Source organism: Schistosoma haematobium, chromosome 4 (genome assembly GCF_000699445.3).
Source record: "Schistosoma haematobium chromosome 4, whole genome shotgun sequence".
Lineage (NCBI taxonomy): Eukaryota > Metazoa > Platyhelminthes > Trematoda > Strigeidida > Schistosomatidae > Schistosoma > Schistosoma haematobium.
Genome location: NC_067199.1, coordinates 23,808,621 through 23,929,586, shown reverse-complemented (window position 1 = coordinate 23,929,586; position 120,966 = coordinate 23,808,621). Strand labels below are relative to the sequence as shown.

General features: G+C 33.9%; 3 protein-coding genes across 4 annotated transcripts; 2 read left to right on the top strand and 1 right to left on the bottom strand.

Moving 5' to 3' along the window:
- Window positions 1-3,839: 3,839 nt before the first annotated feature.
- On the top strand, window positions 3,840-27,852 carry MS3_00007701 (uncharacterized protein). Its single transcript, XM_051216017.1, has 11 exons — window positions 3,840-4,358; window positions 7,996-8,329; window positions 9,202-9,498; window positions 9,714-10,001; window positions 14,553-14,876; window positions 15,558-15,971; window positions 16,906-17,013; window positions 18,338-19,823; window positions 21,448-21,623; window positions 25,008-25,229; window positions 27,074-27,852. Exons 3-11 carry the CDS (start codon window positions 9,217-9,219, stop codon window positions 27,245-27,247), a joined length of 3,474 nt encoding a protein of 1,157 aa, XP_051066567.1. The 5' UTR covers window positions 3,840-4,358; window positions 7,996-8,329; window positions 9,202-9,216; the 3' UTR covers window positions 27,248-27,852.
- Window positions 27,853-34,436: 6,584 nt separating this feature from the next.
- Window positions 34,437-48,326, top strand: ACTR6_1 (Actin- protein 6). 2 transcript variants are annotated; one of them, XM_035729835.2, is made up of 11 exons: window positions 34,437-34,489; window positions 35,781-35,900; window positions 35,945-36,062; window positions 38,403-38,477; window positions 38,516-38,642; window positions 38,687-38,828; window positions 38,898-38,954; window positions 38,998-39,096; window positions 39,992-40,354; window positions 46,727-46,789; window positions 48,099-48,315. In XM_035729835.2, exons 2-11 carry the CDS (start codon window positions 35,824-35,826, stop codon window positions 48,232-48,234), a joined length of 1,257 nt encoding a protein of 418 aa, XP_035585320.1. In that variant the 5' UTR covers window positions 34,437-34,489; window positions 35,781-35,823; the 3' UTR covers window positions 48,235-48,315. The 2 variants fall into 2 exon arrangements, with proteins under 2 accessions (XP_035585320.1, XP_051066566.1); XM_051216016.1 differs by having other exon boundaries at window positions 35,781-36,062; window positions 38,687-38,954; window positions 48,099-48,326.
- A 1,841-nt stretch (window positions 48,327-50,167) lies between these two features.
- Window positions 50,168-119,375, bottom strand: MS3_00010924 (uncharacterized protein; the record flags this gene model as incomplete). The annotated part of the gene is made up of 4 exons (XM_051219336.1): window positions 50,168-50,919; window positions 63,773-64,151; window positions 102,298-102,473; window positions 117,377-119,375. 4 exons carry the CDS (start codon window positions 119,373-119,375, stop codon window positions 50,168-50,170), a joined length of 3,306 nt encoding a protein of 1,101 aa, XP_051066565.1.
- Between the last annotated feature and the right edge of the window lie 1,591 nt (window positions 119,376-120,966).

Below are 120,966 nucleotides of genomic sequence, written 5' to 3'. Positions count from 1 at the left end.
TCGTCATTTGGAGGTGCCTGGATCTACGGGATGATACTCAGATTGAAACACGAACCCAATATGCATCAATTAACTAGTTTGTATAGTTTATTGCACAACGACTGAATGAATTTCATTTCGTAAACTTCCAAACTTAAAAAGATATTCTTACGATTTTATCTGAAACATCTTTCAATCTTTTCTATATACTTGATCCAACAATGAATGGTTATTTGGCTTCATAACCCTTCAAATCATGAGATCAGATTTTCAATAACTGAATTCTAGCTAGTATAATCAGAGAAGTATGTATATTCAAGGAAATAGCTGAAAAACTCACTTATAAAAGGTCACACAACGGTATTATCGACCAGTCAATAGCTTATTAATTCAACGCAAAAGAACTACCTGCTGAAGAACACTGAATAATACATATGTTCGATATCATATATGATCCGCTTCCGGAAAGTTGGTAGATAGCGCACTGTTTATGGAAGAGATATCGTCAGGTATTCCTGCTAAAGGACTGTCTTGAAAATATACTAAGAATCTGCTAATCAGCTCGGACATTTCACAGTACAGTAATCTAGATGACAATGACATTACTATCATGAAGGCATTAAATCTCGATATCTCGTGTAAAGATACACCCTCCTCATTACACTTGTAGGTCACATCAATATCTAAAACATATGGAATTCAAAAAGCTATTTTTTTATATACAATTGAAAAAAGTAGCATTTCAAACAACCGTGAACTTTAGGATGCATCTCATCTGCACCTTCAAGCTCAATGATATACGCAATTAAGCTCTTAGGATCACCTACTTAGTAGAAATAATGGTCTAAGTTAAACTGACCTTTGGTTTTTCATTCTTCAAACAAATGTCGTTATACATCCAAAACATCTTGGACGATTAGTTATCCGTAATTTTCATTAACAAAATCTATAAAAGCAAAAGCTGCAGCTCCGGACACAAATAAATGACGAGTCGTGTTTTTTCGGCCGGCTGCCGAGTGACGGAAGCTAGGATCTTTCTCATAGCCGATGCTCAGTAACTCGCGTTCGACCGGTTGACCATTTAGATATTGTATAAAACCCTTATATAACCCCAACAAATAATATACGATTCACAACCACTACAAACAGGCTATAGAGATCAAAAGCTGAAGAATTTACTTCAAAACAAACCTTCGTATCCCTTGAGAACTTGTTGGTCGCTGAGGGTGATCCCTACTTTTGAATACATATATTATATAGAATTCATTTGGATTTCAATGACTGTCTCGTATCATGAGACGGTAAAAAGTAACATTTTCATCATCTTTCTGTTTTCTCAGGAGATCCGGTTTAGTCAAGAACCCTATGTTAGATCCAGATATTGAACTGGCTCAATGTCTGTCCCAGTAGTGAAACTCTAGTCACGCACTTTCAATTTCGATAATTCAAAAAAATGGCCATAACTTTATTAATAACGTAACACACGTTCAAAATGGATCAGAAGACACCCAAGAGAGGTACTTAATGGTACTCTGTTTAACTGGTACAGACACCTGATAAAACCCAATTGTCACGACGGGAAAAAAATACTCCCATCATTAAAAAAACATCCAAGGAAGAGATGTAGATCAATGAAGTTTGCTCCAAATATGAGAAACCAAAAGTAAGCAATAGAAAATGTCGCTAAAACTAACAAGAGAATGTGTTTCGAAATCAACCTCATGAAATAGAAACGATCTGTCCACGAAGTATTATCAAAAATATGATAGTCCAATTTGACTAGCGTCATAAAAAACAATGTTACGTAAAATAAAGATAAAAAGGTTAATAAAAGACCCAGTAACATCAAGGAAATAGTAAGGATTCAGAATTTGTAGACAATATAGTAATAATAACCGCAGTCAAACTCACAAATGGGAATCAATATAGAAAGTTTAGACAAAAATAAAAGAAACAGTACATACTACAGAAATACAGAGTCATAAGTAAAAATAGACCTGGAGGGATTTTCTCCATATATTCAGATGAACATATAAAAAAAAAGAGCTTTACGTTCTACACTAACATACATCTTTTTAAAAATCATATCAGCTTCACCTGGCTGTCAACAACGCCGACTAGAACTGAATTTGCCGAACCAAATTCTTTACTTTTATAGGTCCAATAACAGGTATTTCATTGGCCAGTTGAAATGATGATTCTGATTGTCGGGAGAAGGGCACAGCTGAGTGGAGAGGAGTATGAAGTTTTAAAATAAGTTTTGTACACTTTTTCTGTTCAGAACATGTTGCTCTTCTCTTACCAACCTAGGCTATGATTACAGAATGATTTAACTAGATTACATGAAATCGATTTCTTAATATCTCACTCATTTTGAATATTACCCTACTACCAACAAAATGATATACTCTCAAAACATTTTGGCATTTGTACGAACTATTTTGTAGTACTTATTGATTATCTCTAAGACTCACTGTTATAAAAGAACTAGAAAATTGTATGAATCAATACCAGGAAAATATCAAAAACTACAAAGATATACTTATTATATACCGAAAAATGGGTCAAAACTTTATCTGACAGTACTGATTTTTATTTTATTACACTGATAAACATCCATATTTGAATAAACTTAAGTGGACAGTACTAGATATGAATATGGAAACAAAGTTTCCAATATCCTAATATGAAACTAATGTAAACAAAAAATGTATTTGTTTAATTGTTCCTTTTTAATATTTACAAAGATCGTTTTTAGAAAAACCTCATCTAAAAGGTAGGCCAGTCCAGAGAAATGGTATTCGTTAGCAAATTATCCCAAAATATATTTTAACAACAACACTCACTATTCCAATCCATAAAGAACTGGTTATCTATTTTCCATACACCATCTACACGTTAATTTACTTATTAGAAATACTTGAATGGCTTTTATTTTAAATCAGTGAAAGATAAATAAAAATTGCTAGTACGGTCACATTAGAAATAAATAGAAACTTTAGGATTATCGATTTTTCCTCGTTCATCAACTATTATAAGGGTTTAACAAATACTTCATTGTCTAACATTTGACCAAGATCAAATATTGTAATTTAAGCAAATAAAATTATTTCTAAAGTAATTTCATATCACTGGACTTATTGTTATCCTTTTTACAAATCATTTGATGTGGATACACTAAGAACATAAGCATTCTAAAACCAAGAATCATCTTTAAAATTAAGAACGTTTGAATAAACTAGATTTTATTCACTTCAGAATTTTGTCAAATGTAGTAATTGAAACTTTGAGTACCTTCCAGTTCAACGTCACATGTAATTTTATTACCATACATTTCAATGATCCTATTTCAATTATAAACTATATACCTATTGTTATGGTATTTAGGTTAGATAATACCATTTTAAACAAAAACAATTGATGCTTTTAGGATAACTTTTTTATGAATAGCAAGACTTTTATCATTCCCTATAGTAACTAAATAAATGTCTTGTCTGACTTTCAGTTATTTTACTTTGTTTTATTTCACTATTTCGGTTGCAAATAATTTGATGTTTTACATTTATAACATGGCTAACAACAAACATCGATTTGTTAATGCAGTGGAATATTTTGCCATAAAGCAAGTCCATAATAACTTTAGGCCTTTGTCAATTTCTGCAGTTATCTAACTGGTATTTTCCATACATTGAAATTATGATTAAGATCTATAAAAATATATCCACTTAACTTTTAATGTAAAGATATTTTCAATGAACAGTTGTTCTTAAGATGTAATTTACAAAAGAGATTACTTTTTTTTAAGTGTATTACATTTATTTATGATAAAATATTATCCATACAATTTTTCGACTGAACCAGTTAGAAGTAAATGTCAAAATCGTTTATTCATATTTTCTTACCCCTAGAATTGTTTTGTATCTTCATAAATAAAAATGAAGTGAATGAATCAATGTCCAGATGTGACTTCCTGCGATTAGTCTAAATATTGTACATGCTTTCATACAAACGTACTTGTATGCACACAATTGTACACATATATGTATTCTGTATATTACACACATATAAGACACATACGTGAATGTAAATACAAAGATACAGAAAATATATATCTACATTCTTGACTAAATTCTTTCATCTGATTAAAGATCTTCATACTGAAAGGATATAAACTTATATTGTAACAGAATTACAACTGAATCATGCATAATATTTAAACAAATTATAGATTAAATGAATATCTAAATACATGATATTCTGTAGTTAATTATAATCATAATCTTTACCTTCCAAGTTCTTGATAAACATGACGAAACAAAAACATTTTATTACGTTTTATTCAACTATTACACTAATATTGGTTTCGAATTTTGTGACTGGTAAGTAATAGATGATGAATGTTGAAATTAAAAAATCAAAAAAAAATGTTTTTGTGATATATTATGGTACTTCTATGCATTTTTCTCCTCTTTGTAATTACATTTTTTAAAAGTAGTGAATTGTAAATGTGATTTGAAATTGTCATCTATAAAAATACTGTTGAAATGATGAACAAAATCAACTGTAAGTCACTTCTTTAGAGAATAAATATTTATTCTCTGAAGAATCAACTTAAACTGAGTCACGAAACGTTAGAAAATCTAATGTTTCTACTCATTGGGATATTACAAATATATATGAATTAATTTACTTATAACAATCTACTCAATACTCAATTTATTCGAAATTATCAAGTCAAACCTTGATATTGACACCTAAAACGTCTACTGTAGTTATGAGTCTGCCACTTTCATTAAAGATAATAAGTTGTTAATTAGTGAACAGAAGTATTGAAAGAATTCATCAGTAAATTAGCTTCTTTGGTAAATATCGTTTTAATTATTGTATATAAATATATTACAGTGTTTTTGTTGAATGTTAATTCTATTCAGATATTTATTTTAATAAAGAATTTCACATTATCAATAATCGAAATTTAAATATGATTAACCCTAGAAACTAGAAATCACTTTAGTTCTATCTTAATAATCACACTTCAGGCATGTAAAATAGCTTAGTTTTTCAACTAGTAACTATGCATTTTCATTTAACCATAATCAATAAATAAATAAAAAGTTCGAAAATCAAAATTATCTACCTTTATTCAGTAAAATTTTTATAAATAAACTTTTAAAATATGTTTTCCATAAGTTTTGCATTTGTATTTAATTTGGAACTTATAGTTTCAATCATCTAGTGATACTTGATGAAGTATTGATAAAAGCATAAGATCATGAAGAGTAGTTTGTCCTAGTTTGGAGCTTCTCAGTAGTATTCATCTATAGACTTTAATTTATATTGTTTATTAGTGTTGTTTTTTTAACAATTCAGCTGGAATAGAGTGACCACTTTTAGTTGCATAAAATAGAGTGTGACTATTAGCTAATCCTACTAGATTTTTAATACTTATCAAAATTCTTTCAGTTTGTGTTGAAAACTATCCTTAAATTTGACTAATCTCTATCAATCATTTCAATAATAAAACAACTAATTAGTTATATAATTCCTTCATTGTACTAAGTAATCAAAAATTCAAGATTCAAGTGGTTCATAGATGTTTTTAAAAATTATGTTACGAAAAGTTACCTTAAGATTATTGATTATTTTCATTTGTTTCTGGTGTAGTTCTGCGCGCAAGAAGTAGTTACACCATGAGAATCAATAAGAGACATGAAGCCAACCAAAAAAGCAAACAGAAATATTCATCAATTCTAAATAAAAAAATGTTTTTGTAATATCCCAGTGAGTGGAAAAATTAAGTCTTCTGACGTTTCGTGACTTAGTGTAAGTCACTTCTTCAGAGAATAAATAACCAAATCAAAATTAATCCAAGTTTAAATAGTACAACAGAACAATAAAAATAATAACATCAATTCGTCAATCCATTCATTATGGGAAATGAAACGATACTTAGGAAAGTTAGCTTTATTTAAATGATCGAATTCAGTTTTCTACTCTATTATGATTGAAACTAATGATTTAATAATCATAGTGAGAATTCTTAGTATGATTAAAGCTTTACTAATTTGAACACCTTTAATTTATAATATAGCGAAAATGAATAAATGTGATAAACATCTCTGGTGTAGTCCAGCTCTCTAAAATGGGTAGTTTGCTCATGAAGCTTTTCTTGTTCTTCTACATAACATTGTCAAAGCAAAGTACAGATATTAGTTCAAACACAACTCCATGACAATTATCCTGCTAAACTAAAATCCATTTCTACCACCATATATGATCCTGTGAACAAAAAAGAAAACTATATATTAACTGAAGTTTATTCCAATGTAATTCATTAACAGGTTCGTAAATAAAAAATTGTTGTTAAATGTCTATCAACCGATTGATGTTAGACCAACTTTGGAAACCTGAAAGCACTGGACGGCCGTTTCGTCCTATTGCGGGCTCCTCAGCAGTGTGCATCCACAAAACGGCCGTCCAGTGCTTCCAGGTTTCCAAAGGTGATCTAAAATCAATCGGTTCATGATGTCAATCAAAAACTTAATAATCCCCACAACCCCTATACTAGTAAAAACGTTTTATTGTACAATAGAATTATCATTTTAAAACGATTACTTCACTCAAAATATCCTAATCCGTATAATTCAACTTTATCATTTATTAGTTATCACTGATTAGTTATTCTTTTTCAGGTAATTACTTACAACTCATCATAACGTATAATCTATACGTGACATAAAGACTAAGTGAATGATTTTGAGTATAACATTATCATATAACACTTATGATTTAGATCTAATGTAATATTGAGTAAATTTTACCTGAAATTAATTTACAATATCCATAGCATTACAAACTTTTATTATTTATAGTAAATAGGAACCACGTATTTTGAGTTTTAAAACTGTTCACCATTGTTGTTCATTAATCACTGTTAGAAAAGTTTGATTTTATTCCCAAATATGACTTTTTCAACAACAACAAAATCAATAATTTATACTTGATTTTGTATTTGAGTAATTCTAATTAAACGATTATGATTAAGAATCGATCAATAAATTAATGAAGAAAATGAACGTTCAAATTCGATTACTCATTGAGTACCATAAATGAAATAATGATTTTATAACATTAAAAAGTCCCGTGTTGTAAACTTGAACAACATGTAAACGAACAATTTTGTCCATCAGGTTTCACTCTAATATACAACAACATTTATAAGTATCAATGAAAATATCAAAACAAATCAAGAAAGTTCATAAGTTAACAATAGCAACGAAGTAGATGACGTAACTAGGCGTAATAATTAAAAAACACAAACTGATTGTATAATGACAGGCATACCATTTGTGATAATAATAATAATAATAATGATAAAGGGTTAAACCGATATTCCATAACAGGAAGTAGGTCAAAGACTCGAAAATATTAACATGGAAATAACGATCATTCATTAAAACTACTTAACAAGAAGTGTTCAAATAATTGGACAGTGAAGAATATATCCCACAAAGGTATGAAAAGAAGACAAACGAACAATGGATATAGAAAAAAATATCTACTAATGAGGCATGACATTAATCACACATTAATTCATTGAATATTTGACTGATATAATTATTTTTAACGAACCATTTTTCTAAGGAAAATGGAAACATTGTTTTCTGTTGTTGATGTATATATTAACCCACTACATTAAAAAATATTGGCGGATCATATTGATGTAGATATTAATAAAATCTATAAATATATATATCAGCCTTTATGTAGAATAACAGTTTCGTACCATTAATTCAAAAAAAATTGTAGTGAACTAGTTTATGGAACGTAATAGACGTAATTCAATTACTATTTTTCCATAACTAAATACAGCTGTTTTTATTCCGGACTATTTAGGTTACAAAGTCAACTACTTCGATTAGCCTATTCTTACAAAACAAAATATTCTATAATGAACAAGCAGATGATTTCAATTATCTTATTGATTTATTTTATTAATTTCGTATTTAAATTCAGCTCAGATATCATCTCCAAATGAAGCACTTGGGCCTCCTGGACCGAGGGGTGATCCAGGGCCACCTGGTCCAGAAGGCGGAATCGGAGCACCAGGTTCTCGTGGACCACCTGGTCCCCCGGAATAGATGGTGAACGTGGGCAGGCAGGACCTGCTGGGACGCCTGGGACACCGGGACGCGATGGGAGACCTGGAGTCCCAGGAGTTCAGGGCTCACCTGGACCTCAAGGGATTGTTGGACCACCAGGAGAACCCGGGGGTGAGGGAAGTCCCGGACCACAAGGTTATCAAGGTCAAACAGGAGACAAAGGTGATACTGGCTTTGATGGGCATAAAGTGAGTCTTATCATAATAGTGATACATATTTTGTTTTTACGGAGACTGATGTGTGCATCTTTCTGAATGTTTATTAAACCATAATTCTTTTAAGTATTCTTGGTTAGAATGAATAAAATTGAAGTTTAAATAATAACACAAGTATTCAAACAAGACATACTGAATATATTCATATGCATGCAATGTTCTACGATCAGTGCTTTATTAACAGACATAATTAAACAGAGATTAATTGTGAAGATTTATAGTGATTTTTACTATTATGAGACAGAGAAAAAGAATATGTAATTTAGCTGTCGAATCTACCAATTATATATAAATTATGTTGATTTGTATGTGAAAACCAAGTTGTCCCCTTTGAACCAATAAAGTATTATCACTACATAATATAGAATACATGTAAGTTTAAAATGTATTCAACTTGATTAATGTACAAATATGATCCATCTACTATAGACATTTTCTTTTTTTTTAAAGGAGGGGACTGATTATATTATCTAACTGATTGAATCAAAGCAACTAAAATAATAAAAAAATTCACAACACAACGGAACACAGTGGAAAGCGCTTAGTCACCAATTTACCAATCTTTATTAGATAAACAGAAATATCACTAGCTTTGTTAACTTACTGAACATAGAACTTCCCATAAGCTAGTAGCTCGGTAGAAAATATCGCATCTCTGTGTGACATAAATATTGTCGCTCATTAAAATTTAGGCTATCTCATCTTTAATTACTTTGAGATTATCTTTGAGTGGAGAAAACTAAAATACCTTCATAGTAAACCGTATAATGAGCATTCTCAGAATGAAAATCATCTGATTCTTTATAGGTGACTAATTTCTACTGTTCTTTCTCTTAACCATCTAGGGTTCTCAAGGACCTATGGGACCACAAGGACCTCAAGGACCAACGGGACCCGTTGGCCCGCCAGGTCCCATGGGTCCACCTGGACCCTCTGGTCCAAGAGGTGAAACTGGTCCTACTGGAAGAGCTGGAGTGATGGGACCGCAAGGTCCAATAGGTAACCCTGGAAGACCTGGGGCATCAGGACCTGCTGGACAGAAAGGGGATCGCGGTTTGACTGGAGCAAAAGGAGAAAAAGGTGAAAAGGGTCCTACAGGAACACCAGGACATCCAGGGTTGAGCAAAGAACGTGGGATTCAGGTAAATAAGTTATGAATGATCAAATTATGCTTGGCATTACTTTAATGTGCTACCTAAAATATTTTACATTATTAGCATAATATGTATGAAAATGGTGTAGATCGTAACAAAAATAGTATAAATTATTTGGCGAAATTGTCTAAAATTCACTTAAAGTATGGTAAAATTTTACTATTGAAATAATTAAACAGCCTTAATCTTTCTTCCTTTATCAGGGTGAAATCGGTCATGATGGACGTCCAGGTGTTCGAGGTGAACCAGGTCAAAGAGGACCAGAAGGATCCATGGGAGTAGCAGGAAGACCGGGGGAGAGAGGGACGATGGGACGCTCAGGACTTCAGGGTCCAAAAGGGGCACAAGGTGAACCAGGTTCAGTTGGAGTAGAAGGGCCGACAGGAATCCAGGGTCTTAAGGGTGAGAAAGGTCAACTTGGACGTCCAGGTGAACGTGGAGAGACCGGGCCACGTGGTGAGCGGGGACCTATGGGCCCTATAGGAATCAAGGTAATGACAACATCGTATTTTAGATGAAGTTTCACTGACTGTTAAGGTTTCATGATATGACCCACCACCAGATAGCTAATGTGAAGCTATTTTCAGAAGACTGTAAAGAGATTATATATTAAGCTAACTTTTAGACAAATAACCTTAATTAGCAGAGTCAAGCAAATCAAAAGTTATTCTCAATAAACTTAATTAATAAGGAATCATTACAGATGGATAAATTCTCTAACTCTAGAAAACTAAGTTACACTTGTTAAATATCAACACCTTTTTGTCTCACTTTTTGTGTAATCAAAATTGTTTGATGTATATTTTGTGCCCTCCAATATTGTTATCGGATGAAAATGTTTGTAACGCAAAGAACAGTGAGTAAAAACAGAATATTTTTAAAAAATACCAATTCATGAGTCCCCTAGGCTGTAAACCACAACTACAAGTAGTTAAGAAGAAATACGCAGTTTATGTTAAGACAAGTCAAGCGGTCTTTTAATACTCTGGATCAACAAATATACTAACAGTCTTGATACGGTTGTTTTTGTTATGATAATTACTACTAATAAATAAATCCACAGAATCGGAGTGAATATACCGAAGTAAAACTGCACTAAATTGACATTCATTGTGTTGGAAAACTACTAAATGTTTTTATATTCATAATTACAACTCGTTTACTAAACGATAAACGTTTTTAACGAATCTTGTTTCATAGACTAGTCAGAATTGTATAGAATACTTTATTATTTTGTTATATAAGCGGGATTACAAGAAACTTAAATATACACCTTCCAGTAGAGATGCAATGACCTTCATTTCTTAGAGTTAATAAAAAAATTAATAACCAATTTTTTAAATCCACTCACTAAAACCAGTAGTGAGTCTACACAGAAAACTGTATTTAACTGTATATGAGCTTACAACCGTGAAGACCTTATCTTGAATTCGTATTTGTTTATGTATTAAACATCACAATTTTTACTGATCTAATTAAAGTGTGGTGTTTACTACTGATATCGATAGATATGATTAGTATGTATCATCAATCGAAAGTGAAATATCTGGAGGCAGAATGTTAAGAAGATCGAGAACAGACAATGATCGGTGTAGAAACTAAGGAATAATGAAGTCTGAGACGACTGATTGATATTTTGCAAATGACTTATTTACTGTATGGTTCTCAGGTTTTCCTGAGACATTCTGTAATTTTGTATTCAAATACAATCCGATTATCCCCACTTATGTTCTCGTTCACTACAAATGTAGTGTTTGATACTCTTTAAAATTACAAACAGTCTTTATTGATTAGTTTCATAACATGAAAAGTAAGTTTAAAACTTTATAACAATTGACTATAAGCTTTCATAATAAGATTTTAGCTTACGGTTACTTCCAATAGATAAATGACATCCGCATGAAAACATAAAAATAATAAATGTTTCGCTGACATAGTAAATACATTGTTTTTTATACTGGGCACTTAGGAATATTTAGTAACAATAAATAAAAGTAAGTAATCTATTTGTAGTTGAATATTATTGATTAAAAAGTATTTTTAATTCTTTAACAGATAATTAACATGCAATTCAAAATGTAATCAGAGAGTGGTTTTATGAATATTATAGTAATTTAATAGTTGAATTCATGAGTTAATTAAAGCTAGACCATGGTGGTAAACCTGAAAGCACTGGACGGCAATTTCGTCCTAGTACGGGACTCCCCAAAAGTGCGCATCTATGATCCCACCTCGCCGTGACCAGTGGAGTTGAACCGGGTCTGTTGTCAAATAGTAACTCAATGAAGACAATGGTGGACGGTGGCGCGATTTCATGGGTCGGTTGGAGACCAACGTTAACACCATTGGATGCCGGCTCAGTGGTCTAAAGATTAAGAGTTCGCACACGAGACCAACAGGTCCTGGATTTGAATCTCACGAGGCGTGGTCGTGGATGCGCAGTATTTAGGAGTCCCATACTGGAACAAAATTGCCGTCCAGTGCTTCCAGGTTTTTCATGGTGGTCTAGCTTCAATCGATTCATGAATCCAACTATTAATCTAAAATCGAGCTTTTCTTTTTAACAATATTTTCAGAAATCCATTAAAGCTCAAAATATACTGTCATCTAATCAATAAAACACAGTCTCACTCATTTAATTTAGATATTTTTCAGTATTAAGGGTATTTATCAAAAGTACTTGTGACATGATTTAGTTTTATTCTTAATATCTCAGCTTCATATCCTACCAACTATTGATTCCAAAGGAAATTCTATGTTTTGTTATAGACATCACCACATCATTAAGTTTTTTCCGGAAATAGTATAAACCCAAGAAAAATGAGAGAAATCACACAACTTTACTGATCCTTATTTTTTTTTCACTAGCTGTTGTATGTGGACCAAATTCCTATTAAAATATTATAAATAATTCAGTTCGACTAAATGAGAGTTAGCCTATTACATATCAGTAAAACTCTATATTGCAAATCAACTCAAGTTAAAAATTTACTTGATTGAGTTTAGACTACTTTTTTTTTAAAGAACTGTGTTAACCATAAAAATTTAAGGTCTAGAGTACATACTGTTAATGAGTTTCATATCAAGATGATGAACTTTTTCATTGATATCTGGGTTTCAATAACTGACTAGCTGATATTAGTTTTCAATCAAAAATATCCCCAAATAATGAATGAAGGATTAACCCTATATGAATCAAATTGATAAAAACAATAAAATTCTTAGTATCAATGATTTGGTTCTCATATTCAAGTGGAAAATTCTAAAGCAACAAATAAGATATAGTACCCGAGTTTATAAATTCATACCTTTTAAAACATTAGCAGTAAGTAATGCACTAGCATTTGGCTAATGTAACTCTTACACTGAATTACCAATAAATGACTTAAATTTATTTGAAGATTATTTCATTTTTGAGTAATCAAAGTTATTTATTCGTAACACTGATAATCCGTTACAATACTCATGATCTGTAAACTTAACTACCGTCATCTTTTCATCAGTAATAAAAACTGAATTTCAGTGAATATCTCTCACTTCTTTTTTCACCTAGAACTAATTTTACTAATTAAACACTGAAATGATGATAAAACAAGAAGATGCCAATTATTTGAATAAAAAAAGTCATATCCCATCCATAAAATATCATATTCATTATTGAAATAAACATTCATTCCATTTTACCATATTTCAGTAATTATTGCCAATTTTGTTTAAATCAATTAAATTTATTCATTTTCAAAATTCCATAGAACATGTAAATTGAATGAACAGTAGAATTATTAACCTATAGGAAGCAATCCAAATGGTTCCTTCTTTTTGTTTTTTTTTTAAGATAATCAATTATTTGGCATTTTCAACAACAACAAAAATAAGGAAAATCTATTCTTAAAATAATAGATATGATCATTCTAACTAATGGACATTCGTCTATTTTTCTTTTATAGATTTACATTATATTATTTTCTTATTTTCATTTGTCCTTAAATTATGTCGTAGTATCATAGATTATACCACTTAACTGACAAATACATAGAAAGTAGTTTTGTAACAACTAATGGACTAACTGGAATATTATTTTCTTTTTTTGGCCTCAGTAAATCACTTAGTCCAAAAATGTATTATTCTACTTTTGGTTACTAAGATTGATGATGATGATGATGATGATGTTATTTATTAAACAAAAGTCAAGTTGTTGTTATTGTATTTTTAGATATGATCACAGACTAGTCGAAGTGATCAGTTGATCAAGACATACATTCAATTATCTATCAATTGCATAAGCAACATTATTTCAACCATTTGAACACTATCTAGAAAAACTTTAGTAACTACATTAAGAATTTCAGACAAGCAAAGTCGTAGTTATAATCTGCCTCGTCTTCTAACTATATCCATTTTTTTAAGTCTAACCAAACAGGTAACAGCTATACAGTTATTGATGAAATAATCCGTCTTTTTAGTATTCAGAATATTTTTCGAGTCTCTAATTACTACATTTTTTGATGACAAAGCAATTCATACAATTCACTGTATTATGGATTTAAAATATTTTGAAATGGTAGTACCATTATTAAATGTAGTATGCGAACTAATATATTTCCAAATCCAACCAGTACTTACCCCAATTATGACTAGTGGATCAAGAGTGAAGATAGAGAGCACAGCATATACACTTGAATGCATTAAATTGAATTCAGAATTGTACGGCTAGGTACATATATAACAGTTATTATTTTATACAAACAAAATAAGATTATATCCAGTTTCTACCATTTAAAAGTTAAAACGTTGCTAATTTTGAAAAGGTTTATATTGCCTTTTTATTAACATCCAAGAATAGATTTGATCGACATCTTTCGGTAGATGTTCTGAATTGATCATTCACTACCAACTATAAAAAGAAGCTTGTCAGATCTAGAGGTTTTGTTTTGTGAAACTAAATACTTTTCTTTTTAGAATTCGAAAAACTCAGGTGATATTACTGGTTATTTTATAAAAAAATTTAATTAATAACAGAATCTGTTTCCTTTATTCCCAAGGGTGCACAAGGAGAACTTGGCATGGCTGGAAGCCCTGGAAGTCCAGGATTAGATGGACAACCTGGACTCAGTGGTAGTCCTGGAGAACCTGGAGCACCGGGTGAGCAAGGACTTTCAGGTCCTCCAGGACCACCTGGACGTCCTGGTCTTGATGGGGCTCCTGGTGCTAGAGGTGAAAATGGTGCACATGGAATGAATGGAGTACCTGGAATTAAGGGAGGATCAGGACCAATGGGGCCAGTAGGTCTGCCGGGAGCAAGTGGGACACCTGGACACGCAGGACCAATGGGACCTATGGGACCAGTTGGCCCAAGAGGACCGACGGTAAGTCGAAAAGAGTAAAACCATTACTAAAAATATTATATGGAATTAGAATAGATCCATCAGTATGAATACATAAGAATTAGCTTTCGATAAACAAGAACATTATGTTACTTTTAGTTTCTTTCTAAACTATTAAACAGAGAAAGAATAGATAATACCTTTTCTGGGAAATTTAATCTAGATGAATTGTAATAGTACTCAACAGTAATATTTAACGAAGCGAAAATCATTCCACCAAAGCATAATTGCATTATGTTATAAACTGGATGACATAAAATTATTTGATTTTGAACGTAAGTTTAAAGTCACGATTGTAGTAATTTACCCTCAAACTTTAAGGGGTATAAGTATGACAATAAACTTCATTTTATAACTCCGAGCCATAAGCGTCAGTAGTAAAATAATCCCTAAAAATTAACCAAACATTCAAATATTTATGTTTTATCCTTATTAAAAATTGATTTTTACATCGATATATTAGACATACGATACTATGAAACATCTAAGTCGTACTCTATGTCCAAAGTTCTCATGAAATTTTGTTACATTTTATAGCATCCTGTTAAAAGCTGAAATAAAATATCCTTGTTAATGGCATGCCTGCAGATAAATATAGCATTTGAAAACCGTTCATTGTTTGATGGTTTAAAATCACTCACAAAGCATTATTTATACAAATAGGGTGCGATAGGACCTGCTGGAGAACAAGGAATGAAAGGTGCAACTGGACTACCTGGTGGTCATGGAGACAGTGGAGATGTAGGTGATCCTGGACCTGACGGTGACACAGGTCCGGAAGGTCCTGTGGGCGCTGTTGGACCTCCAGGACTTCCAGGTCCCGTTGGTGATCAAGGCCCTGAAGGCCCAGAAGGTGCATCTGGTCCACCTGGTCCTGCAGGATATGACGGTCCACCGGGAATGGATGGGAAAGATGGGTTATCTGGCAAAGATGGAAAACCCGGGCCACAAGGTGTACCAGGTGAACAAGGAGCAGTCGGAAAACCAGGTCGTAGAGGAGATCGTGGACCACCTGGACCACAAGGAAAGAGAGGATATAAAGGTCAAGAGGGAGTAATGGGACCTCCAGGAGTTTATGTAAGTTTTTATCAGAATACTGCTCACAACATTTTTAGCCATTGTTTTTATTCAAAGTTCCATTCAAAAAATGGGTACTAACAATTTTACTAGTATTTATAATGGTATATTGTGTTATGAATGTACATATTTTCAATTAGAGATTGATAATGTTTATACGAATCCTAAGTGATAAATGATATAATTATCATCACAACCCTAATGATCAGATTTTATAATACTGGAAAAGAACTTTAAGTTAACTTGTCTCGTATGCACTATATCACCAATATAAGTTACAATTACATATAACATATTCTCAGCTTTTTTGTTACATTTTTAATGCAGAAATCTCAAAACAGACTAATGCTTTAAAAATTAAAATTAGTTAATTCATTTAATCAAACCGAAGAGTAACAATTACCCTAACTCATGGTGTTGTTCAACATACGTTTAAAAGAAAATAATCAAAATCAAAATTATCCAAGATAATGTTAAAAACAATTATGAACTAAACTACTGTCAAACATTTAATTTTATTAATAGTTTGAATACAAATTATGAAATATGAAATATGTTCAAATGGAAGAATGTGATGTTCTGCATACATAATTTTCATATCTTAGTGATAATATGAAACTTCACGTTATGATCAGAGTCATATCAAATATTCTGATTTTCATGAAATGTAAATAGATATAAAGTGAAGTTATTGGCAATCAATAATTGCCAGTATACGTGTTGCTATATCAATCTTAATCATTAGTAAACATTGTGAACTAGCAATAAGCAATTTCAATGTAAATTGAGGATAGAGTTGGATAGAGAAATGAATGATGAAATTCCGGTTTATATATATATATATATATATATATATATACATATATATATATATATAATCGTCAAAGTTATAAGATTTTCCTACATTTCTTTCATTTACACTCTGCTTATAAAGGGTGTTATAGGCTTAGTCGGTGTTCCTGGATCAAATGGAGAAACTGGAGTAAACGGTACAGTTGGTGATCCTGGTCTTCCCGGTCTACCTGGAACCGATGGACGCCCGGTAAGTTTAATATAGGAAAGTTAAAAGTCCCTTGAAATTAGGAATTTTCAAAGTGTATGACATATCCTTTATTCAACTACAATAAACAAGAAAATTCAAATATCTGAACAAAGAACGAATGACTGTTGGACTTTATTGTGAATTGACAAGAATTAAAACTATAAATCATCAAACTCCAACTTGCAGGTTTGATGATAACTTTCTAGCTGTAAGACCTAAAGGTTCTTTGTTCGATCCCTGGCATATATGTAGGTGCGTTTTGCAGTGGTGTCCTTTATTAGAAGGAAAAAGTTATCCAGTGATCTTTTGGTTTCTAATGTTTCACTATCTAACTTGATAAAAATTCTCCCTACATCAACCTAGTCTCCACAATCGCCACCGTCATAACGGAGTATGTAAATAAAATGTGGAGCTGTGAAAGTTATTGCTTACTGAATCGGTAAATATATTTGATTATGAGATTGCTTTGTTAGGCTTTGTAAATGTTGAGATGAATGGTGTGAAATGTCTGTCTGAATTAAGTTACAGATAGAATAAAACTGCGTGACTAATGATTGGAACAAATACATGTTATTTAACATAAAACAAATCATAGTATGGTTAATAACTGGATAATATTTTCCACCAAGTGTTGCTTAATGAATGAACTTATGTGAATTAGGTAAGAAGTTTTGAAAATAGAGTGAATGCACAATGAATTATTCAAATGTGCAAAAAATAAAATTAGTGAGAGCAGATAACATCATGTAACTGTCCCAAATTTCAAATATCAAAAAAGCGTGCATAATGATCTAGAGGTTAAAGAAGAATAGGACAATGAAAGTAATGGGAGAGATAATTATCCACTTAATAGGCATGAAGAAAAAATATATTGACATGTATTCATCGATTGCATTACTTGAAAAGCCAATACCGTAATCGTTTTAGCCGCTTTAAGTAACTGGCTTTCTTATACTTATAAGGCATGCGGAAACTATTTCCTTATTTTATAAACAAATTTTTGGTAAATAAAGAAGGAATGAATTCTTGGTATCACTTTTTAACGAATTTCTTAAAATAATTAAATGGGACATAATAAAATGTATCTGGGTTTCATTAAAATTTATGATCGGAGTTAAAGATTTACAGATTTATAACTTACTAATTTCACGTATCTTGAACATCCCATCTCGTGGTAAGTACAAATAGTTTAATTAGGAAAATTAACAAGCAACCTACTCACTTTTTGGTCGATCTAGTAGGTGAATTACTCCGAAGCTTCTTTTATACATCATCCGTGTTTGTAGAAGACTATTTGAAATAATCTATATTCTTACGTTTTCAGGGCTTACGTGGACAACCTGGATTACGTGGCCCTCCTGGGCTTCCTGGAGTCGTTAAAGTTCAGCCTTCTACCATAGGAGGAACAGGTTTGCCTGGTGATCGTGGAAATCCTGGTTCATACGGACCCACTGGAGAACCAGGTCCTAAAGGAAGCGCGGGAGAAAGAGGAATTACAGGTGATCCCGGTGACCCAGGAGATCGGGGTCTTTCGGGTCCACCTGGACCACCAGGACCTGATGGCCAAACAGGAGTCGATGGAGAAGACGGTCCAGATGGCATTCCAGGGGATGACGGCCCCCCAGGACCTCCAGGACCCTTTGGAGAGCCCGGTCCGGCTGGGGAACAGGGTCCACAAGGCCCACCTGGGAACAAGGGAGCTATGGGGATGACTGGTCCTCGAGGTGAAACGGGCCAAAGAGGTGCACCCGGACCAACTGGAGCAACGGGAGATGTTGGAGAGCCTGGTTTGACAGGGTCTCCGGGGCCTAACGGAAATATAGGAAGAAAAGGACCGACCGGGCAACGCGGACAACCTGGAGCAAGAGGGAAGCAAGGAGATGCTGGAGAGCCGGGTAAAACGGGGGAGCCGGGTCCCCATGGGTATCCAGGATTTATGGGGCCCCCAGGAGAGCCTGGTCCGGAGGGTCCTGCTGGTAGTGAGGGTAGTGAAGGCCCTCCTGGAGAACAAGGACCTCCTGGAAAGCATGGAGAGCTTGGCGAGGTTGGGGATGTGGGTGATGCAGGGCCACCTGGAAGAGCAGGACCACCAGGTCGTCGTGGTCATCCTGGTTTTCCAGGTCCCAGAGGACCGCCTGGAGAGGTTGGAAAACCTGGAGAACCCGGACCAGTCGGACCTATTGGACGTGCAGGTATGCGTGGACCTCGGGGATCTGTTGGTGGTGTTGGAGTTGCAGGAAGTAAAGGGGAACAAGGACTTGCTGGAGCTCCAGGGTCCCCAGGAGAAACAGGACCCAGAGGAGATACTGGAGAATCAGGCATTCCTGGGAAAGATGGTCGTCCAGGGAAACAGGGAGAGCCAGGTCCTAAAGGAGCTCCCGGAGGGAAGGGCCCAACCGGACCTCCTGGACCCCCGGGTTTGGATGGTCCTGTGGGGTACCCAGGAGATCAAGGACCAAGAGGCCCTTCTGGTCCGATTGGAGAACGAGGTCCGATGGGCGCTCGGGGTTCGCGTGGTGATCGAGGAGATCCTGGTGAGGTCGGGCCACTTGGCCCTCCTGGTAGAGATGGGGAACTAGGTCCACCCGGTCCACAAGGTCAATCAGGACCTCCTGGCCTGCCTGGCCCACCTGGTCAAATTGTATCCATGCAGGCACGAGCTTCAAGAACTAAAGGAATAATGTATGGAGATGATCCTGCAATCAAAAGGAGATTTGGAAATATTGAAATAACTACTCCCCAAGGAACTGCAGAACTGCCTGCCCGAACTTGTGCACATTTGGCTGACATGCATCCTAAAAAACCTGATGGTGAGTTAAGATTACTGAATGGCCAACTTTTGAGTTAATATTATAATGAAATATTAAGAATAATTTTGCGAATGCTTTTTTCGCAACCATAAGTAATCTTAATTTTCCTAGGGAACAAAATAGTGGTAACAGTTTTATGTTGTAACAAATGTGTATTTCAGTAAAATAAAAAAATTTTCATGTAAATAATAGATAAGTTTCTTTCTATGAGAGATGCTCTGATGAAGATAACTCCTCATCTACTTATCTTAATTGGTGAAAATTATCAAATTATACTAAAATATTGTTTTGCACATGATTGGCGTAAAATAGCCTTTTCATATGATAAATCATTTTTTCAGCCTTCATTATAACATGATAGTAAATCTCTACAACTAATTATTCAGATCCTATAGTAGAAGAATGTCGTCAAAGCAACATTTACTAATGGGTACTAATCAAAAGACAACTGGAAATCATAAAGTACTATGAAGATCCGTTCTTTTTAAAATTGGTATCTATTAACTCTAAACGATGATAAGATTTATCTTTGGAAGAAAACTACGGCAATCAAATCTTATTAACACTAGATCAATCGATTGAATCACAGTGGTCGGTGTCTTTTAACTTGGGATTATACTGGTTTATTGTTTAAATTTAAACCTATGGTCTGTCATTTAAACAAAGTTTCAAATACAAATGAATGATTGCTAAGGCTGCTGAAAATATTGTTTAATAATTGACAATTAGTAAGTACTAGGTCCCCTTTATGTTCGAAAACTGTCCAATGTTTAAAAATACATAAGGAGAAAACTGTGATGCAATTCTATCGTATATAGAGAATATGCTAAGTAAAATATTAGTAAAAGCCGTTTTCACTTCAGTACCTTATCAAAAAACTTGTTGATTAAGGTATTTATAAGATGCTTTCACCAAACTTCAACTTCAGCGACTGACTTTTCTGAAATGTAGTAGGTATTTATAAGCACCTATTATTTTGCTTTATTTTTCTGCCTGGAAGGTTTCTAAAAACACCACTTCATTTCTCTTATTACATCCGTATTTGACATATTATCATTTAACATATGTACAACTAAACAGAAGAAATATTATTTTCGAAGACATTTTGGCTCTTGTCGCAAGCAAATATACACCTACATAACATGATCATTCACAATATTTATATTCCTTATTGCTTTGTGAAATATAAAAAGACATGTCTTTTCGGGAATTTAATATAAATTCAGGTATTATGTTTTTAGTTTCATAACTCAGAAACAAAATTATTCATCAAGGTTAATTCAGTTATGTATAGAAATTAACGATTTGGTCTCATTATAAAACCTTGATTGTAATAAAATAACTTATAAGTACATCCTCCTATATATAACGTATTTTCAATGTTTCAACAGAATGTGATAAGATTCACTTGTCATTGATAGCTTTGTTAATATTACTACAAGTTATGATTCTACCAAACAAAAGCGTAGAAATACATAAAGTACTGAAATACCATAGAATAATCGGACTCAATTTTTAATTTATACATTTCTTAATGTGCAGAGTTAATTTAAATTCTAAACATTTATTTTTTAGCTAAGAAATCTAGTTTAGTTTTCTCATTATATCTTGTATCATTTCATAGGTGAATACTGGATTAACCCTATCGGTGACATTATAAGCAGTCCTACTAAAGTCAATTGTCTTATGAAAACTAAAGAAACGTGTATCAAGCCAAAACAATCCAAGATTTCTATGAAAAAAATACCTCCTACTATGAATAGTAGATTTTGGCTTCAAGAAATAAGTGAAGTTAATGAGGTAGGCACGAAGTAATTGTTATTTACTTTTATCAGCTTGATTTTTTTATGAAAAGTTTTACTACTGAAAACAGACCCAGTGTCCTAAACCTAAATTTTTGTTAACTAGGATTAGGCTTAAAGTGACCTCTTACAACGCTAACGAAATGTGACAGTGGTTTATTTACAAACTACTAGTAAAATTTTAAATCCCAGACGTTATTTTCTCTTTATCTTTATAATTAATGGTGTTATACGTAAGTTTATGTGAGGATAATGTATGGTCTCATATACAAGGCCGGTTGCCTGTTCCTTTTTTTAAATTGACTTAGTTGCTAAACCATGTCATAGAAACAAGTAATCAATTTACCTGGAATTGACTCGTCTGTATGACTCCATTATCGTGCAGGAGTAAGATATAAATATATGTGGCAAATACATCCTAACTGTAGACTTTAGCAGATTTGGGTATTTCATGTGTTACCAAGTTACTAAATAAAGTTAAATACCTTAGCGATATTCATGGCTTAACTCAACATAAGTTCTGCGAGACCGCTGACTTGTAACCCCTAGTATGTCATCTAATCGCCCTAAATAACTCTCCCGATCGTTACTGCTACCTTGACGTGATGGTTGGGCCTGCCTATTATGATGAACCAATCGGGTTATATTGACTGAAACAATTGTTCCTCAAGTTCTTACCACGCCAGACAGGTCTGTTGGAGAGTAGGAAGACTAAAAACAACTAACTCAAGGTCTGGGGACAAATTCGTACTGCTTACTGCAGAGAGATGTGATGACAGTAAGGTGTTTCCTTCAAACAACCAGAGAGACAGTGATTCTACCTTCCCATAAAGGAAGATTAGGGTTAAAAAAGGTTAACCCAAAAAATATACACCTCATCTTATCCCACGGATATTCGTCTACGGTGGTAAGGTCTCAGTTAGTACGGAGATAACACAAAAGGTCATGTGTGACCGGTCGAAAGCAGTCTTCCCTTGCGTAACGGTTTCACGTTCTCAGGTCATTGTGACCACCTCTAACCCAATTTCTTTCTCAGGTACCTCTGGAAGAACCCTTCCACAATGTTGGCAGCCGGGAAGTGAAAACCGCCCTCATACCTCTAATAGCACTCGAGACCACAGTATTCATAATCGGCTTCCCTCTTCAGTCCCTATTATTCCTCCCACCTTGACTTTCAACTCTAAACTTATTCATTTGATTTCCTTCTTGAGTGTCATGATGGCCGAGGATTCTGTCCTAGGTCTCCTGAAACCTCCCTCAAAACTAAACAATGGGGCTTTCAACATACGCATCCTATGTCAAATCGGGCAGCATACATCCCTGGCCAAGACCCTAGGATCTCGTACAACTGATGTATGCTGTGTCTCCAAAACACACATACAGGGTCTTGTTGTGTGGTCATTCACTTCACCTCACCTCGCCAAAACGGAGAGACGGCGAGATACACCCTGTGTATATGTGGAGACCCGACAGAAAGTTCTCGTGGACTTGTGTTTGTAGGTATAGCACTAAGTACGAAGGCATAGCAACAGCCGCCTATGAGCTGTTTGGCTAAATGGCTCCAAAAGAACTCGGAAGGATAGAAACACACGTCTTTTCATCGTTTCTGCCTACGCTCCCACTGACTGCAGCTCGGATTAAATGAAAGATGGCTTTTTCAGAAAGCTTTCAAAACTTCTTCGAAAAGCTGAACATTAGGGTGGACAGGACATTCATTGAAGAAATCATCCAATTGCATCACGAGGCAATTGCTCACCTGGAATCCTGGAGAGAAACGGAAAAGAGGTAGGCGGAAGAGCACACTACGTTGGTAATTGGAAGCAGATATCGAAAGGATGAATAACAACTGAAAACAACTGGAAGCGATTGCTAAGGACATAGTTGGATGAAGAATACTGGTGGGTGTCCTATGCTTCTCCACGAGGTGTAACTGGAGTAATCAAGTAAGTATATAGTCTAAACCAAAAAGATATATATTTAGGTGGGTATTTCGGTATTTCGGCTCAGTGAGCATATAGTGGCGAACGTCTGCTGCAAGTGTGCTCATACAATCCTTCATTTTTAGATATCTTAGAAATATTGCTCGCATCTGCTGGAATCATTGGGTAAGTAATAGTGAGGTTAGACGCACAGTATTAGGAAATGATGGCAAATCAGTTGATGAGGTTGTAAATCTTCATCGACTGAGATGGTTAGACCATGTATTACATATGCCCAGCCACCGATTACCACAGCGCTCAATGCTTACTAGCGTTCGAGACATTTGGAAAAAAGTTAGGGGCGGCCAAATCAAAACTTGTCATCAACCCATAAAGTCAGTGACTTCTGGTCTGAGCCATGTTGGTAGATGCAGACTGTTCGGTTGATGTCCGAGTGACTATCGCAACCAATGGTTGGAGACTCTGGGTGACATGGCTCAGAATCTATCACAATTGCGTTGGTGTATACACTCTTTATCTTCCTTTAAACCGTGAGACTAAGATTGCTTTATACCTTTGTTTCCATGAACGGATTCTTTCTTCCTGTATCGTATCCTTATAAACAATATATATATTGCTATCATTGAATTATCTGCATCTATGAATTCGGTGTTCATCCAGTTGTGCTAATGACATATGGCATATACATATATGTGCCTAGTCCTACGTTGAAGTTGCTTGACTGACTGATATCACGGAACTATGGCCATATGGTTCCAAACGTTGAACAATACAGTCTAAAATTGATCTCAATGGAATGGGTTTTATCTTTTTTTCTTTCTTTGTCAACAACAAGAACATAGAGTAATCCCTATGCTATTTACTTAATGAACTCATTCTTTATTTTTAAATCGTAATTTCTATATCCAGTCTTTTTTACTATCATAAATACTAATATTACTTCAATTCCTTTGATTCGTAACTTCTAACTTCCATCGAAAGGTTGATGAATATTAGTGTAAGGTTTTGTATTATTTTGAATGAATTACTGAATACAGAGTATAAAAACATGAGCGGTCGTTATAATCTCACTTACTATATCTTATAAACAACAGTACAGAAAGGAAAGATTACTACGTTTTAGGAATATAGATAGTAAACATAATGATAGTACTAGTAAAACAACCAAAAAGGTAAGAAAACATGTGTTCAGACGTATTTTGGATATAAAGCGGGAACTTAATAATATGAAATACTCAACAAAATTTCATGTTGTTTTTAAGAGACAGACGTACTCAGTACTTACGGTTTACAGAGATATGATACAACTTATTACACGATATAAATTGATTTTGTACTGTTTTATTATAAACGATTATATGAAACGTTTATTAATGCAATTTCAGAATTCCATTTCATTGTCTTCGAGTTATACTCATAAATCTGTATTATTTCTATTTTAGTTAAACTATGCTATTGAATCAGAACAATTGAATTTTTTAAAATTATCAAGTGATATGGCTGTACAACGTATAACTTTATCCTGTTCTGGATTATCAGATATGACAATTAATTCTACTATATCATTAGCTGAAAATATTCGTCTGTTAGGTGATGATGATACAGTTTTAGAAAGATATCATCCACTACGTAAATTTCACATTGAACAAGATCAATGTGGAAAGGTTTGTCATATAATCTAAATACATTTATAAACATTAACTTTCATTCATAAACAAGTTTAATATGCTATATATTATTGTAGTCGGGAAAAATTTAAAAAGTCTGTTTACCTTGAATTCCTTAAACCTGTTACATGTTTTCTATGTAACAATAAGAACATAACAGTTTAAATAATCAGTCAACCATCTGTTATTTACCTTACTAATTACAATAAAATAATTAACAAAATAAATGGTGATTTATTTGAAGAGGAGAGTGTCCAACTTAAAACCATAATAACCATTATTGATAATAATAATAGTAATAATAATAATAATAATGATCACCAAGTTTTTACAATAAATATTTAGTTTGTATCAGAAGAGGTTTTGTGGAGATTGTAGTAATTTCAATAGTTGAGACCATGAATCAATTGAAGCTAGACCACCATGGAAAACCTGGAAGCACTGAACAGCCGTTTCGTCCTATTGCGTGACTCCTCAGCAGTGTATATTCACGACCTCGCCTCGCGGGATTCGGACGCAGGACCTATCGGTCTCGCGCCAGGCGCTTAAGAAACTAGACCACTGAGCCGGCATCCAACAGTGCTATTGTCTAACTTCAACTAATCCACGAAATCGAGCGACACATCCATCATTGCCATCAGTAAGTTACTACCTCACAACTGACCCGGTTGAACTCCACTGGTCACTGCTTCTCACTATCTGTTATTTACCCTATTAATTACAATAAAATAACAAAATAAATAGAGTGATTTATTTGAAGAGGAGAAAGTGTTCAACATAAAACCATAATAACCATTATTAGTAATAATAATATTATTAATATTAATATTAATAGTAGTGGTGATAATAATAATCACCAAGTTTTTTCTCATTTGTCAATCTGTGAAACTTCGTTTTTGTAATGAAACACTTAAGTGCAAAATTCTAGACTAAATCATAGTTCATTTGTACTAATCATGAATTATTTACCGAGTCAATCCTTATTCATCAATTTGTTTTTAAGCAGCAATAATTATCGAAGATTATGTCTGTGATCATTGAACTGATTAATAGATTATCTAGTAAAAATAATTCAGTCTACCGTTTGAGAAACATCACGACAGTCTGTAAAGTACGATCAATTCTTTTATGGAACACTAGAACCCGTAATATTTATTGTTACATGATAAATTGCGATGTATGAGCATCAATCAATAACTGTCCTTAATACAACAAGTATGGCGACGGATAATATTTTATGATCAACAATTATCAGAAATAAAGCTAGTCTGTTTGAACAATTTCAGTGGAACTGTTAGATACTAGAAGGTTGATCTATTACTGCCTAAATTACTTTCAATTTCATGACGTCAAATACTGAATATGTAACCAAGTGTATTTGTAATTAATCGATCGATACAGGACTTGAAAATGTTAGGTTTCATTTCATTGGAAATGTTTTTAAATCAAAATACTAGTATTTTTCAAATCCACCGCTGTACTTTTAATTGTGTTTGGTTTATCACAAAAATTGTTCTTGTATTAATCGATTTCTTTGAACGAATAATTATATAAAGTGAAATAACCTTGAATAGTTGAATTATAAATTGAATTTCATAAAAATTTCAAAAAAGTAGTAAGCCAACAGACGTCAAATCACCAATACGTTAATATAATAGTTGGGTTTTTTTAGACCTGACTGATTATCCTGGCTTATTTCTGCATCTATACACAATAAAAGTAAATCTGATTAACATTTCGGTTTTATAGTTTAGTCTATATTTGTAATAATGCATTTCAATACTCTTATCTTAAATATCTGTATCTATCTGTCTGCTCTTATATTCCTTTTTTTATTTTAGATTACCAGTGGTTATACAACTGTTTTAATTAGTGGAAATCCGAGTAAACTACCTATTCGTGACATTAATTTTATACATCTGGATACAATTAACTATGAATTGATTCTTGGTGATGTTTGTTATACAACGTACTTAGGAAAAGTTGTTTCTTTGAAACACAGTTACAATAATTAAATTATTTCAAAGTTAACACAAGTATAAAATAAAATGATTTATCATGGAATTAGATGTTATAATAAATGATTATAATAATTCATAATTACTGAGTAATATCCTCTATTATATTAAAATAATTTCTGTACACAAATCAAAGAAAGTAAATAAATGTTTATTAGAATGTTGAATACGTTTTGTTTTGAATTTTAAAGAATTGTAAAGTTTATTGAATCTTATATTATACTTTGGCGGCCCGCTTGAATATCTGGGGTATCTGTTTTTGTGATATCAACATATATCAACAAGTTACTTATCTTTTGTTTGTTTTGACACATCATTATGGCCCTTATTCGTATATTCTATTTGGGTGGGTTTATGAAAAGTTTACAATCCTTAGCTGTACAATATACAAAAAAGTACAATCAGAGACATTGTGTTGTATGTTAATATGCATTGAAAAGAATGATCATTGTTCAGATTCCGATTCCTGAACTGCTAAAATCTAACTGATGATAACTTAATATTTATCGTCAGGATAGATGATGAAATAAAGAGAGGAAACTTGATGAAATACTTTGTGCTGAGAATTCTACATTGTACCAAAACTATGATATTGAATAAAGTCACTAATAATAATAATTATTATTATATATTAAATTGACTATAATGTTTTTATTGAGAATTGTTCAAAACTTTGTAACAAAATAAAAATCTTAATGTGAAGAAGATCGACAATGATTGTCTAAAACTGCGGTTTCCATTTTTCGTTATCATTGCATCGTAATGAGAAGTTAAGGAAAGTGTTAAATTTTCTTGAGTCATTATCATTTGATAATGTCATATCATTTAAATTAATCAGTCAATATCTAACTAGTTCCTAATATTAACTAAATAATTCATTGATGGAAAGGTATTATTATAACTAGTGGAGAACTTACTATAACATCAAGATAAGAATAAGAACAGATGAAACTAATGGCTTGTTGAAATAGAAATATAATTCGTCATGACTAATAAATCATACCTAAAAAAGTTACGATTGACTGACCACTTAGTAGTGATCATTACAATGTTTGTCTGTTTTATAGTGCTCATTAGAAATATATCGATCACACTTTTGTGTTCACTAGTTTAGGTGATTCCAAATCCTTTATGCTATATTGAGATTTTAGGTGGTTGAAGGTCCTTAACAAGAGAAAAATATTATTTTACTCGTTTTCTGAACAGTATATCTAACCATTTAAAACACTGAAGGGTAAGTAGTGTGAAAATAACGCTAAGGCGTAATAAACAAAGACTTCATTTATTTGATTTTCCAGAGGATAATTAGGGACGAATTTCAGCAGCTGATGATACAAAATTTGAAATAATGTATTCTTATTGAATAAGACTGACTAGATAATGAAATTACCGGAAGATTAAATTAACGATTCACATAATCTTGTTGGTTATGAAACAAAATCTACGATTTCATGGAGCAGGTGTTAAGTTGTACAACTGTGATAAATTGTAGTCTCAATTATTGTGCACCAACATTATTTATTTCCAGCGTACAATTCCACCTATTTTTGGTTCATACTTCTGCGACCCTTTTTGTTATTTAGATACCACGATCTTATTGAATAGTTTTGCTTGCCCAAATTAGTATATCAGTTTAGCCAATAGATCGAAAGTTCTTCAGTGCCTGACAGGTAATATGTCATTGACTACATAGTGTGAAACCTAACTCTTGATAAATGCTCACAGTCCCGTTACTTGGTTGAGTCAGTCATTTGAATGTTTAAAGGATAAGGGATACGTTGAATTTATCAATACCTTTGTAGTGACTCACATTTATCATGAGAACACGACTGGTTTAATGAAAACAATTATTATTATAACCAACTGTACCAGTGCTTGTTTTAATGTGCTTTTGTTTGACTGTGCTAATGACAGCTATATTGTGCTTCCATTCTTATTCTTACACTTTGATTGTAACTTCGCGCGAATTCGGTTACATTCTGTAACCAAGCTTGTATCCTGGCACGATCTCGGTATCCTTTCGATACCACGAGATCGCCAGCGAATATATCTCGATTTGGTCCATTAATTGCCTTCTGATATTCGGCTTCTCGGGGATTTTATGGATTTATTTGGTTACGTTCAACCTTCGCCTTCTGATTTATTTGGCACGTGTTTCTCTGTAGCGGTGTTCATAGATAACCTCAACACGACGCCACGCTACACCTCTGTCCAAAATCTCTTCTTACGTAATGGTCTCAAAGCTAATGAACAAGAAGTAGAGGATATGGTACTAAAGTATATACGAAACCACAAGCTGATGTATAGTAATGTACAAAATCCAAGCTGACTAATAATCGTGGGAGATACGCAGCACAGTGTGCCCGTTGGAATGGATTTATATCAACACTGACAATAGAATATCCACCAGTTTTACCACAGCAAATTAAAGCCTAGAGTCACATTAGAGAGATAAAATCTGCATCGTATTAAGATAACTCTAAATTATCTATAGTGTTGATCAGTCAACATATCTCAAACATTTACAGATCAACATAATAATGTAATATGACCACATATGTGATCGCCCTGTACAATCAAACTACAAGACATCAAATAGCTAAATCGTCAGGCAATTCGGAACCACTAATTTGATAAGAGAAAAAGCTTTACCTGTAGTTCAGAAAACGTAATTCTGTCCTTCAGGAACATATAAATTCAACCGGCTCATATGGAAACAACGAGAAACAGGGAGTCAAGATGAGAGCCGCAAATCTAAAAAGTCGGAAAGATTAAAAATTGCTCTCTTCAAAGAAATACTACAAAACAGAAGTAGTGTGTAGTGACTCACTTTTACCACGAGAACACGATTGGTTTAATGAAAACAATTATTATTATAACCTATTGTACCAGTGACTGTTTAATGTGCTCTTTGTTTAACTGTGTTAAAAACATCTATTATACTTACTTCGATTGTGGCCTCGCGCGAATCCGGTTACGCTCAGTAACCAAGCTTGTATCCTGGCACGATCTCGGTATAATTTCGATACCACGAGATCGCCAGCAAATATATCTCGACCTGGTTCATTAACTGCCTTCTGATATTTGGCTTCAGGGGGATTTTATGGATATCCTGGCACGCGTTCCTTTGTAGCGGTGTCCATAGTCAATCGCGACTCGACACCACGCTACACTGTAATCATCTGTCTATTTCTAGTCATGAGAATGAGTGGAAAGGTAGGACACATTTTGTTCTAAATTTTCAATATAGGCTGTCAGCGTACCATTTGCGATAACCACCATCAAACCAATCAGAATACATTTCAGAGCTGAAAACTTTAGGTAGACTTTCAATCCATGTCCTTCAGGTTTAGCATAATGAGTAAATTGAGTGTTTAGTTTCAGGACATAAAATAGAAAGGGGTTTGACAGTAATCAGCACAGAAATCAAAATTAACAACGTGTGTGCACGCCAAAAGAGGAACTCAAGGAGTTTAACTGACTATTAACTGTTGTCGTGAATATCATTATTTTCACTGGGTTTTATTTTTATTTTACTCAGACCTCGCACCTGCTTGTTTGTAATTTCAACCTTGGATATTTTCGGTGTAACACTATTTCTGATTGTGTTTCCCTTCAGATGTTGACGTCTTCGTGGTCCATTCGATCATCAGGAGAAAGAAAAAGGGTGAGAGTAAGCAACCTTGCCTGACACCGGTCTTTGCTTCGAACGAGTTTGTTAACTGTCCTCCATGCACAATTTTGCAGTTTAATCCAACATAGGAATTCCGTATGATATTGACTGTCTTCTGAGGCACGCCGTAGTGTCGAAGAAGCTTCCATAGTGTTGTTCCGTCTACGCTATCAAATGCTTTCTCGTATTCAATGAAGTTGATATAGAGTGATGAATTCTATTCACTTGATTGTTCCACAATGATCCGTAGTGTTGCGATTTGGTCGGTACACAATCGGTTCTTACGGAATCCGAGAAATCGTGATGTCAATATTAAAAGAAATAAAAATGAAAACTACTTTTGAGATCTTTATTTATCGCTCAAACCGTCTGTAACTCTAATGATTCTCGTTCAGCAATTATGATTTTGTCTTGACGAAAATTAGCCGGTTAACGAAAGTCTTATGACTAATAGGCGATTATGAACATCTCCATCATAGAAATCAAGTCGCCGTATGTTCAATACCTTCACCTGAAAGAGACTATCTACAAAATATAAAAGGCACCCTAAAAAGAACATCCAAGTTAGGTGATTAGAAGTAATGGAATTCCGCATGGTATCTAGTAATACCCTGAACTGAACAACTTATACACTAGCAGTCAGGTATGGACCACTATTTAAATCAGAAAGCACTGCGCGAGCGCAGACGAAGGTAAATAATTGAAATTCAAATCGCTCATGGAATAATGCACAGAGTAGTCATTCTTATATATGAACGTTAAATCAAGAAACACAACTCAGTCAGAGGAGTGAATACAAAATGGTTAGAAATTCAACCGATGAAAACCACAAACAGTGAGAACGAAGCCCCATCAGTAAACTTTTGCAGAAAGAGACTGAATAGGCATGTACAAAATCGTAGATTTTCCTCGTTCTACTGGAGCAGTACCTCCTCACTTAGAACTAAATCCTCACTTCTTCTCAGAAGCATTAGCTTATCCATACGATTCTTAGTTAATAAGTTATTCTTATTTAAAACAATTAGTCCCTTTGATAAATTTCGATAATGATATTAGAAGATGAAGATTATCAGAACTATGTGATATATTAGCGCAATACATTTTGAACAATCTGGTCACACATATACTTGTTAAGAGCATTTATAGTTGACCTTTTATTTTTATATATAAATGCTCTTAACAATTATATGTGTGACCAGATTATTTTTATTTACTTATGTGTAAGTGTATTCATAACAACAGTCGAGAAATGTGAATTTAAAATGCTGAAGGTCTTGTCGGGATTTAGGCGCAAGATCATGAGTTCGATTTGCTAGATTTCCGAATTTCATTTGCACGTGAGGTTAACTGGTTTTGGAGGTGATATTACAGAACTTGGGATCTAATGATACGGCCTGCATTTGGATTAACGAAGTGTAATACAAGTGTGATTATATACGTACGTTTCGGCATGTTCTGGAAACTTCCTAGTTACGTGTGTAGTGGCATTAGGCCCTAAATACACAATCCTCGAAACTCAACACGAGACAAGTGGAAAAATAGATATTCAATATTTACTGAGGAGAAAAACCCAACGATGAAGAAGGCGGAAAGAGGGAACTGAATTCATTCGAATTGATCGGACGACATGGCTCGGGCTTGCAGGCGTAGTCACCCTTGAGTGCTGTCTTATATCTTTTATTCATATTACATATATATTGTTCTATCTCTAACCTAAGTTTGTTCTCCATCATATATGGGTAATTATTACGAGGAAATGAGTTGGTGTAGACGATGACATGACTTCCACGTAGAATCTTATATATTAGGCAGTTACATCATGATAAATCTACAGATTTAGATTTAAGTCTATTATTAGAGTAGTATTAATAACGAAGTAGACCATAATTCTACACGTGTACGTGTCGCGATGTTTCCAAGTGTTTACGCTTGGCTTTTTGTGATTGTGTTTCAGTAAGACTAGCAAAATAATCCCCGAATAGTTTACGTTCATCTAACCATAGTTCAAACAATGAGTAACTTCTCAGAGATATGTTGCGTTTTAGTGCAACTAGTCGAGATTTAATAGCGTCGATATAATTAAGTGCATGGTGTTTGAGTGTTTTTCCATTGGAATGAATATGGCTTCTCTCTAGCGCCTTCCAGAAACGTTTAGAATAATCAGTACTTTCGAAGAAATAGATCTCACACTTCACTAATGCACTTTTGACGGTGTGACATCGAAACCCATCGTCGTGGGATCCTTGCATTTCTTCAACAGGCATAAAATTCTCATTTAAACATTAAAAACACAAAGTCCAGCTAAGGGATCTCTTTTCAACAGATTTGGTATCAAGCTGTACAATCGTATGTATAGGAAAAATTGTTCAGCTTGATAATAAATTCGTTGAAAAGAGATTCCTTTGATTAAGATTTCTAATGGTCAAATATTAGTCCATCGAAATGTCATATTATGAACATTTTTTCTCCTTTGACACAAGGATCGTACTTCCGCTGTAATAATACGCTTCCGATTGTCATCTCAGAACGTGATGTCGGGATGTAGCAGAGGTCAACGTAACTCTCTAACCTATTTGAAGACAAATCGACGTGATCATCTCAGATTTCTTTCTATCACTGTTTAAAACGTACGCTCGGCCTTACCTTGAAGTCCACAAAGTTCTTATACTCTCACTTTAAAAGACTTAAATCCCATAGGTCAAGTACAGGGACAGGCGACCAGTAGGTGATGGGGCTAAAACATGAAAAGACAGGCTCCAACAATTTGAATTAACCTCATTGAGCTGTAGGAGAATATGAGGTGGTTCAATAATGGCATTCAGCAAATTAAGTTCTCCAACGCCTACCAACACCAACATACTAGCAGAACATGACCACCACGCTGTTCGGGGTAGTCCATGAGAGCCTACACATCTCAGAACGAAAACTGAGGTACGCACTCACCTTTTTTTATGAAGATTCGCCCCTACTTGGAATGCTGTACAAGTCGAAGTGACCCAGCTCCCTCATTCGACAGCTTCAAGAAGTGAATTGATAAATACGTACTCATCCATGGATTACTGTCACTCTTAGACCATCCGTGCCTGATACACGTCTCATAATTTAAGATTGTTATCACTGTCACACATCAGTAACTACTTTCCGTCTTCCTTATTATCATCCACATTTTGTTCTTACACTTCGGTCTCCTTACACTATCCTCAATACCAACGAATTGACCTTTTTATCTATTTATTCGCTTATTTAAAGAATCATATCCTCTTATTGTTCGAGTTTTGATTTCATTATCTTTTACGTTGCAACCGATAGATCAACTTCCTGGTAATTTGATAGCTACTGGTATCTTGAATCCCTGCACAATCAATCAAATAAAACGATATACAAATTCACAAACAACTACCAAACTGACGAGAATTAGTGTAGTTTAGTGGCGAGACTACTACTCATTAAACAAAACCAAATGCTTGGAACCGTACCGAAACAACAAAAAGCGAGCTCAAAGAAATTGGGCCTTGGAATGTTGCGGTCAACATGAAGGCTACGTTACTTTGTTCTGTGTTTAAAAGGTTAGTCTATACATTTCCCCAAAATACCAGTTCATCCTACTGTAAAAATGTTTCTGTGGTGAGGATAGTATAACATAATATATCGGTCGGTCACATAACCATATATTCGTGACAGCCGAAAGTTTTTCGAAAAGCAGACGTGAAACACATGAAACTAACACCTAATATATAAGTACTTCACAACCGTATTAATTGTGTGGATGGTAATCATCACAAAATGCTGCATAATTATTCCCGCTCGTGAATTTTTTTCCCAAGTCACTTTTGTATCTTTACTAGCCAGAATTTTCAAAACTTATACGGACTACCGCTTTATCACCAGGTACTGTTTATTACCAATCCCCTCTGCATCAACACTTAGCGTACGTCCTACGACAGTCACAACTTTTTGTACTGTAGTGGATATTTCATAGATCAGGATATTCAGTAAACACTGGTCCTTCAAAATTGATACTTCCTAATCTCCGTATTGTAGAAAAATCCTGGGGAATTTTGGGGTTTCCTCAAAATCATACAAAAATCCATACGTTTCCACAAAGCCTGGTGAAATATGGGGGAAAGCCCTCCAAAATTTCCTAGATATCTGTTAGGTTTTAATGGTAACAAGATTTAGGTTTGGAGATTTGTGATTTTGACTTTTAACTTGGCACATTTGAGAAGTTATTGCGAGAACAAGATCTTTGAAACTTCAAGCGATAACGCTAAGCCTCCATTTCGTGGTCTGAACAATTAACCAAATCATTTGGTTTATCTTTAGTAATAACACCACTTTTCGTCATGTTACGTCAGCGCAAACCAATTTAAACGTTTTTTAGGTTTTTTGATAGAATTTATGATGAAGAGGCGATGTAAGATCAGGCTTTGAAACAGAAATGCTACCGAATTCAGTCGGTCTTAAATTTCATAATTCATGGGAATAATTTATATTCGTCGAACTTGTCACAACTCACTACAACACGGCGAGACTAAAGCAATTAAAGGCAAAGATGAAAAATGATGCACAATGGAAATAATAAACTAAGCGTAAAGTATAGAGCTGGAAAAGAACCAACTTTGTAGGGGAGTCAAATGTGTGGAACGATACTATATTCAGGACCTGAGAGAAAATAAGACAGCAGAACGATATTTATTCGCAAATCAAAACACATTAAAAACTATGTAGAAGCAGTAATGTAGTTTGCATAACACTTATTTGTAAAGTGTATATTGTGCGGTTTGTTCATTTTTCTCTTTAAAATGGTAGTATATTGGTTTGTATTTCTATGTTCGTCACTTCTATATTCCTTTTTAGCTTGTGCAACAACTTTAAATATATGTTCTAATTCATTTCAATAATGGCATCACCAACATTGATACTCGATATGGGTGGTGGATCACTGAAAATTGGATTTTCTACAGATCCTCATCCCAAGTAATTTTTGCTTTTTCCGTAGAATCGTCCTTATTTTCCAAAAGAATTATCGATAATTCCATTTTTAAGTCGAAAACGCTTGGTGGTCGTACATTCGTTGGAAACGAAATAGAACAATGCAATAATTTGTCGAGTTTATTTTGTGTCATGCCATTCAAAAAAGTGAGTATTGTGACGTTCCTGTTAGTCAAATGCTTCATTTACTCCCCTAGTTGACCGGGTTTTTTTCTATTAAGCTCGAAATGCTACCATTTGTTCGTATAACTAGTTGCCTAAAAGTAGCTTTTCCATAGGCATACGAATCCCAGACCCAAAGATGTAACCGTTTACTTCCACCACTCGCTCATAAACTATAAGCTGACGTCACTTAGTTTGATTTGTTCATCCTAGTGTTATTTCTGCCCATTATACAAAGAATGTGGTTTTATGCCTATATTATGACAAACTATTTATTTATTTATTTGAACACATAGATTTTGGTACAAGGGGGCACCAGACACATATGCGCCACACAACTCTCACTTGATTTGTGTGAGGGCTGTGATGCTCTTCGGGTGGCCAAACCGAAGCAGGTGGTTTCCTTAGGGGGCCACACCCGAAGCCTTCGACCTAAAGATCTGATCCACAAGGCAGTGGAGCATCATAAGAAGATGCAGTCCCATGGTAGCCGGTGACCAACGATTGGTTCATATGCCATTTGTTCCCTCAGGATACAGGAGCCCATGTGTACCATTGGTTTGGAATCAGGATTTTCCAACTCCCCTAGGTGGACTCCATGTCCATCAACCCAGTCAAAGCGCCGGACATTCGCTTTTCTTCGTCTCAATTTCGTAAACGTACTAGTATACATAACATCAACACTAATCACGTCTGATAAGATCCGGACATGGATTCAGAGGCTAGTCGGCTTTTATCAGCTTACGTCTTTTGTGGTTTAAGCGAGATGTCCGTCTACCAGTCAGAAGGGTGTGTATACTACACAGTAGTTTTCTCGGTACTGCTTTATGGTTGTGTAACATAGCCTTTAAAGATGGGGGATATTGGTAGGTTATTAGTATTTGCTTACTGGTGTTTTTGATACATTACTCTGATATCGTGGGACGATTAAATGAGCGGTGTTTGGTTTAGGCATAGGGTACTAGGTAAGTCCACAAATCGGTTTATGAAGTTACGAATCTTCATTGACTAAGATGGTTGGTACATATATTACGTATACCGATTCACTATCTACCTCAGTGCACAATGTTAGCCGGTGCAGGAGTGGGTTGGTAGAAAGCTAGAGACCCCTGAATCAAGATAGCATCAACCCATGAAGTAATTGACTACTAATTTGAGCTATCCTTGTAGATGACTACCCGGATGGGGTTCGCTTGATCACCATAACAAATGGTTGGGGATTTTTAGTGAAAAGATTCGAGGTCATTAGCAGTTGCACAGATGCACCTACTCTTTGTCTTCATTTAAAGTTTAAAGGCTATTCTATACCTTTTATTCCACGGATTCATTCTTCTTGAAATTTGTTCGTCTAATCTTTTCTATTATCGCCGCCTCTAATTCTGCAGCAGTTGCCTTAATAATTACACTTCACTGTGCTGATATTGTTTGAGAAACTTGACAAACTCATATTTTTGCCAGTCTCTACGTTGGTTCTGACTGATTAAACAGTGATATTACCAAAAAAGTGGTTATTAGTTCCAAAACTTCCTAAACAAATAGTAGTTTTATACCAACAGACATTGAATCATTTAGTCCTGCATGTGAGTTTTACAATCACCATATATGTACAAAATCCACTTATATCTGGTCTTATGATGTAGAGACAGTTCATAAACCTCTTGTTGGTTTCCATCAAGTTAATCTTAAGTACCTATTATCAGTAGTTTTTACTGCTCTTCGTCATTTAAAACAATAAATTTGTTTTCATCAGATATACTTCAAATAACTAGTTATATAGTGACTTAAATTTCACCATTATGTCCGGTAAATGGCTTAAAAGTCAATCAGTCCATCTTATTAGAAAATATCTTTGCTACCACATACATCATAATGCTAAAATCAGCCGTAGATCAAAATATATTTCACTTTCATCATTTGATAAACAAAAGTGAGTAAAATTCCCGTGCTTTTATAACTGTATTTGACTTTCATAGTTGCGCTCGTGTTTATTTATAAAGCGATTTCACGTTTTTACATGGATATACGTATTTATTTTAACTAAATTTCGCGTTTATTTTCCAGTGTAATTAAACATCGATTTTACGTTCCCTTATGATCACAAGTTGGTTCGCGCTCCATTCACCTATTTAGTTATGGGTGTGGACAACATCTCTGTAAAACTAGATTATAATTATTACAAGAGTCGCTTATTGTTTTCCATCATTATTAAAGGCTACATAGTAGCATGTTTATCATTTATAAAGGATTTGACGTAATCTATATCTTTTTTAGAAGAATCCCCATTCATTAAATATATACTTATACAGAACATTTCTTTATTTTTAGGGCTATATTAACAACTGGGAGGTTCAATGTCAAATTTTGGACACAACTCTTAAAAGCATAGTTAAAACAAACTCTGTAGGTAGTTTTTATCCTCTTATTATGTTTTTTTCCAGCAAAATTCTTTATCTGATCATAATCTAATTGTTACTGAGCCGTATTTCAACTTTTCATCAACTAAGGAAGCTATGAATGAAATCTTTTTTGAAGATTATCAAGTGGCTGGTTTGATCCGCACAAATCGTAAGTGTTAGTCCGATGATATATACATCTAACTGATTTTTTAGCTGCATTTTTAAGCGCTTACAAATACAGAAGTGAATCAGCTCAACGTCTTTCAAGATATTGTATAGTTATTGACTCTGGATACTCATTTACGCACATTGTGCCCATGGCTGATGGATTTGTTATGAAAGATTTCGTCATACGGTATTTACCTTTTCAATGAGGATTTCTATTGTCTTCCTTAAAAAACTTATTTTTAATTGTCTATTCAAGGCTAACAGTAGGTGGAAAAATTCTTACAAATCGTTTGATTGAAGCTGTATCCTATAGGTAAGTTTTATAATTGACTATGACTATAATTTTCTCTCCATAGACATTTGGATGTTCGAAGTGAGATATATATAATGAATCAGTGCAAAGAAGATGTATGTTATGTATCCACTGACTTTTGGCAAGATATGAATATTTCTCGGTGAGTCTTTTTAAAATATTGTCGTTTGTAATGTGGTACCGTATGCTTCATTTTTAGGAATAGCGGGGATTTCGTTTCTCGTCAATTATTGTATTTTTAGTACCATGCACCATCTTTACATGATTCTTATTTCAAAGTGATCACTTCCACATTAATTAAAAGGTTAAAGTATAAGACATTTCTATGTGTACAGCTAACCCCAAAAGTCCTCATTGTGCACAGGTATTGTGAAGCTCTCCGTGGTTAGTCACCACAACCTTCTGAGTATTATATTCATTTGTTAGTATGATCATTTATTTAATACCATAAACCCGTAGCATGTTTGGTGAAAATTATTAAAAAGTTTGAGGATATACTTATTCCATATGAACCATAGAACAAAAGGCAATTAAACCGTACTACTATTTGAGAACATCTCAATTCTCTGATTTTATTTTGAGCTTTTCGGTCCGATTCTTCACGTTGACGAAGTGGAGTTTAATCTACTTTGTTTTTTTCCTTCCTCATTAAAGGCAAACGAAACATTGTTTGACTTCACGCTTCCTAAGTGTTGTGTTTTTGTGTGATCTATTACATCATTTCATTTTTCATTTAATTTTGTTTTATCATATAAACAGTGCATATAATGATACTTCTTATAATGCTTAGCATCCTATAATTCACAAAATCCTACATTTATTTGAAATAATTACGAAAGATGTTCAATAAAAATATCTTTTTAGAATATGCAACCAAAAAAGACAGTGTAAATGCTGTTGATCATTATATTGAATAATAATCCCTTGTTCTGTAGATAGATAGCTACACACCTATCCATTTTTGTTGAGTGCTACCAAACTATCAAACAATATTTGTTAGTAGGTTTCTCGTCTATCTTTACTTTTTTTTTACATAGATCGAACCAAAAATCAAATAGCATTTTAAGAGAATATGTACTACCAAACTATGTCGATGTACACCGTGGATATGTTCGTGATCCGAATGCGGTGGCTTCTGAAAATAGTGGTAAAGATAAATCAGAACAACGAGCTTCCAATCTGTCACAGCAAGGATATGTATTGCGTTTGAATAATGAGCGTTTTACAGTTCCTGAACTGATTTTCCATCCATCTGATGTGGGCTATCAAGAAATGGGGCTTACAGAAGCTATCCATTACTTAATGAGTGAACGATTACCGGCTGCAGTAAGGCCAGGAGCTTGGGCAAATTTTATGGTTATGGGTGGTAATGCATGTTTTCCAGGATTTGCTGACCGATTGTAAGTCTTTATTAGGTTTTATGCGAATTCAAGTAAATTTTCTACTAAATTGTCATCAATATGGCTTTTCGTCATTCCATACGGTACATATGATATGGTGCTAAAATTAATGTTGTTATCTGTATACACTCATGAAATTTACAGCTGTCAAAAGCCAGATGAAACCATTGTTCTCAAAGTTCGGTGGAAATTTTAACTTCACTAAAGAAATTCGTTCTCATAAATAGGCGATTTTTACAAATATATTGATGAGTTACTTAAATCACGAATTAAGTAGCCAAATGATCTTGTATTAAAATATTTTTTTGATGGCCTTTGTATCGGACTGGATAACTGTTTACTCAATGTAATCAGATTGTGACAATACAAAATTTAAACTTGAAAGGCATTACAGTCAATTTAATGGGAAATATTTTAGATAAGATTATTTGTTCTGTTTACTTTCATTTATATATGAAAGTCAACTGCAGATACTCTTCTTCAATAGAAAAACTTATTTTCTCTTAAATAAATAAATTCCCGATTGGATTTATTCTCTGACGAGTTCAGCCAAATGTGTTTCTTAATCTGAATAACTTATACCCTAAAAGACATTATGTTTTAATCTTGAATTTATATCCATAAACAGATTTCTACCGACCATGTAAACGGGTTTTTAAGTAAAACATAGCTAATACTGTGTATGTGCTACTGATGTCGATATATATAAGTAGTATGTATCACCACTCGAAGTAGAATGCCCGGCAGCAGAAGGTTGAGAAACTCGAAGAGAAGAGAACGAGAACAAAGAGTGATTGGTATGGAAACAAGAAACAACAAAGTCTGAGACAATTGGTGGATATTTTGTAAATGAAATATTACTGTATGGTTCTCAGATTTTACTAAGAGATTCTATAATTTTGTATTCCAATACATTTGGATACCCCCACTCGTGTTCTCGCTCATTACAGTACATTTAAAGTGTTATGACGGCGTTATAAGCATGATTTTAATATTCAGTCGTAACTTAGTGTTAAAACTCTATTGCTGCTGAAAATTTTTATTGAGCTCCATTTACTTAGATTAACCTACTCTGCAGCCTAGAATTATTGTTCACTCTGGGACTCAAACACAAGTAAGTGGCTATTTAAACTCAGTAGCTAATTGGATAACACGATGACGTCCTATTCTAAAACAACTTGTGTTGTAATGGCTATATGGAGGCCATTTGTACAGGATGCATTTATGCCAACCAAGACTGGTTAGATTTTAGTCAAAAATATCAACAATGGGATTATCCAATCCATTTCAAATTGAATTAACGATATTAATGTTTTAAGCTAGAAATAATATCCCTAAATTTCTCACTATTTAGATAGATCACAAATGTTACTAATCAGTTCAATAGGGCTCATTGGTTTTTCAGCATTAAAATGTCAACCACTGTGTTCGCTGCTGGGAAACTGTCCTTCTAGTTTATTCGTAGCAGCGGGTTACTATTACTATCCCTCAAATACATATGCATGTACTTTTTTACATATAAAAATATAATTGTTTTGTGTTTAATAATGTAACCGGGATGTGAGTCAATCTTTGAAGCTCATTTACAGAGTCTCGTATTAGATCAAATTATACCTGCTCATGACTTGCAGTAGTTAATAAGTTTCATGTTATTAATACAATAATTTCCTTTCTTATCAGTTGTTAGTTTGATAAAATTAATCAAACACTAATAATCACACTTTAATGTCTTATCTTCAATTAGTAACTTCTTTTCTTCCATTTAACCATTACTTATGGAATATGTATATTTTTTGCAGAAATATCTGTTGTGATTTTTCTTTTGGTCTTCATGATTTGACGTATACATCCATCCGGTTTGTTGTATTCTCTATGACATGTGTGTTAATTTATTACCTATGAATACCTAACAATACAACGTGTGCTTGTGCATAATACACGTTGTAGACAAAGTGTGCACATTTGTGTTTATCCTTTTGTGAGGTCCGACAATGTTTTGTATGTATGTGTGTTTGTATTTAAGTCTGTTTGATATCCTATGTAAAAGAAAAAGTCCTTGTGACTTTTCTATCGATCGATGAAGTAATCCGAACATGTTGTATTAAGTTTGACGCTACTCACCAAAATAGGTCGTATAAGCTTTCTCCGAAAATTCTTCATGAAACAAGTAGTGCGTTGCATTTTGCTCTCTTATGTTCATCACGTTGATTGTGGTATAATAAAATTCGAATACCTTGACAAAGTCAATCAAATACTTAAGAACAGAACACAGACATCCAACCAAGGTTACAAATAAAAAGGTATAATAATAGATAATGAGATATCTGGTGAATTCCAAAATAATAATCAACACAAATACTCCCTGAAAGTAAGTGTTACCTTAATCACTAGTGACTAATCATATTGAAGCTCTTTGGGTTTTGAAAGGGTAGTTGTGGATTTTCCAACTAGTTACTGGCATTTACACATATGATAATTGTGATTAAATGATAGGTCGATTATGATCGCAGTTGTGTTAAGTCCAATGGCATAAAAACTACTATTCTCTTTATAGGGTTTTAACTCTATTCCTTAAGAATGTCATAGATGTAAACTGCTGAAACACGAAAGACAAATAACTGGCGTTTACTACCTAATTTCTTCAAGTCTATTCTTTGTTATCCATTTATGAAGAAAATCAAATTTAATTCGAACGAAAAGCACTACACATTGCTCCATGACATTCTTACCATGGTGTTTCTTGTTGATACTTCTCGTCAACTGATAAGTACTGTCCTTTACGATTGAAACCAATATTAGACTCATGTATCCCATCTATTTAAGATATACTAATATATAAATAGTAAATATCATTTTATACGGTCATACATTTTCAAATTATAACACAATTTCCCCGTACGAGTTAATCTTTTCTTTCAATATTAGTTTGGAGTTTCTCACTTGTTTATTGCTTCATTGTACGTGCAATCATACATATTGTTTTTTTCTAATATATTTCGAACATTTACTACTCAAGACAGTTTTAATTAAATATACTATTATTATTTGAAAAGCGACATTAGTCAGTTCTCATTATCTTTTATAAATCCTATCTGGGATGATTATTATTATTATTATTATTATTATTATTATTATTATTATTATAGATGATTAATCTTAAAAACGTTAAGAACATACTTCTAAATTATCTATGTATTGACATATTCAGTTTCTGTATATTAGTTGCGTGTTACGAACACTTTACTTGTCATTAATTCTTTTTTTTTATAATAAATTCGGTTAACTTGTTTATATTCCCTTATAACTGAAATTAATTAAGACTTTGATTTCGTATACAACGACAAATAGAGTTAACGTTTCACATGACACTAATATATCTACAAATTAGAATATGTCATTTTCACTTATGTAATGTAGTAATAAAATAATAGTATTATAATATCACGATAAATAAACCAATAAAATTTCTGATATTTCATGACTTAGGATAAGTCACTTCTTTTGAAAAGAAGAAAATCTTGATTTATACATGTATGTATCCGGGTTTTTTTTAAAAAAAGGAAACTTGTTGGAATAGTTTCTGCTGAGAATTCTATATTGTACTAAATATATAATATTGAATAAAGCTATTAACGATAATAATATACGATACATAAATCTAAATACTACAAGAAAATAAGTCAAATGTTTAGTACAAACAAAGAGGTTGAATTATGCCAATGTTATGTCATTCAAGTCGAAGGTGATTCTGTTTTATATAGTGCTCTTTCTATAATAATAATCACATTTCTCTTATATATTTTTCTGCATATGTTAAGAATGTTTCATCTCCAAGTAAACACCTATTTCGTAGGTTTGAATTTCTGTTTTTCTCTGTCCAAATTTTCTCACGGGTTTTTTCATTCAGATTTTTTGTCCAACTGGTTCCTCAGTTACCCAATATCTTCAAGCAACCTGAATAGCAAATTGCTATAAGTTCTTCAACTCTAAGTGAGGTTGAAAAGGCTATAAGCAATCTAACGCGAGGGTGAGCAGCAGGACCTGATGAACTAACCCCTGAGATTTTTACGGATAGTGGTCCAGTTTTATCAGTTAGATTAACTGAGATCTTAGCTAAACTCTGAGAACTAAAAGTAATCTCATCTGACTGGTCTTCATACCTAACCGTCCCAGTCTATAAGAAAAGACAAATATCCTCTTTTGACAATCACAGAGTAATCAGTTTAACTAATATAGTAACTAAAATGTTAGCCTCAATAATACTTCGACGTCTAACTACTGCTCGTGAGGAATAAACCCGAGAAAGCCAGGCTGGTTTCTGACCTGGACAAAGATGCATAGACAAAATTCATCTAGATTCGGACCCTCTGAATTCCTCATAATTCTCCTTATTTCACTAATCTATATTTCCTTCGATGCCTGATCTTTTCTGTTAACACTGATATTGTTACTACCTCTACTATTTCGGGATTCGGACTGACAATTTCATCTCTTTCTACATACGTATACGTACCAGGTCCTACGTCGTGACCAACTGACCGACTGAATTTCATTTTCAACGTGATAATAACATGCTGTTTTCCATTTACCTCTCAGTTCTTTTGATGTGTTAATCTTTCACCCTATTTGTAGAGTTATTGTAAATGTACACGTGTACTGTTTCGTTGAATCAGTCTTCTTTGGTGTCTACCAATCAATCTTCTTCATAAGATTTGTTTTTTGGGGAGTAGCCGACGTTAGAAAAGAAAGGCAGTTGTGAAATGCAGGTAGCGAAGCATAGCTAGTAGCTATTCATATTTTCTCTTAATATCCCACCATATATGAAATATCCGAAATTGTATTTGCAGAAAGTTCTTAAAATCTATTTATTCAAACTTGTTTTTACTGATAGTCTCATACACAACGTAAAACCTGGCAAATTTTTACTTTGGAGAGAAGTTGTAAATTGACCATACGATACTACCAAACATGAATTATTGAATTGGTTTAAGAAACTTGACTGAAGCACACAGTTAGTGGAAATGTAATAATCAACTCTATTAATTGTAATGAATGAATTCATTTCTTCTTAACATGTCCTCTTTTTATTGCTTGTGTTGGGGTTATCAATATTAGTTTGTACAATGGTCCCATCTGTTTGTTTTTTACATAAGGACACGACTTAGTTACCTTTTACCAATTACCTAAATCAATCCTTTTACAGTTCCAAACCAACTCCATACAATTTATGTCTTATAGTGTTATTATTTTACATACAAAGGGTGTGGTTTAGTAGATTGAATCATTTAACTTTCTACCATTAAATTCCAAGTTCTATTTTCTTTTTATCTACTCAAGTGTTTAAGCAGTTAGGTAGTGTTATTAACTTTTCTATTCATAAAACAAATTTCTATTTGATAAATAAGTTACATTAAGTTCAAGTTTTAAGATGTAACTCCATTATTACTAATTTGTTATTACCTTATTTCATTAATTTGTTTAGTCTAAATAATTTCATGTATTTCTATCATTTGTACAACCTTATTTTATCAAGTTAATATTAATGAATAAGGTCAATCATTCAGACTGTTTTTTTTTGTTGTCCGAGAAATTCATTACTAACAAAAATTGTTTGTTTTGTTTTGTTTTTTCAAATGAAAATCATGATAAACTTTTCATAAAGTAGTAATGTGTTCATAATTTCAAACTAATAAATTATCAAAATGGGTTTTGTGAAGATTTTTAGAAATTTCACTTGTTGAAATCATGAATCAATCGAAGCTAGACCACCATGGAAAACCTGGAAGCACTGAACGGCCGTTTCTTCCTAGTATGGGACTCCTCGGCAGTGCGTATCCACGATCCCGCACCCCGTGGGATTCGAAACCAGGACCTATCAGTCTCTAGCTTCAATTGACTCATGATTTCAACAAGTGTAATAAATTAAATGTTCATTTGATTTTTTGTTTTTATTTGTTGGTTTTAGATCATGAAATTTCTGAATTTTGAGCTATTTGTTTAAATTTGATTTTACATATTTTATTCAATATAACCATAATTCTTATTAGTTTACTTTCTTTTGAGAATATCATGTAATTGTTTGTTTAAATTGAATTTAATTAGATCAACTAATTACAGTTATCTTTTATTTCAGATAGAAATTATTTTATCTGTCTAATAGATAATTAATTGTTATCACACATGAATCTTTATATTGTACAGAAGTTATAAAGTTCATTTTATAATATCTGTGGGTATATAAGAATATAGATTCGAAAAACAGTTGCTAAGTTTTTAGTTGAATAAGTGATAACTTTACGACAATAATGTATGTGTATTATCTATTTGCTTATTTCGACTAGATTTACATTCTTTTGTAAATTTTTATTACAGACAAAGAGATATTCGTACTCAAGCACCTGATGATCTTCCAGTAAATGTCTTTAAACCCCCTAAGTAAGTTGTATTTTTCTTCTACTAACTCTCATTTTTAAGATAAATTCCAAAAGCTGCTTTTTGATTGTATCAAAGACTATGACATGTTATTTGGAGTGTTTTCTTCGAGTGGTATTCGTTGAGAATTTATAGTCTTCCTTTTTATTGGACTTCTCAGAAGACATACTTTTGAAAGAAATACCTGTTTCCTCCAACTTACTATAGATTCATCACTTTCTAAGAAATTCAATCACCCTCAACAACAAGAAATTAATCTTGTTGAGTGAAGGTGCTGATAAAGGGTGTTTCATTTGCTTTCGGAGACTTCGTCACTTATGGTGGTGGCTAGCGAACTGTTTGTTTAAACACTAAGCGCTTGCTTATCTCTCTCCATTTTAAGCCATTTACATGTCAAGATTATTCGAACGTCTGGTAATCAGCGACCAAGTTATTAGGTAGATATTTGTTTTGTTATTTCACGACTGAGATGTGACTATTAAAGTTGGGAAGTAGGCACTATTTTGTAATATGTATCTCTAAAGCACTTCTGTGCGGTTGGGACCACTAGCCTCTGCTGAATGGGTTGTTTTTCACATATTTTATATATTTCTAGCCAGTTCATACCCTAGCATAATATTTTTGGCTAAAATATGAACAGAATGAAAGAAAGTTTAGGACGACCAAAACAAAAAGTAGCATCAACCCATCAAGTCACTATGAATCTGGGTCGTATAAGTTTCCTCATTCGGATCAACGAAATACAGCTCAAAACTAATCGTTGTCTTAGATCCATCCACCTGTTTTAAAATGTTTTTTCCTTTGTCTTTCTTCCTACAGTTCTTTACTTTTACTGCATTATCTAGACCTCCACTCATTGTACTGATGGGAAATGCGATGATAAGGATGATCACAAACATTTTTAAGATCTGACCCTGTCTGTGGTTTTAAATAAACTTGTCTAAACTTTGATTCTGACTACAATACTTGCTGTGTTTTTTTGGTCGTCAAAAGTTGTCAGGTAATCCATAAAATATTTCTCGCTTCGGGTTAATATCTTTTAACGTATCTTCGGTTTCAAAATAACTTGTTTCCCAATACAGACTTGAACCCTCAGCTTTGTATCATTTGGCTCAGTGAATATACTGTGCATTTTTTTACTGGATAAAACGACTAATTGTTAAACCAAACCCAGTAAACATTCTTGTGCACTAGGTTACATATTTTTTATGATGAACGTTATGACTAGTTAAGTTTAGTGCCTTTTCACAATAATTGCCTGTATTTAACAGTTTCTTTTTTTGCTACTTTCGTTTTTCTACACCAACATTAGTCCTCAAACCTACGCTTGGGAAGGTGGTGTTTTGTTTTGTCAAAATTCAGATTCATTCAATCATTTCTTAGTTACGCGCAAAGAATATGAAGAGCAAGGATCTAGTTATTGTGAAAAACGATTCCCTATTTCTTGAATTTCTATTAATATTTATGCTTTTGTACAATGAGACAAAGAATATGTATAAATTTATTCAATATATATAGGAATAATAATGGTAACAACACATTTCGTTCTTGTGTCATAATCATCAGTATTCGTAGTAAACCATTTCGCTAAGCAAAACCGAATGAAAGTTTGTTTAAAATTATAATGAAATTAAGAAATTCCAGTTCAAAGAAATAAAACAGAACTAAGAATATCATTGTTCATTTAGAAAGAAAAAGAAAGAAAACAGAAGTAATATTTCACAAATAAAATAAACATTATCACGCAAGTACTGTTTTGCGCGTACATTAAGTGAGAGAGAGAGAGAAAGTATAAACACATCAGTTCTGAGTATAGTACATACAACATAAGAAAATAGCATAATCCCTTGATAACAGTTGTGTAAAAAGTTCTCGGATTTTCGAACTAGTCACTAATAATATAAATGAATAGTAGTCGTAGTGGCAGCAGGTAAAAAATGTAAGAATAATGATGTGACTTGCAGGAATCCTATCAGTTAAAAATAGTAAACGACAAATGTTTGCATACAGCTTTTCTTCAGAAAAGTAATTGAAATATATGTATGATGCAGCAATTATAGTTATAAATTATTAATTAAACAATTAAGACTGTCCGTATTATTATTAAATAAGTGACAGAGATCATTCTATAAATCATGATATGATACAATAGAATTATGGTTATCTCGGGGAAAACAGATACTTGTTATACTTACCAGCCATGTGTAAATAAACCACTGAGCGTTGAAAGAAAAAAAAAAGTAAATGTAAGAAAACATTAGTAGGCAAATTGATCTATTTTATGTTGTATAAATTGTACAGATTTATCTATCTTACAGCGTGAACAAACGAATGCTCCATGTTGTTTGTTGTACATTTGTACGTTTATTCGTTAAACAACAAATAATGATCATATAAAGAGAATTAAACATTATATCGTTGATGTATTTGGTACATAAATTGCAATATTAGCACTCATATGTTGTTTAGAAATAGAACAAATGAGAAAAGACAAGTGTAGAAATTTGAAGAAAAACAAACAAGGAAGACAACCAAATATAATTATTCTATACGTAAGGAAGGAGAAGATTAACAATGAAATGATTGTTACAAAGAAAAGTATGGGAGTGGGCTAGAAGTAGAAATACCGTCCAGTCCATTGTAATATATCTTCTTGAAATTGTATTATTAAAATTTGAATAACAAAATGTAATACAGCATTAATTAACAGTAGTAAAAGTGAATATTTTCTCTTATTGCACTTAAATGCATCTCATTATAATCACTTATCAAAATTATTAATTAATCCTTCAATTGAACATTACAAATTAAGACCATACAAACAAATAAAAAGAAATTGAAAAAGATTACAGAAACACTAATATATAATAATTGAATAAACATTACAAATATAAAATATGTTGTAATGTCATTTTACAAGAAATAATTAATAAATTAAAAATAATCATGATAAATGACTAACTTGGTCTTGATTTTTCTCAATTGTTCTATCTTTTACGCTTAAGGAACTAAAAATTACTAAGTATGAGATAATTATTATTGTATAATGTATATTACATGTATCATTAATACAAAGAAGAATCCAATTAATGCGAGGTACCATTAAATTGTGATGTATTATTTTAATCATAACAATCTTTTGCATAGAATAATTATTCACAACAATAATAAGGTTATGTTAAAGAGGTGTAAATCGTAATCCATATAGTACCAGATGGTAAGTGTATAAAATCGAAATTTCACAGTATGCTGTGGGCTTGACTAATAATTAATACAATATTTTTTTCCCTTTTTAAAAAAAAAGAAAGACTATTTCGAGAGAAAAAAGCTGGATGGTGGAAGTATCCATCCACTTCACTATGTGTTTGTGTGTGTAATTCATCAAAATAAAAATCTTCCTGGTGTAATTTGAGCATTTCGATAAGTTTCAGCTAAATAAGCAGCTTTTGGATCATTTTTTTCTGAATGTGTAGTATTATTATATAAGGTTAAATCTCCTCTCTGTGATAATTGTTCATTTAATTGTCCTGAATGCTGATGATGACTGTAAGAACGATTAGTTTGATTAAATAAATTTTGATAGTTTATATGTGCACTTGGTGGTTGTTGTGAAATGATTGAATGTTGACGATTCATAACTTGTGCTTGTTGTTGATATTGATGGTATGCATAAGCGGCAGCGGCTGCCGCTTCAGCTGCTGCTAAATTAGATACTTCATTAATCGAATGAACTAACTGACTAGCATTATTTGACTGAGATTGTTCTATAGATTTAGATAAAGCATTATGCATGATATTTGTTGTTTGATGTAAATGAGACGAGTAAAGTGGATTAATGCTACTATCAAGCACATTTGTAGCACCGGGATTATGTTCTGTATAATTTGTATTCGAATATTCACTAGTTGAATTATTATTACTAGAAAACATATATTCATTCAGTAATCGATTGTTAGATGGTACTGATAACTGTGTATTATACTGATTATTCCCAGTTGAATGATGACGAGACTGATTTTGAGTACATGATGACCCAGTTGGGTTGAATTGATTATTACGTAAATTTTCGGAATGGGCTTCTTGGAGCATAGATGAAACAGGTAATCCACCAATAGTTTGACTATCACATCGACCTGTAAGTATGAGAAAAATTAGTTGATGATACCACTAATTAGCCCAAACTACTTATTAATGCAACTACATAAAGCGTAAACTACTTACCGTATTAAGAATCTTTGAATAAGCTTGAATCGAATTTAATTAAAACTTCTATTTATTTTCAAAGTTTTATGCTTAGTTTTAAAACTATTTGATAAAAGCTTTGACTAAAATTTGACTTGCATACAACCCATTCATTTGCTTAAACTAGTTTCACTGAAATATTGAGTGAAAAAGTCAAACTCCTATGCCAAAGTGCCAGAGTAAGAATTATAAATCCAGTATTTCCTATGAATTACCACTAGCCATGAAAATTAATTTGTTTTTGTAGATCGTTCAAATTATTCACCTGCTTTCTGGAGTCTTGTTTAACTTATATGAAAGCATGAATAATTCAGACAAATTCGCATACAATTTTCAAAGTCGAACAAAAATACAACATAGAGTTATTTGCAAATTGTTTTAATAAACTAAATATATCACTAATGTGTATCAAGTCACTCTGTACAGGTTTAAAACAATTCATTTACTAACAGTTATTGCGTAGTAAACAATTAAGGCCTAAAAATACACAAAACTCTCTCGAGCTAAACAGGTCATCTATTTGAAAAAAGTTAGAAAACCCTAGATAGAATACTACAATCATAAATATAGACTAGACAACACCAATGATCCCATTGCAACTTACAGAAAAACACGGATATTCATAAAACTTATCGATAGCACTCTGGAATCCTTCATGCAAATTTTGACAGAACAAGTCGAAAAAAAGTAATTAATTCTCCGAATATACAGACTAATATAACGAGAAGAATTCCAAAGTCATTAGCTACGGTGTAACCACGACTCTCTTCTTTGAACAGTTAGTTATACAATATCTGGTACGACAGTTGTAGTAATATTATCTTGATGGCAGAATATAAGTTTAATTTTCCTAACATTTGGAATTAAATTAGTTAGTGAGTGGTTATTTCTTCTGATATCCCATTCAATTTAAACATAAGGTTCGATTTCATGAGTTAATTTTGATTCAGTCATCTCACTCAAGTGATATTTCATTTTGTATTCCTCACAATTTCCCCATACCAAAATCAATTAATTTTTCAAAACATAGAGACTAACAGTATAAAAGAGTTCGTTTTTTAGGATACACATTATTTTTTTCAAAAGTTTAAGTTACTGTAAACCTATCCTTGGATTTTAAGTAGCCCAAATTAAAATACATTTTCTCATTCTTGCATTCGCTGTTGAAATTATAAAATAAAACTATGTAAAATAAGGTGGGTTGTTCCTTTCCAAAATAATTCACATTTGTGGTAATACATATGTCTCATCTCTTTTTTCCATCGTTCAAAACATACCCGGATTTCTTCAGACGTCAGGTTATTCAAAGGCCTCAGAAACGAAAAGAAATTACATGTCACAAACTTATGGGCGATCACTGCTGAATGTCAAGGTAATTTCCGCAATACAGTAGCAATTCATTGATCGATTAGTAACTGAATAATTATAAGCTACCAAGGCGAGACTGACTTTAGATGATAGATCTTTAAGTACAATTCTACTGCCTGTATATTTAGTTCTCTCCAACTAATAATCGCAAAAGTCCGATTTCTGTGTGTATTTGACAGACTACGAATTTTGTTTATGTTATAGGCACATTTGATTTGTTCTCCGTGTAAGGAAATTCTCGTAGTAATAAGTAGAAACACCTAAATAAGAGGGTATCAGACTAAATTTGAGCAAAATTCATAAGAGATTTGGGCAAATAGTGGTAAAAAACTATCTGATTATTTCATAGTTTCTCATCCAGCTTAATATGTACATTTGTATATTCCCTTATTTTAACAGTGAAGCACTTAATAAAATTAGTACAAGGTTTTATAGTTACATACACACCACATCAGATCAATTGTCAAACTGTCAACAACAAAAAACAATGTTCTTAAATGCACTAATAAATCAGGTCATTATTATCAATAAAATCCAGGAGTGCGAATCTCTGTTTAAAAATTCAATAGTAAAAATAAACCCAAATGCATTTCGGTAATTTCAATTCTACTTACATAAGTGTACTAAGCTGGGCCAAATCCGATGGAAAAAATTAACAAAATTATTCAACTGTAATATCGAAGTAAAAGGTAAAATGTTGAACACAAAAAGCAATGACCAAAAACTAGTAGAAAACAGGTTACTTAAATGTTTAGAAACAAAATGTGCTGTTCTTGACACTCAAACTTATCAAAAATGCATGAACTGACCTTCAAATTTACTGAATGACAGATTTACCAATCGTAACGTCTAGAACTAGACTGTTGAACTAAGTGGATTTGAAGCTCCTCAAGGTTGAAGAGATAACCTGTACTATATAAAAAGCACAGAACCTAAGACCTTAACGTTGTACGTATTAATTTTGTAGTCCAATGAGAAACCTACTCATTCCAGATATATCCAACAAACTTGTTTAAAAAAACAAGATGTGGATTAAATCCAGAATATTCTGAGCACCTTAACCAACAATACAAGTATGTGTCGGATGCGATTCTCTCCCTCAAAATCCAAATCTTGCTTCAGAATTGGCTTGCGTCAGCGCCTGAATTATTGATAGAAATCAAAGTAGTTGAACGCATCAACCGCTTAACTTGTCTCTGAATCTCATCACTCCTGATAGTCTAGTGTCTGACGAAATCTCGACATGGATTCAGGAAGATCAATCGGCTTCTTCCAACCTGTGCCACTTGTGGTGTACGAGAGATATCTGTCCCTTAACCAAAGGAAGATCCTACTGCACAGCAATTCGCTCCGTTCGACTTTGTGGGTGTGAAACATGGACATTAAGAATTAAGTATTCGATCGTAGTATCTTCGAAGCATTGATCGTGTATCTTGGAATCACCGAGTGAGCAATACCTGAGTATACAATACGGTATTAGGTAAGGATGGGAGATCAATCGATGAGGTAGTCAATCTTCATCAACAGAAGTGACTGGGTATTCGTAACACATGTCCCAAACATCACTTACATCGATGGACGATGCTGTGTGTTGTTGGGACTAGATAGGTAGAAAACGAGTAGGGACGGTCAAACCAAAACATCTCATCAGTCCATGAAGTCACTGACAGTTGGATTAAGCCATATTAACATGTGTAGACCACCTTGTTGGGGTCTGTGTAATTATCGAAACCAATGTTCAGAGACTTTGAATGACGTGGCCCAGAATCGTTTGCAGTAGTTCAGCTTCCTACATTCTGTCTTCTCCTAGATTCGGACCCTCTGAATTCCTCATAATTCTCCTTATTTCACTAATCTATATTTCCTTCGATGCCTGATCTTTTCTGTTAACACTGATATTGTTACTACCTCTACTATTTCGGGATTCGGACTGACAATTTCATCTCTTTCTACATACGTATACGTACCAGGTCCTACGTCGTGACCAACTGACCGACTGAATTTCATTTTCAACGTGATAATAACATGCTGTTTTCCATTTACCTCTCAGTTCTTTTGATGTGTTAATCTTTCACCCTATTTGTAGAGTTATTGTAAATGTACACGTGTACTGTTTCGTTGAATCAGTCTTCTTTGGTGTCTACCAATCAATCTTCTTCATAAGATTTGTTTTTTGGGGAGTAGCCGACGTTAGAAAAGAAAGGCAGTTGTGAAATGCAGGTAGCGAAGCATAGCTAGTAGCTATTCATATTTTCTCTTAATATCCCACCATAGATGAAACATCCGAAGTTTTATTTGCAGGAAATCCCTAAAATGTGTTTATTCAGCCTCATGTTTTGTATGTGGGCTTGGATGCTGACCCGGTGCCGAAACTAAACCAGGTGTTTTTCTTAGGAAGGCCACTACCGAGCCTCGGTCACAGATGTTTAATCTACAAAGCACTGAAGTAATGTTAAGGGATAAGTTCATATGGTTTCCGGCGACCGAGAATTGGTCTATACGCCATTCGTTCCCTTAGAATCCTGAAACCCATATGTACTATTGCAAATAATGCACATACGTGTTACAGACGTTCAACTACATGAGCATATGCATACTATTCATAAAAGCGATTCCTACTTATACTTTCTCAATGAAGAAAAAGCTTAATGCTTTAAAGAATATAAATTCACTGACAATGATAAATAACTTATGAAGTCAGTCATAACACTTCATCTTTTCCTATTATTTAAAACATCAGGTGTTATAACTAACCATGAAATAAAAACCGTATGATTTTTTAATTAAATTAGAAAATATAACAATAAAGACATAAAAATCAATAGTAGGTAAATAAACAAAACAACAACTGTTTTTTGAATGAACTAATCAGTTAAACAGAAAAAACAATGAATACCCTTATTTATTGTTAACATGAATCCAAAAGAAAAAAATAATACTGATTAGAAAATCCTTAATTTACATGTGTTAGAGTTTAAGAATAAAAGTGCATTCTAATTCACCTTGTAAGGTCATTCCCATAAAATTCTCTAAGTATCTGAAGTCTACAAACAAAAACGAAACATGTAGACAGTATGTTTATTGAGATTCATCGGTAAGGTATGTTTATCTGTCTGAAGGAAACTAAGGTTATTTGAACTCAACGATACAGTCGAAAATGTTCTTGTTAAACTATTTAAATCCTATAAGAATCTATGAGAAACTGATATTCTATGAATCAGTTAAGAGGTTACAATATACTCGTTGATCAATAGACTTTTAACGGTACTTTAGTATTGAACTAATTGTAATCAAATAACTGACTGAAATCCTATTCAAATGACTAGTAACATGTTCAGTTTAGAAAAAAGCACTGGCATAGGGTATTATGAGAAGAAATATTTTTTTATATTTGACTTTACTAACTGAAAATTGATGAAGCAAAGGGAATAAAGAGTGAAATTAAAAATATTTGAAGCCCTCATTATGATTCAAAGTAAAAGCAAGATTTAAAAAAGAAAGATAATTACATGTGAAAATTATATTTGAAATATTCTCAGCGATTGAAATTTAAATAATTCCAACGTTTCGTCCAGCTAACTTGTCTGGACTTCTTCAAGGTAATAATCAAAATCATCAAAGAAATATATAGCTTTTTAACAATCAAAATTATACTGTGTTAAACCAAACAAATTTGGATGTTGATTTTTGTAAAATGGGATAAAATGAGTCAGTTAACTATATTTCTTTGATGATTTTGATTTTGATTGTTACCCTGAAGAAATCCAGACAAGTTAGCTGGACGGAATGTTGGAACCATTTGAATTTCAATCGCTGAGATTATTTCAAATATAATTTTCACATATAATGACTTCTCTATACTCAGTGCCCAATTTCTGTCAAACTATTAGTTCTAATCTTGATGAATATTCGTACAAAGATAATTACAGCTGGGAACTATAGTGATCCGTTTCATACCAATGGAATTACGTTTTAAATTCTCCAACCAGATTCTGTCAACCTAAACGGTCAAATAGTATCAATTTTTTATAATACATACATGGCTTACAGAATGCTTTATGGAACTTGATACACCGTCACAACCAGATAGGGTTTACCAAGTAACACAATGTTTTTACGGTTGTATGACAAATAGGATGCAACGGTGATAGAGCTGAAATGAGTAACTGAATTATTTACCCAAGTAATTTCACCACTATTTGAGTAACGTTTTTTACCTATAAATACGTATTAGCAGCAAATACCACTCATTCAATAAAACCAAGTTCCTACACAGTCTATCTTCTTCTATGTAGTTGGATTGGTCAAATGCAAAGAGTGTTCGTAGGTAGCTGATACAGAATTCTGATCATATCACAAATCTACATGATTTCTTAAACAGTTCAGCTAAAATCTCAAGACTCAAAGGAAAATGTGTGAGATTAAATAGAGATCAGCTACAGTACTAAGAGAATGATGAAACTCGTACCTGGAAGCTAGTCTCCAGAAAAGCTTTACTCCTAAACCGCAAAAAAGAAAGCAAAAGGCGAGAAACTAAAAGGAATCTTCACTTGGAAGGTCATAAAATCAAACTATTTATAGGATTACACGTAACCTTGAGCATTTTCAATTCTCTTGGATACATATGAAAATTAGTAGTCCATTAGGTAATTGTCCAATCAGGATAAGGAAAGCATAATCGATCGTTCTAAAAGTCTTATTCGGAAGCATCTATAGAGCGCTGATTAGTAGAAGTATTTCTGAGATTTTTCCTGGCTCTTGGAGACTTTCCCAGGAATTATTGATGGCCTACAATAGATGCACACTTCTACACAGCAAATAGTTCTAATTTGGTATATGTGGGAAACGTCTTTTAAGTAGCAGTGACCTAAAAAGGTAATAGGCAGAAAAACTTATAGCACGTTTTAAAAGTTCGAAGACCAACTTAGAAAGACATTTTTAAGAACGACATCTAGAGCTGAAAGACAGGAATTTTAATACACACAAAAGCGGGGATATCGCACTTATCTCAAAAGTTCAAACTTTTAGATGTTTGAACAAATACAGACATATAGGACAAAATAACTTACGATAATAAAAATTAGGAACAGGTGACTCAACATATTATACAGAAAAATTACCAGTTTACCAATATATAAATAAATATAAATAAATACACATATTCTCCAAAATTTCAAAAAGATAATATCACCCTATATTTACCGAGATCAGTGGTTTAAATCTTAAATATTAAAATCCCTTTTTCTCTCCTACTTTATTTTGAAATTAACCAGAGACGGCCGCATAAACACGTGAACAAAATAAGTATCACATTTTTTTTAGTTGTTACCATTACATTCGTTCGTGTATAGTAATTATTATCTTCTCTTTTTGATCATTACACTTTTATTAACCAGTTCATGTGTATGATAAAGATAGAAGTGAAAACAAAAGTGGAAGTAATCAACGCAATGTCTATGAGAAGGAATATTTCATACAGAACAAGTAAACACTAATGTAGTGAAGGAGAACACAAGTGAAGACAACCGATTATACTTAGCACAAAATTACAGTTACTTGATAAAATAGAAAAACCATACTTCAATACTTCATTTGCAAAAAGTTCACTAATTGTCTCAGATTTCATTGTTCCTGCATTTTCATACCAATTGCTTTCTGATCCCGTTCTTCCCTCCTCGATCTTCTCAACCTTCTGCCGCCAGACATTCTATCCCTGACTAACATTATATACCACTTATGTAGACATAAGTAGCGCACACCACACTAATACTATGGCTAATGATAATAATAGTAATAAGCGATAGCTTAATAATTTTATACGCCTTTTTAGTTGTACACATCCTGTAGCAGCAACATAATATTTATGGTCGTTAATTATATTAAATATCCTAGTATTGTGATGTTTTTGTTATATCATCATGTTCATTCATTGCTTATATTTCCTGACAGAATTAATACCTAACTTTAGATATGTGTATGATTGTACAGTTTGATAATAAATTCGTTAGAAAGAGACTCCTTCGATGGATTCCCATTTTTTATTTAAAAAAATAGTTATATAAATAGGATAACCCTTCCGATCATTATAGTATAAATTCATGAAAAGAATTATTCATCAATTGGTTGTCTGTTTAATACACAACACCTACATATTGAATATTAGCATTGCACATGTTCAATCAATCAATCTGATTAATAATGAGAGATAAGTTTACTAGTTGTCATCGTTATTTATTCTGCCGTAAATGGATTTTTTTGTGTAATAGATCAAAATTAAGTAACAAAACAAATAAGAAAACAGAAGAAACATAATCATCAATATATGACATGTCGATCGATTGTTTAATAATAATAATAATAATTTTAGGCACCCAACTGTGACTACCATACTGATGAATGTAGAGTAAGTAAACATGTTACCAGTGGACATTACTATTGCCACTAATGTTATTTATATCTATTATGACAAATAAAAAAACATTTTATCAAATTCATTAATACAAACATGAATACTTAAATGTCTACTAATCTAATTATAATTTATAAATTTCAACTCCCCTAGTATAATTCTCTTAAAAGAATTATTTTATCCGGTTTTTAGGAATTAAATCCCCAATAAAGTAAACCAGTAAATTACTTCGATCAAAAATAAGAGAAAAATAGAAAAATAAAAGATAATGAAGTTTTAGCTCCATGTTAATATTGAGCTGGTTTAACTAATGGCGACATAGGACGGTCTTCGAGTTATATATCACGAATTGACTGGTGTTTTCAATATGAATCATTGAACTTCGGATTCGCCGGATTAAACGTGTCGTTAACACTGCAAAATACAAGTATCCTAGTTATTATCTCGGATAGGGTTGTAGGTGTGTACTCCTAAGGAATCCTGGACTAGGACAAAACATTTGTCCAGTGTTCCATGGCTTTCAGTGGTTCTCAAGATAATTTCATTATAATGTAAAAACAATTAGCTTGAGAGTGGGGTTGGAAAAACCCATTTTAGTCCATAAAAAAGACAGTAAAAAGATGATAAATTCGTCATTAGGGAAAAACCACTATTCTATTCCTGGTTAATTTATACCTGAAACTAATAACATTAAATTATTATGATAAATCAATCAAGGATAAACTATTTAGAAATTTCATAGGTTGAAATCATGGGTCGATTGAAGGTAGACCACCATGGAAAACCTGGAAGCACTGGACGGCCGTTTCGTCCAGGTATGGGACTCCTCAGCAGTGCGCATCCACGATCCCGCACCACACGGGGTTCGAACCCAGGACCTACTGGCTTCGCGCGCGAGCACTTAACCACTAGAACACTGAGCCGGCATCCAACGGTGTTAATGTCTAACTTCAACCAATCCACGAAGTTGCGCCACCGTACACCATTGTCTTCAGTGAGTTGTTATCTCACAACAGACCTGGTTGAACTCCACTGGTAACGGCTTCTCACTAGAACTCCAGGATTTTTTCTTCAAGTCGGTCACTAGTGAGCAGTTGATTATTATCAGAATGGGTCTGTTGTGAGATAACAACTCACTGAAGACAATGGTGTACGGTGGCGCAACTTCGTGGATTGGTTGAAGTTAGACATTAACACCGTTGGATGCCGGCTCAGTGTTCTAGTGGTTAAGTGCTCGCGCGCGAAGCCAGTAGGTCCTGGGTTCGAACCCCGTGTGGTGCGGGATCGTGGATGCGCACTGCTGAGGAGTCCCATACTAGGACAAAACGGCCGTTCAGTGCTTCCAGGTCTTCCATGGTGGTCTAGCTTCAATCGACTCATGATTTCAACCTATGAAATTTCTTAAAAACTCTCCACAAAACCCATTCTGATGATAAACTATTTGTACAAGATAATAGAGATTAATGTGACCAAACCTATACAACAATACTTAATGTGATTAAGGAACCAGAAATATACGCGCGGAATGAATACTTCAGATATAAACTCCTAAGAATCCGAAAATGTTAATTATAAAGTGTTATCTTTGAAGAATTTAAATATCATTCATCCTTCCACTTATTCTTTGATGGTGTATAGCTTATGGTTAAACAATCGAGAGTTTATTTAGGGGATTACAGGTTTACTCCGGTGATCTTAAAATAATACTAACCACAGTCAGACGTGCAATATAGCTTATACACATAAACCATGTTATTTCATCCATAGTACAAACCAAATATATGGGAAATGAATTGTATAAATAATGTAACAAACTAATCTAATTCAACCATCCACCCGGTTCACAGATCAAAACTAATCAAGGAAAAAATCAGTTCTTTAGATTGTTGTCTGCTTTGTCTAATCAGACTCCAAAGCTATTTAGATTAATGTTTGTCTGCTAACATACACATGAATGAATACATACAACAGTTTTCAGGTTTTTTTGTTGTATCGATTTTGTATAACTTTAATCGATATCAAGCTCAGTAGCAACTGAATGGTTGGATAAAATGAGTAAGGTTAGAAAATGTCTGAATCAGCACACAAACATACATACGAACACCTAAAGTGAATAGATGGAAATACACAATACACAAACAGCATTCATGACTTGGACAAGACCATGACAAAGTCCTTGTATTTGTTTATGTGTTTATGCTGCCACACATTTTTGCTCTCACATGACTAAAATGACAAGTTAGTTAAATAGAATGACAGACGGGCAATGAGTGGCGCCTATAGAGAACTCACATCCATACGCATATACACAACCTAGTCCTGTCTTATGTCAATGGGGTGGGTTTGAAGTGAAAAACTGAGGGTGGATAAAGCAAACTGGAATGTGATGTATAACACGTTAGTATATAAGTATGTTTGTCTGCATAGAAAAGACAACTTCATCCTGTTAAGGAAAGGATATTTCTGACCTAAATTAATAGAGCAAGTAAAATTGAGGTGGTGGGACTACCATGAAAACAGCTGAGGAGTAATCAGTATTATAACAATTCAAGTCAGGCTGTAAATCCCCTACTGTGCATGTTGGGTCGGGTCACATAAGAATTTACCCTACGGGAATTATATCCTGTCCAGATAAAAACAAATCGATCAATGTCAGTTTCTTTCGAAAACTGCAAATCTATGGTGAGTTGAACTTCTCGGCTCATGCAAATGACCCATTAAATTTTCCAAAACGCATATACCCATTCAACTAAAGATACCTAACATACCAGAAAGATTTTATGATTATCCATAAAAAAACTATGGTTAGTGAATGAGTACTAAATGCTTTCAAAAAATTAAGAAACAGATACTACTGATGTTGAATAAGTAGTTAGAAGCTACAAACCGAATCAGTATCAATCACTAGCTAAACGTCCGATCAACTAATTACATAAGCTAGAAACAGTATCAAACACTACTTCACTATCAGTAAAATGATTGCGGAGGTTAAATATTGAAGGTTGCTTTAGTCAACTTATTAGGCAAGCTGGAAAATTCAACAAATACTACAAAACATTACCTGTTTAACAAAAGTATTTATTATTGAGTGATTAGAAAATATGAAGGACTACTCATTGAGATTTTAATGTTAACGGTAGGTGAAAGTTGATATAGACTATCCCAGATTGCTTTAATTGGTAAGCATTGCTTATTACCTTCTAAATAAGTCAGACATATTTTGGTAAAATCTTACATACTGAAGCATAAGCAAAATGAGAACAAAGAATAACAAACCTAGCACATATAACCGCCTTCAGTGAACAGTTCAATTTTTTCCAAAAAAGATTTACACAACGTGCTATTTATGATTGGCAAACTGAATCTATGCATTATTGCATGAGATTTTATACTGTTTTATACTCATCAATTACGAACCTATTTATTCAATAATATTATGAAGCAAGATGGTACAAAGTGATAAATGAAAACAAGAATTATCAGAAGTATCTAAGATTGTATTGTGTCAGATGACTAATACAGTTTATACATCAACCAATACGTCGTAAATTTGAACTACTCCAGGTTTACACCAGAGTAAATAATAACAAAGTGGCTCTCATAATGAAAAGTGAAGACAAACTTGTATAGAACTACTAAACTATATAACTATCTCTATATGCATATATTATCACATACGCTATGGAAGAGTAAAAGGATTATTACTCATTCCATCTGTATAGTGCCGTTTTTTGCACCAATGTTTTTGGATATATGAGGCATTAGAATTTATTAATTCAATTGGTGAAAAAAAGAACCATGATGATGATAAGACTAAATTTAAAGTGCAACAGTTGTTCAGTATTTTAGGATTTCTGATAATCCCATTTTTCGGCATCAATTGTTAATGAAAAATACCTTGAATGATTTAGTTGGACAAAATACTAAGGGCTAAGACATAATGAAAGTGGTTATTATCGAATGAGGAGTTAGTGTGAACAGATTCGGATAGGATCAGTTTGTTCCTTCCTTATGAATGCCAAATAGCATAAAACCTAGATCAAGTAAGGTTACCTGTAGACTAACTCCAATCACTTAACATAGTGTAATGTCGTTGATTACGAAACTGGGTAAGTTGAGATCAAATCTAACCATAATTTCGACCTTTTCAAAACTCATTAATACACCACATTCGCGAACTATTATACTAGATCAGTTTAACCGTAGAATCTTTCTTAATCTAAAAAGATAATTAGGTATAGTACTGAAAGAAATATTTTCCATATGCGTCCGGTATGAATGTATTTACCCAAGTATTGACCCTGAAGATTCGAATCAGAAAACAATTGTTAAGAATGATTGAGCGATGGAGCGGTAACACATGTTCACATAGCTAACGTTTGACCAAATGAAATCAAACTCAAGTTTAAAGGATAAGTACTAATGTTCTATCAGCAAAACTAAAACAATAGTTGAGTCAACCAAAAATCAACTTTTATTCCACTATAATCGATAGACAAACTAGTTTCCATAAGATCTGTATTCGTGTACTTCAAAATAGTTTATGCTGTTATACTTGGTGAGTTATGCCAAAATAATATTTAACAAGTTTGGAAAAACATCTGTTTCAAAATGCGTAAATTCATATTAAGTACTGATATCGCGAACCAGTCTTAATTAGAAAGCCATCGAAAATCTGAAAGTATTGGACGGCCATTCTGTTCTAGTATGGGACTCCTCAGCAGTGCATATCCACGATCCCGCAACCGGGAATTGAACCCGAAGCACTCGGTTCTACGCGTCGATGCCTAGCCTCCAGACCACTAAGTGGGTGGCCCTACGGTGTACAGGTCTTACTTCGATCAATTCATTATATTGGGAGACCATCTTTCACTGTCTTCTTGAAGTAACTTCAGATCGCCACAACCCTATTTCGATTATTATTATTATTAATTTATAAGTAAATGTGTGAATAAAAAAATAATTACCTAGACCATGTGCATAGGCTGTTGCAGCTGCTTCAGATAAAAGTCGACGTGTTGTTAACTCTTGAACTGGTGGTCTAATAATTGACTGTTGCTGTTGTTGATGATGATGATGCTGATGGTGATGCTGATTCTGATAAAATTCTTGAAGACCAGATCGTACTGAAATAGATGGAGATGCACATGATGTGATAAAGGAATGAGTTAATGACGATGACGAGGAAGAAGTTGGATTATTCGTATAATTATGACGTCCTATTAATTCAAGTTGATCGTCTGCATTATTATTATTACTGCTAGTATTACAACGTGATAAGTGGTGATAAGCGGCTGCAGCAGCCGCAGATGAGTAATTATTTAGATTACCAAATGCACTTGAATTCTAAGTAGGAAATGAAAGAGAAAAAAACAAACATTAGAGTTAAAGGAACGACTTGTCATAACAATACGAAAGTGGTCCATGCAAAACTATGTGAAATCTTTCAAATAATACGTTCATGTTCAAAGACCACAACACTTCTTTAAATTGGTAGTTATATGGAAGTCGAATAGTTTACTATAACAATTGTTTCATTACGAACTGGGATCTACTGAATAGTCGAAAAAATTATCAAGTCATATATTGGGAACTACTCAAGATGAACACTTATGACCTCTTTGGATATCTGACTGTAATTATACCAATAAGATTGAAGTCAGATGTTGTTCATATAAGTATATCAAGTTAGGAATGAAGACATCCTAGATAATCAGATTGGAAGTGAAAAAAGACAACAGAAAAATATCTGCGCATAATTCCAAATAGCAATGAATCAATTGAAATCGACTTTCTTTGAAGCACTTCCCACATCTGGAAATCTGAAGTTATAACCAAAAATATAAACACTAGCCTTTCAGAAAGATCTTGATCAAAAACATTTAGAGAATAAATCTATTTTATATCGTAAAATACATGTTATATTTATTCGCCATATGACGGTATGTAGTCGAGTGATCTCTAGCATTAGTGACACACTGAAAACAGGAGTTGACCAAGGAAAGTATGGTGGGATAGGGGGGAAGTGATATTAGCTGAGATGATTTGTTTTCTCTCTTTGTACGTACACAAAAAAGAATTTATCAGGTCATCTGATCCTAATTTTATATATATGCGCAAACAGGTATATATATATATATGGGTGCATACTGCAGGAAGATCTTGTACTAGATGCAAGACTCTTCTGAGCGAAAATAAATTCGAATTCATCCCCTGCATTGTCTGCTGACAGATCTGCGGATTTAAACAGTAAATACACCATGTTAAATGTGATACAATGTAAAATGTAAAACTAACAACCAGGACATCCGTTTCTATATCTTAGATGAGTGGATGAGAAGAGACAGAGAGAAGAGCGGTGAAACCGTAAATTCATATTATCGGAAACAATTAGAAGTTTCATCAAGAGAGCAATCATGATATTTAGAATTTTTAAAATAAATTTACTCAGATTCATTAATTATCTTTTTTTAATATTCATTTTCGCTTCATTATCATTGAACAATAAGAATCAATAATTATCATTTTCATTACTTAAATTCAACATAGTTTATGACATCTACTTTGGTTCCATTGTCCTAAATAAAACAGATTATCAACAAAAACCATACTAATAGAAGAGTTGTAGTCTGATCACGTCAACTGAGTATAATTATTAAGCAAACTAGACATTTTTATTCAAGCTTAACATTTCTTTCTGTTTAAATGAACAAATCAACCCCATATACTTAAGCGTATAAGATGTCAAATATCTTCATAAAAACTTAAGGACAAACTTATCATGTGATAAGTGACGTTGACAAAGTACTGGTAGACAGTCATGATAGTCTGAGAAAAAATCTACTGATTTCATAAATATTCCAGTTTTGTAAATGTTAACATGCACACAAGTACACAGATGAACACTCATTAATTCAACCATATCCAATTATAAAGATGAACAGTGGTGAATAAAGCGATGAAGTCCACGTGCTTTTTGGAGATTAGTGATACATTTTGACTGTGTTACATATAGACAAAATAACTAAGTACACTAATTAATACATTTTATATCATCACATTCGACTCCATTAGATCTGTAGCAACAATGAAAATCTCCCTTCTTTTTGCTAAAAATCATATTTTGTATAAATATACTATCATTAACTCATTTTTGGAGCACAGATTTGTATAATTGACTTTGAGATACACTCAAAGTTTGAGGGTTAACGAAACTACCCGGTTGCTTAGACCGAAATAGGTGGAGCAGTGTTTGAACCTGAGACAGAAAGTCAACTGCTTTAACCATCGCAACACTTGAATTAGGGGTCATTTCCATCATGGGTTGCATAGGAAACTGAGGAGTACTGAACAGCTGTTTCGTTCATCCAAGGCACTCCTAGACAGTACATGCCCATTACTCGATCAAGTATTGAACCTAGGATCTACATGCCTTCAGACCAACCCTTAACATTTAGACAACCGATTTCGAATCCAATGGTCTACTTTTTCGAACTCAACCAATTCAGAACCTGGAGGTTTTAGATTTGAATACTGATGGGGGTCTTGTAAGAGCACTGATAAAGAACCTTTTAATGATAACTCAGAGCTTATCTAGTGAAGAGAGCCACTTACAAATATGTTATTTCTTATATCAACCACCAGACTTCGCCATCTTAAAAAAATAACACGAAAGTGGACTGTTGTAACTCACCCTTCAAGTCAACCTCATTAGTAGTTGAGTGCTCAGAAAGATGAATCACCCAGTAAGTCAACCATGTTTAGGGCAAAACTTACCGTGAATATATATGGGTCTAACTTGTTGCACTTCATATCAAAACAATGAGAGAAAATTAACAAGATACGTGACAAAAGAGAAGGAATAACAATAAAACTATAATGAAATCTTCACAAGATAAATACAGTCCAAAATTTATGAAGATAAAGTAATGAGAAATTAGGAATGACGATTGTTTCAAAATTTAGAGGAAGAAGAGGAAATAAATAAAACTACATCACTTTGAGTGGTTCTGAACCATATCACCCAAGGTCTTTAACCATAGACTAATTTTGTTGCACAGACGCCCATCTGAAAGTCCACATATACCAATATGATACAGTCCAGCAGTCGACAAATTCAGGAATCAGTGCTGTCATAAACTTTTCCCCGTGGCTCCTTCCAAGTCAGAACTGAACGTCCGAGTGGAAGGTACTTAAACATGTGTAACAAACATTCCAATCAAATCAGTAAGTAAAGGCTTGTAGTCTCATTAATCGACTTGCCGTTTTTACCTAGTACCTTACTCATGGCCTCAACACTGCTCACTCGGAGGTTCAAGTATCTGAGACCAATATTTGGAATACATGTAAGATAAAAAAAGTGTTTCCTACTTTTTGGGTTTGTTTCAGAGCCGTGAAACAATACAGTGTGCCTCAAAGATGAGCACACAAACAATCAAAATCAAAAGATTGGACCAGTGAGCAATATAATCGACTCTTGAATTCCAAAGAGGTCGGTGGGCCTCCTCGCCTGTTTTATTTATTTGGTTAAACATGGGGGCACGCACCATTCGATTTGTTTGAGGGCTAGGATACTGCCCAAACACCCAAACCAAAGCAGGTGGTCTTCTTAGAGAGCTACTCCCCGAACCTTTGACCTAAAGGTCTAATCCACTAGACAGTGGAGCAACGTTAGGAGATGCAGTCCTATGGTAGCCAATGACCAACAGTGGGTTCATACACCATTTGTTCACTCAAGATGCTGGAGCCCATTTGCACCATTGGGTTTGGAATCAGAATTTTCCAACTTCCATAGGTGGATCATCCACATCCATTAACCAGGTTAAAACTCCGGACATTCGCTTTGATAAACGCCATGAAAGCTACTTATATTTGTGCCTAGCTACCAACCTACTAAAGCTCATGAAACTTCGCTTCAAATATTATGTGATATGATTTGTGTAAACCAGTTAATTGATTTAATATTTAGTACATTATTTAGATAACTAAGTAATTCACCAAAACTCAACAGTAATTACGAATATTTCCATTTGAGTCATTCATAGAATATTTATATGGTTGTGAAAAAATGTTTGCCAAAGATATTCCAATATATGGCCCATTGATTACTTTACAAATGAAGGGAAGGAGAGCTTAATTACTTCGAATATATCGTTTATTGTAATGAGAAAGACTGAATTATATACGATAAATAAATAAGAAAAACTTGAAATGGTGGAGTCATAATAGAAGTCTCCATTTCACGTTCAAAATGGAATGATAAAACTAGCATCTTGTTCATCCACACAAACCTACTACCATATATAAGGAATGTGATAGTGAAAAAAAAAGCTAACAATAATGTTAACCATTTATTTATCAAGTATTGGTAAATGGTGGTATGATACCACTAATTATAGTCATTTGTAAAGTGGTTACAGCTTCTCAATGAAAGCTTAGGTTAAGCGAAAAACGTTCTTTCACGATTAGAGTAGATATGATAAAATCCTATAAAATCATTTTCCTATTAAAGGACGTAGCAAGTCAACTGAACTACGTGTATGTAGATAACCAGTTTACTTCTTATCTTAGCTTGAGTGGAATAGATGTGTGAGAAAAACAACGGTCAAACTGAAATTTGATACGAACCCATGGAGTCTGGTGTCCATGATATAGGCCTGAAAGATAATGAAAGCCGGAAGATGAATATTTTCAGTAAAATATTCAAACTGAATTTCGAATAACGTTATGATTTTTACTTTTCACCATCTCGCTTAATCCTTGAAGTTTAAAACTAGGATAACAGAACCAACAAATTATATATATTGATTAGGTACAGTTATAGGATAATCTCACGACAATAGGTGTAAGCACAATGCATAAAAACAGAAATAATGAATGACATATAATATCTTAAAACGAAAACAAGTAACTTCACACTGACGCACAGTTACGCATAAATATAAATAAACTGAGTCAATTTGTATAAATAATTTTTAGAAAATCAGAATTGGAGTTAAGAGACATAAATTAAACAAATAATTTAAAACTGGTTAACCGGGTGATTTCGTATAATTTGAATGTGTTATGCATCAAGAACTCGCTTTAGACAGAAGAGTGCAGAAAACCAAAGACCACTAAACGAGTTTCTAGCTTTAACATGAGATTCATCAGAGGTTCCCACCTACAACTCAAACGAAAACAAACAGGAAATTTGTGGCTTACACGAGACCTTCGAACCGCAAAATCGTAACCCAATGTTCTACACCTTAAACTCTTTTCAACTAAGTATAAATTAAATTCCTTGTCCAATGTCAACTTTTATTTGCCGTTTCACTGCATATCAATGACACAAAAGTATTATCCACAAAGTGAGACTTTAAGGCCTTACACTTGATTTTCATGTGGTTTTGTAGATAAACATTGTTAAAGTCACATACTGGGATAAAATGATCCTTCAGTGCCTTCTGGTTTTTAATGAAAAATAAGATGTACATATATTTAACAACTATTCAATATTATTTTAAGGTTAGACAGATTAGCAAAACAATAAAATATGCATATTTCTACATCTAGTGATAGATATACTGTTCACCTAGTATCTGAGTTGAAAAGTGATAGAATATATCGTATATTATTTGTGCTGGAAAATTCAAGATTTAAAAGATACTTATTAGAATAAAAATGATTTATGCATATTGTACAATAAAACGATGCAGGGAATATAAATACAAAGTTGTACAATTCTGTAAGCGATTAAATACTGCTATTTAAATAATAAACAGATAATTAGATAAGAGATCCCCATTAATTTTGGTAATCTGTATGCTAAAGTTGTGTTTAAGAAATGGGAAGATGGGTTAGTTTCCAAAGAATCCAAATTCTGAATATTGAGTGGGGGTTCAAACTCTGGTTTGGTACACTAAAACTGTACCTAGTTACTAAGTTGTTTTACGCTTTTTAGCTTTGATTTATTGATGCACAGGGTCCAGCACTATAAAGTGGGGGTATGTCTTTGAGTGTAAAAAAAATTAACTGATTACAGCTTAAAATCATATATGATCTATAAGAAATATACTAATGTAGAACTTTTTACAATGACAAATTAACTACTTGGGGATGATGATCATTGAGTATATACTGAAACTATCTTTGAACTATTGATTGACTGAATAAACTGGTATTGGCAAATAGTCAGAATTTATGAAAGGTAATTGAGCGAAAGAAATTTTCTCATATCAAGAATTAAAGGAGAGAATTTTTCTTAAAGCAAAATTCAGATCAACTTGATTCTTTTGACACTAGTCCTCGGAGAAAATCAGAATAACACACACTCAAATTAGGCAATATCTCACACAATTAGATTAACAATTTAAAGCTTTGAACAGACGAGAAGTTTCCACCCCTTCCAGATGGTCCACCTACGCATTTATTTGTTAATACAAATCAAGTTCATATTTTTTCCCTTAATGATATCCCTCTCGTTCAATTGTATTCGTTAGTTGATTGCTCTGGTCACTATAATTGCAGTGGTTAGACAAATGGAGGGGCAGACTGATTGATTGCATCGATCTTATGAGTATGAAAGGTTGGTTGCCAGTCTAGTTAGTAAAATTGATTAAACTCAGTTACTTGGTCAATTTATGCTAAACTGGTCTAAACGAAGTCTGAATTGCTCAGTGAAAATCTCATGATCAAATATGTCTTCAAACAAGCTGTCCGTTTACTAGTCTATTAAGAATCTGGAGGCATGAAGCGTGTAAAGGTGAAATGCACCTGGATATCAGGTGACAAAACACAGTTCTGAATTCCACCGATGATTGTTACTCTGGCTGAGACATTTGTGGGGATGGGAAAATAACAATGGAAGTATCAGTTAGTGTGACTTTATATAATGTACATTCCCAAATAAGCAGACCGAAAGAACAATTTACTCGATAACATAAACCATATATTTTTGAAATTAGTCATCTTATAGATGAAATAACGACAAAATATTTGGGAAGGGGTTTTGTGGTGATTTTAGTAATTTGAAGAGTTGAAATCATGCGTCAATTAAAGCTAGACCACCATGGAAATCCTGGAAACACTGGACGGCCGTCTCGTCCTAGTATGGGACCCCTCAGCAGTGCGCATCCACGATCTCGCCCCCCGCGAGGTTCGAACCCGAGAACTACTAATCGCGCGCGAGCACATAACCACTGGACCACTGAGCCGGTATCCAATCCACGTAATCGTGCCACCGTACACCATTGTCTTCAGTGAGCTGATATCTCACAACAGACCTGGTTGAACTCCACTGGTAACGGCTTCTCACTAGAACTCTAGGAAATGCCTCTTGAAGTCAGTCACCAGTGAGCAGCCCAGTGCTTCCAGGTTTTCCATGGTGGTCTAGCTTCAATTAACTCATGATTTCAACTACTGAAATGACAAAATATTTGATAAGTTCTTTTGAGTTCAAAATACGACAATTTAACAATTGGAATAACTATTAGTGTATATGATAACAAAGATTAGTAAAGGATGAACTGGTCAGTGTCGATGCGAGTAAATAAAATGTAAGTCTGATTAGTATGAGAGGAATACAACTTGATCATCGATCAATCGCATTAGTATGTGTTGTTCAACACTGAAAATGAACGCTTAAGGAATGTGGGAATACGGTTTTAAAAAACGCGCTTCAATATCGATCTAATCAGTGTGAATCACCACGTTAATGTAGTGGTTGGACGTAGGTTGTCGCAATTATGGGGACAGTAATACTTAAAGAATGTTGTATCAAACGTTTCTTCCAAGCATGAGAAAAAAATCAATCAGTAACAAATAGATAGAAAAGTTATTCCACATACAATGAAAGTAACGACGCCCGAAACCATCACCTTTTCGAAAATAAGGACGTATTCCAATCAAAAACAAGACTTTAAATACTTGGATGATATACTTGCTGAATAAAGAAATAGTTATATCGAATTCATTGTGCACAAGTCATATCACTAACCTAATTACGAAGAAAACAGAAAATTATGTTTGATTGTTAAAACCCATAGCATAGATTTGCAAATCTATGTGCATTCAACAAATTGGTCATAGGAGGCACAATATTTCCACACAAGCGTAAACACAAGGCTACATGGATCTCACCGGACCACAATACAGAGAACCAAATAGATCATATTTGCATCAACAAAAAATTCCGAAGGACAATGGAAGATGTGAGAACCAGGAGACGTGCTGACGTAGCTTCAGATCACCACCTAGTTGTAGCCAATTTAAAACAGAAGCTAAAAAAGAACTGGACAAGTGGACAAACAGCAATACAAAGGTTCAATACAGCCTTCCTTCGAGATACTGACAAACTCAATGAATTCAAGATAGCTCTCAACAACAGGTTCCAAGCCTTACAAGATCTACTGAAAGAAGAAGAAACTACTATGGAGGACAACTGGAAAGACATCAAGGAAGCATTAACTTCAACGTGTCAAGAGGTTCTCGGTCTAAAGAAATACCATCATAAGGAATGGATCTCTACAGAAACACTGGACAAGATCAAAGAAAGGAAGAACAAGAAGGCAGTAATAAACAACAGCCGAACACGAGCAGAGAAAGTCCAAGCACAAGCTGAATACATAGAAGCAAACAAACAAGTAAAGAGGAGCATTAGAGCCGACAAGAAGAAATACGTTGAAGAACTAGCAACGACGGCAGAAAAAGCTGCTAGAGAAGGAAATATGAAACAGCTTCACGATACAACGAAGAAACTAGCAGGGAAATACAGTAAACCAGAGAGGCCGGTCAAAGACAAAGAAGGCAGGAAAATCACTGAAATTCAACAACAGCGAAACAGATGGGTAGAATACTTCGAGGAACTCCTGAATAGGCCGGCTCCAATGAATCCACCGGACATCGAAGCAGCACACATAGATCTTCCTATAGATGTCAATCCACCAACGACGGAAGAAATTAGAATGGCCGTCAGACAAATCAAGAACGGGAAAGCAGCAGGACCCGACAACATACCAGCTGAAGCACTGAAATCAGACATCGAAGCAACCACAAGCATGCTTTATCTTCTATTCAAAAAGATTTGGGAAGAGGAACAAGTGCCAATGGACTGGAAAGAAGGACACCTCGTCAAGATTCCAAAGAAAGGAGATCTGAGCAAATGTGAAAACTACAGAGGCATTACACTACTGTCAATACCAGGGAAAGTCTTCAACAGATTGTTGCTGAACCGGATGAAGGATGCAGTAGACGCCCAACTTCGAGATCAACAAGCTGGATTCCGTAAGGATCGGTCGTGCACAGACCAAATTGCAACACTACGGACCATCGTCGAACAATCAGTTGAGTGGAACTCATCACTATACATCAACTTCATTGATTATGAAAAGGCATTCGACAGTGTAGATAGGAGGACATTATGGAAACTTCTTCGACACTACGGAGTTCCTGAGAAGATTGTCAATATTATCCGGAACTCATACGACGGACTACAGTGCAAAGTAGTGCATGGAGGACAGCTGACAGATGCATTCCAAGTAAGGACCGGAGTCAGACAAGGCTGTTTACTCTCTCCCTTCCTCTTTCTTCTGGTGGTCGACTGGATTATGAAGACCTCAACATCTGAAGGAAAACACGGAATACAATGGACAGCTCAGAACCAATTAGACGATTTGGACTTCGCAGATGACCTAGCCCTCCTATCACGTACATACGAACAGATGCAGATGAAGACAGCCAGTGTAGCAGCAGTCTCTGCATCAGTAGGCCTCAGCATACACAAAGGGAAAACTAAGGTCCTCAAATTCAAAGCGGAGAACAGCAATCCAATCACACTTGATGGCGAAACTCTAGAAGATGTAGAGTCCTTCACATACCTAGGAAGCATCATCGATGAACAAGGAGGTTCAGATGCAGACGTAAAGGCGAGGGTCGGCAAAGCAAGGGTCGCATTCCTACAATTGAAGAACATATGGAACTCAAAACAACTTTCAACCAATATCAAAGTGAGAATCTTCAATACGAACGTCAAGGCAGTTCTACTGTATGGAGCTGAAACTTGGAGAACTACAACAACCACAATCAAGAAAGTACAAGTATTTATAAATAGCTGTCTACGCAAGATACTCAACATCCATTGGCCGGATACCATCAGCAATAGCCTTCTGTGGGAGAGAACAAACCAACTTCCAGCTGAAGAAATTAGGAAAAGACGATGGAAATGGATAGGACATACATTACGCAAATCGTCAAACTGCATCACGAGACAAGCCCTAACTTGGAATCCTGAAGGGAAGCGAAAAAGAGGAAGGCCAAAGAACACATTGCGTCGGATAATAGAAGCAGATATGAAAATGATGAATTACAACTGGACGGAGCTAGAAAGGATTGCCCAGGACAGGGTTGGATGGAGAATGCTGGTGAGCGGCCTATGCTCCTTCACGAGGAGTAACAGGCGTAAGTAAGTAAGAAGTATAGGTATTGTTCTGTAACTAAAGAACGCTGAGTACATGACATAGTTACCCAACAAATAGAAACAAAGAAATACAATGTTGCACATGGAAGCGATATAATGATATAAGCTGCCATAATTAACTTCAGAACCTCAGTGTACAATCAATAAGAGGAAAACGAAATTCTGAAAAAATAATTACACCAAAAGATAGATGCAACCTTGAGGGCAAAGAAAAGAATATATATATATATATATATATATATATATATATATATATATATATATATATATATATATATATATATATATATATAGACTGGAAAACGAAGAGTAAGTTTACTTGCACTATTGTAGTCGAACAAAATGAATCCATTTATACTAACATCGACTTCATTTGTTTGAATAATCTTAATCAACAGTTTAATACATGTCACATACCAGCATTGAGAGAGTAAATGGTTTTAGCACCACAGTTTGATCCCATAACACTAAATATTCTTCTACGTACTACTGTTATATTACTCATAGTAGCATACATCGTGTAAAAATACAACCCAGAACAATGAGCTCAAAACACAAAGATCCATAATCCAACCACCTAACTTCGATTGTTGTGTTATTACTCTCTGCCTAAAATAAAGTTAGCTCACTTACTGTCTTCAGCATACTCAATTAAAGACTTGAAGACACCTACTGTATAGCTCTCATAGTTAGCCAAATATAGACTGGAATTAATCAAGTAGAGATGTAAGTCTTTAGAACAGAAATGCAAATATAAAGGAAACGAGCTTGCATGAAGACATTTCTTGAAGGTCCTAGGCAGAGACTAACAACTTGAAAGCATACCTATTATTATTGTTATTATTATCATTATTACAATTTAGTATAATTAAAGTGTACTATAGAATTTTCCAACATTTAGGCAAAAGTAAACACAATTTAAATGCAATCAAAAGTATTTTACTTGACTGATCTAGACCAAACCAAACTCTCTTTAAAGTTCATCAGTGAACAGACTAGTCTTATTTGAAAAACTAGGATGGTGAAGACAATAAATTACTTAGAACATCACTGAGCAATTAATGAAAACAACATTTTGGTAAGTTTATTTAACCCTTAGTACAACAGTAGTTCAAATTCACTCGACATATAAGATTAAGTATCATAATTATTAACCGAGATTTTGATAACTGAGAACACTGACACCAATTTGAAGCTAGATTAAACAATATGCCGTTACAGCCGGCTGTCTTCAAAGATTAGAAGTCTCTAAAAATTATTGAAACGAGGTAGAAATAGTTTCAGAAGCGTATGAGACGAAAAACTTTCTGCTAATGTTTTAAAATGACATTATATATTTATACGCTATAGCAAAAAACCACTAGTACAATGATTCATGTAAAAAGACCTACAACTCAAAACACGATTTAAACTGTTTCCGTGTTTTCACACACACATTGTTATGAATAGTGGATTCCATCCAATTGATTCGGGTGTATGTTACCCTGTTGTACAGCAATAGACAGCATAGACAATAGGCACATTCATAGACTGTACTCAATAGATTTCTGGCACAACATCATTTTTTTTCACAATAAAAAACGAGCAATTCAATCCACCACAGGGTCATTCAAAAATTATTTTGAAAGTCGATCGATAACTGTATTGATCTAAAGAATCTATATTCTTATTGAACCATCAAAAACCGGGTCAATCATGTAGGACAGGTGAGTGTGTGTTTCGTGTGTATATGTATGTGTGTTTGTTATACACAGTACCGAATAGGTATGACATTAGCAGTAATCTGAATGATGTGCAAAAATAAATCAGTATACTTTAATATGCACAAAATACTAATGCATTCTTAAGAATACACTTGAATACCATCAACATGTACATTGTTGTACACACATCTGTGCATCACACCATAGTATCACGACATAGAACACAAAGTACAAGGGTTAATATAATCATATACAAAGAAAGAGAGAAAGAGTATCACATGTATAAAATATCACCATTGTTTCGAATGGAATTAGTTACAACAAAATACAATGAATTACAAGAATAGGTCTAAAACATCAATTGTTAAGTATGTTAAATTCATTTGAGCTGATATGAAACAAGTATCTCCAACTAAGCTGAAGTCTATTGCTTGTGTATAAAAGATAAGTAATCATGATTATATCGTCTTTTATCCTCAAACAGAAATCATCTGTAATAAAGATAAATTATAGTTAATATAAGTTATCGCTGAATATCATTTCTCATGTTTAATACACTGGTCTCAACGTAGATACGATGTCAAGGAGTACTGAAAACGCACCACTGCTTAAAGATTAGATTAGTGTTGACCAAGTAGATCATATTTGTGTGATTCGCAAAACTATAAATATAAGGTTTATAGAGTTAACGATAAATGATAATAGAAATAAACTTATTGGCCTACTGAGGAACTTTTTTCCAAAAGGACTCAAACGTAACACGAGTAAGGTTTAGTAGGTAACCTTTTTAGATAATCTGGGAACAAAAAATTGATTAAGTTCTTAAAGTAGGATAAGTATGTAGCAAACAATTGGCCTTACTAATTCCAATTAGTTAGGTCAATATGATGATTATGCATTCACATTTAGTTTGGTTGCCTTCTCTTTTGGGCTAATCTCTGACCTTGTAAGGTCACTACTTCGAATTACGTACTGATGATGTTATCTAGAAAGATAGTGAAAGCTTCACGAGTAAATCACCTAGCTCAGAAAACATAAAACCTTCAAAATAACTACTAGTTACAAATCCAATAAAGATGGCTTCTAACGAAACTCAATAACTACCAACTCAAATGGTTGAGAGGCACTCAAATACAATGAAAACAAATAGTAAGCAAAATCTTGTCATCTGGGAAGGATAATGTGTGTTTCTGATTAAAACTTATAATAAATGAATTAGGTAAGTACTAAATCACTTCAAATTGAGTCTAGCTCATCGACAAATACTTTTTCAATTGTGTACTGGATTACGAGACCTTTGATAAAATGGAACAAAACAAAATAGAATGAATATTGATCAGTGTAAACGTAATATTCAACTAATTGAGATAAAGCCATTGAATAAAGCCATTAATAATAATAATAATAATAATAATAATAAACCATCATAACATTTAAACAGCTTCTAATTTATTAATTGCATAACACAAAATACCAAGAAAAAATCGGAAACTAAATTCACTTTGATTTTTTGTCTTTGGTTGAATTATCTCTTGTATTGAGTAAAATAAACGCAATAAATAATTACTCAAAAAAGGAATTGTGATTATATTGCTTAAACGTCTACTAACATTGTTTTCATGATATTAATTTGACTAGCAAAGCTTTTAGCATTTACTAACATCTTGATAATCTTTGATTATTCAGGAACCATTGCTAGTATCCACTGTATTGATTTAATTAAATTATTATCCATCATAAGCATCAAATTTGACTTAGTCAAATACTTGGTATATGAACTTACTATTGATCCCTTTATGTTACATGAAGTAGTTTGGGTAGATTTTAATCGAAGTCTACTTCCAAGTGTATGTTACTGATTCGAACAGCATTTCACGATGATTGTAAAACAAAACTTTATACTTTGTTCCAAATTAATAATCATGTTAATCTTATATGATTATGGCACTTATGATAATGCAATTCACAAAGTACAGAACACATTTATACATTTGGTTACATACGTTTACTTACATAAAGATGGGAATAATGTATATTGTGTATTCAGTATATGTGCTTTCATCCGCCTAATGTGAAAAATAGAGATATCTCTAAAAAAATGGATCGTAATTAGGTTCTATTGTTATCTTTACTTTAATTATATAGAAGTGAAATGCATTGGAAGCGGATAAGTAATGAAAGGAGAAGAAAAAAGAAGGGATGTTTGTGACAAGTGTGAATTAAACATAGTATAAACTGTTTTTTCCTGAGGCTAGTGGAACAAATCCATAGTCATTTTTTATATCAATACGGAAATTACAAAGAACAGTTAATATAAGAGTTCATATTGAGATGAAGAGATGGCTAAAAAATAGAACACATAGAATTCATCACCACAATGTTAATATTTTATTAGTGACAAGTATAACAAAATGCGACCAAACGAGATACGACTTATGAAGCATCAACATGAAATTCACTTACTGACACTCATTAAGAGAAAAAACTAACACAAAATAAAAGAGAAAAAAACACCTTCAAAAAGATGGGTCATAATTTAAACTGTTTGTCGAAAATTTAACTAATTTAACAAAAGTTAGATTTCATAACATTCTTAGGTCTCAGAAGTTGAATTCTTATTTTTTAGATTTATTTACCAGTTTCATCGTAAGCGCAACAAACTACTCAACCAGTTATATTATAAGTTAAAAATGTCAACCACTGGAATTTTGTCCATTGGTTTAGTTTTTAAAGTCTTCATCAAATAACGCAGAATTCACAAGTTTTGATTTATCTTCTGTAAAAGGTGAGACATTTATTCACGACGCTAGGTACTATTCACTATTAAGGATTGACATTATATAGTACGTATATATATACATAAATACTAATAATAATTTATGTGGGAAGTGAAAATGTCTATCGTATACTGTTAGCATACAAAATTGACGTTTATTGACATATTTGAATCTGAAGAATGTTACCAAGATTCCACTAATTAGGTTTAAAACATTTAAGAATATATATATGCAGACACATTCAAGTACATACAAACCATATATGTGTATAGTTCTCTGAAACTGGGAGAGTAGTAAGACTGTTCATGAAAATCAATGATATATATAATATAATAATAACTTAAAGTAGGCAGTTAACCGTTGTTTGAACTGAAATTAACATTACTATCCACAGAAAGAATGATAGTGATAAAGGAAAAGCGAAAGAAACCATATTCCCAACTGGTAATACTGACAGTCGTATGATTAGGAGTTATATTCGAGATGGAATTAGAAAGGTCCCAGTGAAATGCTGTAACTGATCGAGTCCATTATTTCATATAGGAGCAACAGTTACTGAATGAACTGGTAAATAATGGTTTTGATGTATCGCTAACTTACTGAACTTTGGAAGTCTGGACTATCGTATTCCAGCCCAGTAGCTTAACGATACCTGGCTCACTACAAGACAAGTACGTCTTGGATCTAATATGTAAAACTGTAGGTGTACACTGTTGAGGAGTGACAAACCATCCAAATATCTTTGGGTTTTCAATAATCTACCCGGTGATCAAAGCAATTGTTTTCGAAAAATAGGAGTAACGATAATGAAAACAAAATATTCAATGTGTCAAGAAAATAATAACATCGAAATATTTTACGAAATTTTTTGTAAAGACAGAAAAACTTTTATACTGGTTTTTGGATAGAATAATCGATTTGCTCAGTGAAAGTGAATTGTTCCATTTGAAGAACTTAAGGTAAAGAAAATAAAGGAGAGAAAGAATGGATCTAAAATGGTATTTGAATCACACACTGTGACTTCTCGATATATTATGAATCAATTGAACAATGTAGGGAAAACACGAAACACAAAAACACAATACTATTAAATCTTTGAAAGAGGATTGGTTAGCAATCACTAATGCCGTTATTCTACAATGTGATGTATGAAAGTGGAGTGATGATTTAGTGGTTAAGGTATTATGTTTTAGACACTTATTCCCACGTTTGAAGCCCTCTTTACCTGCTTCAGTTTGGGCAACCGGGTAATATCATTAGCTCTCACACCCAGAATATGACTCATACCCAAGCACCTGACGAATGACTTAATTTATTTATATGAAAGTAACCAGTGATTACTAATTGTTAGGAAGACTTTATTACACGTTCGTTCAATCATGTTGTGCAAAAACAGAGAAATCAATATAAATTGAACATAATGAAAATGAGATAATTGTGTTAAATAAATGACGCACAATATTCTGAAGAAAAACCAAGAAACAATCACCAAAGATATTCTTATATATATGTAATTTAAATAGTATCTAAAACTAACAGTATATCATAAAATAACCTGACATATGTATTATGGTAAACCTGTCTGACTTATCTTAGTAATTATTACTTTTGTTGTTCCGTGCTCTCTGCTTCCATTTTATTTTATCTAGTTGTAGATAGTTATAATCAATTCGTTATGGTGCAGAAAATTACCTTAACTACACTGTTCATACAACAACAGGATGTCCACCTGAAAGTTCCTGACTAATGCTTTCCATTGTAGTAATACGTATGCAAAATGCACCACCTAAACAGTTTTTGAAATAGAACGCTTAAAATGATTTGATATCATATATCTGTCCTCCACATTTAATACTAATATGTATATGAAGCTGTTCATGCCTGTGAACTGGCATGAATTATTTAATTATTATTTTCAGAATATATTATTATTATTAATGACGATAATAATTATGAAACTTAAAATATCTTACTAGTATATATAAAACATGTGGTTTTCGAAATGTGGATGTTACCTTAACATTAAAAAAAATGTTATTATTTTGAACGATGTAGATTTGTATCCAATGCTGACTTGTTAAAGCGTCAAAAGTGTAAAAAGAAGGGAACAGACGCTAAATGCTTTACAAAGAAGATTTATCAACATATTTTTTAAAGGTCTGGGTACTATTACTGTCCGATAACCATATTTTAGGAGAGAATAAATCAAATATTAATTTTAGTCACGCATAAACTTATTTGTACTTTATACAATTTCTTGATTATCTGTATAAGTGACATGATTCAATAAAATAATTTATACACTCGGCTTTAAGCCAGTCTGTTTGCATGAGGGCTAGTAATATAACTTGGTTTCCCAAAACTAAGCCACCTTCTCGCAAGACATCTGTTTGTAAATCCGTTGATAATAGGGATGTTGTATCTATATTTCTCTACATGATAGTGACTCCGATTCTCCAGAAAAACGTATCAACACATCTCTCTCACTTCGGCACAAACATTTTCTACCTTAATAACCATCAGTTATAGTAATACTGCTTATATATACATTAAACCAGAAGGTATCAGATTCGTCACTTCTTTTTCCAAAACTGACGGATTGTGGCCAATAGTGAGATCTAAAACTGTTAGCTACAATCCATCTATTCCATAAAACTCGTAAGAAACTGGTTATGTTGAGGCAGTCTGCACAAGATGTACATATGCCAACAAAGACTGATCAAAATCCAATTAGGTATAGAATATAAATTATGGGATAATTAAAACCTTTTCTAAAAAAGATATACATTTGCCATTTGATACTCATCACTGAGATAATATTATCATAGCAAGTTCAATTTACTACAGATTATACAAGTAAAGCGAAGGTGTTCTAATGAAGTGTTCTACTAATTTGTAGTGATCGGACCTCGAACTAAAGCATCCATGAAAGGTTACCTTCATAACACAATAACAAAGATCCATAGTATGGAGAAATATATCCTTGACATGGAGTAAAACAAAGTTAACAAATGAGTAATTTTCAATTGTGGTAAACATTCAATTTTTACATGAGAAAGGGTTAATGCATATTAATTCCATACCTACAATAAGAAAATGAGGTGTAGAACTGTCTCAATCAGAACGAATCCATTTTGTTAATGAACGTCAAAATCTTTTTTAAAATACTGTATAAAAGCACAGGTGAATCATGTGTTTTATTAGTTAGTGGTCCTGTCATATCATATACAAGTTATACAGAGGCCACTGTGATATCCAGTTAATTCAACTGAGGGAAAAGATAAAACAAGGATTTATTGTATAACATGATAATATAGTATCTCAAAAAATTACTTAACATTTCAATAATGAATCTAGGAGGATAGCGAGGAAGATCTGAAGTTAATATAAGGTAATTTGGATAAGTTAAATATAAAATAAATTTAAATAAGACATAAAATGAGACTACACTTCCAAATGCTAAGGCTTGATGTCATAAAAGCGTCAAACAGATATAACATATAAAGTTTAAATGATATTCAGTATAGATCACCAAGTTATATTTCGATATCTTTCTACTTTACTTTCACTTTTACAGTAACTGAAATTCTAACTTGTGTATTATTTCTTGAAATAGGCATTTTTTACATATGATGAATAACTTTTCCATCTGAGACATTCATGACACAAGAGTGAACGTTTTTGACAGGTGAATTCACGAGTCGATCTAAACTGGACCCCCATCGGCCGGCCGTTTTGTCCTAATATGGGACTCCACAGCAATGTCCATCCACGATCCCACACATGGGGCTCGAACCCAGGACCCTCGGTCTCCCAAGTGAACACTTAACCACTAGACCACTGGGCCGGCATCCAATGGTGCTAATGTCTAACTTCGATCGAGCCATGATCTTGTGCAAATCTTCATCCATTGTCTGAGATGGGTAACTGTTTCCACCTGACACGGATTACACTTCACTAGTCACGGCTTCTTACTAAAACTCTAGGAAATCCATCTTGAAGCTAATCAGTAGTCCTAGATTCACGTTCCGCGTGAGGGATCGTGGATGCGCATTGCTGAGGAGTCCCATACTAGGACGAAATGACCATCCAGTGCTTCTAGGTTTTCAATGGCGGTATGGCTTAGATCGATTTGTGAATTCGACTGTGAAAATACTACAACCTCCACAAAAGTATACCGAGTGTTCGGGACTAATTAAATTAAAACTGAAGAGTTTTTAATAAATAATATATTAAGTGATTAGGATGTACGATTTTGAATGCTTTCACCAAGATGAAATTTGAATACAGTGTCTTACCCCAAAGAATGAAGTAATCACAACTTATTATTATTCTGCAAAGAAACACAAATTGTTAAGAAGTAAATCAACTATCTATTTAGAATATTAATGACAACTTTAAAATTTCCAAGGATTCACTTGTGGTAGGTTTAAAAAAGGAAAGAGATACTACACTACGTCTATAACTAACAAAGAACAATCTTAAGCTTGTTGGATGTAAAATATTTTAATGTAGACTATTTGAGATTTTAACACTTTAATAGTATATCATTACAAGAAAGAGTTTGAATGATCCCACTATTGATATTCCTGACTGCCGGTACATTTAACTGACAAGTCCGAAATAAGAAGAAACCCTTATCCTTGTTTCTTCTGTTAAAGTTCAACTTCATATTATTGTTCTCATGCAGTAAAATAATCGATTAATCAAAGTTAATTTCAGGTGTAGGTAGATTTGCATAAAGTGAATAAGTTAAGTAAGAAGTGATGGACTTTAAAATAAACTGAATAACTTGTTAAACATAGTTAAACATAGCTATTGACAAGATATCAGTGTTACAGGTTGAATTAGGTAAAATTATGAGGAATAGAAACTCAATTTCCAATTCAAGACAACAGAACTAAAAACTATTGAAACCTAACTAACTGATAACGTAAGATAAAAACAGCATAACTGTGGTGTATACAACATAAATAGTATGTCACATCAATCCGAAGTTGAATACCTGTCAGCAGAAGGTTGAGAAAACCGAAGAGAACAGAACAGGAATGTAAACAGAAATGAATTTTAAATTGGAAGAGTCATACAGAATGTGAAGGACAATTGATGGAAGATTTACAAATGAAATATTTAATGTATAGCTCTTATATTTTACGAAGATATTTAATTTTTTATTAAACGATTAACTGGTTGTCCCCATCTGAGTTCTCGTTCACAACATAACTACCGATTGACAAGTTTATGATTGGAATGAAATTCATAAATCTTATCTTAACAACAACTGAAATTCAGTGATCGTGTCATAGTATTTTAACAGAAAACTTGTAGAAGAAAATAGTGAGCGGATTAATTAATCGTTACTCACATTAACAAAGGATAATGTGACCATCAAAAATGAGGTTAAAACATTAAACGAAGTCTTTAAAAAACAACCAAGATGCTATGTTGTACCTTTTAAACTGATTACAAGAATCAAACGAAGAAAATACGTAGACCCATCTTATGACACTTGATTGACAGTGGTCACGTAATAGAAAAAAACTGAATCATTTTGGATGATTTATCGTATATCGTCGTTTCCCCACGAGATTCTATCTAGTCTACAATATATAACAGATACTATAGTGACTCGAAGAAATTTTTGACATTTCTGTCTCTTCCTAGCTTCCAGCTGAAAGAAATTAGGAAAAGACGCTCGAAGTGGATAGGACATACATTACGGAAATCACCAAACTGTATAACGAGGTAAGCGCTAACTTGGAATCCTGAAGGGAACGAAAAAGAGGAGGGCCAAAGAACACACTGTCGGGAATTGGAAGCAGACATCAAAAGGGTGAATAGCAACTGGAAGAGATGGTACAGAACAGAGTTGGATGGAGAATGCTGGTGGGTGGCCTATGCTCCTCCACGACGGGTAGCGGGCGTAAGTAAGTCTGTTTCTTCTTAGGCCGGATGGAAATTAATGGACGATTATATGAACATTTTTCACACTTATTGTTTGGCTGGGTTTTTTTTTTACATCCGAACGTATTTGCTCTTGACTCTCTGACTATTCGCACACTTCTTATTACGTGACTTCAGTAATTTTAATGTCCACTTTCCCTAGTTTTGATCTACTTCCTATGTTGAAGACTTGATTTGAATATTAATTATTCCTATCACTATTAGTAAACTAATCACCCCACAATCAATTTGTACATTTTACTTATTATGTCTAGTTATGTAATCTATCTCGTTGCTAGCATTGACTTATAAACTTCTTTGATTGTCTTAATATTTTTTACCTCATGTGTACAAATATTACTGTATATCGGAGTGAATTCTGGTAAAGATCTATTTAAAAACGATATTTTTCGTCCACATGTGCTGCTTAGATTGATTCTAGTCAAAATTGTAAAGTTTATTACACGGTGACTAGTAAAATTCCTAAGGCAGTCCACCAAAAAAGAGAAACACTTGGAATATCATATTCATTTGGGTAAACGTGGACGATACGCATCATCACAACCAAAGACAGAATTACATAAAAAGGAATGTACACATGTTAAATGTTACACATGCTAAATTAGTTATAGGAAATAATCAGACCGAACTCAATGTAGTGTTATTTGTATACAATAATTAAAATTAAAACACCACATTCTCGTAATAATGTTTTTAATACCAACTGCCTAACAATAAACAAAACTAAAAAAACATGATGAAAAACATACCTAAGTAGAAATACATCAATACAATGACGAACATTGTACACTACAGCCCAAGTCATCTACATCAAATTAAGCTATTCATTGTTACAGTTTTTAATGACAAAACTACAGTAAATATTCAAAAACATCTTAAGGAGTGATTATCCATAGCTAAACAATGTTTTATCAAGTGAATAAACTATGATGTAGAGTTAGTTACACAAGGGATAAGCAATTTCAACTGCAATTATTCTCAGAAGAAACAACAGCTTTTATCAAGCAATACATAAATAGGATAAAGAGGTTGTTCAGTCTGGAATAAGTTTTCATTAAATGGTTGGAAATCAGTTGAAAATGTCTTGACCAAGCACCTACCTTGATGGCGGACAGGTGTTCATCAGTGACGAACTAAAAGATCTTTAGAAAATTCGTGAACGAAACTAGTCGACGTTGAAATAATCGTCGCATCATATAACGACCTAACTAAACTTGGAAATCTGGTTCATTGGATTTTAAATTAAAGGTTCAAAGTTATTATTTTCCACATGAGATCTGAGTTTGATCATATGTGGGGTTTCGGGTGTGGACTATTGGGGAATATGGAACTAAAACGAAATAGTTGTTCATTGCTTTTTAGTGCTCAGTGGTTCCTCAACCGATATTAATCTATGGTGAAAACTCACACTGGAAAACACATAAATTACTTTTCGAATTAAGTGGGTGAAATTTCAATTAAAGAAATACAACAAAATTGATGTCTTATATATTATGGATTAATGATAATTATACTTCATGCGTATTGCTATTCCAATTGCAACAGGATTAAATTAGAGAGAATATAAGGAGTGTAACAGTTGAAATTTTTGAAATATCAGGAAACAGTAGAGACCTAAATTAATACTATTCAAATCCGTTGTAATGAACACAGCCATTTTTAATTTCTGTAACGAAAAAATATGAGCAATTTGTTATTCATTCACCGTTTTGTTTTATTTGCGCTCTTCTTCGATTTTCCCTCCTAACAATATCATAAAATATGACAACCTGAAATGCTGTACTATTTATCGTCTTAGACTTTGTGTCATTATGATTATTTTTAAATCAATAACTTCAACGGTACATTACGATTATAATCATTCGTTTTTGGCTTACAGAAATTTTTTCATGTTAGTAATGTTCCAACACGGTGCCAAATTAATTACAGTTAAGGATACAATCACGTTGAGGTCAAGTCTCAGACACGTGATTATGTACAATCGACCGTAGAAATGGTGCCATAGTGATGACCTTGAGGCGTTAAAGTGTCAGCCAATAAATAAATACGTTTAGTTTAACATATAGACAATATTCTTTTATGATCAAAAATTAAGATCACAAGTATTTGAGCAACGCGTAAATCCGAAGAGCAATGTTTTAACTCATCGATGAACGAGCTTGAAAATCATCCGAGTCAATTCAAGTTAAGCAAAGGATTCCACTCACGGATTAAGAGGGGACATGTACCAGAGGTTTTCACATCTTATTGAAAACCCAATAATTTTAAGTCACCAAGTCGGAAGCAGTGCTATATATTCTCAACGTTAGCCGATGTCATATTCCTTAAGAACAGTGTAACGTACTATCTACGTGCCAAGTTGTGGAATAAATTTTTAATGGTTGAGATCATGAGTCAATTAGAGCTAGACTACCATGGAAAACCTGGACGCACTGGATGGCCATTTTGTCCTGTTGTGAGACTCCTACGCAGTGCGCATCCACGGTCCCGCCTCGCGAGATTCGAACCCAGGACCTATCGGTCTCGCGCATTAAATTTTGTATGAAGGTGATTGATAATATATGCTGATGTGGATGTTTACTCAACATTCAACTACAGATGTAATTGAAATAATGAATTATTAACATCCATCTATCATTATGATAAGTACTGCCCACTAAAAAAGACAAAGTTAATAATTGCCTCCGGTTTCGACATAAGTTTATAATAATACAAACTTTCCACATTTGGTTAACGATGAAATACACACTCTAGAAAAAATAATAAAAAAAACATCGGAAATATGAATATATCATATTGAATTACAAGGAATAAAATACAGGCGTATTACTATAAGTATTACCCTTACTATTAACTAGTTATTGATATATCACGTAGTACAAACGGTGAAAGGAATAATTGGTTGGATCTCACAGACCAAACATTAGTGTTTTACAAGCAAAGATGGATAGTGGCTAGCAGTGGAATCCAGGACGCGCGTTTCGTCCTGTTTGGGACTCGTCAGCTGGATGTACCTGCATCTCAGAGTTGATGTTCACTCTGGGACTCGAACTCAGTGAATTAAACTTCACCCCATTGCACAAGCAAGTGGCTATCAGGACTCAGTAGCTAAGTGGATAACGCGATGGCGTTTGAAGCGAACGGTACTGAGTTCGAGTCCCAGAGTGAACATCAACTCTGAGATGAAGGTACATCCAGCCGACGAGTCCCAAACAGGACGAAACGCGCGTCCTGGATTCCACTGCTAGCCACTATCCATCTTTGCTTATAATGCTTGTAAAATAAGGCAATATCGAGGCATACGCACAGTATGCACATATGTCAGTAAGAGACTGATCAATTTCAGTCCTAAAACATCAATGGGAAGATTCAAGTAAAACAATATCAAGTGAATTAGTGTTTTACAATTGATAAAAATTAAAGTACACTGCATTGAGTCATATATTGCTCGGGTTAGGGTGAGACAATGGAACATGCATCAGGTAAAATAATTCTAGCATATATGTTAACTATAAGATTTATTCCTAATAGAAATTTATACAATTAAATCATTTGTTTACGTTCATATAAACCGTAAATTGAAGTTATCAAACAAATTGTCTCAAGTAAATCGAACATAAAAATTATTCTAACAGTTGTTCGTTTTCTTCTTCACAACACATTCAATTAGAATGTACAAAAAAGAAAATCTAAAATGAGTGTAATGAATTTCCTATGTAATTATGCATAAAAGTCAACAGAAATTTGTGTTTTTTCCTGTTCGTTTCATTTTGTTCCAGAAAAAAGTAACTTTCATACTGACTAGTTAGATAATACTGCTTTTACGATTATTTGTTAAAATCAATTCATTTTGACAACTGATGAATTAATTTGTTAGTAATAATAATAATAACAAGCAAGAAATGTGTGGAGTTTAGGGTAATAGATATCTAGGGTGTTTTGTTTCTAAAAGATGATTAGTTAGAAAAAAAATACTTCAATATGAATTTTACGCAACAGTATATCACTTTAACTTCATAGTGATTAACTGTCATAAGAAGGTTTTACACATAGTAAACATTGTCCTTTTTAAAAGATTAATGGAATACAATCCATTTTGAATATGACTATTTTTGAATGAATTAATGTAACTTATTCTATGTATTCAAACATAGATTATTTTGATTAATCCGAGTTACCTTCAGAGATTTTAAAAAAGAAAATTGATATGTATAGGAAATATTTAGTTCACTTTTTTGCTGAAATTATACAATGGGTAAGCGATGAATAATTATTTTGAAGTAGATGATGATAACGTGAACATAATGAAAACATATTATTGAAATAGCACTTATTACTGATATCTGAGTTTCCATTGTGATTAATATAAATTACCATAGAATAAAATACTTAACAGATATTTTCACAGATGGTCAGTTTTTATATGTATATATGAAGGCGACACTGACTGCTTTATGTATCATGAAATAGGTCAGTATCAAATAGGTCATGGTAACCAACTGAATGAATGTCATATATGTGGTGTGTACATAATATTCACAAGCGATAGTATACAGATATGAACAAACAATCAACAAACATACAAAATGTGGAAAAGGCATAGATATTCACAATTTATCTTATTTACAAAAAAGATCGATATAAATTGGAGTAAAATGTATTACGTACATACAAGACAAACAAACTTATTGGCAAGCGGTGATACTATCGTTACCATTCACTTACATTGTTAAGACTGACATAAGAGCCAAACAAGTACAGATAAAAGTGTTATTCTGTAAAACGTAAGTTGATCGACTCATAATCAGAATTAAATACAAAACGCAGTGAGATTTCAACGATCTGATTGAAATACACAGTATAACGAATGGAATGAAGTAGTTAAATTCAATCAACCAACGTACAACTTGACACATAAAGGCATGGGCTTAATTGCCACAATTCACATCAGCGTACACAGATAGTGGAAATAAAAAAAAACAAAGGGGTGAGAAATACTATCAAATACAATGAAAAGCCAAACATGAAATATGCAGCTCGTACGAAAGAAATGAGATCGAAGAATAAAGACTATAGCATGACAGTGAAATCAAGAGGTAGAGTGAGATCGAGGACGAACATCAGTCCACTGTGAGCTTCTCGTAAACGAAGTACAAAGTAGTTATTCTGAACTCGCGCTGATGACTAGGATATCAAAAAGAGCTGTGTATTACATGATGCTCATAGATAGTCCTGTTCAACAGAGGACAAGCATTAGTGACTCCTTCGGCAACGCTTCGGTACACTTGGTTTACTATTAATCTGTCGTTCAATGTCTTCCACCTGATATTGAATTTTAAAATCAAATAGATAACGACAGAATGCTTGAGCACAGGAATACAAGTTCTTGAAAGTACTGATCTGGATTTCCATCATGTTTTAGCATATACTAGAGTATTATTGCATCTTGAGAATCAGTAAAATCGTCATCTTACACGAGTAGAAGTGGATTGTCATTTTGATAGAGTTGTCTGAACTCATTATTATCTATATCTCAGTCACTACCACCACCACTGGTGACAGCTTGTTGAAAATGAAGATCTGTTACGTTGAACGTCTTCTCGATCTTCATGAGAATACCAATGTTTTTAATATGTGATGAAAAATAGAATGGCTGAGTCGTATTTAGTCAGTTAGTGACCAGTCCCTGTAATTATCGTATGTATTTTGTACTAATCAAGTGCTAATTACTTTTGTATGATTGTGAATAACCCATTGTTTTACCCAAATTAAATGTCATGCCACAGAAAATAGCCAGACGATTTGTGTAACAAATTGTTCAATAATAATAGTCCCTTTATTAAAATGCTGATAGAGGTGTTCGGACAAGATTTCTCCTTGCAAAGCGAAAATAAGAGAAACATACACTGACCATGAGCATAGTGATCAACACTGTAACACGGGCTTTATATGAATGATCGAAATAGGATGCCATAGGGAGATTAGTTTGTCGCTACGTTCATAAAACCTGGACTGTGAACTGAAGATGTCCAAATGTAGCTTTCGGCGTCCCACATTTTATATCGGATCCTACAGCTACACATGTAGATCAGAATTATGATGTGGTGTAACTGATTATGGTAAGATTCAATGTTAAATATGTTAATTGATTTTAAAACATTAAAATTTCGGTTTTAACATGTTTTACGTATTGAGAGTCCCAAAGATAGAAACATCAATATCTATATGTAGAGAGAATCAGAGAGCTGATAAAATGGCTAAAAATCATTTTTAGTGTCAACCAGAGTTTTTTAATTACTAGTCAACCAGTAGTGGGTGCTCAAACGAAGTACATCAGTGCGTGCTACACCTTCGGCACTCTTAATCAACTTACCCAACAATTTCATTCGAAATTTTCCTCGTAGTCCCCAAACGGCCACAAAAGATCTATTTAAAACTCGACTCTGACGGTAATAAATCATGAGTAAAAGTCGAGGAACTCTGCCTTACATGTAGCGATTAAAACATCTTAAAATATTTAATGAATGAGACAAAAGTCTAACCAATAACGATCGAATATATAATACACAATGCTGGATATTAAAAGGTATAAGTACAACGCTTTTCAAGAAAACTTCAAAATCCTATACCAGTAAATTATATTTTGGCAAAAATTTATAGATGGAAACTTTTTTCTTATTTTTGATCTATTTAAGCGGATTCCTCAATATCCGAAATGAATCACAAATTTATATTATTCAACATACTTCAACTACAATGCACATTATGTTAATTAAAAGTTTTAATTATCCCCAATATATAGAACACGAAAGCTAATCATTGTCCAACATTCGGTTCATATAAATTATTCATAGTCAACTGAAGTATGTCTAAACTGCTTTTCATCACATTTAATCCTGTCTAAACAGCCAACATCAGCAGGAAGAACAATACAGTCTAGCAATTCCAATGTGTATCATAAAATCAAAATAGAATAAACATTTATGCATACACTGTCTTCTTGATATGACAAATACACATACATGTTGATTATCTTTGTACTTATTCAAATTATTTTCAATAGTATATTGGATTACTTCAATAGCTATTTGTTTACCAAAAAAAACCATAATCTAACTTGTCAACAAGTTTAGTATATAATTTGAAAATTTTCTAAATTTCTATTTGACACTAAATAAGTAGGTATCAGTAGCAATTACTTGTCAATACAATATAGAACATCATGTATAAAACAAAATACTATTTCTATTGTTATTCTTATTCTCCTTACTAATATCTTATGAAGTCTTTATATTGGGCTTCTATTTCTTCTAAATAAATACGTATGCATATAACAATAAATGGAAAAAGGTGTATGTCGGTGATGATGATTATTATTATAAATATTTTGTGTCATTATTTTTGGTGACTACTAAGGTAACTACTACTAAGACTATTGGGTAGATAAAAGTCATTCAGTTAACAAGGAAGAAGGATGCAAGAGAAAACGAAACTGCTCGTAAGAAATAATAACAAGACAATTATTTACATTGTATGAATGTGTAAGGGCGCTGAGTGTGTTCATCAAAATATAAACGTACAGTTTATTGTAAAGCTTACGGTTTGACATAGCTCTTTGCCCATGAAACAACAATGATCAGACTTACATGATGATCTTTAAATCGAAATAACTAGGTTTTGTGATTACACAACAAAATTATAATCAATGGAATCTTGTGTAATAGATGATTTACAGCTGGTTAATGGAACTATAACTACGCCTGGAGTCCCTCCGGGGGCTACTGCCGGTCCCAAGCCCGGATAAAGGAGGAGGGTTGGGCATGGGGTTAGCGTCCCCATCCCGTAGAAAACTAACTCGCTAAAAAACGCTAACCAGAAAAAATTATTCAAACCTTTTAAACTCTGCCCTGGGAGTCAGAAGATCTTCATTTAGAAGAACTATGACGCCTCACGATGAAAGCCGAATTCCTTCGGAAGTTGCGAGGCCGATGCCCCTTCTGACAACCAGAGCAACCATTTATTTAGGTACATGGAATGTTCGTACAATGTGGGACACCGGGAGAGCCTTCCGAATTGCTGCAGAAATGAGAAGATACAACCTAGAGGTACTTGGGATCAGTGAAACACATTGGACGCAAGTTGGACAACAACGACTAACTTCAGGAGAGCTTCTGTTATACTCCGGCCATGAAGAAGAAAATGCTCCACATACACAAGGAGTTGCATTGATGCTGTCCAAATGAGCACAAAACGCACTTATAGGATGGGAATCTCCTGGACCAAGAATCATCAAAGCCTCCTTCAAAACAAAGAAAGAGGGTATTTCAATGAACATCATCCAATGCTTTGCGCCTACCAACGGCTACAATGAAGACGCTAAAGATCAATTCTACGATAGGCTGCAGTCAATCGTCGAGAAGTGCCCAACAAAGGACCTGACCATCCTGATGGGAGATTTCAATGCCAAGGTTGGAATGGACAACACTGGATATGAAGACATCATGGGACGACACGAACTGGGAAAAAGGAACGAAAATGGTGAGAGATTTGCAAACCTATGTGCCTTCAACAAACTGGTCATAGGCGGCACCACATTCCCACATAAACGCATACACAAAATCATATGGCCTTCACCGGATCACACTACACAGGACCAAATCGACCATATCTGCATCAACAAAAAATTCAAGAGGACAATAGGGGATGTGAGAACCAAGAGAGGAGCCGATATAGCATCAGATCATCACTTGCTGGTCGCCAAGATGAAATTGAAACTCAAGAAGCACTGGACAACGGGGCAGACAGTATCACAAAAGTTCAATACGACCTTTCTTCAGGATACTAACAAACTCAACAAATTCAAGATAGTCCTCAGCAACAAGTTCCAGGCCTTTCGTGATCTACTCAATGGAAAAGGAACTACTATGGAGAGCAACTGGAAGGGGATCAAAGAAGCAATCACTTCAACATGCCCTGAGGTTCTTGGCCACAAGAAGCACCATCACAAGGAATGGATCACTGTTGATACACTGGATAAGATTCAAGAAAGGAGGAACAAGAAGGCAGCAATCAATATCAGCCAAACAAGAGCAAAAAAAGCCAAGGCACAAGCTGAATACACAGAAGTAAACAAACAAGTAAAGAGGAGCATCAGAACTGACAAACGCAAATATATGGAAGATCTAGCAACGACAGCTGGAAAGGCTGCAAGAGAAGGAAACATGAGACAACTGTGTGACATAACAAAGAAACTCTCTGGAAATCGCCGCAAACTAGAGCGACCGGTGAAAAGCAAGGGAGGCGAGGTAATCACCAACACTGAAAAGCAACGAAATAGGTGGGTAGAACACTTCAAAGAACTCTTGAATCGACCAGCCCCACTGAACCCACCCAACATCGAAGCAGCACCCACGGACCTCCCAATCAATGTTGGCCCACCAACAAGGATAGATCGTGTGCAGACCAAATCGCAACTCTACGGATCATTGTAGAACAATCGATTGAATGGAATTCATCACTCTACATCAACTTCACTGACTACGAAAAGGCATTTGATAGCGTGGACAGAACAACACTATGGAAACTTCTTCGACACTACGGCGTGCCTCAGAAGATAGTCAATATCATACGGAATTCCTATGATGGATTAAACTGCAAAATCGTGCATGGAGGACAGTTGACAAAGTCGTTCGAAATAAAGACCGATGTCAGGCAAGGTTGCTTAGTCTCACCCTTTCTCTTTCTCCTGGTGATCGACTGGATCATCAAACGTCAACACCTGAAGGGAAACACGGGATACAATTGACATCTAAGATGCAGTTGGACGATCTAGACTTCGCAGATGATCTGGTCCTTCTATCCCAAACGCAACAACAAATGCAGGAGAAGACGACCAATGTAGCAGCAGCAGTAGGTCTCAATATACACAAACGGAAAAGCAAGATTCTTCGATACAACACAGCATGCAACAACCGAATCACACTTGACGGAGACGATTTGGAAGATGTAAAAACCTTTACATATCTGGGCACCACCGTTGATGAACAGGGTGGATCTGATGCAGATGTGAAGGCGCGGATTGGCAAAGCAAGAGCAGCATATTTACAACTGAGGAACATCTGGAACTCAAAGCAACTGTCAAACAACACCAAGGTCAGGATTTTCAATACAAATCTCAAGACAGTTCTACTATATGGGGCGGAAACCTGGAGAACTACGAAAGCCATCATCCAGAAAATACAGGTGTCTATTAACAGTTGTCTACGCAAAATACTTTGGATCCGTTGGCCAGACACTATTAGCAACAACAAACTGTGGGAGAGAACAAACCAGATCCCAGTGGAGGAAGAAATTAGGAAGAAGCGCTGGAAGTGGATAGGACACAGATTGAGGAAAGCACCCAACTGCGTCACAAGACAAGCCCTCATATGGAATCCTGAAGGCCAAAGGAGAAGAGGAAGACCAAAGAACACATTACGCCAGGAAATGGAAATAGACATGAGAAAAATGAACAATTGGATGGAATTAGAAAAGAAGGCCCAGGACAAAGTGGGTTGGAGAATGCTGGTCGGCAGCCTATGCTCCATTAGGAGTAACAGGCGTAAGTAAGTAATGGAACTATAATGAGATTAGACAAGATTTGGGTACAGTAGCATCAACACACACTTAGGAACTATTATTCGCAATGGTCCATCTCTGAGCATGAATACAAGAACTTTTATTGCATTTTTCTAAACTATTTTATATTTAAGTGATAAAAAATGAAGATAAAGAGGCGCTGAAAACCAAATAAATCGAAATATGTTAAACAATTTTACATTCATTGTAACAGTTATGTTCTAAAGTTAACCATCACTTAAGGAGCTCTATAGTATAATAAAACAGCTAATTAATGTTCTCTGGTTTTCAGTGATTCTCAATTTAAAAAAGCCATATTTACATTTAGCTATTCCTACAATTCTTTCTACTAAACATTAATTATTATAAATAAATTAATATATTTGTAATATCCCACTGAGTCACGAAACGTCAGAAAATCTAATTTTTCTACTCCTTGGGATATTACAAATATATTATTTATAACAATCTACCCAATGCTCAATTTATTCGAAATTATCAAGACAAACCTCGGTAATGATACCTACAAACAAATTAATTATCCTTGTCTAATTATTATCCTTATTTATTTCATTGTTCCTGTATTTCTCATGACCCTTAGATGCTTTAAATGTTTGCGTCAATCTAACCTTATATGACGGAAATAAAAATTCAGTTAACAAATGGAATAAAAATGAAAAAAGGGTAGAAAAGGGTGCACACTGTTGACGAGTTCCATACTAGAATGAAACAGTTGTTTAGTGTTCCTTGGTTTCTAATGGATGCCTAACTATGATCAGTCCGTGATGTAATTTACAAGATTCAACTATCTCCATAAACCCCCTAATGTAATTAGAAAAATTATGAATTCCTCAAAGTTGTTCACTGCTTTTAGCTAGCATTACAAAGAATGAACATTAAGTCCAATTGAGTAATGTTCTAACAAATATTATCTGTAATCCATAAATATGTGACAAAAAATCTTCAGTTTCAGGGAAGACTATAGAGTTTATACGATCAAGCAAGGAATAATAATAATAATAATAATAATAATAATAATAATAATAATAATAAAATATCGAGTCCACACACATGTACTATGGATTTATGCTTCAATAAACAATGAATATTGGTGAAATACGTTTAATCAGTGATCTAAAATATTTAGGTAACAGAACTTCCAGCTTTCCTGATAAAAATGATCAAGAAATATGCGAATATTTGCATGTTGGTTTTAGAAATATAATATCTGTCGAAAAAAAGCACTATAGCAAACTCTGTTTATGATATTGCCACTACTTATGAAAACCATTAACAATATTAAAACGTTCAAGCTCCAATGAAATAGTTAAATTCCCTTTCAATTTAAAGTTTCAAGAGGGCTGCTTTGAAGCATACAATATTAAGTAGGGAAAACTGATCATTAGAAAAAATGTGTATCGATTCAATTTCGCACACTTCCCGTAAGTACAGCAAAAAAAATAGTGCCGAGGAATAATACTTATAATCACAGAGTAATTTATGCAAGGAATAGTGTTTTGGGATGAAAATAGAAAAACATTAATGTTTTATCGGTAGTATATATATAATCATCCGAAACAATAATAATAACAATTTCATGAATATTTATATAATTGCCAGACTGTATACACCATAAACATTTAAAATGATGTTTACTATGAGCTAACTTATGTAAAGCCCCATTTTGTATAAGAACGTACGTAAAACAGAATCATAGGTATGTGACTGAAAAACTAGAAAACCCTTTCAGGCATATAAATGGACACAAGTGGTTTTACACTAAAGACTTCCTGCCAATATATATATATATATATATATATATATATATACAAAAAGTCTACTTCCTGTTTACTTGAGAATGTCTACTAATAGGCCTCTTAGCCACAAATATGGCCTCAAAAGTAGTTTGAAGTAAACAACTTTATATATATGTTACCGTTGATGTAATTTACTAACATGGTTATACACAAAAGTAACTGTAAAAGTTTATATGAGTTCAGCTTCAGTTGGTGATTAGATCACAGCATGTGTGTATCAGAATACTTTAACAAACATGATAATAAAAAATAAACCCCAATAAATTTGAATACTGTTCAACTATCGACTGGCCTTATTAGCTAAATGATAATAAGTGATCATTATGATTCCTTTCATCATTAAGTATGGAAGGAACAAGTTTACTTACAAAAATATGAACCATAATGTTGTTAGATCATGGTTACAAATAAATCAGTTCGGCTGTCGAAACTGAAGTAGTTCGGTCAGGTACTGAAACTACGAAACAACCGATCACGGTCAAGTGTTTAAACAAACAAGTTCACAAATAAATGCTTACTTTTCTCATTCTTTCAGTCAATCAATTCTAGATATAACACATTCCCTAATATGTTACCATTGATTCGTTAAATATTTTCGATATCTGTAGTATTCATCTTGACGAAAACCTAAGCCCCGAAGCAATAAGATAGAAAATTTTATTCTATTTAACTAAAATGGTTTGTATGTATATATATTGTCAAAACTATTAATTAAAAATAGATCTAATTATGTTCCAATAATTATATGATGGAAGAGGAATAACAGAGTTAATTATACATAAAACACATTTGCGAGTGCTTGTTCATAAATGGGTAGAGAAATGAATATACTTATTTTAGGAACAATTATGTACACGCCTTACAGAGAAGAATCAGAATAAAAGTTTCAATTGATTTGAAAAGAAAAATGAAACAGGTTTGAAAATAACAAATTGACATTTGTTCACAGGTTGTTGTTGTAATGTGGTTAATATTATTTAGAAATTACTTAAAACCAAAAACAAGGTTGCACGAGCTAGTGGCTATCTGAACTCAGAAATTAAGTGAATAACATGATGGCGTTTAAAAGCGAATAGCACTGGGTTCGAGTTCCTGAGTTAACTTGAGTTCTCAGATGCAGGTAGAACCAAACGCACATCCTAGATTCCAATGCTAGCCACCATCCATCTCTACTTATAATGTTTGTGACTTAAGACAATATCGAGGCAATTCGCACAAGTTGAACATATGCCAATGCGAGACTGATCAATTGCAGTCCTAAACATCAGTGGGAAGATTCAAACAACCAATACAAAAATGAACAAAATCTATATTATTTCTCAAATGATAGAAGAAAACTGATGAGTAATCGTTTAATGTAGACTTTTGTAGTACAGAAAAAATTAACTTTTTTTTGTTAATTAACATCGTTTAATCGAATTTTGATCCATTTCTAAAAAGATCTGAAGTGCAGTTATCCTTGCATAAAAAACGATTGACAGATTGTTATCATTAAAAATTGTAAATTGATAGAGCATTTGAATTTAAATTTTACCGATAAAGATCAACTATCAAAGATCATTCAGCCGGGACATATCTTGAAAATCTCTTGAACTCCTTAGGAAATATTAGTGAGGAATAAATTTAAATAAGATGGTGGTTGGAGATAGTCAACAGGAAACCCTGGACGTAGGTTTCGTGCTACTTGGCACTCGTCAGTAAGGTGTACCTGTAATCTCGAGGTAGCTGATGCTCCCTAACGGATCCGATCCCGTGTCACCCAGCTTCACCGTCAGAGACGTTAACACTGAGCTATCCGGGCCGCGACTGACCCCCTGTATGACTGCGATTTATTTACAATTGATTGATCACTGGGTGATGATCAATGTCATGGTCAGTAGAATTCGATCTGCACTAAGAAGGATCTGACATACATGAAATTGATCACCACCCAGTGATCAATCAATTGTAAAGAGGAATAAATTGATTATGAAAAACAACACGATTACATGTTTGTTACATCACTTAAGATTTTAAATAAGTGTTACGAACACTAATTATTATTATTATCAATTTTATAAGCGGCAACAGTTAGACGAGAAATTCAAACCTAACTACAGATACAGTTATTTTTAGGCTTGTAAATATTATCATTAGAGCATCTGTAATCTAGGAGGGGAGAGGTTGAATTTGAACTCTCTCGGAATATTATGACTCACATTTACAGCACTACAAATAGAGGTAATACTACTTACTTTTTTAAACAACATACAATTAACATCTGTACAAAATTGAATCTCCTAAGTGATAATCAATGTAATTGCTATAGTCATTTATGCTGATGAATTCACAACACCACGGTGTCATGATATTTGAAGTTAAGGAACCGTACTAGTTCTTTTATGTAATAAAATCTAGATCGATGATTCAAAAACGGTTAATGCTTGCACTATTTGACCTATAAGTATGAGGTAGATAGCATTAACGACTATTTATTTCGTAATGTGTAGTTTCGCAAAACAGCACATAAATTTACCGGTATTGTTATATTAAATAGATTGTATAAGAGATTAGAGTTCCTCTTTTAAGAAAATTCCTCGAGTAGGGATAGGGAAGAATAAAGATTGAGAGACTATTAGTTGTAAATTGTAATAAGATAAAGTTACATTTAAATAATAAGGGATATATTTACATGATTAAAAATAAGAGCAATAAACACGTATGTGAAAATGAAGGACCAGAAACAAATTTTACAAACCAATACGTTTTTAAAATTGAATGATTGGAAGTCTGAGAAAACGCTTAGTTAAAAGTTACAGAAGACCAATTCACATTTCCTACATTTATAATTTAAACTTACTTGTAAAACTATGTAATGAAACTTATTAAATCAAATACGGTAATCTGTATTAAGTTTTGAGGGATATTCAATAACATTAGTTGCAAATGATGTAACATTTTGCAAGTTGAATGATTTTGTCATACAATATTTGAAAGTACGAACACTGAACACTAGAAACATTTAAATAAGAAATTTATTACTATCTTCAATAGCATAATTGAGGCTTTTATTTATATTCTTAAGTATCGAGTTCAGAAACAGAAATATTAGAGCTTAAAAAATAAATAAATACACTTCATAAACACATAACAGTTAATTACAAACGTGTAATATTATAGTGTATGAAATAGCACGACCCTCATGTAAAATCGCAATTTTTTACTTAATGAGATACTTTTTAACATAGTGATCAATATAAATGAGCTATTTTAAATGTTCATTATATGATTATAAAATAATGATTGGAAAAAACACAATAAACTCAACAACTTTTGTACGACAGTTTGTGGAGAATTGATAACATGTTACAGTATATCGAATAAATTCAACAGAACATCACGCGGATGGCGTAACTGAGAGTGAATGCATACTTTCGTTAGTTATACTATGCATGCTTAACATTTAAATACAGAATTTTACATTGATGAACAGGTACATATTTTGGATTTATTGGGTTTTTTAGATAGAATAATAGTGTATGTGTAATAGCAGTGCTAGTAATGTAAAAAGGTTTTCTTAAACTAATAAGAATTATTAATCAATAATAAATTATGTGTAGCCTAGCAGTTTCATGAGAGTCCACGTTATGTGGCGAATTTCTTGATAGTTTACTGTAGCAACCATTCTGATCTCAGAGATAAGTGAATCAATAAAAGAAAATTGATCTACAAGTTATGTGAGTTTATGAATAGTTTTACTCTGAAATGATCAGATTAAGTGTTGCAATATATGATTGTTTAGAGTTAAAATTGTTTACTTTTGACAACTATGGGGGCAATTCTATTGAGTTCAAACTTTTTTTATGTTTTAATCTTTATCTAAAGATCTTTTGATTGATCTTGATTATCTGAAAGACACTGTGACATTAGTTTTCGCCAATGTAAAGATGTAGGGTCTTTTTGATACCATAAGCTGAAGCTTAAAAGTCCTTAGTGTTTTTTTGCATGATAATACTTCCAGACTAGCTTGCTTAATAATAGAAGTGAATGTGCAGACCACGTAAGTTTTTTATGAAGTTGTAGAGCAGCTGATAACTTGACCGCTAATTAATGCTCAGGAGGGATACAGAAATTATATTAGCACTTGTCAGAAACCTATTTCACTTACGGACCCTAAGAATGATGAAGTTTTCTACTAAGGAGAAAGTGTACTATAGAATTGCTGTTAAAGTTGGAGGTTATGGGTAGATAGTGCATGTTCCCCCTACACAGTATTATTAAAAGATGTTAAACTAACTAAACAATTAATATCGGGGTTAGAAGGAAGGTTTTGCGTAAGGAGAGTGAGTTAGCCAATATGGTTATGAAATTATACCAACTAAGGTGAATAATGTGAAGCTACCTATGTATAATCGACAACTATGAGGACATATTCTGCTATCAGAAGTACATTTTGACTGGAAAAAATTTAAATACGGAATATAATAATCAAGCAAGCTAATGGTTCAAATCCTGTTGTAATCTCAATTGTCCTGCGACTTCAATCATTGAACCAATGTAAATATGTTTTAAAAAAATAAATATGATATTTATACCTCATACATTTAGGATCTAATGATATATGAATATAAATATTTTACGTCATGTGTAGTAGCAACGGGAAATGTTTGATGAATCTCACTAAGCTTGTTTCACTTCCTTTAAAATAAACTATAAATTTTTAGATCAAGGAGCTGTGTCTGAATCAAAACAGTAATTTTAAGTGTTTTCTTAAATTGGAATTTAGGTATTGTATTAAGAAATATAATGAAAACATTATTAGTTTTCCATAGTATACTGAAGAATACATGCATTTCAAAAGAATGTATTACAGAACACTTAAGTGAAATCACAATTAAAAAAAGGAATACGAAATGCATCTACGTTCAATTAGGAATTATTATGGTTGGCTTAGGTGATCTACAAACAGAAATTGCACCAATGCACAGCAGATACTACTGATCAATATATGAGTAGTTAGAAAACATTCCCATCAATCCTTACTGCACTAATTGAGACACACGTTGGTTGACATGATTAAAAAAAGTGGACGGTTGTTCCGATCAATCTAGACGAACCTCATCGATATATGATACTATCAACCAAATAATAATATCGATTGAGATGAGTTGAAACACTTACAATGTAATTTCCGAAACCAGTAGATCTGATGACTGATAAGGATTTGACATCATTCTGAGCATTAATATTGGTGTTAGTTGCGGAAATTGAATCGATGTTAATGGAATTATCATGATTTAATTCATTACCAGTTACTCCAGATAAAGAATTAAGATATTCCTCTGATTTACGACCACCTACAATATAATGAAATATGAAAAAATCTATTATAATGAAGAAACAGTAGTAACAGTCATAAAAATAAAAATGACATAAAAGTGGTTATCAATGACGAGGACAAATTTTTTCAATTACTCTTAAATAATAATTTGAAATACATGCTAGTTGACAAACTCAGATATTTCTGTAAAGACAACGACAAAAATTGAAAAGAAATAAAACTTGAAGTAAGGAATAAGTAAATATACGACATGTTAATTTAGTATTGACAGAGATTCACACAATAATCAATTAATGCTGATTATCCATTGATCGAAATAAATAAGTATAAATTAGAAATTCCTAATGATAGAGTGATTAAAACGGAAGAAGCATGCTACATAATGTTGTTAATTAGTCCTGATTGAGTAGATGGTTTAGATAATCCAGATAGAAATGATGGTGAACTCTTATCACTGTTGTAGTATATATATTAATTAATTAATATGTACATAGTGATCTTTATAAACATTATTAAATTATTGATGATATATTTTAATATTGTCTACAGAAAAGTCTTGTACTAATATAATTGTACAGTATGAACTTGTATCAGGTCATTGTGCATAGTGTTATATTTCAATACAAAGTTCAACAAAACAAAAAAATGAACTTTAGAAAGTGAAAAAAATATGTAAACGTAGTCCAGTAGTTAAGTATAAGTTAATGGCATTTAACTTTGAAAAAATTTTTGAAAAAGAGGTAATAATACTATTTGGCTCCTCTTATTGATAAGAAGTAGGATTGAAAGTTGGGTTTTTTAACCACAGTCCCTCATGAGTTACGATAATGGAGAACAGTCGTGTAACACTTCTAAATAACTTTCATTTGAGATATCATAATACACACTGAATTTGAAAAATTGATTCGCATTTCATGTATTGAGATTTTATAATGAGATAAAGATACTCAATTGTGGTTGTTCTCGGATGAGAAGATAAAGTTCACCTCGAAACATATTAATTAAATTCAGTGAATTATGTCAAGTCATACAACGTACCAACGCTATTTAGATTGGAAACTAAATATGAGAGCAAAGTGCATCAAATATAGGTATACTTTCCTTAGCCACAGATTACCATCTATATGTATGCTTCATAGAATGTTTGATATCCATGAGCTGTTGATTTTATCATCCAAAAAATAAGGCTTTCTATGCATTCTACCTTTTTCTCAATTTATCTGATCTGGCCAAGCGTTATAGTGGAAATCATGTTTAAAAATGCGTATGACCGATAAGTTGCTATAATAGACGGTCTACACCAAACTAAAGTTAGACTAGTAATATATTGGATGATCTGAATGTTGTTTGTTAGACATATCAAAACATACAACACGAAAGATACTAGTGAAGTGCTAACAGAGATAAAAACTGATGTTTTCAAATCTCATATTGAAAATACGAAAAATAGGTAGAAATAAGTGTATTGGTCTGGTAAAAAATTACTTAGTTGTTACCCACTGAATAATGCTTATGTATCCCGTTAGCAAGAACTGCCTCAATAGGACAGAAACAACATATAACGCAAATAACTTAGTTTTGGGTGAATTTAAACTTAGTTGTCGTTCTTATATTTAACAGAGACAGTCATAGTCACATGTAATTTGATAAATAACACAAGAATTTGTGTTCACTAGTGTTTAGCCTCGACATACATTCTCAGTGAATAGTAAAATCCAATCACTTAAAAAGTAAAACAGTCACTACCGATGGGGTTCAATGATTAACACGCTATACTGCAAAGTAGGTGAGAATAGATATGTGGACTATTGGATTCTAACCCAGAGTTCTACGGATATTGTGACTCCAGTAACATAACCAAGTGCCGAGTTCCATCTCATTGAATCATGGGCGCGAACCATCGGAGCCCCAAAACAGGATGAAACAGCTATTCGGTACTCCATGGTTTTCAGTGGTTCTCCGGCTGATCAGTCCACATTTACTTTTACCCGTTTCTAGATAACGATACGAATTTCAGTAATTGTTCAAGTATGTACATGTAAATATTACTTTGTTAACATATCATCCTTTATATATAATTGCTTAGGCGGAGGAACATTGTATGATTATGTAGAAGAGAGATAATTAGTCACAACAAACAGATCATTGATCTAGTGCTTACAGTGAACAGACTACAGAAAACAGAATTAATGTTCAACAAATTGAGTCATCTTATGAAGCAAAATTATACGCTTGTGTACAAAACACTACACGCAAAAATAAACCTGATTGAAACTTGCTTAAAGGGAAAAAGATTAAAGCATTTCAATTTTGTGGTTCATTTACCAATCGATAGATTCGAGGCTATGAGGCTCGTCATATGCCGTGATAAAAAGATTATTGCTTGCTTTGCTAACAAACTCCTGATACTCATTAGTACTAGAAGACTATAACCGTTTACCTGCTTTTGAAGTACATGTTTGTACTAGGTTAACATCTTTACAACTAATTTACTGAAGAAAGCGACAAGAGACTACAAAGCTTCTAATGTGACCCAGATTACGATCATTGGATGCATCTGGTGTAAAAATTAGTATTTATTGTTTTGTATTTGTCTGTATAACCTGAAAAAGAGCAAATGTGTATATATAAACACAAGTGACGGATACAATAAGTACTGACCAGTAAGTGCACAATGTACATACACACAAAATTTGTACACTTCAACATATATGCGAGTGTGGGTATATGTATAGAATATATGTGGAGTGGAAGCGTAGGAAAGAGATGCCAAAACTTGATTGCTATATACAAAACCAGATGTGTACACTGTCTTATGTATGAAAAGCACCATGCGGTGTTCGAAATAATTTTTTCAAGATTTTATAGATTGTTGAGGTGTCTTGGTGAACAATATCGAACAAGATGAACGACAGAAAATAAACAAGGACCAGTATGTACGATAGATATACAATCAGGGTGGTCATTTTTCTTACCACAATTGTATTTACACCCCAGAACTTTCGTACTATACGAACCATATATATTTGCTACTAGTTTCATTTCGGTAGTTTATCTACAGAATATCTCGCTACTTTTATATTAGTGTCCGTAGTAGTAAGATGGTTTTGATAACGACAGTAAGTTGATTTATTTCATGAAACAAATAGTTAGAATTAAATAAACATGAAGCAAATACATATTACATTTACTGCCATGATTTTATTCAGGAATTAAGAGTAGACACGTCATATCACATAAAGGTGATATTGTTTAGCTAGTCATACGGTTGTGAAAAATAACCTATGTATGATTTTATGCAGGTAGTATGAAAGCAGACTGATCAATTGAAAAAGCGTAAAACCTGACAGGATTTAAGTTGCCACTCTTTTTAACAACACATGTACGATTTTGTGGCTAACTTTCAACTATCGAGTTAAAGAATAAAATATTATTCTATTTACTTCAGTTTGGCTTATCAAATAGTATCTGTAATGATATAACAAGTTTAGTCCACAACTACTACACGAACGTAATTTGCTTATTAAAATGAATTAGTTGATGAATGGAAATTGTAAAACATCCAGTAGAATCATCTGCTAAAAAACGACATTCTTGTATTTAATACTTAACTCTCAGAATGCCTCTGGGTTTCTCTAACAGTAAGTTCAAACTTCATTACTTAGAGTATTCAACTATTGAATGTTAAATATGATATTTTAGCTATGGTTATGTTATACTAAATGAGTAGACGTAAACGATTTTAATTCATGAATTAATTTTGTAGTCAAAAGAACAGACATTCATAATAACGAGATATGATTTAGCAAAAATGTTGAATCTCTTATTTAGATTGAATAATGAATTGATCTTTTACAAAAGATACATCAAAGTTACTAGCTGAAAATTAGATTAATCAATTATGTGTATTATACATGAAAAGTGCCATTTGTATTTGCCGGAATAAAGTGCTGAAATATGATCGTCCATCCACCACTTTTTCGACGAGTATTGTGAAATAGAAAAGCAGTAAAATAAAAGCAGTCTTAAAGTGGTTAGGAATAAAAGATGAAATAAATAAATTTACCAACTGTTTTTCCGACATATAGGACTATATAAATGAGACTAGTATTTAACGAAGTACAGTCAGTCAGTCAGCTACAACGTAGGACCAGGCACATATGTGCATCGGTCCAGGTTGCCATACCGCATCAGCACAACAAGATGAACACCGGATTCATAGCAGTGGTTAGGTCAAAGGTGGTAATATATAAGAGAAAGATTGCATATAGAGATATAGTACAAGAAGAAAAAATTGGTTCGTAGAAAGAAAGGTATGAAGCAATTTTAATCTCTTAGTTTAAGGGAAGACAGGGAGTGTATACACCGACGCCATTGTGATCGATTCTGAGACATGTCACCAAGAGTCTCCAACCATTGGTTACGATAGTCACGCGGACCCCAACCAAGTAGTCTGCATCTACCAACATGGCTGAGACTAGAAGTTAGTGACTTCAAGCACTGATGCCACGTTTTGGTTTGGCCGAACCTAACTTTCTTCCAACCAGCTCCAATACCGGTTAGCATTGCACGTGGTGGTAATCGGTGTTCGGACATACGTAACACGTGGCCCAACCATCTCACTCGATGAAGATTCATAACCTCATCAACTGATTTACCATCATTTCCTAATAATATGCGTCTAATCTCACTATCACTTAGTCGGTGATCCCAGCAGACGCCAGCAATATTTCTAAGGCATCTGTGGTCAAATACTAGTAGCTTACGAGTGTCTTCTACTCTTAATGGCCATGTTTCGCTGCCGTAAATTAAAACAGAACGGACTGCTGCGCACTATACTCGTCCTTTTATTGATAGACGGATATCTCGCCTTCGCCATAGGTGACGTAAGTTGGCAAAAGCCAAACGAGCTTTTCGAATCCGTGCTGAGATTTCGTCAGACACCAACCCATTAGGACTAATCAGACTTCCAAGATAAGTGAAGTTGTCAACGCGTTCGACTACTTCACTCCCTATCCTTAATTCAGGTGTTGACTGACGTACGCCAGTCCTGAAGCAACAACTTGCATTTAGAGGGAGAGAAGCGCATTCCAAATATTCTGGCATTGTTGCTCAGTGCTACCAGAAGACTCTGCATTTTGTCAGCGTCTTCACCAAATAGGACTATGTCATCTGCGTATTCTAAGTCGATAAGTGGACCTCCTGGATGGAGATCAATACCCGAGAACTCAGTCGACGAGAAAGTTATTTCCATCATTAGATCTATGATGAAGTTAAACAAAAATGGAGAAAGTGGACAGCCTTGACGGACACCACTTGAGGTTGCAAAAGTAGATGACAGTTCGCCATAAGCTCTGACTCGACTAGTAGTGTTCGAGTAAAGAGCCTTCACAAGGTTTATGTACTTCTGAGGTACGCCTTTCAATGACAGACACTACCACAGAATCTCGCGGTCTACAGAGTCAAATGCTGCTTTTAAGTCGAGAAAGACCACCATTATCGGACGCCGGTAAGTATGCCTGTGTTCTAGAACCTGACGAATGGTGAATATGTGGTCGATGCAGCCACGACCAGGTCTGAAGCCAGCTTGATTCTCTCGTGTTCGCAGTTCACGAGTCTTAGTTAGGCGTCTGATAATTATCGAAGCTAGTATTTTAGATATTATATTAGTTAAACTAATCCCTCTGTGGTTGTCACAGGATGATTTTGACCCTTTCTTATATATTGGGACGATAAGTGATTGTGACCAGTTAGATGGGATAACGTGTAACTCCCAGATCTTAGCTAAAATATTAGTCAACCTAATCGCTAAAATTGGACCACCATCCTTAAAGACCTCTGGAGCCAGTCCATCTGGACCAGCTGCCCTTCCTCGTTTCAGACTAACTATAGCCTTTTGAACTTCAGCAAGAGTTGGGGGACCTACTTCAATGTTCCATTCACACTGTCTGAGAATGGAGGGTAGTTGTAGAGTAGCTGAAGGCCAGTTGAACTGTTCTCTGAAATGTTCCGCCCATCGTTCTAAACGTCTGGACTGAGAGCAGATGAGGGTGTCGTCTTTTTCCGAAATAGTCTGACATACACTTGACTTATTAGTTCCAGTTTCTTTTATTAGTCTGTAAAGCTGTCTTGTGTTCCCTATAGTCGCCGCCTTTTCCATCTCTTTTGCTTTCGTTGGCCACCACTGCTCACGGTCGTTTCTTAGACTTTTTCTTAACCTAGATCTGATTTGTTGTCGCTCTTCATGTTCGGAACCTGATGGGACGAGTTTGCGAGAATCCATCAGTGTGATAGACTTTGAAGAAATCCACTGGTTCTTTGTAACCCTGTGGTTTAAATCACTGATAGATGTCACTGCTGTTTCCACAGCTGGTTGTATGTCTTTCCAAGCAACATCTGGGTCAGCCTCGTCTTCAGAACTACCTATTTGTGAACTCAGTTGTTCTTGGAACCTATTTTTGGTTTTCTCGTAACTCAACTCAGTTCTAATGGGTCTTTTTAATGTGACTTTTTTGCGTCCAGTGAGGCGCAAGCAGATGTGTGCTCGTACTAGGGCGTGGTCGGAGTCCAAGCAGGTACTCCAGAATGAGCGAAAATCTTCTACCGACCCTCTCCAACGATGACTGATGGCAATATAGTCTATTTGAGTCCATCGTTGGTTTGGTGTAGGGGGTCGCCATGTTAGACGATGTCTCTCCTTATGCTTAAAATTTGTGTTTGCTAAAAATAAACGATTGTCTGAGCACAGTTGCAGCAGACGATCACCATTATCTGTTCGCTGTGCCGGAATGCTAAAATATCCACCTAAATGCCTTTCTGTTTGGTTTAAGCTACCTATCTGAGCATTAAAGTCACCTACTACGAGTAATATGTCTGAGCGTTTAGCTTTCTGAAGATGTCCAGATAGTTTTCTGTAAAATTCATCTTTCACATCATCTGAGCTGCAGTCAGTGGGAGCGTAGGCAGAAACGACGAAAAGGTAACGACGTGTGTCCCTATCCTTCCGAGTTCTTACGGAGCCGTTTAGCCGAACAGCACATAAACGACTGTTGACCGGGATCCACTCTAGCAGTGCTTGTTCCGCCCTCATGCTTAGTGCTATGCCTACACCTGCCAGTTCACGAGAACTGGCCATCGGGTCACCAGATACACGGAGGGTGTATCTCGTTGGCTCTCCGTTTTGCCGAGGTGAGGTCAAGTGAATGACCGCACTGGGATCCTGTATGCGTGTTTCAGAGACACAGTATACATCAATGGTATGAGATTCTAGGGTTCTAGCCAAGGAAGCCTGTTGACCGATTTGACATAGAGTGCGTACGTTGAAGGCTCCAATGTGTAGTTTGCAGCGAGGTTTCAGTAGACCTGGGACAGTGCTTTGAGCACTAGAATCGTTGGCTATGATGACACTTGAGGGGGAAGCCGAAAAAGGAAGTTTAGAGATGAAAGTCGATGTAGGAGCAATAATAGGAATTGAAGAGGAAGGTTGATTATGAATACAGTGGTCTTGGGTGCTGTTAGAGGTATGAGGGCGGTTATCACTTCCCGGTTGCCCACACCGAGGAAGGGTTCTTCTGGAGGTACCTGAAAAGGAAATTGGATTAGAGGTGGTCTTAGTGACCTGAGAGCGTGACCGCAGTGCCCAAGGGACAACTGCTTGAGGCCGGTCGCGCACGGCTTTTCGTGGGAGGTTTTTGACGTGTTAGCTCCGTTCTTCAAAGGGCCTTACCGCCGGAGACGGAAATCCGTGAGGTGTGTATTTTTAGGGTCGACCTTTTCTAACCCCACCCCTCCTTGTGGGAAGGCAGCATCGCTGTCATGCTGGTTGTCCGAAGGAAACACCTTACTGCTGTCACACTTCTGTACAGTCAGCAGTACGACTTCTCCTTCGGACCTTGGGTTTGTTGCTTTTAGTCTTACCGCTCTTCAACCGACCTGTCTGACATGGTAGGACCTTGAGGAACGGTTGTTCCAGCCAGTATAGCTCGGTTGCTTCATCACGATAGGCAAGCCCGACCACCACGTCAAGGTAGCAACAACGGTCGGATAATGAAGTACAAGTAGTTGATGGTCGCATTTTTAGCATAACTTGAAAACAACTTTACCATACAATGAGTCTTTAATAGGACTTTCTTCTTTACAACAATCATTCAACATGTCCCTTAAATTTCGCCCTAACCTATACTAATATTCCCATTCCGATGTTGATTTCCTTTTATTTGTTCTATTTCGTGATATATTAACTAACTTCGTTTTATGTATTAAGTTGTCAAGCTCTGCATTGTTTCGGTAAGTAGATAAAAAGCCATATAACTTTAGGGAAACAAGAACAATCATAGTAGAGTAAAATGACTTCATTTTGTCAATTCTCAGTTGCTTACAAACTAAAAACATTAATAATTAAAAACAAAATAAGAATACATACTTTATCATAAAAAGTTTATCTCCACTCCCAAGATCTTTCCAATACATAGTATACATGCTAAGATGTTGGCCTTCCAATTTTGTTCAAAGCTTATCAATTCGTAACCGAAATATTTATATTCCAAAAATATAACCAACTACTTTTCGACCGTCATAATGTAAAAAAAACCAGTTGAATAAACTTATCAAATCTATTCAACAAGAAGTACTAAAAATACTAGATAAAAAATATGCACATGGAGAAATCCCTCCTTTCAGACAGAAGGAAATGGTAATTAGATAAAAATTAACCTGTTTTTCTTGTCCCTTTCATCCCAAATCTCCACTTTGAGCACGATATACATACATATATTTCATCTTAAGATTAATTTTAATAAAATAAGAAAAAGATGTAACCACTAACAAACTGTAAGAAGACAGAAATTTTCCGATGATTAAGAAAACGCCTTTTATCTGGAAATCAATAAAGAATTAGCAATAGACACTCCCACTCAACAACGAAATAATCGAATGAAGCAGATTTAATGTAACTTTAGAAAGAAATTATACGTGATAAAGGATGATAAAAATCTGAATAATAAGACGATTTACCATAAGATAGTATTATTTGAAAAAACCACTGAAAGAATATACTGTAAGGGTTAAATTCCGAACCTGTATAGAGAATCCTCAGGTTGAATGGAAAGTGCTTTTAGGCAGAATCACAGCGAATAGTTTGGTGGCTTTTTTTAAATAATCCAGACCACGTTTCCAAAAACTTTTGGATTTCTTTCCTAAAGAGACTGTTCTATTGATTGATAGGTGCAATGTTTAACCATCTAATATTAAGAAAAATATTAGTCTAACTCACACTCAGTAAAACAGTGACAGCTTGTTTAGTAACAGTAGTGTCAATACTTATTCCTTGAGAGATAATAACAAAGCTAAACTTGACAAATAAACATGATTGACAGCAGTTTAACCAGGAACATGATCACATTAAAAGAGTAGATTGCAAACAACTATATTGCTCGTGGACATCATGGCCAACATACAGTGTAATAATAATAACCTAGCAAAAATATTGACAAAAAGTGCACAAATAATAAAATACTAGGTATCAATAATATAAAACATTCTTTTCAAAATAGTACACTTGTTTGTGAACGATTACTAATTATTCCAATAATAATTCACGTTACAACATGTCAGTAATAGTAACGATAGTAATACTATGGTTGTTAATCAAACATTATAAAAACTGCAGCTCAGTTACTACGGTAAAAGAAAACACTTGGCATCTGTGTTTCACTTGGTAATCTAGAATTCTAAACACAGAACACAAGATTAAAAGTTGGTTTATAACTCCATGTAAATTGATATGTTAGGCTATGGAAGCACATCAACCTAAATGAACACAAACAATACTTTCTGTGAGCCCAAATCGTAGTAGACAGAGCAGAGAATTACAATTCTTGACCCCATATATTGAAGCCAGAAGCCTACACTACTCAGACGTAGCTTCATGAGATTGTACTCTGACATGCTCTATCAATAAACTGTGTGCATATTTCCGGAACGACACCCTATAACATTCCGCTACATCAATATCCTAACACAGATGAAATATTTTTTGGAAACCAAGATTGTTACTATTATTTTTTATGAAACGAAAATTGATACAATTTATTGATAATATTAATTAATTCATTATACTGATTAAAACTAAACAATTACTATTGGGTGAACTGATTGAAAACTGGTGATGTACTGACATAGATTGTTGAAAAGAGGGAAGCCGTTCACCTAACATGCAGACGTAAATGATAAACGAGTTATTCGTAAAAACATGAAATACAACTACTTAACAACATTTTATTCTAAGATATGATCCCAGGTATTTTTATAGCATTTGTACGTAGATGAGGTGGTTGTATAGATATTGATAATTGTTAATTCCACTTCAAGTTGATCAGCTGATTTTTATTGAAACTATCGTAACTAGGTTAGGACATCCATTTAATACAGTTAAAATGAAAAGGACAGATGGCTGCTTAAGCCAATTTGTTAAATTTTACGAATATACATGAAACGCAATGGTTAATGGGTCAACGTAGTAATCTCATTGTATAATCCAGTGTGAAATTTGTCTCACAGACTGGATAATTTAGAAACACTTGTAGCAGATAAATTAACACTTTTAGGAAACTAATCACATAGAATTGTTCTATGGTATACTTACAGCCTGAAATGATGATAAAAAATGTAGTGTAAATATATAAAAAGAAATAATCAAAGGGCTTAAGTTATTAATAAAATATTATATACCCAGTAACAAAATAACACTTGGCACACGAAACGTGAGAAAATTCCAATGTATTAATGAAAAATTTAAACTTTGATAGCATCTCGTTAAATATGATACACGAACTTAGAAAATGAAACGTGTCAATTGCAACGAAAAAAGAAATTATGCGACGCCTTTGCCCAATTATACAGGAATTTAAATTTCATTTTAGTAAATAACAGTCAAGTAAACGAAAAATCTACTTAAAGTTAAATTTGAAACTGTAAGCAAAACTAATGTGTTTCAATCAAATATTTTAGGTAATCTTACTGGTAACACAGGAGCACCATTCTGAAAGACTTACGAAATTAATCCGTTTGGACTTATGGCTGTATATCGGTACAAATTAGTTACTGTTTTTCCTACTTTTCTAGAGGCCGAGAGCTTTATTTTAACACCACATCCAAGCTGGTGGTGAGTAGTACGTAATTACAAAAGGTGTATAAACTAGTTGAACTTTTCCTCTATGTTTTGCACATTGCTCCAGCGACTTGGTTTGGTAGAGGATCACTGTCCCATTATTTTCTAAGAGGGACTGACCAGTTAACAACTACCTGATCTTAGTGTATTTGAAGAGTTTAAATAATTGTCTGCTGTCACCTACCTCTACCATCTTTTTAATATTTATTGCTCCCCTCCATCGCTCACTATCGGTGTGTACAATTTTCGTCATTCTTCATTTAATTTGCAACTACTCATTAGCATGTTCTCAGACTAGGAGGCTACTCATATGCAACGGCTTCCCTCTATCTTCTGATCTAGATTACTAACGAATGGCTTATCCTATGAATACTGATTTTTACAGCTTTAGTTATAGTCACATTAGGAGAACAGACTTTCGTTCATTATCAGACTTATTATGCCTTATCAACCTGAGATCCCACAATATATATTTATAAAACCTATAGTCCTGTTTAGTGTAAGTTTGAAATCGAAGCTAACCAGTGCACACAAACAAAGACAGATGTTAAAAAAAACAGTTAGATGGACACATGTACACATAAGATCAACAAGGCAATAAACTCAGAATGATCTGACATAGAACATTTAAAATCGACAGAGGGACATACAGCCAAAGACTAGCATAAACCATACAAAAAAAGACTTCATTGTCATACAAAATAAATATTTTAAATCTAAATTTTAGGCGACATAGGTGGTCACCCGAGAGAGGAAATATCATTTAGATGGAAAATTTGTCGTAGAAAAGAATACATAGGTAATGTTGGTGTTCGTTTTGTGATTTATGGATGAAATGATAATCAAGAGCAGAGTTACTAAGCCTTATGAGAGATCCTTAAAACACTAGTAGAGTGTGAACATCTTTATATTGATATATATATATATATATATATATATATATATATATATATATATATATATATATATATATATATTAAACCTCATCGTGTAAGAAGATATGAAAGATAAAGAATATGATTTAAATCTATGAAGAAAAGTTAAGAAATTTTATGTTAACTGGAGACATTAATTTAGCATATTGATGAAAACTCGTTCATAAAAGACGACCGTAATTCAACGGTCTCAATCTAAGAACTGAATTACAGGTTACGTACAATCTTTTTCAAAAAAAAGAATTAAGGATTTTATCATAGATAAATAGTGAGGTGATAATAACTGCTTCCAAGGTAAAAAAAAAAACAGACCAGAGTATTAGAAAGTAAAAAGGATAAAAAATAAATAGATGAAAAATGCAAACTCTACGTAAAGCCATAAAGTGAGGTAGTTAAAATGACTAGTACATTTTCGGTTTCAAAATCGAGATGATAATATTCTGTGTACAAATTTGGCATGAGAAATGAGAAAGCTCATATAAGCTACAAGTAGAAGACACAAACTTCGATTGATCATCTACTTGAAATTCTATAATTTGTAAAAGATAAACCAGTACGAATTTAACCTTGTCACAGTGTGAATACCATTTACATAAGCCAGTGTATTGAGTAATGTTTCAGTTAACAACATTTACACGGTAAAATATATCCATATATTGGAAACCAGTTGAAGTATATCATTTCTTTGACATAAATTATGCGAACGAGACGATGTTAAAATTGAAAATTGAAATACTAAGGTGGTATTTCCTTTAAATTTATTTTAAAAACTTTGTAAGCTTAAGCAATAAAAATACCTGATATATATCATTATTCACACAACTAAGTAGTTATGTATATGCATAAAATTATCCAGATAAAATTAAGCTTCTTAAATGTATACTATATATGCTATGACTAAGTATGTCATAAGGATATACATATTTCTATGTATATTCACACAAGTTATAGTTTATCTATATCCATAATCATTTTCTTAAAATAAATAAGACTGCAGAAAAAGATTATTAATAGTATTTAAAAACGGGGGCTGAAAGTTTTCAAAACCCCAATGAATCTAAGTGGATATCGTATCCCAAAAGACTTATTAAGAATCAGAGATTACAAAACAGATATCAATTTATCTGGATCCATGAAGAGAATGAAGAGTATAAAATGTTCAAAAGCAATTTAGTTACGCAATGATGCATCATTTATTAACCATAAACGACGTAAAGCTTGACCCCGATTACCAAGCTGAACATCAGTAACATGAGAAGGAATTAACAAACACAAAAGCAAAACTTTCAGTATCAAAGATAGAAAAAAATTGAAAACAGGATGCATTTGGAAAAAACGACTGAGTCTGAGGATGAAAAGTACTAAACAGTATTGAAACTGAAGATTATGAAATCGATTAAGAATGAGTATATCTGTCACACTGAGACTGATGTGAAAAACTTATTATCCAACATCTGCAAACATTGATTACATTTATTTCAGACTACGCACTCCTTTAAACGGTGTACACCGACGGAAAATGAATTAATGAACCGATTTCTCATAACTTTTCTTCAACCTACTCCTCCTATAATACTCAACCCAGTACACTCTGATAAGCAGCCGCTTGTTAACTGTAGTAAATGTTTCAACTATGACTATCTATGAAGGTTAACACCATTAGCAACTGAGTTTTTCAACCTATTCCCTAATGCGTAAACTCAGGACTACCTACCTCATGAGCCTACCGTACTGCAGTAATGTTTCGAAGTGAAATATTCACAATCTACATATCTCCATGTTGGAAGACGATATGAAGTGAACTTCTGCACCGGATACTCACTCTCTGATAGGTAGACGGATACATCGCCTATGTCAAAGTAGCATTTATTGGCGAAGCAGAGGGAGCTTTTGAATCCATGTCTAGATTTTTTCAGACGCCCAACCATATTCAAAGTGACCAGCCACCTTACTTCCATTTGACTAGGTATTGACGCCTTCCAATTTTGAAGTAATAATTTGAATCTTGAGTGGGCGAAGAGTATTCTAAACGTTCTTGGACTGTCCCCTAAGGCGGTAATATGATTCAATCTAACAAGTCTTAGAATACTAACAGAATCCCGCGAATACAGCTAGCAACAAATCCCCCAGGCGAAACGTTACAATATAATAAGCTTTTGTATTTAGTTGTGGATGTTTTAAGAAAGCCGACAGAGAAATATAGAAATGGGTTTCATGCTTGTTACTATTCATCAGCAAGCCACAGTTACAACTTGAAGACTAATGACCATATAAATACGTGAAATCGAGTTGATCAGCCTACTCTAAACACCAAGTCAAGAAGCAATCAGGAGTACGATTCAATAAGAATTAAAACTTGTATATTTGTTATATCTAAACGATTTAGAAAGTTTAGACCGAGGACAGAAGAGCGACATTCTGGTAACGGGTGAATAGTTACTAAAATAAAATCCAACAACTATTAGAAACAACTTCGAAACATTAGTAAATATTTATATAATTGTCCCGATCAAATAATGTTGCATGGTTTTCAGCGTTTACTTACATTTCACGGAAGGAAATTATTATTTTATGCAATTCAAACAATATATGTGTCCAATAAATTGATTTGATGAAAAATTTCAGTGAGAAACTGGTAGACCACAAGTCAGTTACTGAGCGTCCTATCACTAATGTGTGTAAGGATTTCTAATAATAGCACTTAGAAAAATTAACATAAATTTTATTTAAATAACAATTCACGCTAAGATGAAAAACTGAACCAGTCATTCATTCATTACGACTTAAGAAAAAGATAATTAGATTTCATGAACTTACGATAGAGGAGACTATTTAGTGATGGCACATTGGCGCTAAATGCATTCTGAGTTGGAATTAGCGCAGAGTTATATGACAAATATGAAGTTGCAGATTCAGAATGTTCTGAGGAATCATTTCGCGGTAAACCATCTGAATGAACATGGGTGCAGTTGTAAGAATAATCTCCAGGACGTAAATTCTGATGAGGCTGGTACTGACCCTCCGTCGGTGCACCAACAGATGCTGTATACTTAGCTCCTAAAGCAGATAAAGACCGCAAATGATCAACTGCCTCAGCTGCTGATATCAATGAACCCATTGCTGAGGCTTTGGAAGATAAGTGAACAGGACGACTAACTAATGTTTCATATCTCAAGCCAGAGAACTCAGGGTCACTGGGATCAGGTTTTGCAAAAGCTCTTGGTTGAGTTGACGAGTTATGAGTAGAATCAGAACCAGCTTCAAAAGATAGTACTCTAGTACTTAAATCTTTTGGATAAAAGCACTGGTTTTTGTCCCCATTTGGTTCCTCAGAGTAATTTCCTGTGGACTGAGGAATTCTTGTTTGACCAACCTGAGAGGAATAATCGTTACCAGGGCAGGATTCCTCTGCTTTACTGACTTCCTCATCTCGAGTTGGTGGACAACACATAGACTCACAAGACCACATTGGTGCAACTCGATGGTAATTATTACTAGCTGAATTGTATGTCATCTGCTCTGACTTATGAGAAGTGTTTAACGTGATGGTGGACGGTTTACCTGAAATTAAACTGTCAGTATCTGATATTGGTGTGCTGGATTGATTGTACGGATGAGACGACTTTATCGATGATGGAGCGTGCAAAGATGCTGTAGACAGATGAGGAGATAGAACTTGAGGTTCGGCATTCGAAACACAACCTGGAGTACGTTCTTCGACACTCGGAGGAGTACTGACACTATCTGAGGTTAAAGTTACCATTGATGGGAGCTGGGTAGATTGTGCATCATTTCCATTTTTGTTGTGAATAGGACGAGAGTTGATAGAACCTGAAAACTGTTCCCCATGTGTAAAATCAGAAAGATTAAGTGGTTGACCATCTAAGTAGCTCTGATGTTTTCTCGCTACAGCTGTTTCTCCGATTCGCTGTACTATAACACCGAAATCTTCTAGCATTTCACCGAGTGTTTCTTGATCTAGAAACTTCTTTACACCATGTGAATCATCGCGTCTGGAATTTTCTTCACTTTCAAAATTGGATTCTCTCATCACATGATCTCTTATTCTATTATCTTTATGAGCTGAATCAGATTTTTTTTGAATATGCATATATCTACGAGTTAAAATATCACTATTTTCACCATCATCGAATTCACCATCGGGACTTCGGAACTTCCTATTCAGTTTTAAGAGATTTTCTTCTTGTGGAAAACGAAACCTCTCCGTTGAATAATTAAAGCCTTCTGACTGTAGCTGTGAATGAATAGAATGAAAGCCATTCGGGCGCTTTAAATTATCAATAAGTTCGGAGTGAGTATTATATTGCTCCATAAGATCTCTTTGAGAACTGATTTCATTGGAAAAGTTAGTATGGATATTATCCGATATTCGTTCAATATGATATCCCCCACTACCTTGATGTTTTCTTGCAATACTACTACAGGATATACCTATTCCCGAGGGATGATACTGAGAGTGATTAAAATGGTTAGTTCCTGAAACTGATTCATCCCGTGGGACTTTCACGCTTAACTGGAAATGTTTACTAGGTCTTTCACGACTACGAGAAATCCGACCTCTTCTAAACCCAGAGCTTCTATAGTAGCCATAATAACTGGATCGCTTATCCTTCTGTGAGGCGTTTACTAACTGTGATGCCATAGATTCTGCTGCTCCAGATTCTAAACAAAATATGCGTTGAAGATAAGGTTGTAGTTGCTGTTGAAGTTTCGGACGCCTACCGCGTCTTCTTGGAGGATTCGGGGCTATTAGGGAGGACTCAGATGACATTTGCTGTTCAAGTAATCCGATCATATATGATTCTTCACGAGTGAAGGGACGAGCAGTATGAAAAGCAGCCCGCACGACATGCAAAGGCTGGGCTACGAGAGCATCATTCACTTCGTCAACAATTTCACTAATCTGGGTAGTTAGCTTTTCTCCTATCACGAATGTTGGAAGTACAGATAAAACGTGTGATTTCGCTTTTTCGAACTCCTCAACGCAACCAGATAACTCTGCATGTTGAAGTTCTGAAAGAATATTAAGCAAAACCAAGTTCAAACTAGACTCGTTACTTCCAGATTCTATTGTGATGGCACTGGATGACGAGACCGAGGGTAATGGGGTTGCACATGACGGTTGTATATTTTGTCGACAAGGAAAAATTAGACCATTGATACCCTGGTTTGAGTTATCAATAAATTTTCTTTCCGTGTTCGAACGATCTGTTTCGAATCCTCCACTGCCAAATAAGTCTGGTAGATCCGATTCTTTGTCAAGGCTATCCAAAATCCCACTAATCTCTGCGTCAAGAGGTCCAGGAACCTGGGGAGCACATGAGTCTAAAATATCAGCCATTCGATGACGTAAAGTTGGTACAGGTGTAGATGTTCGTGTTACTAAGCCTCCAGCAGTGCAAGTTCCTCTGTATTCCAGCATCTCCGGATGTTGTGATGAACAAGACGAAGGCATTTGGTGGTGAATATCCTTAGAATCATAATCAATATTCCCATCCTTGGCATGATGTATCTGATAGTGTTCGTTCAAACTTGATCTGTCATAACAATTATACAAACAGAGAGCACAACTAAAAGGTTTTTCACCAGTATGCTTGCGATAATGAAGGTTTAGTGTTTCTTCACTGCAAAACCGACGCTGGCAATTAGGCCACTGACATTGATATTTCTTTTCAGAATCTGAATTTTGAAAATAGTAATGTACGTATGAAAGTTGACTTTACAAAACATAATATATAATGGCGATAACAAACCATACTATGAAGTGACATTTCTGAGGGTATGGAAAATTAGGCGAACGGATGAATGCCTCTAACTGAAACTAATCATACATGGCAATAGCTATCTCTACCAAGACCCAATGAGTAAATGTCACATTTCAAAATATATTACAACAAAAATCAGAAACGACGCACTAATATAACATTCTAAAAAGTATACCTACTGTGTACTAGTATATCTACCAAACTGACGGCCTAAGTGGCTAATGTGGCATTTGTACATATTTTCCGTCGATTAGAAGTCAACGCCAAGACATAAATTGACAAACGATCTTCATGTGGCTCTAACGGTGTTATTTTATTAATGATTTTACCGTACTTTTTATCTGGCTTGTTTTAATAGATGGTGTAATTATGGATTTAGTATAAGTATCTGTAACAAAGATGAAATTAAAGACTCACTCTTTTCAAAAATACTGAATCAGCAACCTCTTTCCAGTCACCTACGAATAATACAATAGTGTTGCCATTTAAATGTCCTCTCTCCAATTGTAATCTAACATAAGAAGAACCGATTAGTAGTAATGACTTGATCATAACGACCAAACTGCGGATTTGTTGGTCACACCAATAAAAAATATTGAACCAGATGAAAGATTCAGTAGA

Bases quoted from the DNA above. Each gene is read 5' to 3' on its own strand.
- MS3_00007701 (XM_051216017.1), top strand. From the start codon at position 9,217: ATGGGACCACAAGGACCTCAAGGACCAACGGGACCCGTTGGCCCGCCA. The intron at 9,499-9,713 runs GTAAATAAGTTA...TTCCTTTATCAG, and splicing joins GCAAAGAACGTGGGATTCAG to GGTGAAATCGGTCATGATGG. The intron at 19,824-21,447 runs GTGAGTTAAGAT...ATCATTTCATAG, and splicing joins GCATCCTAAAAAACCTGATG to GTGAATACTGGATTAACCCT.
- ACTR6_1 (XM_035729835.2), top strand. From the start codon at position 35,824: ATGGCATCACCAACATTGATACTCGATATGGGTGGTGGATCACTGAAA. The intron at 35,901-35,944 runs GTAATTTTTGCT...ATTTTCCAAAAG, and splicing joins TCTACAGATCCTCATCCCAA to AATTATCGATAATTCCATTT. The intron at 40,355-46,726 runs GTAAGTCTTTAT...TTTTTATTACAG, and splicing joins CCAGGATTTGCTGACCGATT to ACAAAGAGATATTCGTACTC.